This window comes from Cebidichthys violaceus, unplaced genomic scaffold (assembly GCF_023349555.1).
Source record: "Cebidichthys violaceus isolate CVI_PGR_0920_01 unplaced genomic scaffold, fCebVio1.0.p SCAF_38, whole genome shotgun sequence".
Classification (NCBI taxonomy): Eukaryota; Metazoa; Chordata; class Actinopteri; order Perciformes; family Stichaeidae; genus Cebidichthys; species Cebidichthys violaceus.
Genome location: NW_027176572.1, coordinates 1,846,837 through 1,966,680, shown reverse-complemented (window position 1 = coordinate 1,966,680; position 119,844 = coordinate 1,846,837). Strand labels below are relative to the sequence as shown.

Here is a 119,844-nt window from a genome sequence, read left to right as displayed (position 1 = left end):
TCTGAGCATCTAATAAAGACAGTCGGTCGAGTTAGTTTTCAGACACTGAGAGCAAAGTTTCAGTCGGTCAATCTGCACCGTCACCACTAGATGTCACTAAATCACACTGGACCCTTTGAACTGTTGTAAAACAAAGAGAAGTTTACTGCTCTGGAATCATCATGTAAATCAATACCAGCGAGTGGTGCGTTCAGGTGCCACAGAAACCCTTGAAGCTCTGTGTTTGAAGAAGCTGAGCGGTGATCTGGAGCGTGGAGAGGGAAGTGAAGGGGAGACACCGATGACTCACACTTTACTCACTAACCTCTGACACGTTCATATTTTCCTATTGTAACAGCACGCGGCTTTTTTTTGGGCCACAGAAGTTTGTTTTCTTTGTTCTGTTTTCGTTTCTGCCTCAAAGGGAAACTCCTCCCACTGACTCAGAGATGTTCTTCTTCTTTTAGCATTTTGAATTCTCTACATGTTGTGTTTTGAATCCAGCCTTTGTTTAAGACGTGCTTTCAGTTTTTAAACCCTGTTTCATATCTTCTATATTTAAATATATTTATGTTTGATCTGCTCTGTTTGACATGTTGTTGTTTACTCCAATTTCACAATAAAAGCCTCCCAGTGGTTCATGAGTTTATTTACAGGAAGCTGTGTCTGATTTGAATTAAAGAATCTAATAATTATATAACGAATCATTAACTCTCCGGATCCTTTGTTTTCCTGTGAAGACGGTCTAAGATAATAATTAATAATCTGAATTATAAGGTTCTTGTTTTGAGCATTTCATGATTTTCAGGTTCTGTTCAAACCTTTGAGTTGATGTCTTCCTCCCACGCTTAATCATTTAGTAACTTTTAAAAATAGTGTTTTATGAACTTGACAGTCCTTTTTCTTCCAGTGTGGACACACATGTGTTCTTTCCATCACACACACACACACAGTGTTCTGTGGTCGGTGGTCTGCAGACAGAAAGTCTCACTTCCTGCTCAGCGTGGAGTGATGCATTAAACGAGGGGGGGGAGGGGTGATAAGGGGGAGACCGTCATGGCGTCCCATGGGGGGGGCGGGGGAATCCCGTGCAGAGTTTCTGACTGTAAGAACGTTTTCATAAATAGGCCGTGTGTTTCATACCTGGGCCTTCAGTGCTGCCCCACTACAGTCATTATGAGCCACAGCTACAGGTGTAATAATACACGTATTCATATTAATAATACACGTATTCATATTAATAATACACGTATTCATAATAACACTAGTGCGTTTGGAAAATGCAGAAGCTTAGATAGTGTGAATTGTAATGTTTTCGGTGTAACACAGTAACACTACTGCAGATGTACAAACAGAAGCAGTTCATCCTCCTTTCTTTAAGTCAGTCACTCACTAGTCCTCCTTCAGCCATCGAGTGTTAACACAACAAAGCCAGGTAAATAAATACATAATCTACTCCTACTAAAATAAACACGAACAACTTCATAACTTCTTCCATATCGTTTTCCTTAAGTATTGTCGTTTCACAATAGTCACATGCTGGCCCGCTGACCAATCACAGCGCACCTCAAAGCTGACGTACTGTAGGCCAGCTAGAAGACTGTGACAGGTCAGAGAACATGGCAAACATGTCAAACTAAAGATCTGATTGGTTGAACACGATGACAATCAACTATATCGTCCCCATTTACTTTAATCTGCAAAGTCTACCTAGAGACAGAGAGGTGAACTCTGATTGGATCAGAGCTCTACTTAAAACAAGCTGCTGGAAGCAGAGCAACTGAGGAGGACAGGAGCTGTGCAATGAGACAATAAGATCATGGGAAAATAATTATTAAATTATGAAACAGTTATAACTTTGTGATTGTGTTTGAGCCAGCAGAGAAGGACTTGAAGGCCCTGACGGATCACTACTGATACACACATATATACAGTATATATATATATATATATATATATATATATATACTGTATATATATATATATATATATATATATATATATATATATATATATATATATATATATATATATATATATATATATTAATTGTATAATATACAGAGAAGTGTTTAGTTTGACCCGTCAGAGGACCTTTGTCTTAAACATGGTGGTTTCACTTATGTGTCTGATCTCTCTTTGGAGATTATAGACGATGAGCTGAATGATCAGCTGTTCTCTTGACGCTCACCTGTTCCTCAGAGAACACGATGACCTCAGAACACGATGACCTCAGAACACGATGACCTCAGAACACGATGACCTCAGAACACGATGACCTCAGAGAACACAATGACCTCAGAGAACACAATGACCTCAGAGAACACGATGACCTCAGAACACGGTGACCTCAGAGAACACGATGACCTCAGAGAACACGATGACCTCAGAACACGGTGACCTCAGAACACGATGACCTCAGAGAACACGATGACCTCAGAACACAATGACCTCAGAACACGGTGACCTCAGAACACGGTGACCTCAGAACACGGTGACCTCAGAGAACACGGTGACCTCAGAACACGGTGACCTCAGAACACGATGACCTCAGAACACGGTGACCTCAGAACACGGTGACCTCAGAACACAATGACCTCAGAACACGGTGACCTCAGAACACGGTGACCTCAGAACACGATGACCTCAGAACACGGTGACCTCAGAACACGGTGACCTCAGAACACGATGACCTCAGAACACGATGACCTCAGAACACAATGACCTCAGAACACGGTGACCTCAGAACACGGTGACCTCAGAACACAGTGACCTCAGAACACAATGACCTCAGAACACGGTGATCTCAGAACACGATGACCTCAGAACACGGTGACCTCAGAACACAATGACCTCAGAGAACACGATGACCTCAGAGAACACGATGACCTCAGAACACAATGACCTCAGAACACGGTGACCTCAGAACACAATGACCTCAGAACACGATGACCTCAGAACACAATGACCTCAGAACACGGTGACCTCAGAACACAATGACCTCAGAGAACACGATGACCTCAGAGAACACGATGACCTCAGAACACGGTGACCTCAGAACACGATGACCTCAGAGAACACGATGACCTCAGAGAACACAATGACCTCAGAACACAATGACCTCAGAACACGGTGACCTCAGAACACGATGACCTCAGAACACGGTGACCTCAGAGAACACAATGACCTCAGAACACGGTGACCTCAGAACACGATGACCTCAGAACACGGTGACCTCAGAACACGATGACCTCAGAACACGGTGACCTCAGAACACGGTGACCTCAGAACACAATGACCTCAGAACACGGTGACCTCAGAACACGGTGACCTCAGAACACGGTGATCTCAGAACACGATGACCTCAGAACACGGTGACCTCAGAACACAATGACCTCAGAACACAATGACCTCAGAACACAATGACCTCAGAACACAATGACCTCAGAGAACACGATGACCTCAGAGAACACGATGACCTCAGAACACAATGACCTCAGAACACGGTGACCTCAGAACACAATGACCTCAGAACACGATGACCTCAGAACACAATGACCTCAGAACACGGTGACCTCAGAACACAATGACCTCAGAACACAGTGACCTCAGAACACAGTGACCTCAGAACACGGTGACCTCAGAACACGGTGACCTCAGAACACGGTGACCTCAGAACACGATGACCTCAGAACACAATGACCTCAGAACACAATGACCTCAGAACACGGTGATCTCAGAACACAATGACCTCAGAACACAATGACCTCAGAACACGGTGACCTCAGAACACGGTGACCTCAGAACTGCTCGGCCGACACGGACTCAAAGTAAACAAACACTCACGCTGACGTCTGAAGGGCTTTTATTTTGAAAGTGGCTGGAGGTACTTCCTCTCGTGAAAAAATATATAAATATAAACTGTTTAAAAACAATTAAATAAAAGAATGAAAGAACAACAGAGCGCATTGATTTAAACAACCATTATCAGCTACAAATAGAATAAATACGGTTTGATGAATTATGGTCCTTGTAGTTCTATATAAACTCAACTACAGTAAACGTTAAGGTAGAGTCCTCAGCTGCTCCAGTCTGTGTCGGAGCTCCTTCCTCCTCTTCCTCAGCTCCTCCTCCCTCGTCAGCAGCCTCCTCTCGTCCTCTCGGACCTCGTGGACGAACCGCGTCGCCTCCTTCAGGATGGACACTCTGGCGGCTCGGTGGTTGTCGGCGACCGTCGGGACCTGATCCCTGAGAGCGACGAAGCTCCTCTTCAGCCCGTTCCTGCGCTGCCTCTCCAGCACGTTGTGAGTCCGACGCTTGTCCACGCCGGGCTCTCCGCCGGGCCGAGGGTCAGAGCACCGCCGGCCTCCTCCTCCGACGCCGCCGCTCTGCCTCAGCGCCGGGCTGCTGCTCTCCGGCTTTGACCGTTTCCCGGCGGGCTGCTGGGCGGCGTAGTCGTGCTGATGGATGTTGATGTGAGAACGTTTCAGGACCAGTGAGGAGGAGGAGGAGGAGGAGGAGGAGGTCGCTCTGCTGCCGGCATCGGACCGCCGGGACGCCTTCCGCCTGCTCACCGTCACCACGTCAATCTCTTCTTCTTCCTTCTCACCTTCTTCTTCTGGGGAAAATAAACATGGTGGAGTCACTAAAACTGTTATGTATACTTCTACTGCTGCTCTGGCTAATAGTACTATTAGTAGTACTATTAGTACTAGGAGGCATGGAAGAGCTTAAAGATGTTTCAGGTATTTCATGGATCATCATGTACACACTCATGGATTGTAACATATTAAAGACATGCTGTAGATGGTTTCTCCTCCAGGGACACTTTGGGTTGTAATAAACCACGATGATCCTTTTCAAAATAAAAGCCTGCCCCCCCCACCTGATTCACTGCTGCTGAGCGGCGGTGTGTCCAGACACAGTTCTGTCTCCTCCTCCTTCTTCTTCTTCACCGCGGGGACCGGAAGCACCACAGAGGGGTCGATGCAGTCCGTGTGGTGGAGGTCCTGCAGGCACAGGCTCACCTGAGAGCCGCCTGGCTGCTGACCACCCCCAGGTGAGGAGGAGGAGGAGGAGGAGGAGGAGGAGGAGGAGGAGGAGGAGGAGGAGGAGGAGGAGTCCCGACGGGCCCGGAGCGAGGCCAGCCTCTCGGACACCACCTTCTCCAGCTCGGTGGCGGCGGCGAAGCTGCTGCTCCACATGCAGTCCTGGATGACGAAGGACTGGAGGAGGAGGAGGGCCGCGGAGGGGTCGTGGTCCTCCTCCAGGTGTTCGGACGCCTCCTCCAGGTGTGCGCCGTCGGACGGGGAGGGTCTCCGGCTCGGGGACACGGGGGGCGTCGGCAGCAGCTCAAACTTCTTCCACATGTCTTCTCCGGGTCCCGGCAGGTAGAAGTCCTCCACCTCCTCCTCGCCGTCCAGGAAGAAGTACGGCTGCACCGAGTCGTAGTCGTAGTCGTAGCTCCTGCTGGACGCGGTCAACACCGGCGGCATCGCGGCGGCCTGTGAGGAGACACCAGGTCAGGTCTACAAGTTAGACCATCAAAACCTCTAACAGGGGATCAGATACACAACGAGTATAAAGTTCAAATCTCATCTATATTCTGTGAAAGAATAGGAGTAAAGAGAGATCCCTGTATTCATGAATATTACATATAATAACTTTAAATGACTTTAGAAAGAGACGCCAACAGCACTTCACCAGCAACATTTAGCACAAAATAACATCAAAACACAAATGTCACAAAAAACACGTCCAAATATCACAAAAAATACGTCAAAATATCACAAAAAATGACAAAATATCACGAAAATACGTCCAAATATTACAAAAATATACGTCCAAATATCACAAATAATATGTCAAAATATCACAAAAAATACGTCAGAATATTACAAAAAACACGTCCAAATATCACAAAAATATGTCAAAATATTACAAAAGATATGTCCAAATATTATAAAAAATATGTCCAAATATCACGAAAAATATGTCAAAATATTATTAAAAATACGTCCAAATATAATATATTATAATAATATATTATATTACGTGTTGCTGTTCAGTAGATTAACTGACAGCCGCCAGTCTCCCGTTTTCAAAACATGCAACTCTACCGTAATACACTGAAATCACCGTTTAAATCACCAGCTCCGTGTGAAGCACCGGCAGTGTTCCCTGCTGCGTGTCTCCAGGCTGGTTCTCCCGCTAGCTGCTGCTGCTTCACTCACCGTGAAGACTCCAGAGAGCGCGAGGAGGTACAGGTGCTCTGTGTTCTGTGAACCACCGCTGACTGCTCTCGAGACATTTAATACTCCGGCTCGTGCCTTTTTTTTCTTCTCTTTTTTCAACATCCGCACACATGACCATTTTCGCGCCAAATGTGAGCTACGTAATGAACTAAAACGACTCGTGAGCGTGTAAATGACACCGTGAAAAACAATAAAGTACTTGTTCTGTTAGTAAGAGTCGATTTTATGAACATTTTGTGAGTAAAACTAGCAAAGATATGTGTTTAATATGGGAACTGTTTTACTCCGCGGATGTGTAAGTGAAGCGGTGATGTAAGCGGGTGGTTCGGTTCTAACAGTAAATGATGCAGAGGCACGAAGTTCCGGGAACTCTCAGTCAGTGATGAAGTCACGAAAAAAATAATAAAATAAAAAACGTGAAAAACAACATTAATGGAAAAAATGCAATGGAATAAAATAATAAAATAAAATAATAAAAAATGTATAAAAAAGATTAATGGAAAAAATGTGATGGAATCAAATCAAATCAAATAATATAAAATGAAAAAGTAACAAGAAAAGATAAATAAAACAACAAAAATCAATTAAATACATAAAACATTGAAAAATAAAATGACAGAATAAAAACACAAGATTAAAAAAATAAGTAAAAAATCTAAAAATGTAAATAAGAGATATATATTAAAAGAGAAAGTAAAATAAAATAACAATAAAAAAGAAAAGAAAAAATATTAAAGGAAAAAAAATAACAGAAGAAAACCCATTAAGAAATAAAATACTTCATTATAATCAAAACACAATTATGAAGGAAAAGAGACAAACATTATCATCATCCATAATAATGAATCATTTAATGAATCAGTTAAACATATAATCCATTACACCAATGACTTCTTCTGTACCTCTGGTTTGTACTTCATCTATAGTCACTTGTGTTTCTGTTATTGTGTCCACCCCCTGTACACCACAATTATAAAGCCAGTCATTCCATTATACCTGTTCAGTACACTGCATTTTCACTTCACCTGTTCACCTCATTCACTGTATTGAAAATAAATGCAAAAAGCAATAGAATGTAGATTCGTTTGATGCTTTAAAAGCTTTGATTCTCAGCCCTTTAACCTCCTGCTGTCTCCTTCACACTACTGCCCTCTGGTGGCTGCAAAGAGGTCTACAGGTCTTATTCTCCTAGTCTTTAATGTATGATTTCTCTCTAATTCGTTGTTCCTTGTATGCAGTGTTGGAGTCGTTACTCCAGTAAACAGAATTTAAAAATAAACTCAGTTACAAGTAAAAGTCCTGCATTGAAAATATTCCTTTAATCAAAAATAACATAATCAGTCAAATCTGGAACCATCAAATGTTTTTACACGAAAGATTATCATTTTCTGTCAATTGTACTATATATTAATATACTAATAAATTCAGCTGTATTTGTAGAAACTGTTGTTCCTGCTACTGTGTATATTATAATGTAAGTTTACATGAACTATAAATACATATACCTCCACACTGCTCTACATCAGGCACACTGTACTATCGTGTAGTGGTAGAAGCAGCAGTAATAATAGTGGAAGTAATAGAAAAGTTTGGTATTGTATCAGTATTGGTAGTATTAGTGTTGTATGGGAGCAGTAGTAACAGCAACAGTAGTTCTACCAGTAGTAGTAAAAAGCCTTGTGAGTGAATCAGTGTGTTGTTGCAGCCAATAGAGAGCCACACACTACTAACTGTATACAGTATATACTACATTATTAATCATCATAGTACACAGTTTTAGCAGTTAGTATACAAAACAAATCAATAATCAATAGTAGTAGAGTTGTAGTTGTAGGAATAGTAGTATTGGTTGTGGGAGAAGTAGTAGTTATGAAAATAGTAGTTGTTCCAATAGTAGTAGCAGTTAATGTAGTAGTGATAGTAATCGTTATAGTTGTAGTAGTAGTAGTAGTAGTAGTAGTAGTAGTAGTAGTAGTAGTAGTGGAAACAGCAGTAATACTAACTTAAGTGGTAAAGGTCGTAGTAGGAGTCGCACAAGGAGTGGTGACAGCACGAACAAAGGTAGTAACAGTTGTACGAGTAGTAGTACTAGTACTAGTAGTAGTAGTAGTAGTTGTAATAACAGAAGGAGTGGTAACAGTAGTAATACTAACAAAAGTACTAGTTGCAGTAGTAGTAGTATGTAATAGCAGAAAGAGTGGTAACAGCAGGAATACTGACAAAAGTACTAATAGTCGTAGTCGTAGTAGTAGTAGTAGTAGCAGCAGAAGGATGGGTAACAGTAGTAATACTAACAAAAGTAATATCAGTCGTGGTAGTAGTAGTAGTAGTAGTAGTAGTAGTAGTAGTCGTAGTAGTAGTAGTCGTAGAAGTAGTAATAGTAGTAATAGTAGTAGTAGTAATAGTAGCAGAAGGCGTGGTAACAACTGTAATAATAACAAATGTAGACAGTAGTCACAGTAGTAGTCAGAATCAGAATCAGCTTTATTGGTCATGTACGTGTACGCATACAAGGAATTTGACGTACATACACAGAATTTACAAATAAACAGGAAAAAGGTTTAAATATCTAAAAAATAAAAAACAAGGACAACAAAAAACAAAATAAGTAGAACAGATGTATACAGGACACAAATTAAATTAGTCATACTGTGTGTGGACAAGGTTTCAAGTAATCGTGTTAATCACAGCAATATAACAGGGGAGTAATCACAGTTTAGTGGATTTTCCTCACAGCTGTTAAACAGCAGACAGCAGACTGTGTTACAAACTTCACCACCAACCGGAATGTGTTTGAGGTAACGTGAATGTGGTTTTGTATTTCTGCGTCATCGTGACCCAGAATGTTTATCTGCTGTCAGATTAAAATCAAGACAAAGAAACGTTTCTCTAAATCAGTTCAGAGAAAGAGAGAAGTCTGGGAAACAATAATCATTTAGAAAAAGACAATAAAACAAAGATAATAAGAGGAAACCATAAATGAATCTGCTCTGATAACTGACAGTAACATTCATCTTCTCTTTTAACAACAGACATTTGAAAATTCACAAAACAGTGTGTAGGTCTTAGTTTGATGAACCACACAATGAATAAAAAGAAGCTTAAGCTTTAAACTACACTTTTCTATCCTACAGAGACATAAAACTATATGATCCTGCCTTGAATTCATCATTATATGATCTTTAACAGCAGTGTTCAGTGTGAAAGTTCAACTCTACGCTGATGACATCGTTGTGTATGACTGTGTGTGTAAATGAGTGAATGTTAACCAGTAGTGTACATCTGGTGTGATATAGTGTTAGATGACTGACATGAAATACTGATACTAAAGCTAGTACTAATTAACTGAATATGTATCAAATATGAATGCTGCCAGTAAACCTTATTCATACATACAAATCTTTTTTGATGTAAACACAATAACAGGTGTGGAATGTATCGTAGTAATACCAATAATGCATTTGTAATTGGAGTATATTGTAATAGTTCTAGCCTATTATTAGTATTTGTGTTACCGACATTTCACTGCGAGCTGTTACCAACAGCAGTTAAGCTGTTAAATAGTGACCTGATGACAAATTGTTGGAGTAGTATTTGAAGTATTGTAGCAGGAGCAAAAGTATATGTAGTTGTAGTATTTGTCAAGTCAATATAACTATATTTATACTGCACTTTAGAGAAAGTACGATAGAGCCAAACAGGCTTCAAAGACAAAATAAAACACACAAATCCAAACACAGATACCAGATGTACTCCCACAAACACAGAGTCTAAACCAGAGCAGAGACTGATGGACAGAGATCACCAAATAGAAGGAGATGAATAAGAACCGAGAAAGTTCTGTCACAAGACAAAAGTTGTTATCTAGAAAGATGTTTCAGTCTGTGAGTCCATCAGGTTTCTATCAGAGCTGGTAGAAGTAGTGGTACTATTTGTAGTAGTATTGTGTTAGTTACAGTAGAAATAGTAACAGTAGTAACAACAATACCAGCAGTGATACTGATGTACTGCTGTGTGTTTTTTTATCCACTGTGTGTTTGATGACGACCATCATCAGCATCATCTGGATACCCTGCTCTTCCTCTGACTGACCACAGGGTGGCGCTCCTTCTCTGTGATCTTTAATGTCTGCAGCAGCAGAGGCCTTCTCTTGTCTTCTCCATGTCAGTCTCACCATCCGCCTGCCAGCCTCTGTAGTAGGAACACCAGTCTCACTCTGCACCTGCTACCCCTCAGTGGTTTATCTACAAGAGACTCTGATCCTTTCTCAGACAAACAGGCTGCATGTGGACCTATTCAGAACACACTAGTTTAGACATATTTAAACCAAGAGATATAGTTGATGTTGCTGCTATGATAAATCAAACTCCAACAAGACAAATCTCACAAGAGCCTTCCAAATGAAAAATGCCTCTTTAATAATAAGGAGCGTTACAGAGGTTTTACACATGTCCTTCACACAGTTTTTACCTCTAAAACAATAAGTATAAATATTACAACATAAATTCATCTTCATCAGCATGTTCATGACAGCTTCCCTCTCCTGAGCTCCACCTCAGCACAGCTTGTTACTTTTCTCACCACATTTCCTTCTTTAATGGACAAACAGCACTGAAGCAAAGAGACTAAACTCTGGAGCTTCATGAACAAACGCTGTTGGATTGTTCTCTAGGAGCGCTGCTGACATCTAGGACTGAAAACACCAATGAGTCTGTGGTCATGCAACATATCCTCAATCAACAGTTTATATGATATCTTATGTTACAAAGACATGATGGCAGGTCACCAGTGATGGTTTAAAAAACACATAAAATATGAAGAATATGAACTCAATAAATACACTTGCTGAACAGACATCAAAAGACGGAACTCAACACTAAATCTCTTCATTTGGAACATGATTGTTTGTGTGTAGAGACCATGTGTCTGCTGTGAAAGAAGCCCGTTATCAGACAGCAGCCTGATGTTCCTGCAGCAGGGGCTGATGGGAGGAGTGAGGACCTGTCAGAAACCACAGCAGGGGCTGATGGGAGGAGTGAGGACCTGTCAGAAACCACAGCAGGGGCTGATGGGAGGAGTGAGGACCTGTCAGAAACCACAGCAGGGGCTGATGGGAGGAGTGAGGACCTGTCAGAAACCACAGCAGGGGCTGATGGGAGGAGTGAGGACCTGTCAGAAACCACGTGTCCCTCGTCTGATCTCACAGCTCCTCCTTGTTTGTCCTCAGCTGCATCAGAGCTCCACTTCTCCTCAGGTTCACCAGAGGAAACACCGCTGCACACAATGCTTTTCCTCCCAGCTGCTGCTCTGTGCTGTCTGTGTTCAGGTGAGTGTTTCCAGCCAATCAGGAGCCAGCGAGCTCCACCTCTGACCAACACCGTCACGCTCACCTTCATCCACCTGTCTGTTTCTCTGCAGCGCTGGTTTCCATGGCAGCACAGCTGATTCAGGATGATTTAACGTTGACCAGGAGAGTTGGTGGGAAAGTCTCCTTCAGCTGTCGAGGCACTGACCAGTGTGACGGTGGTTATGATTATGTATTCTGGTACCAGAAGAGAGACAACGAAGCATTCACACTGATTCTTGATATTCGTAGGAGTTCTGGTAACATATATAATGGTTACAATCATCCTCAGAAAGATGATTTCTCAGCTGTGAAGAAAAAGAACAGCTTTGAGTTGGAGATCCAGAAGGTTAAACTCACTCATTCAGCCTCCTACTACTGCTCCTGTTATAAGCTCCACAGTGAGAAATGATTCCTGCAGCCTGAACAAAAACCAACAGATGAGCAGATGTCAAACAGCGTTTGTGACAGGAAGAGAGCAGTAAACCACAGCTCAGGTTCATGTTCCTCCTCCATCTCAGCCACAGTCACAAACTCTCTGAACTGAGGGATTTAACATTCATTTCACTTCATATTCATTCATTCATCAGATATTCCTGCAGCTTCTTGTTGTTTCACACAGAGAGGACAAACTAGTGGCTCAGAGACACAAGGATGAAATCATCTAAAGAAATAATCCAAATAAATGAGATAAAAAACATGAATAATTCATTTTTAAAAAGCAGAGAATAATTATAAATATACATTAAAACACATAAACAAGCTTCATCATTTTGATGAAGATTAAAATGCTGCTGAAGGAATAAAGTCCATCCCTCCTCTTAATGCTGATCTGATCTGAATGCAAACACTTCCTGTGTCTCCTTCACAATAAAAGCCTCTCTTACGTCACATGTTGAAACAGATGTCATCAGATCCGTTTCTCTCCAGTAAGTGAAACAACTGAACTCTAGTATTTGTGAGATCTGGTCAGAGTATTAGTATTTCATGAAGGGTTTCTCTGGGAGCAGTGGGACCTTTGGCTCAGTCTCTCCTTCCAACCCAAACGTTGATCCAGATCAAGAGAACTGTTGGCCTCACTTCTATCTACAGTGGATGTTCATGGTCCCCAGAGGATGAGTCCTAATATGTATACCAGCTATAAGAGTCTGTTTAACTGTTAACCAGAGAGATGTCTCATGAACATACAGCATGTGGCTGAATATTGGTATTGAGTAACTGTTGACAGTGTTTGTTCAGTGTGTGTGTGTGTGTGTGTGTGAACAGTAACTCTGGTCTCATGTCGCTCTGATTTAAAGAGTAGAAGAGGATCACAACTCGTTCTACTTGAGATGAAAACAAGACTACAGAGCAACACACACTGGCTCTGTCACCAAGCGTCCTGTCATTGGATGCACAGACGTCATAAATCAAAGGAATGGACGCTTTACAAAGTGACCTGATGATGAAAACGAACCACAGTCAGCAGGATTCATCCTCTGGGGAACAGGAACGTGTGAAGCAAGGATCCACGGAGACGCTCTGCTAGTGAGTCTGAAGAGGAAATACAAGAAGAGACGGTCATGTTAGTATGAAGACATGAGAAACACGTCATGGAGCTGAAATATGAATCTGCTTCATTAAGTGGACTCGTTCACCTCAGCAGGTTTTTGTATCACTCTGGTTCACTGTGGGAGGAGGAGGATATCTCTACTTGATCTTTGGTTCAGGAACTGAACTGTATGTATCAGGTAAGAAAACACATGTATTTCCTTCAGTTGTTGTATTAAACACGTTGAAATGTGTTTCAGTGAGTTCTGCTGCTTCAGGCTTCACATGTTACTGTTTTCATCATGAGGAGAGAAGTCTTGCTGCTTGCAGCTGTTGTTACATGAAACAGGTTCAATCTCACTGAACAACTCAAGATATTCTTTATTTATGCAGATTAAACTGAGTCATGAAGAAAAAGTGTGATATTGAAATGTATTAAAATATACAGTATCTGATCCTCTCGCTTATTAAACACCGTCTCACATCAGAACTTATATTAAAGTAAAATGTAGTCTTATTTAAAGTGTATAACTTTAAATGTGTTTTTAAATACTATAATTAATAAATACTTTTTAAACGGTAGTATCGGCCTCTAGCCTTTTATATTTTAAATGATGGTCCATCTTTCTTTTAGTGGAAGATATATTCATATGAGACGCTTATTATAATCATATCCAATATAATATATAATATAAGTGTATGTTAAATACTATATATCATATTAATTTGTATTATATTATATAATTTTGTTTTACATCTTTTTTATTTCATTTTATGTATTTACCTTTAATGTTGTAGTTTTGTTTGAAATTAAAATTGTTATGAAAAAGAGCAATTAGTAATTAGAGTAAATTATATGAAGGTAAATATAAAGTATGTTTATTGTAATAATGATTGAAATAACGATTGTGTTTCACATAAAGACAAATATTCAGTTCATAACAAAATGTTTGTTAACTTTAAAAAAAGAAACTTTCCTTTTGTGTGAATATGAATCACATTATCATATTATATGAATGTTTCCCTCTGATGATGAATAAGTTTAATCTTGTCTTGATTTAGCAGTTTTTAACACATTTAACATTTCTGATCATATCATTGTAGTCGTGTACAAACGTTAGAATTGAAATGAGAAAATACAACTATTGAAGTATTTATAGGTTAATAATTTATTTTATTTTATATTATATGTACATTTTCCCTCAGGGATCAAAACATCCTTTTATTTTATTTAATAACTAAAGATGTTAATTTTACATATCTGAACATATAAATGTTACAAAAAATGTAAAAAACACTATTGATGTATTTGAGTAGAATATTTAGTTTATTTAGTAAATATATAATCTTATAATCTTATGTTATTGTTATCTTATATATTGTACAAAGAATCCATTAAATGAAGATAAATGCTGTAATTATATGATATTATATTTCATATATGATATGATATGATATGATATTATATAATACAGTGCAGCGCTGTCAGCTGCTGATGACTGTGTGAATGTGTGTCTGTGCTGCTTGTTGCTGCTGTCAAACTTCAGATGAGCAGGTAGTGAAGCCCGTGGTGAGCGTGTATCCAGCAGCATCCAGAGCCCACCTGGAGGGGAGGAGCTCCCTGCTGTGTCTGGCCTCAGCCATGTTTCCTCCTCTGGTCCAGTTCTCCTGGAAAAGACGAAAGGACAACGGTCCTCTGGAGGAGCTGCCCTCTGCTGAGGGAGAGCAGCTGGAGCTCAGAGAGTCCACGCGCACCGCCGCCATCTTGCTGATCCATCAGCAGGAGAGCAGCACTTATAGATACCGCTGCTACGTCCGTCACGAGGGGGGCACAGTGGAGGCCCAACCAGAACCAGGTAATGAAGGCTCAGTGACTGTGTTCAGGGATTCAGCTTCATGTGGAGACGCTGCTGTCAACGAGAGCAGAGGAGCAGAGGACTGATGTCTCTCACTCAACACATGGCACTCCTTTTCTCTTTCAGTGGTTTGTACTCCTCCAGCACCTCCTCCATCATCTCCTCCATCACCTCCTCCATCTCCTCCATCATCTCCTCCATCATGTCCTCCACCATCTCCTCCATCATCTCCTCCATCATGTCCTCCACCATCTCCTCCATCACCTCCTCCATCTTCACCTCCATCATCACCTCCAGCATCTCCATCATCTCCTCCAGCACCACCTCCTCCAGCAGCTTCTGTCCCGTCTCAGTACCAAGTGAAGCTGCTCTGCCTGCTGTACACAGTGCTGATAGTGAAGAGTCTGGTGTACTGCTGTGGACTCTCTCTGCTGATGGTCCTCAGAAACAAGGGACCGTCCACCACCTGAACACATGCTGACTCACTGATTTCTGCCTTTTCTCACCATCAAATCTCATCAATTCTTCTCTGTTATCACTTTGATCAGTATTCACAAATATCTGTTATGATGTGACGGTTATAAAATGTATGTTTTCATGTTTAGATACAATAATCCTAAAGGTATGAATACACACAACACACACACACTTTTACATTTCTGGTTCCATACATTAATTCTGTGTGATGATATTTTGTAGTATTTCCACTTTAAATTGTATAAAATGTCAAATGAATTTGAATCATTAGCCGTCTGGTAAATATTCTATTCTTTAAAGTATATTTCTGTTCTTGTGTTTCTTTTAATACATTTTTCAGAGTGCTGCAGGTTTAGTGTAACATTCTCAATAAAGTGAAAAACCACAGTGTTTGATCAACCTTCTTGTTTCTTTCTTGTTTATTCTTCATAGTAAATAATCAGAAACAGAATCTACTTGATAGTCCGTGTTCGTTGACACCTACAAGTGATCTGATTGTGTTTGTCAGTAGCTTTGAACATATTCTCACACAGCGCCAAGAACAAATGTACAGGAAGAGATGAATACAAGCACACAGCTGAACAAGGACAACGAAGCTAAGCCAAGAGAAGCAAATACATACACACAGCTATTATCTACAAGTCAGTAGGTTTTACTAAACATTATTATAAACAACATAACAAATATTTACATTATATTTTATTAATATATTTATTATATTATAATAATATTTTTGCTGAAAAATTAACATTTCTCTGCTCTTAAAAATAAGCAGTTTATTATATATATATATACATTGACTGTATATGTTTTGAATACATAACACATAGTTGTTTGTTTTTTGTTTTGTATTCACTTTATATAAAATAACTGTGATTTAAATTGACAAATAAAATTGTGTTTTTGCACTTTTTGTCTTGTTTTAAAAATATATTTCATTTTACAAAAACTTTAAATAATATCAATATAAAACAATAGCATAATAATGTACGTGTTGCATCTGCCTCTTCTTTCTACAATTATTTTAATTAATGGTACTAATATACATTTTTATCATTATTAATAATATCATTATTATTGCCACTCAGAAATCCAACAGCTGTATTTAGCCTGCTGCTGTTTTTAAACAGAGCCGTGTTATTAACACTCTGTTAGCATCAATGTGAGCTAATAAAGTACATATGAAGATATGTTCTTTTATTTCAGGATTTGAACTGTTCCTCTCTCAGATTACAAACACAGATCAGAGCTGAGACGGTGAGTACTGAGCGCTGACCTCAAAGTGAAGTTCCTGGAATGGTTCTTTAACCAGAGTGGATGGTTGTAACTGTCACTGTGTTGCTAATGTGAGAAAGGCTGCAGAGCAGAAACCCAAACGGCCCGTCTGCTGCAGGAGAGGAAGTGGTGATTCGCTGTGAACAGTTTGTTTATGACTCCTAATAACCACAGAGAACAGATTCTCATCTGCTGCTGTAAACTCTCATGAACTCCTCTTCCTCTCTGCAGCTCTTCTTCTGGTCTCTTGTTGTCTGGAGGCCTTTGCTCCTCTGAGCCCTCCGCCCAGAGACCAACGATGACGACCCACCTGGAGGTCTCGTCCACGGAGTTCAGCTTCATCAGAGGAGAACTTTACAGTTAACGCTTGGTGTTGATGAGGGCCAACACGTCCTCTGTTGAACTCTCTGGCTGGAAGTTCGAGGTCAGGGAGATAGATCCATGTTGAGGTTCAGCTTCTCAAATGTCTTTTTGATCAACCAGTTGAAGAAGTGAGCGGCTCTGAATCAGGAGCTGTAGTTTGTTTCTGTCAGCGTTTCCTCAACAGAAACAACTGAGACAAGATTAAACAGCAGAGGCTATGCTGTCATCTCAGTATCTTAATATTAATTCATATTATTAATGCATGTTGACAACATGCTCAATATTACTCTGTTGTCGTGTTTGTTACAGTGAGTTCAACCAAACACAGAGAGTGAACTACAAGAAATGAGACTGAATACTGAAATAAACTGCTTCATGTTCTGAAGTGAATAAAGTGAATACTATAGCAACAGCATGCGTTTGTGCTTTTATTTCACTCATTTCATTTCTATATGTTTTATACATGAAAGCATAAATATCTTTTACAGAGAATAAATGCACTCTCTTAAATATTCTGTGAAGTTATTCTGCAGACAAATTTAAAAACATCTCAAGAAAACAGATTTACATTTAGGTGATCATTTCTAAGTATGAATATATTTGCCTTTTCTCTCTAATGAAATCCACATTAATGATGTTCAATGAAATGAATTATCTAATTATCTAGAAATAGACCCAAGTTAAATGTTTTTGCTTTATTTATTAAAACTGGGGATTGAATCAAAGAGAAACACAAATACAAAATGACAAAAATATGATTATTAAAAACAAGAATAAGAAAACAGAACTTTATTCATGAAACAAATTTTATACAAATGTGATTAACAATCAATAACATAGAGATTAAAGCAAAAGACAAAGTATAACATTTGGATATGTATTACAATATTAGGTGTAAAATAAGCAATTTTATAATAAAAATAGTGAAAGTTGCTGAAGGAGATCTTAACCTGTTATTTAATGAGGTAATAAAATATATCTTATTCCTTTGTTCCATAGAGCTCCATTGTTTTCCAAAAATATCAACACTTATTAACCATTAAGGCTTCATTCACAGATATTTGTGTTTACATTGTATTCATGTATTTGTGAATACTGATCAAAGTGATAACAGAGAAGAATTGATGAGATTTCATGGTGAGAAAAGGCAGAAATCAGTCAGTCAGCATGTGTTCAGGTGGTGGACTTCACTAAAGTTTCACTTCCAGCGAGTAAGAAAGTCCCAAAATAACAGGAACAGTGGCTGGAAATAAATGGAAAAGTTGACAAATCCTTAAATATATTAAATAAAAACTGGAAGAAATGAAAGATATTTATATGAGATGTGACACCGACTAAATGAACGCCTGATTAAAATATATTTGTATGAATATTGAAATGTTATTTTTTGAAAACTTCTATTTATTTGCAAAACCTACTGAACTATTTGTGTAGATGTTGTTTATAGCTTTGTGAAAAACACAATAAAAGTTCTCAGTGGTCAAATGTTCCCAGCGGTCACATGTTCCCAGCGGTCATGTGACTTTACCTAAAGAAGAAGAAGCGTCATGATTGACTTTGATTCTTACGCATCAAGGTTGCCAGGAGACAGAGGGAGGACATCTCCAGGTCGATGCTGTCCTGGAGTTCGCGGCCGCTCGTCCTGCCGGACGTGACGACGACGGCGGCGTTCTCGCTCTTCGCGGCGTGCGAACCGGAGGCGGCGGGCGCCTTGTCCTCAGGCGCCCTCAGTATCTCCACCGTGACCCGGTCGCCGTGCTGCAGCGCCGCCGGCTCGTTCTCCTCGCCGTCCTTCGGGGGGGCAGCTCTTTGGGAGGGAAGCCGTGGCGGATGCACTGCTGCGCCGGCGGCACGCCGAACTGGTCGGCGATGCTCCTCTGCAGCTCCGAGAAGGTGGTGTGGACCTGCAGGGTCAGCATGGCCTGCCGGCCGTCGCTGGTGGTCACGCGGATCTTCTTCTCCTTGTTGGACGACGGGGAGGAGGATTTGGTCGGGGTGGCCGGAGTGGAGGAGGAGGAGGAGGTTTCCAGTGAGCCGCCGGCGGAAGACGTCCGGATCTTCTGCTCCTGCTTCAGCTTGTCGGTTAGCCTCTTCTGGGTGACGAAGGCCTGCTCGCTGATGCTCTGATGGATGCTGCGCTCCGCCCGGCTCATCGTCAGCTCCTCCTTGTGGAGCGTCTTGGCTTTCTGACCGGTCAGGATGATCTTCGTTGGTCGGCTGGTTGTCCGGCGGCGGCGTCTCCGCGGCATCGGTGAGCCGCTGGGCGTGAGCCCCGGCGATGGACACCGGGTTGTACTCGTCCGGGTTCTTCTTGGCGGTGTGGTGCAGGATGGTGTTCACCACCTTCTGCACCAGGATCTCGCTGCCAAACTTCCCCGGGAAGTGCTTGGTAACCAGCTTCATGGCCACGTCGTACACGTTGCTGTTCAAAGCCGGCTCGGCCTCGTACTGGAACCAGTACACCGTCTCTCCCACCACCCGCCCCCCCCACTCCAGCGTGATGGGGAAGGCCTCGGGGAGGTTGTCGTACTCCTTCTCCTCCCAGTAATGCTTGAAGCCGCACCCGCACTTCCCGCCCTGGGAGCGGGTGTTGGTTCGGTCCTCGTCCAGGTAGACCACCACGCTGTTGCCGCAGATGTGGCGCACCGACGTGCCTTCACACCAGTTGCAGGTGTTGAGGGAGCTGAGTTTATAATCCGGGGCCAGGACGTCCCTCTGGGGGTTATAGGAGCAGACCACGTTGTTGAGGGGGAAGCTGTAGTTCTTGTCCGGCCGCAGCTGGCCGTGAGTGGACTTGGCCAAGTTGTAGAGCTTCCCGCTGGGAACCAGCCACTCCGGCAGGACGTGGAGCTCGGAAAGGGCGCCGCAGATCAGGCAGCGGTGCAGCCGGTTCTCCGTCACCGACTTTTTCGCCGCCTCGGTCACCTCCTCGGGCTGGATGCCGATGACACCGGTGCGCCTGTAGACGTACTGGTGCACGTCGGCCACCAGCGACGGGTGGATGCTGTGCTTCTCCATGAACACCTCCTCCATGGCGTTGACCAGCCGCATCAGGTACTTGTCCTGCAGGCTGCGGTCGCCGCCGATCACGCAGCTCCCGTCCGGTTCCAGCTTGATGTACTTCCTGATGAGCTCCTGAGGGACCCCCCAGACCTTCGGCAGCAGGCGGGCCGGCAGCTTGGGCAGCACGGTGTTCTTGATCCCCACCAGAGGGATGTAGTGGTTCCTGCCCGAGCTGCTACACGCGATGCAGATGGGCTTGTTGAGCTTCCCGTCTTTCCCCCGGCACTGCTCCTCGGCCACCAGGCCCGGCAGGAAGGTGGCCGAGTAATCCCCAGAGCTCCTCATCCCGCTCAGGGAGTCCAGCAGGATTATGGGTCGGTGGAGGACGTTTGGCTAAACCAAATATGTGGATGTTGCGTAGTCCCAGCGGGACGCCCTCGGGCGGGATGAACAGGGGGTTGCACTCGTTGATGATGTCCTCCCACTTGGCGGCGTCGATAAAATCCTGAAAGAGGGCCTTGTAGCAGTCCAGGTTCTGCTTGAAGTTCTGTTTCAGGTTCTCCCTCAGGGCGTGCCAGAACAGTTCTCTGCCCACCAGCGCTCTGGACATGGCGTGGACCAGACAGTGGCCGTCTCCGTCCACGTGGACCGGGATGAGACATTCCCCGCTGCCGTTGGCCTTCTTCACCTCCTCCAGGGTGTCGTGGAGGTATATGAGGCTGCCCGACCGGTCCTTGCCGTAGCCCATGGTGGAGACGTGGTCCGGCTCGATCAGGAACGCCCGGTCCCCCAGGAGCAAGCAGTCGAACATCTCGCCCTGGTTCATGTCCCTCAGCAGCTTGGCCTTGCCGGTCTGCTTGTCTATGCCGTACCTGGTGAGCACCGGGGACAGCAGCTTGCAGTGGTAGTTGGACAGACCCATCACCTTCACCAGCTCCGTGCCTTTCTTAGGGGCCCCCGTGACGCCCAGCAGGGCGTTTCTGAGCAGGTTGTGGAGCACCACGTCCGGATCGGTCACCTCCTCGACGGTTAACAGGTTCTTCTGCTCGTGCCGCTGGCCGCTGGCCCCCCGATTTGTGGGACTTGTAGTTGTGCCGTGTCGTCGTGTTTTTAATATGTACACACCAGAAGCAGAAGGACAACTTGTTTTGATTTCCTTTGAGTCCGTCTGACGCTAACACGACAGCAGACATGTTTAAGTTCACGTGAAGACATTGTTAAAGGATTCAGAACCGGAAACGTCAACGCTCGATTGACTACATTTACCAGAATGCAACACGCCGCAGCGACGTTTTGTTGTCAACACGGCAGAGTCATGGCGGTTTGTGCGCATTGGACGGGTTGTTTCCAGAAGTATCTTAAATATTTGGGACCTAAAATGTAATAAAAGTATACATGTTTGGGGCTGCGCGTGATTGTACAGTTGTGTGGTGTTGTGTAGTTTGTGTGATTAATATAGAGTGAGTTAATGTTCCTCTCTGGACCCGGAACCTGGAGAGAAAGACACCGTCCACTGACTCCATTCAGACATGTGTCACTTTAGTTCTTCTTCACCGAACAGACACGCGCTGACTCGGTACCGGTGGTGCGATGATACTCATACATGTACTGAAGTATTGTGTTTAAGTACAAATGTGAGGTACTTGTACTTGTCATCCAGCTCCGCTGTTACAAGGACAGATACAGGAGATCACCCTGTCACTGCAATAAGACTACATGAGTAAAGTAATGAAGTATATACCTGTGTGTGTGTGTGTATATATATATATATATATATATATATATATATATATATATATATGTTTATATGTGTATCTGTCTGTCTGTTTGTATATCTGTCTAGATAAATAGTTTGTTTTTCAGATAAATGCTCTAGAAAGATGTTCAGTCTGTGAGTCCATCAGGTTTCTATCAGAGCTGGTAGAAGTAGTGGTACTATTTGTAGTAGTATTGTGTTAGTTGCAGTAGAAATAGTAACAGTAGTAACAACAATACCAGCAGTGATACTTGTGATGTACTGCTGTGTGTGTTTTTATCCTCTGTGTAGCATTTCAAACTTAAAGCTCTTGAAAATCTCAGTCATGAGACAATTTGTCTAATTTCACATTTGATTTTAGAGGAAACGGTAAATAGTTACAAACTAATTTCACTTCAGGTTAATAGCAGACCACCTCAAGGTGACCACAGGGTGGCGCTCCTTCTCTGTGATCTTTAATGTCTGCAGCAAACGGCAGCAGAAATCCACCATGAGATGAAGTTTAGTTTGAAATCTGTCACACAGCCGTGTTGGAAGAGCTCATTCATGGATGTGACAGCTGCTGTCACACAGCTGCACTGTGTGGTCATTCTTCCAACAGATGTTCATGGAGACAGTGATCACTCTGAGGAGCTACTGGTTCCCTAGATTCCAACTGATTGGGAACCAGTTCCCTACAATGTAATACATCAAGATTCACTTTGAGAGACAAATGTCACATGAAAAATGCCTCCTCTGCTGATGGGAGGAGTGAGGACCTGTCAGAAACCACAGCAGGGGCTGATGGGAGGAGTGAGGACCTGTCAGAAACCACAGCAGGGGCTGATGGGAGGAGTGAGGACCTGTCAGAAACCACAGCAGGGGCTGATGGGAGGAGTGAGGACCTGTCAGAAACCACAGCAGGGGCTGATGGGAGGAGTGAGGACCTGTCAGAAACCACAGCAGGGGCTGATGGGAGGAGTGAGGACCTGTCAGAAACCACGTGTCCCTCGTCTGATCTCACAGCTCCTCCTTGTTTGTCCTCAGCTGCATCAGAGCTCCACTTCTCCTCAGGTTCACCAGAGGAAACACCGCTGCACACAATGCTTTTCCTCCCAGCTGCTGCTCTGTGCTGTCTGTGTTCAGGTGAGTGTTTCCAGCCAATCAGGAGCCAGCGAGCTCCACCTCTGACCAACACCGTCACGCTCACCTTCATCCACCTGTCTGTTTCTCTGCAGCGCTGGTTTCCATGGCAGCACAGCTGATTCAGGATGATTTAACGTTGACCAGGAGAGTTGGTGGGAAAGTCTCCTTCAGCTGTCGAGGCACTGACCAGTGTGACGGTGGTTATGTATTCTGGTACCAGAAGAGAGACAACGAAGCATTCACACTGATTCTTGCTATTAGTAAGAGTTCTGGTAACATATATAATGGTTACAATCATCCTCAGAAAGATGATTTCTCAGCTGTGAAGAAAAAGAACAGCTTTGAGTTGGAGATCCAGAAGGTTAAACTCACTCATTCAGCCTCCTACTACTGCTCCTGTTATAAGCTCCACAGCGAGAAATGATTCCTGCAGCCTGAACAAAAACCAACAGATGAGCAGATGTCAAACAGCGTTTGTGACAGGAAGAGAGCAGTAAACCACAGCTCAGGTTCATGTTCCTCCTCCATCTCAGCCACAGTCACAAACTCTCTGAACTGAGGGATTTAACATTCATTTCACTTCATATTCATTCATTCATCAGATATTCCTGCAGCTTCTTGTTGTTTCACACAGAGAGGACAAACTAGTGGCTCAGAGACACAAGGATGAAATCATCTAAAGAAATAATACAAATAAATGAGATAAAAAACATGAATAATTCATTTTTAAAAAGCAGAGAATAATTATAAATATACATTAAAACACATAAACAAACTTCATCATTTTGATGAAGATTAAAATGCTGCTGAAGGAATAAAGTCCATCCCTCCTCTTAATGCTGATCTGATCTGAATGCAAACACTTCCTGTGTCTCCTTCACAATAAAAGCCTCTCTTACGTCACATGTTGAAACAGATGTCATCAGATCCGTTTCTCTCCAGTAAGTGAAACAACTGAACTCTAGTATTTGTGAGATCTGGTCAGAGTATTAGTATTTCATGAAGGGTTTCTCTGGGAGCAGTGGGACCTTTGGCTCAGTCTCTCCTTCCAACCCAAACGTTGATCCAGATCAAGAGAACTGTTGGCCTCACTTCTATCTACAGTGGATGTTCATGGTCCCCAGAGGATGAGTCCTAATATGTATACCAGCTATAAGAGTCTGTTTAACTGTTAACCAGAGAGATGTCTCATGAACATACAGCATGTGGCTGAATATTGGTATTGAGTAACTGTTGACAGTGTTTGTTCAGTGTGTGTGTGAACAGTAACTCTGGTCTCATGTCGCTCTGATTTAAAGAGTAGAAGAGGATCACAACTCGTTCTACTTGAGATGAAAACAAGACTACAGAGCAACACACACTGGCTCTGTCACCAAGCGTCCTGTCATTGGATGCACAGACGTCATAAATCAAAGGAATGGACGCTTTACAAAGTGACCTGATGATGAAAACGAACCACAGTCAGCAGGATTCATCCTCTGGGGAACAGGAACGTGTGAAGCAAGGATCCACGGAGACGCTCTGCTAGTGAGTCTGAAGAGGAAATACAAGAAGAGACGGTCATGTTAGTATGAAGACATGAGAAACACGTCATGGAGCTGAAATATGGGCGACTCTGGGTTAGTGGAGAGCAGGGCCGTCCTTCAATCAGAGGGTAGGCGGTTCGATCCCCGACTCCAGACTCACTAGTTGCATGTTGAAGTGTCCTTGAGCAAGACACTTAACCCTAGAAACTGCTCCTGTAGCTGTGCCTACGGTTTAATAGAAGCTGAATTGTAATTTGCTTCAGATAAAAGTGTCTGTTAAATGACTGTAATGTAATGAAATATGAATCTGCTTCATTAAGTGGACTCGTTCACCTCAGCAGGTTTTTGTATCACTCTGGTTCACTGTGGGAGGAGAAGACTACTACTTGATCTTTGGTTCAGGAACTGAACTGTATGTATCAGGTAAGAAAACACATGTATTTCCTTCAGTTGTTGTATTAAACACGTTGAAATGTGTTTCAGTGAGTTCTGCTGCTTCAGGCTTCACATGTTACTGTTTTCATCATGAGGAGAGAAGTCTTGCTGCTTGCAGCTGTTGTTACATGAAACAGGTTCAATCTCACTGAACAACTCAAGATATTCTTTATTTATGCAGATTAAACTGAGTCATGAAGAAAAGTGTGATATTGAAATGTATTGAAATATACAGTATCTGATCCTCTCACTTATTAAACACCGTCTCACATCAGAACGTATATTAAAGTAAAATGTAGTCTTATTTAAAGTGTATAACTTTAAATATGTTTTTAAATACTATAATTAATAAATACTTTTTAAACAGTAGTATCGGCCTCTAGCCATTTATATTTTAAATGATGGTCCATCTTTCTTTTCGTGGAAGATATATTCAGATTAGACGCTTAACATAATCATTTCCAATATAATATATATTATAAGTGTATGTTAAATATTATATATCATAGCAATTCATGTTATATTATGTCATTTTGTTTTATTTCATTTTATATATTCACCTTTAATGTTTCCAAACATGTTGTAGTTTTGTTTGAAATTAAAATTGTTATGAAAAAAGAGCAATTAGTAATTAGAGTAAATTATATGAAGGTAAATATAAAGTATGTTTATTGTAATAATGATTGAAATAACGATTGTGTTTCACATAAAGACAAATATTCAGTTCATAACAAAATGTTTGTTAACTTTAAAAAAAGAAACTTTCCTTTTGTGTGAATATGAATCACATTATCATATTATATGAATGTTTCCCTCTGATGATGAATAAGTTTAATCTTGTCTTGTTTTAGCAGTTTTTAACACATTTAACATTTCTGATCATATCATTGTAGTCGTGTACAAACGTTAGAATTGTAATGAGAAAATACAACTATTGAAGTATTTATAGGTTTATAATTTGTTTTATTTTATATTATATGTACATTTTCCCTCAGGGATCAAAAAATCCTTTTATTTTATTTAATAACTAAAGATGTCAAATTTTACATATCTGAACATATAAATGTAATTGAAAATTGAAAACTGTAAAAGTTGACATTGTTGTGAAAATGTAAAAAAAACACTATTCATGTATTTGAGTAAAAATATTAGTGGTAACTATGTAATCTTAAAATCTTATATATTATTATCTTATATATTGTATTAAAATCCATTAAATGAAGATACATGTTACATATATCTTATTATATTATATTATATTATATCTTATTTTATGTTATATTATATTGTATTATATTATATTATATCACATTATATTACATTATATTATATAATGTTATATTATGTTATATTATATAATATTATATTGTATTATACTATATTATATCATATTATACTATATTATATTATATTATAAATTATTTTATAATATATTATATTATATCATATTAAACTGTATTATATTATATTATATATTATTTTATATTATATTATATCATATTATTTCATATTATATTATATTATATCATATCATATCATATTATATTATATTATATTACATTACATTACATTATATCATATCATATATGATATGATATGATATGATATTATATTATATAATACAGTGCAGCGCTGTCAGCTGCTGATGACTGTGTGAATGTGTGTCTGTGCTGCTTGTTGCTGCTGTCAAACTTCAGATGAGCAGGTAGTGAAGCCCGTGGTGAGCGTGTATCCAGCAGCATCCAGAGCCCACCTGGAGGGGAAGAGCTCCCTGCTGTGTCTGGCCTCAGCCATGTTTCCTCCTCTGGTCCAGTTCTCCTGGAAAAGACGAAAGGACAACGGTCCTCTGGAGGAGCTGCCCTCTGCTGAGGGAGAGCAGCTGGAGCTCAGAGAGTCCACGCGCACCGCCGCCATCTTGCTGATCCATCAGCAGGAGAGCAGCACTTATAGATACCGCTGCTACGTCCGTCACGAGGGGGGCACAGTGGAGGCCCAACCAGAACCAGGTAATGAAGGCTCAGTGACTGTGTTCAGGGATTCAGCTTCATGTGGAGACGCTGCTGTCAACGAGAGCAGAGGAGCAGAGGACTGATGTCTCTCACTCAACACATGGCACTCCTTTTCTCTTTCAGTGGTTTGTACTCCTCCAGCACCTCCTCCATCATCTCCTCCATCATCTCCAGCACCTCCTCCATCTTCACCTCCATCATCACCTCCAGCATCTCCATCATCTCCTCCAGCACCACCTCCTCCAGCAGCTTCTGTCCCGTCTCAGTACCAAGTGAAGCTGCTCTGCCTGCTGTACACAGTGCTGATAGTGAAGAGTCTGGTGTACTGCTGTGGACTCTCTCTGCTGATGGTCCTCAGAAACAAGGGACCGTCCACCACCTGAACACATGCTGACTCACTGATTTCTGCCTTTTCTCACCATCAAATCTCATCAATTCTTCTCTGTTATCACTTTGATCAGTATTCACAAATATCTGTTATGATGTGACGGTTATAAAATGTATGTTTTCATGTTTAGATACAATAATCCTAAAGGTATGAATACACACAACACACACACACTTTTACATTTCTGGTTCCATACATTAATTCTGTGTGATGATATTTTGTAGTATTTCCACTTTAAATTGTATAAAATGTCAAATGAATTTGAATCATTAGCCGTCTGGTAAATATTCTATTCTTTAAAGTATATTTCTGTTCTTGTGTTTCTTTTAATACATTTTTCAGAGTGCTGCAGGTTTAGTGTAACATTCTCAATAAAGTGAAAAACCACAGTGTTTGATCAACCTTCTTGTTTCTTTCTTGTTTATTCTTCACAGTAAATAATCAGAAACAGAATCTACTTGATAGTCCGTGTTCGTTGACACCTACAAGTGATCTGACTGTGTTTGTCAGTAGCTCTGAACATATTCTCACACAGCGCCAAGAACAAATGTACAGGAAGAGATGAATACAAGCACACAGCTGAACAAGGACAACGAAGCTAAGCCAAGAGAAGCAAATACATACACACAGCTATTATCTACAAGTCAGTAGGTTTTACTAAACATTATTATAAACAACATAACAAATATTTACATTATATTTTATTAATATATTTATTATATTATAATAATATTTTTGCTGAAAAATTAACATTTCTCTGCTCTTAAAAATAAGCAGTTTATTATATATATATATACATTGACTGTATATGTTTTGAATACATAGCACATAGTTGTTTGTTTTTTGTTTTGTATTCACTTTATATAAAATAACTGTGATTTAAATTGACAATTAAAATTGTGTTTTTGCACTTTTTGTCTTGCTTTAAAAATATATTTCATTTTATAAAATGTTTTAATAATATCAATATAAAACAATAGCATAATAATGTACGTGTTGCATCTGCCTCTTCTTTCTACAATTCTTTTAATTAATGGTACAAATATACATTTTTATCATTGTTAATAATATCATTATTATTGCCACTCAGAAATCCAACAGCTGTATTTAGCCTGCTGCTGTTTTTAAACAGAGCCGTGTTATTAACACTCTGTTAGCATCAATGTGAGCTAATAAAGTACATATGAAGATATGTTCTTTTATTTCAGGATTTGAACTGTTCCTCTCTCAGATTACAAACACAGATCAGAGCTGAGACGGTGAGTACTGAGCGCTGACCTCAAAGTGAAGTTCCTGGAATGGTTCTTTAACCAGAGCGGATGGTTGTAACTGTCACTGTGTTGCTAATGTGAGAAAGGCTGCAGAGCAGAAACCCAAACGGCCCGTCTGCTGCAGGAGAGGAAGTGGTGATTCGCTGTGAACAGTTTGTTTATGACTCCTAATAACCACAGAGAACAGATTCTCATCTGCTGCTGTAAACTCTCATGAACTCCTCTTCCTCTCTGCAGCTCTTCTTCTGGTCTCTTGTTGTCTGGAGGCCTTTGCTCCTCTGAGCCCTCCGCCCAGAGACCAACGATGACGACCCACCTGGAGGTCTCGTCTACGGAGTTCAGCTTCATCAGAGGTCCTCTGTTGAACTCTCTGGCTGGAGGTCCGAGGTCAGGGAGATAGATCCATGTTGAGGTTCAGCTTCTCAAATGTCTTTTTGATCAACCAGTTGAAGAAGTGAGCGGCTCTGAATCAGGAGCTGTAGTTTGTTTCTGTCAGCGTTTCCTCAACAGAAACAACTGAGACAAGATTAAACAGCAGAGGCTATGCTGTCATCTCAGTATCTTAATATTAATTCATATTATTAATGCATGTTGACAACATGCTCAATATTACTCTGTTGTCGTGTTTGTTACAGTGAGTTCAACCAAACACAGAGAGTGAACTACAAGAAATGAGACTGAATACTGAAATAAACTGCTTCATGTTCTGAAGTGAATAAAGTGAATACTATAGCAACAGCATGCGTTTGTGCTTTTATTTCACTCATTTCATTTCTATATGTTTTATACATGAAAGCATAAATATCTTTTACAGAGAATAAATGCACTCTCTCAAATATTCTGTGAAGTTATTCTGCAGACAAATTTAAAAACGTCTCAAGAAAACAGTTTTACATTTAGGTGATCATTTCTAGGTATGAATATATTGGCCTCCCTAATGAAATCCACATTAATGATGTTCAATGAAATGAATTATCTAATTATCTAGAAATAGACCCAAGTTAAATGTTTTTGCTTTATTTATTAAAACTGGGGATTGAATCAAAGAGAAACACAAATACAAAATGACAAAAATATGATTATTAAAAACAAGAATAAGAAAACAGAACTTTATTCATGAAACACATTTTATAGAAATGTGATTAACAATCAATAAAATAGAGATTAAAGCAAAAGACAAAGTATAACATTTGGATATGTATTACAATATTAGGTGTAAAATAAGCAATTTTATAATAAAAATAGTGAAAGTTGCTGAAGGAGATCTTAACCTGTTATTTAATGAGGTAATAAAATATATCTTATTCCTTTGTTCCATAGAGCTCCATTGTTTTCCAAAAATATCAACACTTATTGACCATTAAGGCTTCATTCACAGATATTTGTGTTTACATTGTATTCATGTATTTAAGACATCTGTAAATAACTTTATAAAGAGAGATATTTAAAAACTGACCATAAATACGTCATAACAGATATTTGTGAACACTGATCAAAGAAATGAATTCCTGTTTGTTCATGTGTGTAAAGAACAGTGTCATCAGCGTAGAGCTTTACATCCACACTGACACACTTATAAAAGGGGGTCAGCACTGAACCTGGATCAGCCACACCTACTGACTTGTAGATAATAGCTGTGTGTATGTATTTGCTTCTCTTGGCTTAGCTTCGTTGTCCTTGTTCAGCTGTGTGCTTGTATTCATCTCTTCCTGTACATTTGTTCTTGGCGCTGTGTGAGAATATGTTCAGAGCTACTGACAAACACAGTCAGATCACTTGTAGGTGTCAACGAACACGGACTATCAAGTAGATTCTGTTTCTGATTATTTACTGTGAAGAATAAACAAGAAAGAAACAAGAAGGTTGATCAAACACTGTGGTTTTTCACTTTATTGAGAATGTTACACTAAACCTGCAGCACTCTGAAAAATGTATTAAAAGAAACACAAGAACAGAAATATACTTTAAAGAATAGAATATTTACCAGACGGCTAATGATTCAAATTCATTTGACATTTTATACAATTTAAAGTGGAATTACTACAAAATATCATCACACAGAATTAATGTATGGAACCAGAAATGTAAAAGTGTGTGTGTGTTGTGTGTATTCATAGCTTTAGGATTATTGTATCTAAACATGAAAACATACATTTTATAACCGTCACATCATAACAGATATTTGTGAATACTGATCAAAGTGATAACAGAGAAGAATTGATGAGATTTGATGGTGAGAAAAGGCAGAAATCAGTGAGTCAGCATGTGTTCAGGTGGTGGACGGTCCCTTGTTTCTGAGGACCATCAGCAGAGAGAGTCCACAGCAGTACACCAGACTCTTCACTATCAGCACTGTGTACAGCAGGCAGAGCAGCTTCACTTGGTACTGAGACGGGACAGAAGCTGCTGGAGGAGGTGGTGCTGGAGGAGATGATGGAGATGCTGGAGGTGATGATGGAGTAGATGACATAGGAGATGCTGGAGGAGATGATGGAGGAGATGGTGGAGGACATGATGGAGGAGATGGAGGAGGTGATGGAACCACTGAAAGAGAAAAGGAGTGCCATGTGTTGAGTGAGAGACATCAGTCCTCTGCTCCTCTGCTCTCGTTGACAGCAGCGTCTCCACATGAAGCTGAATCCCTGAACACAGTCACTGAGCCTTCATTACCTGGTTCTGGTTGGGCCTCCACTGTGCCCCCCTCGTGACGGACGTAGCAGCGGTATCTATAAGTGCTGCTCTCCTGCTGATGGATCAGCAAGATGGCGGCGGTGCGCGTGGACTCTCTGAGCTCCAGCTGCTCTCCCTCAGCAGAGGGCAGCTCCTCCAGAGGACCGTTGTCCTTTCGTCTTTTCCAGGAGAACTGGACCAGAGGAGGAAACATGGCTGAGGCCAGACACAGCAGGGAGCTCCTCCCCTCCAGGTGGGCTCTGGATGCTGCTGGATACACGCTCACCACGGGCTTCACTACCTGCTCATCTGAAGTTTGACAGCAGCAACAAGCAGCACAGACACACATTCACACAGTCATCAGCAGCTGACAGCGCTGCACTGTATTATATAATATCATATTATATTATATATGATATGATATGATATAATGTAATGTAATATAATATAATATGATATAATATAATATAATATAATATCATATCATATCATATAATATCATATAATATATGATATATGATATGATATTATTTTATATTATGTTATATAATATAATATAATATAACATAATATGATATAATATAATATAATATAATATAATATGATATAATATAATATAAAATAATATATAATATAATATATTATAATATGATATAATATATAATAATATATATAATATAATATAATATAATATAGTATAATACAATATAATATAATATAATATAATATAACATAATATAACATTATATAATATAATATAATGTAATATAATATGATATAATATAATATGATATAATATACTATAATATAATATAATATGATATAATATGATATAATATAATATACTATAATATGATATAATATAACATAATATAACATTATATAATATAATATATTGTAATAATATGTGATATAATATGTTATAATATGATATAATATATTATAATATAATATAATGTAATATAATATAATAAGATATATGTAACATGTATCTTCATTTAATGGACTTTTTAATACAATATATAAGATAGTAATATATAAGATTTTAAGATTACGTAGGTTTTTTTTTACTCAAATACATGAATAGTGTTTTTTTTACATTTTCACAACAATTTCAACTTTTACAATTTTCAATTTTCAATTACATTTATATGTTCAGATATGTAAAATTTGACATCTTTAGTTAATAAATAAAATAAAAGGATTTTTTGATCCCTGAGGGAAAATGTACATATAAAATAAAATAAAATAAATTATAAACCTATAAATACTTTAATAGTTGTATTTTCTCATTACAATTCTAACGTTTGTACACGACTACAATGATATGATCAGAAATGTTAAATGTGTTAAAAACTGCTAAATCAAGACAAGATTAAACTTATTCATCATCAGAGGGAAACATTCATATAATATGATAATGTGATTCATATTCACACAAAAGGAAAGTTTCTTTTTTTAAAGTTAACAAACATTTTGTTAAGAACTGAATATTTGTCTTTACGTGAAATACAATCGTTATTTCAATCATTATTACAATAAATATACTTTATATTTACCTCCATATAATTTACTCTAATTACTAATTGCTCTTTTTCACAACAATTTTAATTTCAAACAAAACTACAACATGTTTGGAAACATTAAAGGTGAATATATAAAATTAAATAAAAAAGATGTAAAACAAAATGACATAATATAATACTAATTAATATGATATATAATATTTAACATACACTTATATTATATATTATATTGGATATGATTATGTTAAGCGTCTAATATGAATACATCTTCCACGAAAAGAAAGATGGACCATCATTTAAAATATAAATGGCTAGAGGCCGATACTACCGTTTAAAAAGTATTTATTAATTATAGTATTTAAAAACATATTTAAAGTTATACACTTTAAATAAGACTACATTTTACTTTAATATACGTTCTGATGTGAGACGGTGTTTAATAAGTGAGAGGATCAGATACTGTATATTTTAATACATTTCAATATCACACTTTTTCTTCATGACTCAGTTTAATCTGCATAAATAAAGAATATCTTGAGTTGTTCAGTGAGATTGAACCTGTTTCATGTAACAACAGCTGCAAGCAGCAAGACTTCTCTCCTCATGATGAAAACAGTAACATGTGAAGCCTGAAGCAGCAGAACTCACTGAAACACATTTCAACGTGTTTAATACAACAACTGAAGGAAATACATGTGTTTTCTTACCTGATACATACAGTTCAGTTCCTGAACCAAAGATCCAGTATCCTCCTCCTCCCACAGTGAACCAGAGTGATACAAAAACCTGCTGAGGTGAACGAGTCCACTTAATGAAGCAGATTCATATTTCAGCTCCATGAGGTGTTTCTCATGTCTTCATATTAACATGACCGTCTCTTCTTGTATTTCCTCTTCAGACTCACTAGCAGAGCGTCTCCGTGGATCCTTGCTTCACACGTTCCTGTTCCCCAGAGGATGAATCCTGCTGACTGTGGTTCGTTTTCATCATCAGGTCACTTTGTAAAGCGTCCATTCCTTTGATTTATGACGTCTGTGCATCCAATGACAGGACGCTTGGTGACAGAGCCAGTGTGTGTTGCTCTGTAGTCTTGTTTTCATCTCAAGTAGAACGAGTTGTGATCCTCTTCTACTCTTTAAATCAGAGCGACATGAGACCAGAGTTACTGTTCACACACACACTGAACAAACACTGTCAACAGTTACTCAATACCAATATTCAGCCACATGCTGTATGTTCATGAGACATCTCTCTGGTTAACAGTTAAACAGACTCTTATAGCTGGTATACATATTAGGACTCATCCTCTGGGGACCATGAACATCCACTGTAGATAGAAGTGAGGCCAACAGTTCTCTTGATCTGGATCAACGTTTGGGTTGGAAGGAGAGACTGAGCCAAAGGTCCCACTGCTCCCAGAGAAACCCTTCATGAAATACTAATACTCTGACCAGATCTCACAAATACTAGAGTTCAGTTGTTTCACTTACTGGAGAGAAACGGATCTGATGACATCTGTTTCAACATGTGACGTAAGAGAGGCTTTTATTGTGAAGGAGACACAGGAAGTGTTTGCATTCAGATCAGATCAGCATTAAGAGGAGGGATGGACTTTATTCCTTCAGCAGCATTTTAATCTTCATCAAAATGATGAAGCTTGTTTATGTGTTTTAATGTATATTTATAATTATTCTCTGCTTTTTAAAAATGAATTATTCATGTTTTTTATCTCATTTATTTGTATTATTTCTTGAGATGATTTCATCCTTGTGTCTCTGAGCCACTAGTTTGTCCTCTCTGTGTGAAACAACAAGAAGCTGCAGGAATATCTGATGAATGAATGAATATGAAGTGAAATGAATGTTAAATCCCTCAGTTCAGAGAGTTTGTGACTGTGGCTGAGATGGAGGAGGAACATGAACCTGAGCTGTGGTTTACTGCTCTCTTCCTGTCACAAACGCTGTTTGACATCTGCTCATCTGTTGGTTTTTGTTCAGGCTGCAGGAATCATTTCTCACTGTGGAGCTTATAACAGGAGCAGTAGTAGGAGGCTGAATGAGTGAGTTTAACCTTCTGGATCTTCAACTCACAGCCGTTCTGATTCTTCACAGCTGAGAAATCATCTTTCTGAGGATGATTGTAACCATTATATATGTTACCAGAACTCTTACTAATAGCAAGAATCAGTGTGAATGCTTCGTTGTCTCTCTTCTGGTACCAGAATACATAACCACCGTCACACTGGTCAGTGCCTCGACAGCTGAAGGAGACTTTCCCACCAACTCTCCTGGTCAACGTTAAATCATCCTGAATCAGCTGTGCTGCCATGGAAACCAGCGCTGCAGAGAAACAGACAGGTGGATGAAGGTGAGCGTGACGGTGTTGGTCAGAGGTGGAGCTCGCTGGCTCCTGATTGGCTGGAAACACTCACCTGAACACAGACAGCACAGAGCAGCAGCTGGGAGGAAAAGCATTGTGTGCAGCGGTGTTTCCTCTGGTGAACCTGAGGAGAAGTGGAGCTCTGATGCAGCTGAGGACAAACAAGGAGGAGCTGTGAGATCAGACGAGGGACACGTGGTTTCTGACAGGTCCTCACTCCTCCCATCAGCCCCTGCTGTGGTTTCTGACAGGTCCTCACTCCTCCCATCAGCCCCTGCTGTGGTTTCTGACAGGTCCTCACTCCTCCCATCAGCAGAGGAGGCATTTTTCATGTGACATTTGTCTCTCAAAGTGAATCTTGATGTATTACGTTGTAGGGAACTGGTTCCCAATCAGTTGAAATCTAGGGAACCAGTAGCTCCTCAGAGTGATCACTGTCTCCATGAACATCTGTTGGAAGAATGACCACACAGTGCAGCTGTGTGACAGCAGCTGTCACATCCATGAATGAGCTCTTCCAACACGGCTGTGTGACAGATTTCAAACTAAACTTCATCTCATGGTGGATTTCTGCTGCCGTTTGCTGCAGACATTAAAGATCACAGAGAAGGAGCGCCACCCTGTGGTCACCTTGAGGTGGTCTGCTATTAACCTGAAGTGAAATTAGTTTGTAACTATTTACCGTTTCCTCTAAAATCAAATGTGAAATTAGACAAATTGTCTCATGACTGAGATTTTGAAGAGCTTTAAGTTTGAAATGCTACACAGTGGATAAAAACACACACAGCAGTACATCACAAGTATCACTGCTGGTATTGTTGTTACTACTGTTACTATTTCTACTGCAACTAACACAATACTACTACAAATAGTACCACTACTTCTACCAGCTCTGATAGAAACCTGATGGACTCACAGACTGAAACATCTTTCTAGATAACAACTTTTGTCTTGTGACAGAACTTTCTCGGTTCTTATTCATCTCCTTCTATTTGGTGATCTCTGTCCATCAGTCTCTGCTCTGGTTTAGACTCTGTGTTTGTGGGAGTACATCTGGTATCTGTGTTTGGATTTGTGTGTTTTATTTTGTCTTTGAAGCCTGTTTGGCTCTATCGTACTTTCTCCAAAGTGCAGTATAAATATAGTTATATTGACTTGACAAATACTACAACTACATATACTGTTGCCCCTGCTACAATACTTCAAATACTACTCCAACAATTTGTCACCAGCTCACTATTTAACAGCTTAACTGCTGTTGGTAACAGTTCACAACCTGCAGTGATAGACTGTGGTTGCTAATATCAGTTATAACAGTTGTATTGAGTGAAATTGGTATTTCTAGTTATTGTTTTTACATTTAAAATGAACATATTCACACATCCAGTCATTTTCAGAGCACATGGCTTCATGGTGAAGATCTTTACTCGTAGAATGAGCTCACACACATTTGTACATTGTCGTTCATCAGTATCAGTGTACAGGAGCAGTTTGGGGTCCAGTGTGTTGTCCAAAGACAAGAGGCAGAGATCTTCTGATTAGAGGACGACCCGCTTTACCTCTGAGCCACGACGCATTGATCAAAAGTCTCTCAACATGTATTTCATGCGTTTATCAAGTATTCAGGTCCTTTACTGCAGTAAAAAGTACTAATACCACACTGTAGGAATACTCTGTTACAGTACATTTTTTAGGGTACTTTTATGTTTTAATATGTTTTGTGTCTCAAAAGTAGACAGACAGACAGTTAGATAGATAGTTAGATACTTCATTACTTTACTCATGTAGTCTTATTGCAGTGACAGGGTGATCTCCTGTATCTGTCCTTGTGACAGCGAAGCTGGATGACAAGTACAAGTACCTCACATTTGTACTTAAACACAATACTTCAGTACATGTATGAGTATCATCGCACCACCGGTACCGAGTCAGCGCGTGTCTGTTCGGTGAAGAAGAACTAAAGTGACACATGTCTGAATGGAGTCAGTGGACGGTGTCTTTCTCTCCAGGTTCCGGGTCCAGAGAGGAACATTAACTCACTCTATATTAATCACACAAACTACACAACACCACACAACTGTACAATCACGCGCAGCCCCAAACATGTATACTTTTATTACATTTTAGGTCCCAAATATTTAAGATACTTCTGGAAACAACCCGTCCAATGCGCACAAACCGCCATGACTCTGCCGTGTTGACAACAAAACGTCGCTGCGGCGTGTTGCATTCTGGTAAATGTAGTCAATCGAACGTTGACGTTTCCGGTTCTGAATCCTTTAACAATGTCTTCACGTGAACTTACACATGTCTGCTGTCGTGTTAGCGTCAGACGGACTCAAATGAAATCAAAACAACTTGTCCTTCTGCTTCTAGTGTGTACATATTAAAACACGACGACACGGCACAACTACAAGTCCCACAAATCGGGGGGCCAGCGGCCAGCGGCACGAGCAGAAGAACCTGTTAACCGTCGATGAGGTGACCGATCCGGACGTGGTGCTCCACAACCTGCTCAGAAACGCCCTGCTGGGCGTCACGGGGGCCCCTAAGAAAGGCACGGAACTGGTGAAGGTGGTGGGTCTGTCCAACTACCACTGCAAGCTGCTCACCAGGTACGGCATGGACAAGCAGACCGGCAAGGCCAAGCTGCTGAGGGACATGAACCAGGGCGAGATGTTCGACTGCTCGCTCCTGGGGGACCGGGCGTTCCTGATCGAGCCGGACTTCGTCTCCACCATGGGCTACGGCAAGGACCGGTCGGGCAGCCTCATATACCTCCACGACACCCTGGAGGAGGTGAAGAAGGCCAACGGCAGCGGGGAATGTCTCATCCCGGTCCACGTGGACGGAGACGGCCACTGTCTGGTCCACGCCGTGTCCAGAGCGCTGGTGGGCAGAGAACTGTTCTGGCACGCCCTGAGGGAGAACCTGAAACAGAACTTCAAGCAGAACCTGGACTGCTACAAGGCCCTCTTTCAGGATTTTATCGCCGCCGCCGAGTGGGAGGACATCATCAACGAGTGCGACCCCCTGTTCATCCCGCCTGAGGGCGTCCCGCTAGGACTACGCAACATCCACATATTTGGTTTAGCCAACGTCCTCCACCGACCCATAATCCTGCTGGACTCCCTGAGCGGGATGAGGAGCTCTGGGGATTACTCGGCCACCTTCCTGCCGGGACTGGTGGCCGAGGAGCAGTGCCGGGGTAAAGACGGGAAGCTCAACAAGCCCATCTGCATCGCGTGGAGCAGCTCGGGCAGGAACCACTACATCCCTCTGGTGGGGATCAAGAACACCGTGCTGCCCAAGCTGCCGGCCCGCCTGCTGCCGAAGGCCTGGGGGGTCCCTCAGGAGCTCATCAGGAAGTACATCAAGCTGGAACCGGACGAGAGCTGCATGATCGGCGGCGACCGCAGCCTGCAGGACAAGTACCTGATGCGGCTGGTCAACGCCATGGAGGAGGTGTTCATGGAAAAGCACAGCATCCACCCGTCGCTGGTGGCCGACGTGCACCAGTACGTCTACAGGCGCACCGGCGTCATCGGCATCCAGCCCGAGGAGGTGACCGAGGCGGCGAAGAAGTCGGTGACGGAGAACCGGCTGCACCGCTGCCTGATCTGCGGCGCCCTCTCCAAGCTCCACGTCCCGCCGGAGTGGCTGGTTCCCGGCGGGAAGCTCTACAACCTGGCCAAGTCCACTCACGGCCAGCTGCGGCCGGACAAGAACTACAGCTTCCCCCTCAACAACGTGGTCTGCTCCTATGACCCCCAGAGGGACGTCCTGGCCCCGGATTATAAACTCAGCTCTCTCAACACCTGCAACTGGTGTCACGGCACGTCGGTGCTCCACATCCGCGGCAACGGGGTGGTGGTCTACCTGGACGGGGACCGAACTAACACCCGCTCCCAGGGCGGGAAGTGCGGGTGCGGCTTCAAGCATTACTGGGAGGAGAAGGAGTACGACAACCTCCCCGAGGCCTTCCCCATCACGCTTGAGTGGGGGGGGCGGGTGGTGAGAGAGACGGTGTACTGGTTCCAGTACGAGGCCGAGCCGGCTTTGAACAGCAACGTGTACGACGTGGCCATGAAGCTGGTTACCAAGCACTTCCCGGGGGAGTTTGGCAGCGAGATCTTGGTGCAGAATGTGGTGAACACCATCCTGCACCACACCGCCAAGAAGAACCCGGACGATTACAACCCGGTGTCCATCGCCGGGGCTCACGCCCAGCGGCTCACCGACCCCGCGGAGACGCCGCCGCCGGACACCCAGCCGCCCACCAAGATCATCCTGACCGGTCAGAAAGCCAAGACGCTCCACAAGGAGGAGCTGACGATGAGCCGGGCAGAGCGCAGCATCCAGCAGAGCATCAGCGAGCAGGCCTTCGTCACCCAGAAGAGGCGGACCGACAAGCTGAAGCAGGAGCAGAAGGGCCGGACGTCTTCCGCCGGCGCCTCACCGGAAACCTCCTCCTCCTCCTCCTCCACTCCGGCCACCCCGACCAAATCCTCCTCCCCGTCGTCCAACAAGGAGAAGAAGATCCGCGTGACCACCAGCGACGGCCGGCAGGCCATGCTGACCCTACAGGTCCACACCACTTTCTCGGAGCTGCACAGGAGTATCGCCGACCAGTTCGGCGTGCCACCGGCGCAGCAGTGCATCCGCCTCGGCTTCCCTCCCAAAGAGCTGCCCTTCCCCAAGGACGGCGTGGAGAACCAGCCGGCGGCGCTGCAGCACGGCGACCGGGTCACGGTGGAGATACTGAGGGCGCCTGAGGACAAGGCGCCCGCCGCCTCCGGTTCGCACGCCGCGAAGAGCGAGAACGCCGCCGTCGTCGTCACGTCCGGCAGGACGAGCGGCCGCGAACTCCAGGACAGCATCGACCTGGAGATGTCCTCCCTCTGTCTCCTGGCAACCTTGATGCGTAAGAATCAAAGTCAATCATGACGCTTCTTCTTCTTTAGGTAAAGTCACATGACCGCTGGGAACATGTGACCGCTGGGAACATTTGACCACTGAGAACTTTTATTGTGTTTTTCACAAAGCTATAAACAACATCTACACAAATAGTTCAGTAGGTTTTGCAAATAAATAGAAGTTTTCAAAAAATAACATTTCAATATTCATACAAATATATTTTAATCAGGCGTTCATTTAGTCGGTGTCACATCTCATATAAATATCTTTCATTTCTTCCAGTTTTTATTTAATATATTTAAGGATTTGTCAACTTTTCCATTTATTTCCAGCCACTGTTCCTGTTATTTTGGGACTTTCTTACTCGCTGGAAGTGAAACTTTAGTGAAGTCCACCACCTGAACACATGCTGACTGACTGATTTCTGCCTTTTCTCACCATGAAATCTCATCAATTCTTCTCTGTTATCACTTTGATCAGTATTCACAAATACATGAATACAATGTAAACACAAATATCTGTGAATGAAGCCTTAATGGTTAATAAGTGTTGATATTTTTGGAAAACAATGGAGCTCTATGGAACAAAGGAATAAGATATATTTTATTACCTCATTAAATAACAGGTTAAGATCTCCTTCAGCAACTTTCACTATTTTTATTATAAAATTGCTTATTTTACACCTAATATTGTAATACATATCCAAATGTTATACTTTGTCTTTTGCTTTAATCTCTATGTTATTGATTGTTAATCACATTTGTATAAAATTTGTTTCATGAATAAAGTTCTGTTTTCTTATTCTTGTTTTTAATAATCATATTTTTGTCATTTTGTATTTGTGTTTCTCTTTGATTCAATCCCCAGTTTTAATAAATAAAGCAAAAACATTTAACTTGGGTCTATTTCTAGATAATTAGATAATTCATTTCATTGAACATCATTAATGTGGATTTCATTAGAGAGAAAAGGCAAATATATTCATACTTAGAAATGATCACCTAAATGTAAATCTGTTTTCTTGAGATGTTTTTAAATTTGTCTGCAGAATAACTTCACAGAATATTTAAGAGAGTGCATTTATTCTCTGTAAAAGATATTTATGCTTTCATGTATAAAACATATAGAAATGAAATGAGTGAAATAAAAGCACAAACGCATGCTGTTGCTATAGTATTCACTTTATTCACTTCAGAACATGAAGCAGTTTATTTCAGTATTCAGTCTCATTTCTTGTAGTTCACTCTCTGTGTTTGGTTGAACTCACTGTAACAAACACGACAACAGAGTAATATTGAGCATGTTGTCAACATGCATTAATAATATGAATTAATATTAAGATACTGAGATGACAGCATAGCCTCTGCTGTTTAATCTTGTCTCAGTTGTTTCTGTTGAGGAAACGCTGACAGAAACAAACTACAGCTCCTGATTCAGAGCCGCTCACTTCTTCAACTGGTTGATCAAAAAGACATTTGAGAAGCTGAACCTCAACATGGATCTATCTCCCTGACCTCGGACCTCCAGCCAGAGAGTTCAACAGAGGACCTCTGATGAAGCTGAACTCCGTGGACGAGACCTCCAGGTGGGTCGTCATCGTTGGTCTCTGGGCGGAGGGCTCAGAGGAGCAAAGGCCTCCAGACAACAAGAGACCAGAAGAAGAGCTGCAGAGAGGAAGAGGAGTTCATGAGAGTTTACAGCAGCAGATGAGAATCTGTTCTCTGTGGTTATTAGGAGTCATAAACAAACTGTTCACAGCGAATCACCACTTCCTCTCCTGCAGCAGACGGGCCGTTTGGGTTTCTGCTCTGCAGCCTTTCTCACATTAGCAACACAGTGACAGTTACAACCATCCACTCTGGTTAAAGAACCATTCCAGGAACTTCACTTTGAGGTCAGCGCTCAGTACTCACCGTCTCAGCTCTGATCTGTGTTTGTAATCTGAGAGAGGAACAGTTCAAATCCTGAAATAAAAGAACATATCTTCATATGTACTTTATTAGCTCACATTGATGCTAACAGAGTGTTAATAACACGGCTCTGTTTAAAAACAGCAGCAGGCTAAATACAGCTGTTGGATTTCTGAGTGGCAATAATAATGATATTATTAATAATGATAAAAATGTATATTAGTACCATTAATTAAAATAATTGTAGAAAGAAGAGGCAGATGCAACACGTACATTATTATGCTATTGTTTTATATTGATATTATTTAAAGTTTTTGTAAAATGAAATATATTTTTAAAACAAGACAAAAAGTGCAAAAACACAATTTTATTTGTCAATTTAAATCACAGTTATTTTATATAAAGTGAATACAAAACAAAAAACAAACAACTATGTGTTATGTATTCAAAACATATACAGTCAATGTATATATATATATAATAAACTGCTTATTTTTAAGAGCAGAGAAATGTTAATTTTTCAGCAAAAATATTATTATAATATAATAAATATATTAATAAAATATAATGTAAATATTTGTTATGTTGTTTATAATAATGTTTAGTAAAACCTACTGACTTGTAGATAATAGCTGTGTGTATGTATTTGCTTCTCTTGGCTTAGCTTCGTTGTCCTTGTTCAGCTGTGTGCTTGTATTCATCTCTTCCTGTACATTTGTTCTTGGCGCTGTGTGAGAATATGTTCAGAGCTACTGACAAACACAGTCAGATCACTTGTAGGTGTCAACGAACACGGACTATCAAGTAGATTCTGTTTCTGATTATTTACTATGAAGAATAAACAAGAAAGAAACAAGAAGGTTGATCAAACACTGTGGTTTTTCACTTTATTGAGAATGTTACACTAAACCTGCAGCACTCTGAAAAATGTATTAAAAGAAACACAAGAACAGAAATATACTTTAAAGAATAGAATATTTACCAGACGGCTAATGATTCAAATTCATTTGACATTTTATACAATTTAAAGTGGAAATACTACAAAATATCATCACACAGAATTAATGTATGGAACCAGAAATGTAAAAGTGTGTGTGTGTTGTGTGTATTCATACCTTTAGGATTATTGTATCTAAACATGAAAACATACATTTTATAACCGTCACATCATAACAGATATTTGTGAATACTGATCAAAGTGATAACAGAGAAGAATTGATGAGATTTGATGGTGAGAAAAGGCAGAAATCAGTGAGTCAGCATGTGTTCAGGTGGTGGACGGTCCCTTGTTTCTGAGGACCATCAGCAGAGAGAGTCCACAGCAGTACACCAGACTCTTCACTATCAGCACTGTGTACAGCAGGCAGAGCAGCTTCACTTGGTACTGAGACGGGACAGAAGCTGCTGGAGGAGGTGGTGCTGGAGGAGATGATGGAGATGCTGGAGGTGATGATGGAGTAGATGACATAGGAGATGCTGGAGGAGATGATGGAGGAGATGGTGGAGGACATGATGGAGGAGATGGAGGAGGTGATGGAACCACTGAAAGAGAAAAGGAGTGCCATGTGTTGAGTGAGAGACATCAGTCCTCTGCTCCTCTGCTCTCGTTGACAGCAGCGTCTCCACATGAAGCTGAATCCCTGAACACAGTCACTGAGCCTTCATTACCTGGTTCTGGTTGGGCCTCCACTGTGCCCCCCTCGTGACGGACGTAGCAGCGGTATCTATAAGTGCTGCTCTCCTGCTGATGGATCAGCAAGATGGCGGCGGTGCGCGTGGACTCTCTGAGCTCCAGCTGCTCTCCCTCAGCAGAGGGCAGCTCCTCCAGAGGACCGTTGTCCTTTCGTCTTTTCCAGGAGAACTGGACCAGAGGAGGAAACATGGCTGAGGCCAGACACAGCAGGGAGCTCCTCCCCTCCAGGTGGGCTCTGGATGCTGCTGGATACACGCTCACCACGGGCTTCACTACCTGCTCATCTGAAGTTTGACAGCAGCAACAAGCAGCACAGACACACATTCACACAGTCATCAGCAGCTGACAGCGCTGCACTGTATTATATAATATAATATCATATCATATCATATGATATCATATAATATCATATCATATCATATAATATAATATCATATAATATAATAAAATATAATATAATATAATATAATATAATATGAAATAATATATAATATAATATAATATAATATGATATGATATAATATGATATAATATACTATAATGTAATATAATATTTTATAATATGATATAATATAATATAATATAAAATAATATATAATATAAAATAATATAGTATAATATGATATAATATAATATAATATATATAATATAATATAATATAACATAATATAACATTATATAATATAATATAATGTAATATAATATGATATAATATGATATAATATGTTATAATATGATAAAATATATTATAATATAATATAATATAATATAATATAATATAATAAGATATATGTAACATGTATCTTCATTTAATGGATTTTTTAATACAATATATAAGATAGTAATATATAAGATTTTAAGATTACGTAGTTTTTTTTTTACTCAAATACATGAATAGTGTTTTTTTTACATTTTCACAACAATTTCAACTTTTACAATTTTCAATTTTCAATTACATTTATATGTTCAGATATGTAAAATTTGACATCTTTAGTTAATAAATAAAATAAAAGGATTTTTTGATCCCTGAGTGAAAATGTATATATAATATAAAATAAAACAAATTATAAACCTATAAATACTTCAATAGTTGTATTTTCTCATTACAATTCTAACGTTTGTACACGACTACAATGATATGATCAGAAATGTTAAATGTGTTAAAAACTGCTAAATCAAGACAAGATTAAACTTATTCATCATCAGAGGGAAACATTCATATAATATGATAATGTGATTCATATTCACACAAAAGGAAAGTTTCTTTTTTTAAAGTTAACAAACATTTTGTTATGAAGTGAATATTTGTCTTTACGTGAAATACAATCGTTATTTCAATCATTATTACAATAAATATACTTTACATTTACCTCCATATAATTTACTCTAATTACTAATTGCTCTTTTTCACAACAATTTTAATTTCAAACAAAACTACAACATGTTTGGAAACATTAAAGGTGAATATATAAAATTAAATAAAAAAGATGTAAAACAAAATGACATAATATAATACTAATTAATATGATATATAATATTTAACATACACTTATATTATATATTATATTGGCAATGATTATGTTAAGCGTCTAATCTGAATATATCTTCCACGAAAAGAAAGATGGACCATCATTTAAAATATAAATGGCTAGAGGCCGATACTACCGTTTAAAAAGTATTTATTAATTATAGTATTTAAAAACACATTTAAAGTTATACACTTTAAATAAGACTACATTTTACTTTAATATACGTTCTGATGTGAGACGGTGTTTAATAAGTGAGAGGATCAGATACTGTATATTTTAATACATTTCAATATCACACTTTTTCTTCATGACTCAGTTTAATCTGCATAAATAAAGAATATCTTGAGTTGTTCAGTGAGATTGAACCTGTTTCATGTAACAACAGCTGCAAGCAGCAAGACTTCTCTCCTCATGATGAAAACAGTAACATGTGAAGCCTGAAGCAGCAGAACTCACTGAAACACATTTCAACGTGTTTAATACAACAACTGAAGGAAATACATGTGTTTTCTTACCTGATACATACAGTTCAGTTCCTGAACCAAAGATCCAGTATCCTCCTCCTCCCACAGTGAACCAGAGTGATACAAAAACCTGCTGAGGTGAACGAGTCCACTTAATGAAGCAGATTCATATTTCAGCTCCATGAGGTGTTTCTCATGTCTTCATATTAACATGACCGTCTCTTCTTGTATTTCCTCTTCAGACTCACTAGCAGAGCGTCTCCGTGGATCCTTGCTTCACACGTTCCTGTTCCCCAGAGGATGAATCCTGCTGACTGTGGTTCGTTTTCATCATCAGGTCACTTTGTAAAGCGTCCATTCCTTTGATTTATGACGTCTGTGCATCCAATGACAGGACGCTTGGTGACAGAGCCAGTGTGTGTTGCTCTGTAGTCTTGTTTTCATCTCAAGTAGAACGAGTTGTGATCCTCTTCTACTCTTTAAATCAGAGCGACATGAGACCAGAGTTACTGTTCACACACACACTGAACAAACACTGTCAACAGTTACTCAATACCAATATTCAGCCACATGCTGTATGTTCATGAGACATCTCTCTGGTTAACAGTTAAACAGACTCTTATAGCTGGTATACATATTAGGACTCATCCTCTGGGGACCATGAACATCCACTGTAGATAGAAGTGAGGCCAACAGTTCTCTTGATCTGGATCAACGTTTGGGTTGGAAGGAGAGACTGAGCCAAAGGTCCCACTGCTCCCAGAGAAACCCTTCATGAAATACTAATACTCTGACCAGATCTCACAAATACTAGAGTTCAGTTGTTTCACTTACTGGAGAGAAACGGATCTGATGACATCTGTTTCAACATGTGACGTAAGAGAGGCTTTTATTGTGAAGGAGACACAGGAAGTGTTTGCATTCAGATCAGATCAGCATTAAGAGGAGGGATGGACTTTATTCCTTCAGCAGCATTTTAATCTTCATCAAAATGATGAAGCTTGTTTATGTGTTTTAATGTATATTTATAATTATTCTCTGCTTTTTAAAAATGAATTATTCATGTTTTTTATCTCATTTATTTGTATTATTTCTTTAGATTGTTTCATCCTTGTGTCTCTGAGCCACTAGTTTGTCCTCTCTGTGTGAAACAACAAGAAGCTGCAGGAATATCTGATGAATGAATGAATATGAAGTGAAATGAATGTTAAATCCCTCAGTTCAGAGAGTTTGTGACTGTGGCTGAGATGGAGGAGGAACATGAACCTGAGCTGTGGTTTACTGCTCTCTTCCTGTCACAAACGCTGTTTGACATCTGCTCATCTGTTGGTTTTTGTTCAGGCTGCAGGAATCATTTCTCACTGTGGAGCTTATAACAGGAGCAGTAGTAGGAGGCTGAATGAGTGAGTTTAACCTTCTGGATCTTCAACTCACAGCCGTTCTGATTATTCACAGCTGAGAAATCATCTTTCTGAGGATGATTGTAACTGTTTTTATCTATGTTACCAGAACTCCTACGAATATCAAGAATCAGTGTGAATGCTTCGTTGTCTCTCTTCTGGTACCAGAATACATAATCATAACCACCGTCACACTGGTCAGTGCCTCGACAGCTGAAGGAGACTTTCCCACCAACTCTCCTGGTCAACGTTAAATCATCCTGAATCAGCTGTGCTGCCATGGAAACCAGCGCTGCAGAGAAACAGACAGGTGGATGAAGGTGAGCGTGACGGTGTTGGTCAGAGGTGGAGCTCGCTGGCTCCTGATTGGCTGGAAACACTCACCTGAACACAGACAGCACAGAGCAGCAGCTGGGAGGAAAAGCATTGTGTGCAGCGGTGTTTCCTCTGGTGAACCTGAGGAGAAGTGGAGCTCTGATGCAGCTGAGGACAAACAAGGAGGAGCTGTGAGATCAGACGAGGGACACGTGGTTTCTGACAGGTCCTCACTCCTCCCATCAGCCCCTGCTGTGGTTTCTGACAGGTCCTCACTCCTCCCATCAGCAGAGAAGGCATTTTTCATGTGACATTTGTCTCTCAAAGTGAATCTTGATGTATTACGTTGTAGGGAACTGGTTCCCAATCAGTTGAAATCTAGGGAACCAGTAGCTCCTCAGAGTGATCACTGTCTCCATGAACATCTGTTGGAAGAATGACCACACAGTGCAGCTGTGTGACAGCAGCTGTCACATCCATGAATGAGCTCTTCCAACACGGCTGTGTGACAGATTTCAAACTAAACTTCATCTCATGGTGGATTTCTGCTGCCGTTTGCTGCAGACATTAAAGATCACAGAGAAGGAGCGCCACCCTGTGGTCACCTTGAGGTGGTCTGCTATTAACCTGAAGTGAAATTAGTTTGTAACTATTTACCGTTTCCTCTAAAATCAAATGTGAAATTAGACAAATTGTCTCATGACTGAGATTTTGAAGAGCTTTAAGTTTGAAATGCTACACAGAGGATAAAAACACACACAGTAGTACATCACAAGTATCACTGCTGGTATTGTTGTTACTACTGTTACTATTTCTACTGCAACTAACACAATACTACTACAAATAGTACCACTACTTCTACCAGCTCTGATAGAAACCTGATGGACTCACAGACTGAAACATCTTTCTAGAACATTTATCTAAAAAACAAACAATTTATCTAGACAGATATACAAACAGACAGACAGATACACATATAAACATATATATATATATATATATATATATATATATATATATATATATATATATATATATACACACACACACACACACAGGTAGATACTTCATTACTTTACTCATGTAGTCTTATTGCAGTGACAGGGTGATCTCCTGTATCTGTCCTTGTGACAGCAGAGCTGGATGAGAAGTACAAGTACCTCACATTTGTACTTAAACACAATACTTCAGTACATGTATGAGTATCATCGCACCACCGGTACCGAGTCAGCGCGTGTCTGTTCGGTGAAGAAGAACTAAAGTGACACATGTCTGAATGGAGTCAGTGGACGGTGTCTTTCTCTCCAGGTTCCGGGTCCAGAGAGGAACATTAACTCACTCTATATTAATCACACAAACTACACAACACCACACAACTGTACAATCACGCGCAGCCCCAAACATGTATACTTTTATTACATTTTAGGTCCCAAATATTTAAGATACTTCTGGAAACAACCCGTCCAATGCGCACAAACCGCCATGACTCTGCCGTGTTGACAACAAAACGTCGCTGCGGCGTGTTGCATTCTGGTAAATGTAGTCAATCGAGCGTTGACGTTTCCGGTTCTGAATCCTTTAACAATGTCTTCACGTGAACTTAAACATGTCTGCTGTCGTGTTAGCGTTAGACGGACTCAAAGGAAATCAAAACAAGTTGTCCTTCTGCTTCTGGTGTGTACATATTAAAAACACGACGACACGGCACAACTACAAGTCCCACAAATCGGGGGGCCAGCGGCCAGCGGCACGAGCAGAAGAACCTGTTAACCGTCGAGGAGGTGACCGATCCGGACGTGGTGCTCCACAACCTGCTCAGAAACGCCCTGCTGGGCGTCACGGGGGCCCCTAAGAAAGGCACGGAGCTGGTGAAGGTGATGGGTCTGTCCAACTACCACTGCAAGCTGCTGTCCCCGGTGCTCACCAGGTACGGCATGGACAAGCAGACCGGCAAGGCCAAGCTGCTGAGGGACATGAACCAGGGCGAGATGTTCGACTGCTCGCTCCTGGGGGACCGGGCGTTCCTGATCGAGCCGGACTTCGTCTCCACCATGGGCTACGGCAAGGACCGGTCGGGCAGCCTCATATACCTCCACGACACCCTGGAGGAGGTGAAGAAGGCCAACGGCAGCGGGGAATGTCTCATCCCGGTCCACGTGGACGGAGACGGCCACTGTCTGGTCCACGCCATGTCCAGAGCGCTGGTGGGCAGAGAACTGTTCTGGCACGCCCTGAGGGAGAACCTGAAACAGAACTTCAAGCAGAACCTGGACTGCTACAAAGCCCTCTTTCAGGATTTTATCGCCGCCGCCGAGTGGGAGGACATCATCAACGAGTGCGACCCCCTGTTCATCCCGCCCGAGGGCGTCCCGCTGGGACTACGCAACATCCACATATTTGGTTTAGCCAACGTCCTCCACCGACCCATAATCCTGCTGGACTCCCTGAGCGGGATGAGGAGCTCTGGGGATTACTCGGCCACCTTCCCGCCGTGCCTGGTGGCCGAGGAGCAGTGCCGGGGGAAAGACGGGAAGCTCAACAAGCCCATCTGCATCGCGTGGAGCAGCTCGGGCAGGAACCACTACATCCCTCTGGTGGGGATCAAGAACACCGTGCTGCCCAAGCTGCCGGCCCGCCTGCTGCCGAAGGCCTGGGGGGTCCCTCAGGAGCTCATCAGGAAGTACATCAAGCTGGAACCGGACGGGAGCTGCGTGATCGGCGGCGACCGCAGCCTGCAGGACAAGTACCTGATGCGGCTGGTCAACGCCATGGAGGAGGTGTTCATGGAGAAGCACAGCATCCACCCGTCGCTGGTGGCCGACGTGCACCAGTACGTCTACAGGCGCACCGGCGTCATCGGCATCCAGCCCGAGGAGGTGACCGAGGCGGCGAAGAAGTCGGTGACGGAGAACCGGCTGCACCGCTGCCTGATCTGCAGCGCCCTCTCCGAGCTCCACGTCCCGCCGGAGTGGCTGGTTCCCGGCGGGAAGCTCTACAACTTGGCCAAGTCCACTCACGGCCGGGATGGACCCGGTGTCCATCGCCGGGGCTCACGCCCAGCGGCTCACCGACGCCGCGGAGCGCCGTCGGACAACCAGCCGCCCACCAAAATCATCCTGACCGGTCAGAAAGCCAAGACGCTCCACAAGGAGGAGCTGACGATGAGCCGGGCGGAGCGCAGCATCCAGCAGAGCATCAGCGAGCAGGCCTTCCTCACCCAGAAGAGGCGGACCGACAAGCTGAAGCAGGAGCAGAAGGGCCGGACGTCTTCCGCCGGCTGCTCACCGGAAACCTCCTCCTCCTCCTCCGCTCCGGCCACCCCGACCAAATCCTCCTCCCCGTCGTCCAACAAGGAGAAGAAGATCCGCGTGACCACCAGCGACGGCCGACAGGCCATGCTGACCCTGCAGGTCCACACCACCTTCTCGGAGCTGCAGAGGAGCATCGCCGACCAGTTCGGCGTGCCGCCGGCGCAGCAGTGCATCCGCCACGGCTTCCCTCCCAAAGAGCTGCCCCCCCGAAGGACGGCGAGGAGAACGAGCCGGCGGCGCTGCAGCACGGCGACCGGGTCACGGTGGAGATACTGAGGGCGCCCGAGGACAAGGCGCCCGCCGCCTCTGGCTCACACGCCGCGAAGAGCGAGGACGCCGCCGCCGTCGTCGTCACGTCCGACAGGACGAGCAGCCGCGAACTCCAGGACAGCATCGACCTGGAGATGTCCTCCCTCTGTCTCCTGGCAACCTTGATGGGTAAGAATCAAACTCGATCATGACGCTTCTTCTTCTTTAGGTAAAGTCACATGACCGCTGAGAACATGTGACCGCTGGGAACATGTGACCACTGAGAACTTTTATTGAGTTTTTCACAAAGCTATAAACAACATCTACACAAATAGTTCAGTAGGTTTTGCAAATAAATAGTAGTTTTCTGAATATAACATTTCAATATTCATAAAAATATATTTTAATCAGGCGTTCATTTAGTCGGTGTCACATCTCATATAAATGTGTTTCATTTCTTCCTGTTTTTATTTAATATATTTAAGGATTTGTCAACTTTTCCATCTATTTCCAGCCACTGTTCCTGTTATTTTGGGACTTTCTTAATCACTGGGAGTGAAACTTTAGTGAAGTCCACCACCTGAACACATGCTGACTCACTGATTTCTGCCGTTTCTCACCATCAAATCTCATCAATTCTTCTCTGTTATCACTTTGATCAGTATTCACAAATATCTGTTATGATGTGACGGTTATAAAATGAATGTTTTCATGTTTAGATACAATAATCCTAAAGGTATGAATACACACAACACACACACTTTTGCATTTCTGGTTCCATACATTAATTCTGTGTGATGATATTTTGTAGTAATTCCACTTTAAATTGTATAAAATTTAAAATGAATTTGAATCATTAGCCGTCTGGTAAATATTCTATTCTTTAAAGTATATTTCTGTTCTTGTGTTTCTTTTAATACATTTTTCAGAGTGCTGCAGGTTTAGTGTAACATTCTCAATAAAGTGAAAAACCACAGTGTTTGATCAACCTTCTTGTTTCTTTCTTGTTTATTCTTCATAGTAAATAATCAGAAACAGAATCTACTTGATAGTCCGTGTTCGTTGACACCTACAAGTGATCTGACTGTGTTTGTCAGTAGCTCTGAACATATTCTCACACAGCGCCAAGAACAAATGTACAGGAAGAGATGAATACAAGCACACAGCTGAACAAGGACAACAAAGCTAAGCCAAGAGAAGCTAAATAAATAAATTTTTTATCTCATTTATTTGTATTATTTCTTTAGATGATTTCATCCTTGTGTCTCTGAGACACTAGTTTGTCCTCTCTGTGTGAAACAACAAGAAGCTGCAGGAATATCTGATGAATGAATGAATATGAAGTGAAATGAATGTTAAATCCCTCAGTTCAGAGAGTTTGTGACTGTGGCTGAGATGGAGGAGGAACATGAACCTGAGCTGTGGTTTACTGCTCTCTTCCTGTCACAAACGCTGTTTGACATCTGCTCATCTGTTGGTTTTTGTTCAGGCTGCAGGAATCATTTCTCACTGTGGAGCTTATAACAGGAGCAGTAGTAGGAGGCTGAATGAGTGAGTTTAACCTTCTGGATCTTCAACTCACAGCCGTTCTGATTCTTCACAGCTGAGAAATCATTTTTCTGAGGATGATTGTAACCATTATATATGTTACCAGAACTCTTACTAATAGCAAGAATCAGTGTGAATGCTTCGTTGTCTCTCTTCTGGTACCAGAATACATAATCATAACCACCGTCACACTGGTCAGTGCCTCGACAGCTGAAGGAGACTTTCCCACCAACTCTCCTGGTCAACGTTAAATCATCCTGAATCAGGTCTGCTGCCATGGAAACCAGCGCTGCAGAGAAACAGACAGGTGGATGAAGGTGAGCGTGACGGTGTTGGTCAGAGGTGGAGCTCGCTGGCTCCTGATTGGCTGGAAACACTCACCTGAACACAGACAGCACAGAGCAGCAGCTGGGAGGAAAAGCATTGTGTGCAGCGGTGTTTCCTCTGGTGAACCTGAGGAGAAGTGGAGCTCTGATGCAGCTGAGGACAAACAAGGAGGAGCTGTGAGATCAGACGAGGGACACGTGGTTTCTGACAGGTCCTCACTCCTCCCATCAGCCCCTGCTGTGGTTTCTGACAGGTCCTCACTCCTCCCATCAGCAGAGGAGGCATTTTTCATGTGACATTTGTCTCTCAAAGTGAATCTTGATGTATTACGTTGTAGGGAACTGGTTCCCAATCAGTTGAAATCTAGGGAACCAGTAGCTCCTCAGAGTGATCACTGTCTCCATGAACATCTGTTGGAAGAATGACCACACAGTGCAGCTGTGTGACAGCAGCTGTCACATCCATGAATGAGCTCTTCCAACACGGCTGTGTGACAGATTTCAAACTAAACTTCATCTCATGGTGGATTTCTGCTGCCGTTTGCTGCAGACATTAAAGATCACAGAGAAGGAGCGCCACCCTGTGGTCACCTTGAGGTGGTCTGCTATTAACCTGAAGTGAAATTAGTTTGTAACTATTTACCGTTTCCTCTAAAATCAAATGTGAAATTAGACAAATTGTCTCATGACTGAGATTTTGAAGAGCTTTAAGTTTGAAATGCTACACAGAGGATAAAAACACACACAGTAGTACATCACAAGTATCACTGCTGGTATTGTTGTTACTACTGTTACTATTTCTACTGCAACTAACACAATACTACTACAAATAGTACCACTACTTCTACCAGCTCTGATAGAAACCTGATGGACTCACAGACTGAAACATCTTTCTAGAACATTTATCTAAAAAACAAACAATTTATCTAGACAGATATACAAACAGACAGACAGATACACATATAAACATATATATATATATATATATATATATATATATATATATATATATATATAAATATATACACACACACACACACACAGGTAGATACTTCATTACTTTACTCATGTAGTCTTATTGCAGTGACAGGGTGATCTCCTGTATCTGTCCTTGTAACAGCGAAGCTGGATGAGAAGTACAAGTACCTCACATTTGTACTTAAACACAATACTTCAGTACATGTATGAGTATCATCGCACCACCGGTACCGAGTCAGCGCGTGTCTGTTCGGTGAAGAAGAACTAAAGTGACACATGTCTGAATGGAGTCAGTGGACGGTGTCTTTCTCTCCAGGTTCCGGGTCCAGAGAGGAACATTAACTCACTCTATATTAATCACACAAACTACACAACACCACACAACTGTACAATCACGCGCAGCCCCAAACATGTATACTTTTATTACATTTTAGGTCCCAAATATTTAAGATACTTCTGGAAACAACCCGTCCAATGCGCACAAACCGCCATGACTCTGCCGTGTTGACAACAAAACGTCGCTGCGGCGTGTTGCATTCTGGTAAATGTAGTCAATCGAGCGTTGACGTTTCCGGTTCTGAATCCTTTAACAATGTCTTCACGTGAACTTACACATGTCTGCTGTCGTGTTAGCGTCAGACGGACTCAAAGGAAATCAAAACAAGTTGTCCTTCTGCTTCTGGTGTGTACATATTAAAAACACGACGACACGGCACAACTACAAGTCCCACAAATCGTGACGTCATGACGTAGTTACGTTTAGCAAACGGCCAGTTGCTAAAGGAGAAAAACAGCCGCTTCCGTGTTGTTTCTTGTGTGTTTTTCCGGTGGATAACTGTCGTTAAGCGTCGCCGGAGGTCGACTGTCATGATTGAGTGAAGCTGACGCTCATGTTCGGCTTCTCTTCTTCTTCTTCTTCCCGCCATGTCGCTGCTGCAGAGCTCCAAGAAGAGAGACAAGCGAGTCTTGTCCGGTACCTGTCCGGACCCGAAATGCCAGGCGAGGCTGTTCTTCCCGGCTCACGGCTCCGTCAGCATCGAGTGCACGGAGTGCGGCCAGCGGCACGAGCAGAAGAACCTGTTAACCGTCGAGGAGGTGACCGATCCGGACGTGGTGCTCCACAACCTGCTCAGAAACGCCCTGCTGGGCGTCACGGGGGCCCCTAAGAAAGGCACGGAGCTGGTGAAGGTGATGGGTCTGTCCAACTACCACTGCAAGCTGCTGTCCCCGGTGCTCACCAGGTACGGCATGGACAAGCAGACCGGCAAGGCCAAGCTGCTGAGGGACATGAACCAGGGCGAGATGTTCGACTGCTCGCTCCTGGGGGACCGGGCGTTCCTGATCGAGCCGGACCACGTCTCCACCATGGGCTACGGCAAGGACCGGTCGGGCAGCCTCATATACCTCCACGACACCCTGGAGGAGGTGAAGAAGGCCAACGGCAGCGGGGAATGTCTCATCCCGGTCCACGTGGACGGAGACGGCCACTGTCTGGTCCACGCCGTGTCCAGAGCGCTGGTGGGCAGAGAACTGTTCTGGCACGCCCTGAGGGAGAACCTGAAACAGAACTTCAAGCAGAACCTGGACTGCTACAAGGCCCTCTTTCAGGATTTTATCGACGCCGCCGAGTGGGAGGACATCATCAACGAGTGCGACCCCCTGTTCATCCCGCCCGAGGGCGTCCCGCTGGGACTACGCAACATCCACATATTTGGTTTAGCCAACGTCCTCCACCGACCCATAATCCTGCTGGACTCCCTGAGCGGGATGAGGAGCTCTGGGGATTACTCGGCCACCTTCCTGCCGGGCCTGGTGGCCGAGGAGCAGTGCCGGGGGAAAGACGGGAAGCTCAACAAGCCCATCTGCATCGCGTGGAGCAGCTCGGGCAGGAACCACTACATCCCTCTGGTGGGGATCAAGAACACCGTGCTGCCCAAGCTGCCGGCCCGCCTGCTGCCGAAGGCCTGGGGGGTCCCTCAGGAGCTCATCAGGAAGTACATCAAGCTGGAACCGGACGGGAGCTGTGTGATCGGCGGCGACCGCAGCCTGCAGGACAAGTACCTGATGCGGCTGGTCAACGCCATGGAGGAGGTGTTCATGGAGAAGCACAGCATCCACCCGTCGCTGGTGGCCGACGTGCACCAGTACGTCTACAGGCGCACCGGCGTCATCGGCATCCAGCCCGAGGAGGTGACCGAGGCGGCGAAGAAGTCGGTGACGGAGAACCGGCTGCACCGCTGCCTGATCTGCGGCGCCCTCTCCGAGCTCCACGTCCCGCCGGAGTGGCTGGTTCCCGGCGGGAAGCTCTACAACTTGGCCAAGTCCACTCACGGCCAGCTGCGGCCGGACAAGAACTACAGCTTCCCCCTCAACAACGTGGTCTGCTCCTATGACCCCCAGAGGGACGTCCTGGCCCCGGATTATAAACTCAGCTCCCTCAACACCTGCAACTGGTGTCACGGCACGTCGGTGCGCCACATCCGCGGCAACGGCGTGGTGGTCTACCTGGACGGGGACCGAACCAACACCCGCTCCCAGGGCGGGAAGTGCGGGTGCGGCTTCAAGCATTACTGGGAGGAGAAGGAGTACGACAACCTCCCCGAGGCCTTCCCCATCACGCTGGAGTGGGGGGGGCGGGTGGTGAGAGAGACGGTGTACTGGTTCCAGTACGAGTCCGAGCCGGCTTTGAACAGCAACGTGTACGACGTGGCCATGAAGCTGGTTACCAAGCACTTCCCGGGGGAGTTTGGCAGCGAGATCCTGGTGCAGAAGGTGGTGAACACCATCCTGCACCACACCGCCAAGAAGAACCCGGACGAGTACAACCCGGTGTCCATCGCCGGGGCTCACGCCCAGCGGCTCACCGACGCCGCGGAGACGCCGCCGCCGGACAACCAGCCGCCCACCAAGATCATCCTGACCGGTCAGAAAGCCAAGACGCTCCACAAGGAGGAGCTGACGATGAGCCGGGCGGAGCGCAGCATCCATCAGAGCATCAGCGAGCAGGCCTTCCTCACCCAGAAGAGGCGGACCGACAAGCTGAAGCAGGAGCAGAAGGGCCGGACGTCTTCCGCCGGCGGCTCACCGGAAACCTCCTCCTCCGCTCCGGCCACCCCGACCAAATCCTCCTCCCCGTCGTCCAACAAGGAGAAGAAGATCCGCGTGACCACCAGCGACGGCCGGCAGGCCATGCTGACCCTGCAGGTCCACACCACCTTCTCGGAGCTGCAGAGGAGCATCGCCGACCAGTTCGGCGTGCCGCCGGCGCAGCAGTGCATCCGCCACGGCTTCCCTCCCAAAGAGCTGCCCCCCCCGAAGGACGGCGAGGAGAACGAGCCGGCGGCGCTGCAGCACGGCGACCGGGTCACGGTGGAGATACTGAGGGCGCCCGAGGACAAGGCGCCCGCCGCCTCCGGCTCGCACGCCGCGAAGAGCGAGGACGCTGTCGTCGTCGTCACGTCCGGCAGGACGAGTGGCCGCGAACTCCAGGACAGCATCGACCTGGAGATGTCCTCCCTCTGTCTCCTGGCAACCTTGATGGGTAAGAATCAAACTCGATCATGACTGTTCTTCTTCTTTCGGTAAAGTCACATGACCGCTGAGAACATGTGACCGCTGGGAACATGTGACCGCTGAGAACTTTTATTGTGTTTTTCACAAAGCTATAAACAACATCTACACAAATAGTTCAGTAGGTTTTGCATATAGAGTAGTTTTCTGAAAATAACATTTCAATATTCATACAAATATATTTTAATAAGGCGTTCATTTAGTCGGTGTCACATCTCATATAAATATGTTTCATTTCTTTCAATTTTTATTTAATATATTTAAGGATTTGTCAACTGTTCATCGATCTCCAGCCACTGTTCCTGTTATTTTGGGACTTTCTTACTCATTGGTAGTGAAACTTTAGTGAAGTTCTCTCGATGCGTCACAGGAGGTCAGAAATATGTTGAACATCAGCATCGGTTCCACCGTTGCTTCATCTTCTATCTACGACTCCACAGAGTGGTCAGCCTCCAGCCTCGTCGTTGTTGAGTTAAAAAGTTCAAATATTACTAAAAATATTCTCACATCTGAAAGATGAACCACCAAACAGGAGCCTGAAGCTGTTGACGGATGAACTCAAAGTGACCTCTGGTTTAATAACGTTGTGATGTCCTCTGTCACTCAGCGGTGCGTTCAGGGTCTCGTTAAATCCGGTTCCTCTCTCTGTGTGTTCCAGGTGAGGACGTCTGGTCGTACGCAAAGAAGCTGCCTCACTTGTTCCAGCAGGGCGGAGTCTTCTACAACATCGTGAAGAAGGACATGGGTACTTATCTAAACCCTCTACCCCCTAACCCTCTAAACCTCTACCCTCTAAACCTCTAAACCTCTAACCCTCTACCCTCTAAACCCTATAAACCCTCTAAACCCTCTACCCTCTAAACCTCTAAACCCTCTAAACTCTTTACCCTCTAAACCTCTAAACCCTATAAACCTCTAAACCCTCTACCCCCTAACCCTCTAAACCCTCTACCCTCTAAACCTCTAAACCCTCTAAACCTCTAAACCCTCTACCCCCTAACCCTCTAAACCCTCTAAACCTCTAAATCCTCTAAACCTCTAAACCCTCTACCCCCTAACCCTCTAAACCCTCTACCCTCTAAACCTCTAAACCCTCTACCCTCTAAACCCTCTAAACCTCTAAACCTTCTACCCCCTAAACCTCTAAACCCTCTACCCTCTAAACCTCTAAACCCTCTAAACCTCTAAACCCTCTACCCTCTAAACCCTCTAAACCCTCTACCCTCTAAACCTCTAAACCCTCTATACCCTCTACCCTCTAAACCTCTAAACCTCTAAACCCTCTACCCTCTAAACCTCTAAACCCTCTACCCTCTAAACCCTCTACCCTCTAAACCCTCTACCCTCTAAACCTCTAAACCCTCTAAACCTCTAAACCCTCTACCCTCTAAACCTCTAAACCCTCAACCCTCTACCCTCTAAACCTCTAAACCCTCTAAACCTCTAAACCCTCTACACCCTCTAAACCCTTTAAAAACTCTAACCCTCTAAACCCTCTACCCTTTAAACTCTCTAAACCCTTTAAACCCTCTACCCTCTAAACCCTCTGAACCTCTACCCTCTAAACCTCTACCCTTTAAACCCTCTACCCTCTAAACCCTTTAAACCCTCTAAACCTCTACCCCACTGTGATGGTTAACATTAAACTTTATTTACACTGTGATGGTTAACATTAAACTTTATTTACACTCTGATGGTTAACATTAAACTTTATTCACACTGTGATGGTTAACATTAAACTTTATTTACACTGTGATGGTTAACATTAAACTTTATTGACACTGTGATGGTTAACGTTAAACTTTATTTACACTGTGATGGTTAACGTTAAACTTTATTTACACTGTGATGGTTAACGTTAAACTTTATTTACACTGTGATGGTTAACGTTAAACGTTATTGTTAAACCTAAAGTCCCTTATTGATCGGTGATCTTTGTTTCAGGCCTGATGGACGGGAAGCACTGCACGCTGCCTCACCTGACGGGGAAAACCTTTGTTTACAACGCAGCGGAGGAGCGTCTGGAGCTCTGCGTGGATGCCGCCGGCCACTTCGCCGTGGGCCCCGACGTGGAGGAGCTGGTGAAGGAGGCGCTGGTGCAGCTGCGCTCCGAGTCGTCCACCAGGGGCAGCAGAGAGGGCAGCCCGTCCCACGGCGCTCTGCGGCTCGGCAGCGGCGGCGTCGTCCGCAAGAAGGAGCATCTCCAGAGCGTCACCGCCTTCCAGGGCAAAGGCCACTCTCTGGGCAGCGCCGGTGGCTCCTCCCCTCCGGAGCACCGGCCTATCACGCGCCAGCACAGCAGCGGCGTGGACCTGAGCGCCAGCGTGTCCCGGGGCCCGCCGGACCTGTCGGACATCCCCGAGGACGCCACCAGGGAGCTGGTCCGCATGGCCCCGGGCTTCGTCACCACGAAGGACGGCCGCGGCCTGGACCCCGGCCTGATGGAGCAGCAGCGGAGGAAGCTGCAGGAGATGGTGTCCTCCATCCAGGCCTCCATGGAGCGCCACCTGAGGGAGCAGCAGAGCAACGCCGCCGCTGCAGGGGGCGGGACTAAGACGGGAGCTGGCCAACCGGCGTCCGCGCCGGACGACGACGACGATGACGAACGTCCGGCCGCGGCCGGCAAACCGGACGGGAAGGCGGAGGAGCTGGAGGAGATGGAGAGTCAGGACGGCGAGCAGAGCAACGCCACCGAACCCATGGATCACTCCTGATCACTCCTGACCCCCCCCCCCGCCCTTAGCCCCGCCCCCCTCGCCCCGCCAGAACGCCTCAGGTCGGATCCTCAAGCTTTTGGTCCTCATCGTGTGTCGTCGTCTTTACTGCATGACTAAAGAGCGAGCCGACCGCCCCCCCTCACCTCTCTGGGACAATGATCCACGAGGTGGTTATACTCCCACAACAACAACAACAACAACAACACACACTCCCTGTGTGTGTGTGTGTGTGTGTGTGTGTGTGTGTGTGTGTGTGTGTGTGTGTGTGTGTGTGTGTGTGTGCTTGAACTCTATACGCACTCTCTGGCACACGCTCTCATCTCAGCTGTCCACACGTGAGACCAAATAATAAAACATGATCGATTGATTCCTGCTTCTGAGAGACATTATTTAGCCTTTTTTTAAAGATCTTCCAGTCGTCGTCGTCCCCCCCTCCCCCCCCCCCCCCCCCCCCCCCAGTTCAACCCTCTTAAATACCCTGAAAGAGGAAACAGTCGCTCAGGGAGTCTCATCTCTGGAGCTAGAAGGATCCTCTCGAGTCTTAACCTGCCACCAGGAGGAGGAGGAGGAGGAGGAGGAGGAGCTAGACTTGACCTGATGTTTGACCTTCAGTCACCACTCAGAGTGGACGTGACTGATGTGAAGCACCTGAATGCAGCCTGCAGGTAAAGAGTCTTTCCGTTTGTGTCCTCTGAATACCCTTCAGTCAGTTGTGGGCGTGTCGGTAACAACACAGACCCCATTAGAAACAGCAGGGAGGAGTTTATGTTTACTAGGTACACACGGCTCCTTTATGACCAAACATCCTCATGGAACGTGTTCAAGATGAAGACCACTGGCCCACATTTCATGATCTGGTTGTTGACGCCTGAAGAAGACGGTATTATTTGTCCTCTCGCTAAACTATAATAAGGGTGGATATTAGAGCTGTGAGCTGTTAGTGAACCTCCTCAGTGTTTACTGGAGGAGCAGACTTCTTCTACAGCTTATTAATTCCATTGAAGACACATTTAATGATTGTCAAGTGCCTGTCAGTGATGTCACAGAGTAAGAACCCTTTCGTTTAAGAAACAACTGAAATAGAATTGAACCGGCTCAACGCTCTTTGGTCACTTCATTTGTTATGTGGAGACAGACGAGAGGTGCTTCACATCTAGAACCAAAAGAAAACACGAGTGAATAAGTCTCCTAATAGAACTCTTTACAGAGAGAACTACAATCTCTCATTTACTCTGCATTTGAAATGATCTCTGACTTTAGTTCACGTCCAGCAGAACCGACACGCTGACCACAAAACAAGCTGCTAGAATCATATCGTCTTCTTCTTCTTCTTCTTCTTCTTCTTCTTCTTCTTCATGTCCGACAAACACGGCTGAGCTGTGAGACACAAACAAGAAGTGAAGACGAGGAACGTGGACGTGTTTAAAAAGACACAAGTTTAAAACAGTATTTGATAGAAGAGCTTCTGTCTCTACATAATAGAATGTTTTATGTTCAATGTCCTCAGAGGACGTACCTTTAATTTCTCTCCTGTGGGAATCAGAGCGACATTAAATCATTAAATCACCGTTTTATTATGAAACAGAGTTCTCATGATCTCAGTTTGGATCAGATCCTGTTGTTGACACTCGATCATGTGAGTAAAACGAGTTTAAAGGAAGTACAATCGACTGACATGTTTTAGTTATTTTATATTCTTTAAAAACTGGTTGTTTTTAGTCCGTGTGGTTCGTGGACGTTCCTTCAGGGTTCCTGATGATTCACGAGGTTTCGTCTCTCATATTTGACAGCAGCGGCATTGAAGCGTCTTTGTCTTCAGTCGTGAACTCGCTGAAGGTTTCGTGTTTTATTCTGGACTAAAAGAAACACGTTGAAACGCGATGAAATGTCCGTCGTCAGTCACAAGGTGACCTGAGGGACGTTTTGTGAGTTCTTTGGAGGCAGAACGTGTTTTGGAACCGGACAACAAAAGATGAGTTTCATCAGATTTATTTAAACCAAACGTTCTGAATATGAAAAACAGTTTCAAACACATTTAAATTAGATGAACCACTTATTCTCCTCCTTGTTGAGGGCTAGCTTTGATTAGCCTAGCTTAGCACAAAGACTAGAAACGAGGGGGAACAACTAGCCTGGCTTGCGTCAAAACAACACGTTGTGGTTTTACAGAGTTTTGTGCCGGACTATAGACGTTATGCTAAGCTAAGCTAATCACAAACCGTCACATGACAACATATTGAGCTGCTCCTTTAAAGTGACTTAAAGTCAGTTTACTCTTTTGTTTTGGAGGGAAACTTATCGTCCGGCCTTCAGATCAGTTTAACACTCAACTCTTACTTTTAAAATAATCTGTTTATTTTCTCTTAAAACTCTAAAGTTCTCTGGTTTTTGGGGCGATGACTTTTGTTTTGGCGTCGAGGTGAACGAACAGGAGACTCTGCACTTTGTTTGAGGGGAGTACGACGTTAGCGTAGCATGCTAACGTTAGCCGGTGGGTCGAGAGGAAGCTGCTGTAACAGACTTGAAGTTTTTTTCTTTGTGACTGCTGTACACTGACATGAATTGTAATCCAGTTGTATAATAGTACATATTGTAGTATATTTGGACCTGTACAGAAACACAGATTGTTCACTTCCTTCACTTCTTTTCTTTCGTTGTGTTTTGTTGCTCTGGTTTGCTAATAAAACATTGATGCTTCACGGCTTCGACGTCGCTGTTTGCATGTGTGATGAATTTTCAACCCCAACAATAAATTCACTTCCTTCACTTGTTTTTGTATTTTTTCTGTTTGTCTGTTTATTCAAAGAAAAGTTTGTACTTCACGTCGGTGTTGTCCATGTTTCTAAAACATGTTTATTTCTACAAGATTCAACCTGCAGAGAAAGATACAAGTTATGTCAAAGTATTGCTGGGCACTGATATTAAATATGAATATCTTATCATTTCATTGTTTTACACATTTCTGACAATTTATCCTCATGTGAGTCACAACAGTGAAACGTGTTTTAAACTACAGCAACCAAACTCAAAGCTCTGCAAGTTTAACTTTTTAATATTGAAATTAGTGAAAGTTAATTTCATTTATTTTTTTGTTTAAAAAGCAATTTAACCAGGAATTGAATATGTTATAATATATTATATAATGACCAAAGATAGGACCACACACTCAAAGGCCTTTAGATTTTATTAATGTAATTTTAATTTATGAAATTTAAATAGTATTTTATTTTACAACAACTTAATATAATAAGAGTATATAAAATAAGAGGAAACATAAACAGTGATTATTATAATATATAAATTAAATAAACATAATTAAGTAAAAATAAATTATGTATGTATTTATATATATGAACTGTGGTGGTATTTTTTATATATACGTAGATAAACAATTAACTAATAAACTAACGTACAATTTTGGATCATAATTAACCATTAATGAGTTTTTAGAATAACTTCTTATGACATCACGATATAGTCTAAACTTCCCTACATATGTTTTTAATATACAGTATACAAAAAATACTCTGATTTGAATAATAATGTGTGTCTGATGAGGTTTCCTCCTCCATCCAAACAGCATTGATTTTAAAGATGTAACAGCTGGACACGTGACGTCACGTGACACCTGGCTCTAAACTAGCTGTGATGTCATAAACTCTGCAGGTAGGTCCAGCTGTTAAAGTGAGATGTTTCAGCTCCATTAGCAGGTATTTTGAGCAGGATAATGGTGACTTGAATATAGCTGTGATACACAGAATACCTGTTCGTAGTTATATGTTGCTGTTGGGTTGAGTGTGTGCTTTGCTCTTGTCTTCCACTGGGGGGCGCTGTAACACTGAGGACGAATCATACAGAAATAATAAGTCGCTCCTGATTCTGAACCATTTAATCACTTCAGGTGTCGGCGGTGAAAGTGATGAGCACTAGGACCCAGAGCAGCTGTCAGAGCCCGTGCAGTAAATATAGCAGCGGTGTGTTGGATCAGGACCAGTTGGGGGGTCACAAGGAGACCTGGAGAGACCGGAGCAACCAGAACCGTCTGCAAGGACAGAACAGGAAACACTTTCCTCTCAAAACAACAACAAGCAACAACAAGCAACAACAAGCCAGGTCCCTGTAAAGAGAGCAGGAGTGAAGATCAGCTGACGGCTGCATGTGAGTCAGTCTGTCCTTGTGTGAGGCGTTCACTGGCTGTAGGTTGTTGTAGCGCTGTGTGTGTTTGGTGGAATCGGAGGATGTTTATCACGTATTAACTGTAGCGGTGTCTGTGTTCTGTACTAGTGTTGCGTTGTTTACGTCTTTCTTAGACTTTTCTTAGTGGTGACCGTGATAAGTGGAGAGCAGGGCCGCCTTTCAATCAGAGGGTCGGTGGTTCGATTCCCAGCTCCTGCTCCGCTAGTCTCATGTCAATGTGTCCTTGAGCAAGACACTTAACCCCTAAATGTCTCCCATAGCTGCGTCTACGGTGTGTAGATAGATACTGAAATGTACTGCTAAATGACTGTAACGTTTACGTCTTTCTTAGTTTACGTATTTGTTCTGAGCCCAGTCCTGATGTCTTCTGGACTAAAACACTGACATGCTTCTCTTTTTGGTGACCAGGTGTCCGTGTTGCATCTTTGCCTGAGTAAGGAAGCCCGCGGGGCTCAGATCTACCGGCGATGCTGCAGCTGTGCCAAGTCACCAGCGCCCTGTTCATCAGCAACGCCCGCTCGGCCTGCAGCGACGAGCTCCTCCAGCAGGAGGCGGTGACGCTCTGCGTCAACGTGTCCAAGCAGCAGCCGTTCTCCGCCGCCGCCGCCGTCGCCAAGCTGCGCGTGCCTGTCTATGACGACCCCGGCGAGGACCTGTACGCCCACTTTGACCGCGTCGCCGACGCCATCCAGAAGGAGGCGAACCGCGGGGGGCGTGGCCTCGTGTACTGCAAGAACGGACGCAGCCGCTCGGCCACCGTGTGCGTCGCCTACCTGATGAAACACCGCGGGATGACGCTGAGCGACGCCCTGCAGGTGGGCGAGGAGACGCCATTTTGACTTCATTGTAATTCATAAATTATAAGAAGACGAAGGCTGAATGTGTGATAATAATTAATTTACAGAACAAGCTTATGGAATAAAAGCCCCGGAAGAGAAAAGATACGATTGATAGATAGATTATAGCAGATGGCACAAGGGTTCTCACTTCCTGTCCAGACAGGAAGTGGAAAGACTAAATTAAAGAACATTATTTTCTGATTAACGGCTGCTGGTTCAATCCGACCCGTAGTTCTATGTTCTGCTTTGTTTCAGCAGCCGAGTCAGAGAAGATGATGACAGTATATATATATATATATATATATGATGATACATACAGTAGTATAAATACACAGACAAGGAGGAACCATCCCTGTGAGGACGTCTCTCTGTTCTCTGAGCTGAGGTCACAAATATCACCAACTGTGGTTTAAACTGCAGCAGAACGCTGAGTGTGCAGAAACTGAAGCTCAGGGTTTCTGTTACCAAGGTGCCCTCGAGCATCGGACAGACGAGCTGCTCACTCTTATCACACCGGAGAGATTTATGTGTATTTTATAAACTGGCTTTCTGGTCTGTTTGACTCTAAATGGAGCATAATGTACTAAATGAACATCATGCTGTATTGAAGAAGACTGTAAACTAGAGATTGAGACCATAAACTCATGTTTACAATGTTTACTGAGGGAATAAATCAAGAGAGAAGTAGAGTCATTTTAGACTAGACTTCTATACAACCAGAGGAGTCGCCCCCTGCTGGACACTAGAGAGAATGCAGCTTTAACACTTGAAGCGTCGGCTTCACTCTTCAGAAAAGGAGATAAATATACATGATGTATTACAGAGTGTAATAACATTCATTAAAGACACTTTTAATAATAATCGTTGGTTATTTTCCTCCAGAAAGTGAAGACGGCTCGTCACGAGATCGACCCGAACCCCGGCTTCCTGTCTCAGCTGCAGAGATACGAGCAGGAGCTGAAGAAGAGACGAGGACGGAGGGACAGACAGACTGAGAGAAAGACAGACTGAGAGACAGACAGACTGAGGGACAGACTGACAGAGAGACAGACTGGTGGACGTCTGTCTGTCTGATCAACCTGAACCCTTCACAATGTCCCGAGAGTCTCGATGTGAAAACATCCAGCAGGTGATCGACTGAATCTAAACTCTGTTTTATGATCGTTAATCATCTCTAATTATTTGTTAATTATTCGTTAATTATCTCTAATTATTTGTAATTATTCGTTAATTATCTCTAATGATCAGTTCTGACTTTTAAGCAAATTTAATTTATGTTTATAGCCCAAAATCACAAAATTGCCTCAGAGGTCTTTAACGGAGAAAAAAACATTTTTAATATTTTAATGTTTTAATGTTTTCATAATTAATTTCACTTCTTTTAAAGACTTCAGAATAAAACATGAAATATTAGATTGTAGAGTTTCAGATTAAATATGGCAAAATAAAAAGAGTAAAGAATAGAGTCTTTAATTTAAGGACTGAAAACACACATTAATAAGACAATCATACACTTCATAATAACCTAAAAGAAAACACGAGAACACGTTCAGACAGTGTGCATAAATACAATATAAGATAAAAACACATATAAAATATTGAATGTTTATTCTACACGTTAGGATCATCAATCATGTCTGAAACAGTTCAACACTTAATACTTAATACATGGACTGAAGATGTATTTACTGTATTCAAATACATATATTTATTTATTAGAAGCAATCTGTTTATCTTTCAACACTAACGAGGAACTAAAAGCTTAAAGTAACTGAAACATTTAAACATGCTTTTATCCACTTTTGTTTCCTTTTTATAGTGACTTTCAAAATAAAGCTCTGATTAAAAACAGATCCGGTCACAGAATGAAACAGTTTTTAGTGGAAGATTATTTCATGTTTAAAGCCTGATGCAGATCTGAGTTGTTGCTGTGAACTCCGGTCCAAACCAGAACCAGAACCAGCAGAACCCTGACCCGTCTGTTCTTTTTTTCAGCACTCTTAAACCTTGAACCATGTTTCTGTGATGGTGCCGTCTGTCATCGTGGTTGCAGTTCCACCTCCGACCTCTAGATGGACACATTTCCATGTAATATAGTAATAATGCGGCATATTAATGTGACCGCCAGCTTTATATTCCATATTACAGATTCATAAATAAACAACATTTAAAGACTGTGAGATTTAAATCAGTTTAACATCATAAACTCTCCTTTACTGCAGTAAAAGTACTAATAACACACTGTGAAAATACTACAAGTACAAGTACAAGTATGTATATATATATGTAGTAAAAGTATTGATTGATCAGTAAAGTGTTTTTGGTGATTTAAAGGTTTAACTATAGTGAAGTGAAACTCTGAAATGCTGTTAAACTAGTTATTTAACCCTATAAATAAAGCTGCTCACTAGGAGTTATTGATATATAATCTTTGTTATTATAGGAGTTATGCTCCGTCACAGCGTCACATTATAGCTTTAAAAAAGAGGTTTTGTTTTGAGTGAGTAACAAACTAAACATGAAGCAGATGACAGTCACCAGAGCTTTACCTCATCTCAGGTTTAACTAAGTCAGAGTTCTCACTGAACCTGCTCTCTGAAACTAGTGACGGGTCAAAGAAAAGCAGACTGTTCCTGCAGCTCTGAGGCTCACAGCTGAGCGTTTATAACACCAGTAATCAAAAGGAATCAGGCATAAAGACGTGACGACAGGCTGTGTTATTGATATGGACTGTTTGTCAGATTGATTAGTCAGCTGTTGTATTGATGCTCTTCTTCAATAACTAACAGATGAAACACTGTTTCAGTCAGACTCCAGAGCTTTCATGACATGTGTTTGATTATTGATCAGTGGATACTGATGAAGAGGTTTAAACTGGGATCAGATCAGATGATGTCCAACCTTCTGGTTCTACTGTGAAGAGCTTTGATAAACTTACCTCCAGCTCGTTCTACGATGCTTTTATTGTGAAACTCTTTGACACTGAAACAGGAAGCTGTTCTTCTTCTTCAGCTGTTGTTCAGAGGATCTTTGTCTCTTTGATCAGAGTCCAGTTACAACATCTACTGATCTAAATACCCTCTGTTAATAAAGACACTTTACATTAAAAACAATATTAATATCTTCATGTTCACCTGAACACACACCTGTCTGTGAGGTCATCAGGTGATTCAGCAACAGCACAAAGTTAAAACACTGTGAACGATGAGTTATTAAGATTTAGTTGTGTGGAACAAATCATATTTATCACTGTGTGTGTGTGTGTGTGTGTGTGTGTGTGTGTGTGTGTGTGTGTGTGTGTGTGTGTGTGTGTGTGTGAATCTCAGGTGTGTCTTCATTTTGTGGTGCTATATTAAAAGCAATAATTAAAACTAGAAACGCGTCAGACCTCAATATATATATATACGTATATCTATACGTATATATATATATATATATATATATATATATATATATATATATATATGTGTGTGTGTATGTATATATATATATATATATATATGTGTATGTGTGTTTAAATGACGAGTTAAACAAAACAGTCAAAGTGTGACGCTGCGTCCCTTTCAGAGTCTGTTAATGTGCTATAAATTAAATAAAGTTGTGTTCCTCACCTGAAGCTCTTCTCGTGTTTTTGCATCGACTTCATTCTTAAACACAAACCTCTTCACGGAGACGATCCACAGAAGGTCAGACGTTGGCGCCGGAGGCTTTAATCTAGAAGAAGAAGCTTCATTTGGTTTTAATTGTTCTGTCTGGAGAGGAAGACAATATAGAATATACATCCAGGAAGACGCCGACTGCAGAAACAGCTGATCAGTCATGTGACTTAACTGTTCGCCTCATCAGAATTTATTCCGTAAAGAAGTTCCCTCTGGATCTTAGTTTGCACCTTTTACATGAACGTTGGTAATTTCAACAGAACTCTATTCTTTTGACGAAGAGAGGAACCATCTCAAGAGAGAACCTTTTTGCGCAAATTAGCAATTTTTATTGAATTCAACCTCCGGTTCTATAAAGTTCTCCTGTTCTTCACGTGTTAAAGCTGCATTCTCTCTAGTGTCCACCAGGGGGCGACTCCTCTGGTTGTATAGAAGGCTAGTCTAAAATGACTCTACTTCTCTCTTGATTTATTCCCTCAGTAATCGAGACGGCCATCTACATTAGTGAGAGGATCGCTTTCGGCCGTCGGGGTTCATCCTCTGGGGAACATTAATCAAATGTCGTCGTTTTTTTAGCCACATCGCCAAGACAGCGAGAGAAGTGAAGACATGTCTTTGTGGTGAAGAAAAGAAAAGCGAAGCGTCTTGAGACAGAATGAGTTTATTTATAAAGTGCGTCACATCGCTGCTCTAACTGAGGCCTTCATGTGTTGTTTTTTTTAACAGACCAGACTGGATCCACGGTTGTGGTTCAGACAATCGGAGGTTCTGGATTGTGTCCTTTGTCCCAGTCCTCGCGCATGTCGTCGATCCACTGGTTGTAGTTGGACACCTTGGTGTAGACGCCCAGCTTGTCCTCCCTGCCGCAGCCCTCGCCCCAGGACACCAGGCCCACTAGGAACCAGGTGTCCCGGTACAAGGTGACCATCGGCCCGCCGCTGTCCCCCTCGCAGGCGTCCATCCTCTGCCCGAGGACCCCGGCGCAGAGGACGTTGTCTGAGATGTTGTTGGACATCTGGCGGGCGCAGACGGCGTGGTCCACCAGCGGCACCTTGATGACGTTGAGCGCCGAGCTGAACGAGCCGTTCTCCAGGTCGTCTTTGCCCCAGCCGGTCACCACGGTGAGGGTGCCGTTCAGGTGGAGAACCCGCTCGGCCATCTCTCGGCCCGGCAGGCAGACGGGGGCCACGTACTTGGAGAAGGGGGCGGGCGTCTGCAGGCGCAGGAGGGCGATGTCGTTGTCCACCGTCTGGCTGTTGTAGCGCGGGTGTTTGATGATCTTCACAACCTTCAGGGTCACCTCGGTGCCCTCGTCTCTGTGGCGCTCGTAGTCACCTGAGGAGACACAAACACGGTGGCTGGTGGTCGAGTGTTGTGAAGCCTGATTCTTGAATATTTATTAAAACTAAAATGTAGAATGTTTGATCGGGGGGGGGGGCGTTGTGTAATTTATGTGCTCCATGTGCAAATTAAACTTCCTTGGTTGAAATTTAATTTTGGATACATAAATAAATAATAAATATATGCATAAATGTATCATGAATTTAGATATAAATGTAGCATGAATGTAGCATGAATTTAGATATGTAGCATGAATTTAGATATATATGTAGCATAAATGTAGCATGAATTTAGATATAAATGTAGCATGAATGTAGCATGAATTTAGATATGTAGCATGAATTTAGATATATATGTAGCATAAATGTAGCATGAATTTAGATATATATGTAGCATAAATGTAGCATGAATTTAGATATGTAGCATGAATGTAGCATGAATTTAGATATGTAGCATGAATTTAGATATGTAGCATGAATGTAGCATGAATGTAGCATAAATGTAGCATGAATTTAGATATGTAGCATGAATGTAGCATGAATGTAGCATAAATGTAGCATGAATTTAGATATGTAGCATGAATGTAGCATGAATGTAGCATGCATTTAGATATGTAGCATGAATGTAGCATAAATGTAGCATGAATTTAGATATGTAGCATGAATGTAGCATGAATGTAGTATAAATGTAGCATAAATTTAGATATGTAGCATGAATGTAGCATGCATTTAGATATGTAGCATGAATGTAGCATGAATGTAGCATGAATTTAGATATAAATGTAGCATGAATGTAGCATGAATGTAGCATAAATGTAGCATGAATTTAGATATGTAGCATGAATGTAGCATAAATGTAGCATGAATTTAGATATGTAGCATGAATGTAGCATGAATGTAGTATAAATGTAGCATGAATTTAGATATGTAGCATGAATGTAGCATGAATGTAGCATGCATTTAGATATGTAGCATGAATGTAGCATGAATTTAGAATAAATGTAGCATGAATTTAGATATAAATGTAGCACGAATGTAGCATGAATGTAGCATGAATGTAGTATGAATGTAGCATGGATTTAGAATAAATGTTGCTGGAGGCCCATTGGCTCCCTTCTGTTTTGTTTTTAAAGTTTGTATGTATTCGCTGCGGTACGTTTGATAAGAGATTCGATGATGACGTCGTGATGTTGCTCACCCAGTCGAACTCTGAATCGGAAGCTGTTGTCTAGGCAGTGAGCGGCGGTCAGGACCCAGTTCTCATCGATCAGGACGCCTCCGCAGTGAAAACTCCCTCTGGCGTTCAGCAGCAGCGCCTGCACACAAACACACTGCTGTAGAACCCGTTTACGTTCAAAGTGAGTCTGAATTCCTGCGTTTCCTCTACAGCGTGATGTATTAATTAGTAAATAAGTACGCGGGCAATCGCTGCTCTGATCCACATGTTGGCTGCTGATTGCTGACAGGTGTTCAATGGAAACGCTACATAACAGGTGTGTTGCAGGTGAGCAACAGAGACAATGCCCTACGAGGACTACACGCAGTGTTGGAAATAAGATATTCAAATTAAATTTCATTATTCTTTTCATTTAATGTGGCCAGTGCATTTATTAAGAATAAAGGTAGAATGAATGTAGAATAATTGTAGTATGAAAAATATACCAATAATGTACCATGAATTTAGTGTAAATGTATCATAAATATAGCATTAATGTAGCATAAATGTGGTATATAGTAGTATAAATGTGGTATAAATGTAGCATTAATGTAGCATAAATGTAGCATTAATGTAGCATAAATGTGGTATATAGTAGTATAATGTGGTATAAATGTAGCATTAATGTAGCATTAATGTAGCATAAATGTAGCATTAATGTAGCATAAATGTGGTATATAGTAGTATAAATGTGGTATAAATGTAGCATTAATGTAGCATAAATGTAGCATGAATGTAGCATAAATGTAGCATAAATGTAGTATAAATGTAGTATAAATGTGGCATGAATGTAGCATTTATGTAGCATAAATGTAGCATAAAGGTGCGTTACCTGCCAGGGACTCTCCCCCTTCTTTCCCACCTGCCCTCCCACCGTCCAGGGCTGCAGGCCTTTCATCGGTTTGCTGTAGGACGTCCTGCTCGTCATCAGCCGACCGCAGAACGACACACCTGCACACGAGTGAAGTGAATCTTTTGCACAAGTGAACTCGTTGACAGAGCGGGATTTGTTCTTCTGGGTGCACAAAGGAAACTCTCTTCCTCACCTTTCGGGTCACATTTCTTGGCGTCGTCGTGCAGTTTGTATCCGCTCACGCAGCTGCAGGTCCTCGTGAGGCCGTCCTCGCTCTCCCAACAGTCGTGGTCGCAACCGCCGTTATCCAGCGAGCAGTTCGTGGCTGTTTGAGCTGAACGACAGACCTCCATTTATACCCTCCATACATCTGACTACATTCTCTTCACTGAGACGATGAACTACATCTCTTTGGCTTCTGGACGGCTGGTCGGACTCGACAAGACATTAAAGATTTTAATCAAATTCATTACATTTTAAAATCAAAACCTTGAACTGATTACATAACCAGCAGATTCATCTTTAATCAAAATAAGCATTAGCTGCAGATCTATTTCTGTATTTATTACTCTATTTTCTTATTTGTATTTATTACAATTTTTTTTGTATTTATTACTTTATTTTTTTGTATTTATTACTTCATTGTATTGTGAAGTTTCAGTTTTTAAGTTGGTAAATCTGCGTAGAAAACACATTTAATGTGAATATGGTATAACAAGTTTGAACTATGATGAGGTTAAGAAATGATGTTTGAATTGTTGAAATATTTTCAATCATTTTTTGTTTTTTTTCATGTGGTTTTTTAACGTTCAAACTGGAACAAAAAAACAGATAAACTTCTCAAAATATTTTTTTTTTGTGGAATACAGTAGAGGCTGTTGTTCTGGTTCTTCTCACTGACAAAGTGTTGAAGTAGCTGTAAGTGTCCCAGAACATTAGCGGGTTGAAGGTGTTACATGAGTGTGTGTTGAAGTGTGGACACGTGATCGTGATCTGAGTGAACATCGATCATCACACTCACGCTGGTCGCAGTATTTGCCCTCGTATCCATGGTTACAGCGGCAGGCGTAGTCTTGGTACTGATCCACACAGGACCCATTAACACACATGTGGGAGTGACATTGGTTCCCATCTGAAACACAAGTCAGGTCCATGTGAATACATTTCCCACAATGCCCTGTTCAAGTCTGCATGAGCCCTGAAGCTCCGCCCCCTCTGCTGCTGCCACCGTTTGCTAATTTATTACCAGTTCATTAACATTGAACGCCGAGTCCAAATTGCACAAAATTCATCAACACCCTTCATGCTATTTGGATCTCAACACCCACCGCGTCTGAAGGAGATCATATGAGCGGTTCTCAAGATATGAAAAGGACACACAGAAGGACGGACAGAAAATCCTTTGCTTTTTATAATTAGATGAGGGACAGGTGGAGCATCAAACCGGTTCAGCGTTTCTCACCTGTGTACACCGTCCAGAACTCCAGCTGTCAACACACAAAACAAAAAGGTCAGTGATGAGACGAGTGAATATGAGTCATCCTCAACATTCGTTAAGGTTTCAGAATGATGAGGACAGATGGAGAACAGAGGCTCTACAGAATGACTTTTCTTCTTGGAAACTATTGAGTTTTCCCCAAATGATGTACAGATTTTTAAGCAGTCTATTATCGAAGAGCATGAACAAATAGCTGCTGTAAAAGGGAAACAATTCTCTGAGAAGACAAAAACACAAAAAACGGTTGAAACATGTAAACAGTAAAACGTCTTACTGTCGCTTCTCTGGTTTGGAAAATCTCTCGGGCTTCTTCAAAGTCACATTTTTCCTCCACGCATTCACGCTCCATCGAGGCCGGTTTCAGCTCCTCCAGGAAGGAGTTGGCCCGACGGGAGCGAAGCAGCATGTGAGCCTTCGGAGGGTCGGAGAACACTGAAGGAACCGAGGGGACACACGAGGAGACGCATCGGATACCCGACCGCCAGTTAATAATATTCATCAGATAAAATAAATGAGCGTTAAAAGGCCAATAACTCATCTTTCTTTGAAATTCTACATTTATTAACTGATTTGTATCTGGTACTTATTCAGTCTCAGTGTAGTCCTGATCCTCTATAGGAACCAGTCTCAGTTTAGTCCTGATCCTCTATCAGACCTATCAGTAAAGAGACCATCAGAGAGAAGATGGTCGTCACCAGTCTCCTGGTTTAGTTTAGTAACTTTTCGAGACCCTCCAGACGTTTCGTGTCTCTTTCAGAGGAAACTCTCAGCTGCTGCTGTTGCTTAAATAAAAACTGCATCTAAACATCTTTACTTTTGAACTAACTCCATCAGAGTGATCCACCCACCTGACAGGCTGAGCACCGCCGGCGACCACAGAGCAACGACGACAAACACCAAGAGGACGAGGCGAGACATGACCTCAAGTCAAACCCTGCAGCCAATGAGAAGAGACGGACACGAAGCCAATCAGCTCATCCCCTCAGTGTTTACATTCACCCTCTCTCTCTCTCTCTGTCTCTCTCTCTCTCTCTCTCTCTCTCTCTCTCTCTCTCTCTCTCTCTCTCTCTCTCTCTCCCTCCTGTGAAATAGTGACACAAACATTAATAATCATAATCCACATAATTTAAAGTGACTCACCAGATTAAAGCAGGTCAAAAAACTGTGGAGACAAAAACAAAGTCTCAACATAACTTCTACAATATTGATCATTTTCAAACACACACAGCCCTGTTTGAACCCTGTGGGACCTTTGAGCCCCTCAGGACCTGAACAAGGGGGAGCCGAGATGACGTCCTCAAAGCCTCAAACCGACGTACAGAAAGAAGGAGTGGGTTTCAGAGAGCGAGGGGCGTCTTCGTGTACTTACGCGTGAAGACTGTGAGCCGAGGACGGAGACGGAGACTTCGCTCTGGTTCTGGTTGTGTTAATGACTGACGGACTGTGTTGACTGAGAGTCCACAGTCTGCAGCTGTCAACACTGTCAACACACACAAACCTCCACCCACTCCCCTCTGCAGCTGATCAGAGAACCTGATTCCCAAAAATGAGTCTACAGAGTTCTTTAAACGTTCCCACACAAGAGTCCATCTGTTCAGCCCACAGTCTGACGGCAGTTTGGTTGAGATTGTACAGCGACACAAATTGTCAATTTTTTACGTGTCCCTCGGAACAACATTACGTTAACAACTAAAGTTAGGTTAAAGCAACAAAACCACTTAGTTAGGTTCAGGAAAAACATCATGGTTATTGTTAGGCAACAAAACCACCAACAGTTAGGTTCAGACAACAATTTGTATGTAAGAAGTGGCCATAGTTGTTGTGACGTCACACATTGCTTTGTAGATGTTTTTGAAGCATCGAGTTCAACATTTTGGCCGTCGCCCTAAATCATCCCCTGCTTTATGGTGTGTTTGACTCTAAATGGAGCATAATGTACTAAATGAACATCATGCTGTATTGAAGAAGACTGTAAACTAGAGATTGAGACCATAAACTCATGTTTACAATGTTTACTGAGGGAATAAATCAAGAGAGAAGTAGAATCATTTTAGACTAGACTTCTATACAACCAGAGGAGTCGCCCCCTGCTGGACACTAGAGAGAATGCAGCTTTAACACGTGAAGAACAGGAGAACTTTATAGAACCGGAGGTTGAATTCAATAAAAGAGTTTGACGGTGTGTGGTTTAAATTAACATGAGGATATTTTTATTTCTGTTAATTCCAGCTTGTTCTCGGTTGCTTTTATTGTGAAACTCTTTGACACTGAAACAGGAAGCTGTTTAAATCTAATCTTCCACTTCTTCTGATTTCTTCTCTTCTTCTTCGGCTGTTGCTCAGAGGATCTTTGTCTCTTTGAACAGTGTTGAGTTAGAACATCTAATCTGTTAGTGAAGACACTTTCTACAAAATAAAAGCATCATCATGTGTCGCAGTGGTCACATGACCCTCTGAAAAGTGACCTCAGGGGACAGAGAGGACAGTCTTTTGTAATTGCTTCAGTCTTCAGCCGACCTCAGGTTGCATTTTATTACACAGTAAAAACCCTTCAGACAGGAAATGCAGGTGGTTGTTTACTGTGAACAGGTACAGGTGTGAAACCCGGGCCGGACCTCAGGGGCGTCGCCCGCTGTGGAAACCAGGACACTCATCAAGGGGAACTATTCATCTCCTTTGTCGTCTCCTTTGTGCTTCAGCCTCGTTCACTCGGCTCCGTTTACCTTTGTGTTCTCTTCTGTTTTGATTTTTCTTTCAGAATAAAAGCTTGTCCCGGGTACATAAAGGAGCCGTCTCTGGTTCCTCGGGCAACTCGGCATTTGGGGGGGGGGGGGGACTAAAAAGTGTTTTTTGGATAAGGGACCAAGGGAGGGAGTGGTCTTCCTTTGTCTTTATGATAAAGTTCCTTTACAATCTGAACAATCTGGAATCAACAGATCAAGAACATTATCTATGAATCTTAAGGTTATATTCTCAATTAGACGTATGAATGATTTAGTTTTTATAACAATGTCACAGAACAGTGAAAAATGTCCATCCAGGTTAAAAAGGTGATGTCTTCAAATTGTTTGTTTAGTCAAAACCCAAAAGATGATTTTTTTATAAATCTGGAACATGAAAGTTTTTGTATTTTTTGCTTGAAAACTGAAACAATCAATCAGCATTTGTGTCAAATCATTTTACAGTCAATCAACTAAACGTTTCCACTCGACTCCACTTCAATTATATGGAAATATTGAGAATTTCAATCCATGTTTAAATTGCAGTTATATGATAAACGTCTCAACCAGTGGACGCTAAAAACAGCAGTTTGTGGTTTTAATGGGCCGCTGCTTCTTGGAACTGTTTCTTGGTAGAAAAGACGTTGTGACTTCCCCTTCAACAGTCGAACCGCTTTGCTTCGTCTTTTTTTAGTTTGCATTTTTTGTTTCTCAGCAGAGGAACTGATCTCATGGGAAGGTATAGAAATAGCGCGTCACTTTTAAGGACATTCTGCGTCTCGTGTCTCCTTATTTTAAGTTTTTCCTGTTTTTCCATTTTCCCCAAAACTACTTGGTTAGCTTCAGGAGAAAAAGGACGTTTGTCACGTTAACAGAGTTACAGTTAAGTCGTCAGCATAAATAAGTCAACAGTTGACTTTTGGGTCTCCTGAGTGAAAGTCACAGGATTCTTTGACCCATCCGTTTAATTATTTACGCCATCAACCATGGAAGATATAACCACTAGTACTTGTTATGTAAGTCCCAGATATCCAGAGAAACTAAATGTTGTCATGTCTGAGTTCATAACATCATCCAGAGCTGTATTCACTGTGTCTAGTAAGCCACACGTCAGCTGTTCACTGCCGCTGTGTGAACCCAAAATAAACAGATTTGTGCTGTGATTTAACTGCAATAAACGGACAAAAAGGGTTCCAGAAAAAACATAATGATGCCGATTTATAAAAAGTCTGAATTCATGTTTTATTAGTTCTGACTTTAAGACAACGAGCAAATAACTTTTAAAATGTTTGATTTCTGAATGGAGTTTGGTTTGATCAGTGCTATGCTAAGCTAACATTGTAGCAGCTCCATCAACACTCAACACAACGTCATCTCAGTGTAAATACGGCAGCGTCGTTATTGTTTGTACCATCTGGATTATACACATGTATACACATAGTTCCTCTGTACTAATATGAGGTATTATAGATTCTGGGTGAACACAATATTAATTTCCTCCATCTTTGATTCAACAACGTCAGTAATAACAGGAGGTGAATCTCAACACTGATTGGCTTTACAGACACAGCGTCTTGCCGATTTCTTGCTCGAGTTGAAACTTCGGCTTTTGTTTCCTCTGGTTCCCGTCCTGGAAGAGACGATGTCCTCCTTTAATCCAGGTTTATGCTTTAATCCAGGTTTAATCCAGGTTCTTCACATTGTTAAAGACTTTAGAGGCTTTCAGGGGGTCTCAAGTGTCAATCAAGGGGTCTCGGACATTAATCTTTGCAGAAAAAGTTACTCCTCATTTTTCATGTGTTTTCATACAAAAAGTCCAACAACACGCGTCCATTTCCACTTGTTACATTCGTACCATCTTTTCCAAATAAACTCAAATAATTTGGTTCAGGAAAAGTTTTGTTACTGAAGAACGGAGTTACAAATACTTCAAAGTTTACAAAGTGTCTCTATTTGATGAGACCCGGCCTGGAAACTGGTTTCTTTGCACAGGATGAACTGGAGGAGCAGCTGATGGAGATTTGAGCTTCTTATCACACATCGACATCAAAAGTGACAAAGAAAAGACAAAAGAAGGGAAGAAAGGAGGAGAAGGGACAGTGAGATGGAGGTAAAGAGAGGATAGAAAGCAGCCACGTAAATACACAAAACCCTCATGTTGGTAATTAGTTTCATTAATATCCCGTATCGTTGTGATCCCAGGAGGTTTTGTTGCTCTGCGGTTGGATTAAATAATAAAAGTAGGCTGCTCATTGTGGAGACCGGGAGCTTTCACAGTGTTGGATTACTGTCATGTTGAGAGGATGAAAAGAAAACATATTCTGCAAACGTACACTGAAGAAAAGTCCTGAATGCTTTCTATTACTTCAACTTGTTTCAATCAGAAATCTGTGAGGTTCAAGTTGTGCAGATGTCACTTGAATAAAGTGGGTTATGTTGTTTATCTGTGTTACACATGTGGATGTAACCCGGCGCAGTATTATTCTGTTTGTAGACATTGATTAATAAGCTTTGTTTATTTATTTGTTGCATCATTCTCTGAAACACCAGAGAATCAAGAAGACGACGAGTGTAACCAACAAAAAGCCACAAACCAACGTCCACAATGACGAGGAGGGGTTTTAATTATCTGTGAACTCATATTTCATAGTCATGAACCTTTATACAAACCAGCATTAAATGTATTATAACCCATAATCACTGCGCTCTGTGCAATATACAGGCTACGTCACTCCTCCTCTGTCCAAATATGGTCACTTCCTGTTCGCTGGTTGCCAAAGAAATGGCAAGACGGTGAAAACTCAAGGCTTCAAAACGTCCACAAACTAATGAGTGATGCCATGACGACTACGTCCACTTTTTATATGAAATCTATGGTTAAAACAAAATATCAACTTAAAAACACACATCAATAAGCCTCACTGTTGTTCCTTCATCATCACCATCACCATCACACACTAGTTTATTCTGACTCAATCCAACATACAAACACTCCAAATGCGGATTCATTCGCTGCTGAAAATAGTCCCCAACAAATGTTCAATTTCCTCCTGTTTGTTTGATGAACAGCTGTTTTAAGAGATCATTGATGAATCTGTTCTGTAAAAATCTTCAGTAGCAAACCAACGGGCTCCTGTGCAGTCGGGTTTATGTTGTATTCTCTCTGATGGATTGATTTCTTTTGACAAGAACTGAATCTCTGCAGGGAAACAACGCTGGATTTAATCTGCAGCATTTACACGAAAAACATTTTTGAATCTGATCTGGTAAAATCCAGCAATGACGTGACAGAATATAACAGAGATTACAGTGTGATGACGAATCAAGGAGAGTTGTGAAAGGAAAGATGAGAGAGAGAGAATCTGAAAGGAGGATGAGAGAACAAGGAGGGTGGAAGATGATGCAGAGATAAACGAAGAGTCTCTTCTTTCTGTTCTGTGATACATATTTTTTTTGCTGTTTCATGGTGAAGGAGGTCAGCAGGCGGAGGGCCCAGTTCTTCTTCTTCAGGACAATAAAGGCGCTCCTCCATCCTCCTCCTCTTCCTCGGTCTTTGTCTGCGTTCCCAGAAGGTGAGACCGAGCCTGAAAGAAGTTTTGTTTCGGGGCGAGGTTTATAAATGGATCAAAGCCTCCTCCATCCCGCTCATCTTCTCACACATCCTTCTCCAGACGATGCTGCGCGACTCGGACGGAGCGGTGAGTCTTTTTATCTCCAAGTCTGGCGGCAGTTCAGGTTGTCTGGGAAATAAACGAGTTTGGTTTTAAAGCCAAAATCCACTCGTTGTTTTGAGCACATTTCTCTAAAGAAATTCAACAAAAAAATATTGTTTGCATAAAGATTTAGAATTCTTCTTTTCCAAATATTTTGTATTTAAACTTAAGGCATAAATATCTAAATATTTCAGTTAATTTTTTTGGTCTTAGTCTTGAGTTTATCTACGACCAGAAGAGGTGACATTTGGTAAATAAATTGATATTTTTAAATATGTATTACATTAATGGAAGATTTAAGTTAAAAAAAGTGCAGCATTCAGAGAAGTTACAGGAAAAGTGTGACGATGAAAGTCGCAGCTGCACATTTTAAAATTCCGAGTGTGTCGTATCACAGCTTTGTTCCATTATTCATTTTACACTTTGACCACATTTACACTGAGTCACTTCATGTGTCTCAGTTATAGCAAAGAGTAAATGCATCGGAAGAGGCGACACATCTTTGGTTAGATTAAGGAACCAGCACTGGATGTTTAGATCGGAGGGGAATCTTTTACATCAAAGTCCCCCCCCGTAAGAGACCTGGTTGGGTCTTCGATGGGAACTCAAGGGGGAGCTTCATGGCCTTGAAGGACTAGACTACTGGATGAGGACTCACACGAGACACGTAGACACAGGCTCAGACGCTTCGAAGACATCCTTGGAAGAATTGGAATCTGATTGCTAGCGGGAGTTAAAAAAAAGGTGTAAATGCAACTGTAAGTTACACCGGAATTAAATAAAACCTGCTCCAGTGATTTCCATGCATACGATCATCCAGAAGGCTGTTGTTTATCTGATCCCTGATCAGTTGAAACCACTAAAGATTCTGTGTCGGTGAGGGAGCAGCGCAAGTGAAAGCTGTGAAGATGAAACAACTTTAGTCTTGATTCGTTTGTCTTCGTTTATGGATGTAGATGTCTTTGTTGTAGCGTTCTTCTTCTTCTTCTTCTTCTTCTTCTTCTTCTTCTTCTTCTTCTTCTTCTGCTTGTGTTTTTGTCAGTTAGGGTCAATCTTAATGCACATAAAGCCCCAAAAACAGAGACAGACTGTAATCAGATTTGTGATTCTGCAGAAAGAAATGTGACTAAATGTAAAAGAAAGAGCGTTAGATCTCATCTGGACTTCATGTGCACATGAGACACTTGTCAGGTGAGGACATTTGACCTGTTTCAGATCCAAATCACTTTGATTTAAAATCATTCTCAGACACAGAGTGTCAGTATTCTGAAATAAACTAATAGATTAGGAGGAAATGACGGACAAACAGAATGAACACTAACATACTGAATGACGTGTAAAGATGCAGATCGTTCCCAGTGTTATGATCTCACCTTCTTGCCCCATCATCCTCCTCTTCCTCCAGATGTTGTTGTCCTGGCTGCTGGGACTCCTCGTCCTCTCCTCCCTCTGCTCAGCCATGTTTGAAACCGCTGAGAGCAGTGGAGATTACCTCAACACCTACAACATGACTAATTCGTCTGAGTCCTCCGAGTCCTCTGACTCGTCTGAGTCGTCTTGGTTGTCTGAGACTCCCATGTCCCACATGGCCCGCATGTCCCCCGTAGAACCGTGGCCACCCAACAACATGACTGATATGACCCGGATGCCCGGAGCCCCCGACTCGCCGTTGTTCCCAATGACTTCCATCTGCGACATGCTGTGGAACGCGCCGGTACCGCCGACCCTCGACCAGATTCCCTTTTTCTGCCTCTGTTCGCACTGTAAGGGCACCGTGGGGCCCAAAGGAGACAGAGGAGACCGGGGCCTTCCAGGTACGTAGACCACTTTGAAACACCTGTTTGGTCCCGAGACCCCTTGTCGTCCAGATATCAGACCTGTTTGGTTGTGATCACTGCCAGGTGTTGAGGTAAAAAGGTATAAAGAGTGCTCTGATGCTGCAAGACATAGATTCATGTGAGCAGAGATTCATTCAGACAGCAACAGATGCTAAGGCCAAAAAAGATGAGCAAAATATCCAGATATATTAAATGCGGAATGGGAAGAAGGTCAAGAGAAAGATGCACCAACCTAAAGACACGAAAGAATCTACTGAGAAATAAGAAAAGAAAGATGCACTTCATGAGTCAGATGTTTCAGCGAAGGTTTGGAAACAAGTTTCTTCAATGTTGTTAATGTTTAATCAAAATTGAATCAGTTCACATGGAGGTTCTACTGAACCACTGGCCTCTGCAGGAAAAGTGAGGACTGAGATATAAATATCAAAAGAGTCAGTGAAGCAAAGCACCAACAGCACAAGGCCTGACTGTAATCTGTGATCAGGTGCACCTGGGAGTCCCGGGAGAAGAGGAATGATGGGGTTCCCTGGTCCTCCAGGATTCACAGGCAGTCAAGGGATGAAGGGTGAGTGACAAGTCAAGAAGTCTCCATCACTTCACTGGTAACTATAAGAGTTGTCAAAGAGGAAAGTCTTAAGCCTTCTCTTAAATGTGGGGAGTGTGTCTGCCCCCCAGACTGAACCTGGAAACTGGTTTCACAACGTATCCTCAATAAAACATGAACTCTGTGTGTCTGAATGAAGGTCACTTTGTGTTAATATTTCTGTCTCTGTCTGTGGTTACAGGTCAGAAGGGAGACTTCGGGGAGAAAGGGAGTCCCGGCGCTGTCGGTCTCACCGGCATGAAGGGCCAGCGGGGCTTCAAAGGTCTGCTTCGATCGGTCTTATATGTAAAGGATCACTCTATGTGAAGGGTTACTAGTGTTACATGAAGAGCACTATCTCATAGACGTCTTGATTTCTCACCGTTTCAAAGGTAAAACTGATTTAACATTGCAATGGTTTAGGTTTGACTGGGTTTAGGCACAAACACGACTGAGGAAGGACGCTAATTCACACCCAGGGCAGGAGGAAGCCCAACAAACAGCGTGTTGATTTGTTGATGTTGATTTTTTTGTGTGGTTATTTTAACCAGCTTCCGCCGGCTTCACAACGGCGAGTATAGACTGAGCTTAACTTTTTGTAGGATATCATCGTATGAAGATACGTTGTGGGCAGAGAGCGTCTTGTTGACCCATCCGTTCATTCAGACCTCCAGCCTCTGCAGAATTTATGGCTCTATGTGTCTATATATCTTATCCTCCTTGGCTACTGACAGACAACAGTCAGGGAGCTTTGTCTGCTGAATATCAGCATATATTGTACATCAAAATGTAATGCAAATATTCTTAATGTGTGTCTCCAGGAGAAAAAGGGGACCAAGGAATGAAAGGCCCACCAGGATCAGAGGGCCCCCAGGGCGAAACTGGTACATGCCCTGCCTCCTGTGAGAGTCTACCAGGTCCCCCTGGGGAACAAGGAGTCCCTGGACCAGCCGGAACCCGGGGTCTTCCTGGGGTCCAAGGACCTATGGGACACAATGGTATTGTGGGGAATAAGGGGGACAAGGGTATGCCCGGTGACTCCGGGATGAACGGCCAGAAGGGTGATCAAGGTGAGCAGGGGTTGTGCGAGTGCACGGATGGGGCAGACGGCGCTGATGGGAAACAGGGAGAACAGGGGGGTAAAGGGGACAAAGGTGACACTGGTGCCCAGGGTGTTCAGGGCCCCATCGGGATAAAAGGTGAAGAGGGCAGTATGGGTCTCATGGGGATGCCTGGGCCCTGCTCCCCGGCCATCCAATCAGCATTCTGTGCATCTCTCAACCAGTCGTTTCCTGCTCCAAACTGGCCCGTTCCTTTCCAACGCATCCACCTCAACATGCAGGGGCACTTCGACACATTCATAAGCATATACACCGCCCCCATCAACGGCACCTACGTCTTCACCTTCAACCTGGCCGTCAGTGGAAAGCCTCTTAAGGTCGGCCTGTTCCTAAACTTCTCCCCAGTAGTCAAATTAACAGAAGTAACCATCCCATCCACCATCAGCCACACCGTCATCCTCCACCTCTCCATGAGAGACAGGGTGTGGCTGCAGGTAAGGGACTCCACCACTAACGGCATGTTCACCGGCGCTGAGAGCAGCAGCACGTTCTCAGGGTATCTGATGTACCCCGACTCCTGCCAAATGCCCCGAAGACGAGAATTTCTTAATAGCGAACCAACATTCACGCCGCATGGCTTCAACTGGGGCAGCCCCACCCCCACCCCCACCACCCATCCACCACAGTAGGCTCCAGTCAGTCGCGATATAGATGGAGCATCCTCACACACCCAATCACAGTGTCTCTATAACTGCAAGTTTTAAAGGAGGGGTATTCACCTTATGCTGCCCCTGCCCATTTCCCCCCTTCTAGTTTGAATGCATTTGTATTTGTTCTTCCGGTTTAGCGCTAGCAGGGCTGTAAGGGGCGACCGTGGCAAACTGGGTTAAGAGGGTCGTCTGGTAACCGCAAGGGCGACGGTTGGATCCTTGGCTGGGATGTGTCCAGTGCCGAAGTGTCGACAGCTCTAATAACGTCGGCTTAAATATCCAAATAGCCAGTATTTTGATAAACTGAGTACACATTGGGAATATAAATGCTCTCTCACTTGTAAAACTAGTGAAATGTAAAAACAGTTATTTTGGCGTTGAAAGGATGATGAAGCTGGTGACGCAAAGCAAAATAATCGTACTTTAATACTAAAATGGAAGTTCAAAATGATCTTCAGGCAAAGAATATAGTCAATTCTGTCCCACAGAACATTTCGGTGGTATTCAATATTGAATAGTCTGGGTCGTTCTGGACGTGGTCTTTGGTAGTTGAGTCTGGTAGGAGGTAAAAGGCTGTTGTTACACTGCAACTTATCAAGTCTGTTGCAAGTCATGCAATTGTTTGAATCCCAATGAATCTGTTGATATGCTGTGACTTCTCCTCTAGCGCCACCATGAGGTTGACTTTTGTAGTTTTGGGTTAAACATCTCAACAACTGTTGGACGGATTGCCATGAATTGTGGTTCCAACATTCATGTTCCCCTGAGGATGAATTGCAACATCTTTGGTCATCCTCTGACTTTTCATTTAGCGTTATCATCAGGTCATCTTTTTAGATTTTTTTTTTTCAGTGTGTGTCCTAATAAAGTCAAACCAGCATGGAAACCAAACAAAGACACAAAATAAAACATATTTAAAGAAATGAAAACAAACAGATTAAGCAGGGAAAAAAAACCTTTTAAATGTGGAGATACATTCACTCTCATGATTGAATACTCACTGAAATATGAAAATGCATGTAGGCTTACAGGCTTACTTGATTGTCACTTACTTTAATAAATGGCTCGACCGCTGAGCAGGTCGTTGACTTTTACAGTTGGCGTAGAGGTTCAGACCTGCTCTAGATGTTTTAAAAACACTTTGCATCCTCAGAGTAAATATATCTTTCAGCTTTCTGCAGCATAGTATTAGAGCCTTTATGATTACAAATGCTGATGCATGAAGTTTGACGCTTTGAGTTATGTGTTAAATTGCAACCAAAGCCGCCGCTTCAAACGCAAGTCCGCCGAAAATTTTGTTTTAGTGATTTTATTTCAGACAAAAGCGACAGAGTCGAGTTTGACAAACTATACAGAAGATTCATAAAACCTGCAGCCTTCTCACTGGACACATGTCCAGTCAACAGTTGTTTCCCGTGTTGATGGAAGGAAGATCAGAAAGTATTCATCCTGAATCGGTGTTGGCTAATAAATCCTTAATTTTGCTCTCGCTAGAAACCGCTTTCCAAGGAAGGAAATACTCAAAAACAGTCTTATTGTTTGGAAAACTTAACAAATGTTGCGGGTCGATCCGTGTTGCCAGATTGTTGTGTTGGTGTGCCGGTAGACAAACATTTGGCGGTTGGGTTTGAAAATCTTGTGGAAGCAATATTACCAACCATAGCTGTCATTTTATGGTTTAAAATGAATGAAACGTCATCGTGTCCACTCACTCTTATTACTGACTGATTTAATTTGAGAAAATATTTGATTGACATGACTTGTATTCCATCAGCGTTGGGATAACGGAGGACCCGATTACCTGGACGTCATCATCATTGACGTTGACAAGAGGATTGGTGTATTTGGTTTGTCTCATTGCACTCTGCAACATTACATCTTTAGTTATTCGATGCAGGTATGAGGCTTATGATGTGTTTTATGTTTTTTTTATGTGTTTCTGGCGCGGTCATGATTTGGGGGTTTTACTGAATTGAAGATGTGATCGGGCTGGAAATTCTTCTTCGGTGCCAGAACACGGCTGACATTCAGCCACCAGTGACGATAGCCAAAACTACGAATAACACTCGTATTTGTAAGACAGTGTGAGATTACAAGTACAAAAACATCCCCTTTAAACCCCTGCAGTTTGATTGTCACAGTGCAGTTTATGTCATCGAGCACTTTGGTTTAAAGAGTCAAGAATCACCAATTTGTTCTCAAATAAATCTGCCAAACAAAAGAGCGCTCGATTTAGCGGCGGAGATCGTAATAGACATTTTGCTTCTCTTGATAGAAGATGTGAATATGTGTGAATCAACGTCGTGAGTAAGAGCAAAATCAGGAAGAGTTTGATGAGACAAAGGTTTGATTAGGATGTTTAAACAGCAGGTGATCAGGTGACGCTGTGAAAGAAAGAAGATGTCATGAACAGGTAGTGGGGCTGGACTGTTCAGAGGATTATGGGGAAAGCAGTGCAAAGTGCAAAATTCTCCATTAAACGTGTTAAAAGGGTCAAATAATTTCCATCTTCATCCAGTTTAAATTCATAAAAGTCTTGTTTGAAGAAAGAAGCTAGCTGTTGGAGTGAGAGCTTTTCACCTGTTTAACTGCTTTCAAGAAAACGTAGATACCAGTGCAGATAGTCTGGGAACGAGTGGAATCATTTCACTTACATCATACGACATATATACACCTTTTATTATTTTTACTTTTATCAATCAAAGAAAACGCCTGGATTTACATGAAAACCAATGATTCATAAAACAATCATAAACATCAAAAAAGAAGCTTCGACACCTCCAGTGTTTTCTGGACACGTGATTGGACGATACAGAGACGATCAGACTTGTGGGCATTACAGGGAAGAAGCATCATCTTCAGTGTTTACAGCGCTCATGTCGTTGTGCGTCACACGCTGTCATTGTGGTTTTTGTCTGAAATTAAAAGACTCTCCTGAGGTTTTTTTTGTCCGATTGTTTCTTCTGCGACTTTAATGTTTTTCATTCTTCATACAATATCAGATCATCTTATTCTCTTCTCCTCTTTTAAAGGTCCCCAAAAAAAACCTTCCTCCATGCCAGTGTTTTGGCTCATTTTGCAAAAAGAGAAAAACAAGTTTAATTAAATCTCAAGTAAAGAAGTTCAAATGAAACACCACAGGATGGTTTACATGTTTTACTTCCTCCCATTCCTTCATCATTTCAAGTGTTAATTGTAAAAAGTTATTTCTTAATCATGTTGTTCGTTCATCTCCATTAAAACACTGTAGTTTATCCCACATACGCCGTCCTGCTGACACAAATACTCTCAAGTATTGATGTGGATTTATTCCGCTGCTGAAAATAGTCCCCAACTAATGCAATATTTCCTTCTGTTTGTTTGACTTTAATGAGCCTTTTTTAAAACAAACTCATGAAACAATGCTGTGGGACCAAACATTGCATATCTGTCTGTGAAATCCATAGCTCTGGATTCCTGATAAATGTCTTTTTATTTTCTAGATCAAGTGCACGTTTCAGAGTGACCTGCACACCTGTGTACTGATCAAGCTGTTTAATCAGCGTGTTGATGTGCAACACCTGTCAGGTGGAGGGTTGATCTCGACTCACTGACACAATTTGAGAGAAATAAACCTTTTGTGTGCGTAGAACAAAAATATACGAAAGTATTTTATTTTATTTGAAGATTTTTGTCTTCAGTAAGAACCGAGGAAGTAAGAAAGTATTTAGAGATAAAGTAAAGAATAATATTGACACCAGACTAGTCTTCTTTAAACTATATCTTTAAAGGGGAGACACAACTTGTAAATAGTTAAAAAAATTTAACTGATATCAGCATGAAAGTTCACCAGTTCATTACTGACATTAAGATAATCATTTTTTAATATAACAAAGTAGGCATTATGTGCACATTTGCACATATTTCCAGAGCAGAAAAGTGAACATTGGATAAATCCAGGTTCAAAATTCTTATTTCATGTTGTTGACATATTAGAGTTAAAGGTTTTTACAGAGAGGATTTTATAATATCTCTTTGTATCACTTCATAAATCAAATAAATCAATGTTTTTATTTCTAAATGTAGTATAAATGAGTGTGTGAGTGGTGTGTGGACAAACCCCTCAGTAGAAAGCTTCAGCACACAGAGAGGAATGAAGGTGTGAAGTTTGGTGGATGTCAGAACTACTGAAGAGGAGATTTCTGTATCAGAGTGTGAGAAAAACTCCATGTATAGAAAAGCTCCTTTAAAGAGACGTTTAGTTAAAGTCCAGACATTTAGAAGAGTCTCCAGGTGAAGAGGGTCACAACATGAACTAGTAGATATCACCATCACACTTCACCACTTCATCACTCACAGCAACACCAGCAGTTATTGTGGTACAAGTTCTCTGAAATGTGATGTTTGAATATGCAAATGAAGCAGTATGTAATAGTAACTTTTGGTAAATTTAGGAGAAATCTACACAAACAAAGTAGTAAAATAAATGTTTTCTTTCCACTCTGAAAGAAGATGTGTTATGGAAGCAAAACATTGCAGGGCATGAAAAATCAATGCATTACACCAAAAAAGAGCAGCTTAGTGCATGAACGAAACAATCTTCTTTTATTGTCACAGAGTTCAAACTGCACAGTCGCACATCACATCGTCTTTTACTGCCAGATAATGTTTAGCTTTTACAGAGTTATAGATGTTGCTACTGTAAATCTGAAGTTCAGTTTTACAGTACGCATCTTTACATTCTGAACTCAGGGAGGATGTGATAATCACTGTCACAAACATCACAAAGACCACTTGTTCTCAGATTGTAGAAAAGGAACAGACGACTAATGTTATTGATACTTCAGATCTAAAAATGCAGTTAAGAGTCACAAATGACCTGCGCTACTGAAAAAGCACAAACAACTGTTTACCAATGACTTTACAAAGATTCATCCGGTATTCTATCTAAGGACCATACCGATGGTTTTACATGTTAGCCAAGAGAAATCATCTTTGAATGCGATTTAACAACAACATTAAATGTTTATTCGCTTCCAGCCTCAATATTACTATTCAGAACATATTCAGACACTGCAGTCTGCCAACAAGTCGACACACATGGACCTTGTATATCAGCCTAGTCGCCAGGAAGTGTTGGTATTGTAAGTATTCTGCAAACCAATGGATACAGTGAATGTTAACGTTTCAGAACCACAAATACATTTAATGCATTTATGTTTCATATCAGTTTCGTGTCCCGCTTGCACACAATGCCACATGGTTAACGTGAAACAATTGTTAAGGTTTATGCAACAAAACAATTTGGTTAAGGTTCAAAAGAAAAGATCATGGTTCATATTAAAATACTAACATAACGTAACAACGTAACAACATCAAGTAAAAACCTAAAGTAACAGTTGTAACATCGTAAGTACCATAAATAACCAACAACCACCCGTAGTGGACTTCCTTATGTAACGAAACAGAGCAAGCATAAAGTCAATGCACTTTTAGTTCACACGGGACACCAACAGTGTCCTGTGTTTCTTCAACCTTCTCGCTTGTTTAACTCATTATTTTACCACGTAACTTTAAAAAATGCTCTGACCCAATGCGAAAACGTTGACATTGAACGTATCCGCGGTTTGCAACATACAAAACATTTTGGGCAGATAATAGCAGGTTCCACTAGCTGCATCCAGACTGAATGGTTGAGTCCCTCCAGCTCTCACTGACCACACTTACTAAAAGTGTAAGAAGATGCTTCCAGCAGACTCTTTTGGAGACGAGATGGTGGACATAGTGGAGCATTTAGCAGCTAAAGAGACAGATACTTCCCTCAGGAGGATGAATCTGCTGGATGTGAGGAAAAGCATCTGATAGCTAAAATGATAGCTTTAACACAAAGATGAGACAATGATATTTGAGGGCTGTCATTTTGTTTTGGAGCCTTTCTGCTTCTACTTTAGGTACTTTCTGAAGTACGCCTAAGTTGTACTAAAACATGCAAAAACACAGGTATGGTCCTTTGAATTAAGTCTCAACTTAACACAAACTCTGAGGCGAGTTCCAGCCATCATCACTCTGGTTGAATCTCTTTCTTTATTTCTCTTTGGGTGCGATGTCGTCACCGCCCGACACGTTTCCATCTTCGTCCTCGTCATCGATCATCCCCTTCAGGTACGAGCGCTTGAACTCCTGGAACTCCATCTCCTCCTCCATCTCACTGCAGATGACAGCAGTGTTAGAGAAGAGCTGCTAGCATTTTACATCATAGCTGAAGACAGACTTCAACTGCAGTGAAACAGACATGAAGCGACCTTCAACCAAGCAGAGACCTTTGACTTCCAACCTCATCTGGATTATTACATATTTTACGGCTCACCACATTAATTTACCATTTGTTTGCAGTATTTGATTAGTTGTTAGCACAGACTGTGTATAAGACGTAGACGTAGTCATCGTGACGTAGATAGACCCGTCTGCCAAACATGATGGCAAACACACCTGTTTTTTTTCTCAGAATCATGTAATCCTGTTCTTTATTGTTAAGTAACATTGGAAATCTTTAAACTGCGAATAGAGAATTGGGAAAACACTTCTGGAAGCAGCAAGTCCTTTGAGTTGAGCGACTTCACATCATTGTCTGTGTTTCTACGACCAGCTTCAACCTTAGCAGAGGTCTGATAAACCAGAACAGTATTTTCCTTTTAACTGTTTGAAATTTCAACGAAACTGACAAAATGTAATAAAGAAAAAAAACGGCACGAAAGTTCCAAAAGCAAAATACAAACATAGGAAGGTTACCACTGCCGATGAAGATACGGGGATGTTAACAGGAGCTAATAGCGTAAAAGACAAAAAGCAAATGAAGTGATAAAGATCCTGAAAACATGATCTTGTCCTAAGGATGCTGGAGGACATTTACACCAAGCATCACGACAAACACATCAATGTCTGTCCTCAGGCACAAAGAGGAGTCAGAATGTCCCGTTCATACATTCATTCATTCATTCATTCATTTCAACTCCGACAGACAGATTCAAAAACATTCAAAGTAATGAATTCCTTTAATCGTTGCTTGGAAAACCATCTTACCTCTCCTTCACTGTTGGCGGCAATAAAGAAAGAAAAGACATCGAACACCAGAAAGTTAAGTTGGTCGACTTCCTTTCATCCGACTATGAAAATCATGTTTAAACACATTTATGTACATATAGCTATTTTAGAGTAAATAATGCTGTTAACAGTAGGATGGTTGGATGGATGGGTGTGTTGTTTCCTTACCTGCATCAGGTTTGGGATGCATCAGTTTGAAGGGAACTTCCAGACCGACCTCACTGCATTACAAACCAAAACAAAGTGTTTCTCACGGCGCCTTTATTAATGAATTAATACACAGTGCATGATGTAACAACTATATTATTTTGTCACTTTCTACTATTCTACTTACTACTATTGATGAAAACAAGTCGACATGAACTCACCTTGATCCCATCATCCTGAGAACACGACGGAGACAAAGATGAAAATTGGAACAGAGAGAATTAAAAATTATGTTGAATGTTTTGATTTTAACAAAACAAACAAAGACAGCAAACATTTGAAAGATGGCAACAGTCAGGAGGCGGTGAGTTCAAACTCAATCCAAAATAATTAAGGTTTACATCCATCAGTTACAGAACAACATGATGATTCATTAGGAGTCTTTGAGTTTCTCTCTCTTTTAGCTCTGTTTTTGGTCTCCACCACCATATCTAGCTAGTCTCTAACTGTGTCTGTGCCTTTTTGCCGTCAAAAAAATAAATAAAAAATGCTTGAATTTATGCTTGAATGAGGTGGAGAAGTTGGTGTATTGATGAAATCAAAATGCAACAAAGTGCAATGGACATAGAGCTAATAGATAAATGATGATGTTCACAAAGAATGAGAAAAAGTGAGATCTGGTGGAGCGATGAGGAGGCTGTAACCTTCCTTTCATTAATACATGAAGCTAACAGAAATGTCATATTTCCATCAGGTTTTCTAATATTAAATGTCTTTTCTGGGAAACACACACACACACACACACACACACACACACACACACACACTTGTGACTGACCCTCCGACGATGAGCTTCACCATGATTCTGTATGAAACCATGATCCCCATAACTTCCTTCAGCACACCGTCTTTGACACTAAAAGTGAAAAACAAACACTTCTGATAAAAGACATAATAATACTCAATAACTGAGCTGTCATGTAGAAGGCTGTTCTCATGCAGCATCTGTACCTAGTCCTCGGAAAATGAATGCACTGTAAATTGTAGATATCCAAAGAAATACATTTACATGTAAGTATGGATCAACAATTTTTTTTATTTCACCCAGGAGACCGCTGTTTGTGCTCCTTGTGAAACGAGAAGTCAGTAGTTTTATTGCTTAAACCTGACCAAGAAGTTCACAATCTATTCCTTAACTTAACTGAGTAGTTTTGATGCTTAAAACTAGCTAGTTTGTTGTCTTACCCTAGCTGAGTAGTTTTGTTTCCCCAAACAAAACTAAGTATAATCTTTTCCTAAACTTGCTTAGGTGTCTTTTTTACGTAAATCTCACTAAGCAATCTTGTTGCCTAAATCTAACTAAAAACTAACAAAGTATTTTACAATCTTGAGTTCTGTTGCTTAAACATAACTAAGTATTTCCTTATCTTTACCTGAACTTACATTACTAGTTTTGTTACCTTATCCTAACTAACTAGTGTTATTGCCCAATTCTAACCAAGTATTTCACTTTATTTTCCTAAATGTAACTAATGCGTTTTGTTGCTTAACCCTAACCAAGTATTTCACAATCATTTCCTTAACTTTACTAAGTAGTGTTGTGGCCTAAACATGACTAAATAGTTTTGTTAGCTAAACTTCACTAAGTAGTGCTGTGGCTAAAACTGAATAGTTTTGTTCCATAAACCTAACTAAGTAGATTTGTTACCTAAACCTAACTAAGTAGTTTTGTTACCTAAACCTGACTAAGTAGTTTTGTTAACTAAACCTAACTAAGTAGTTTTGTTACCTAAACCTAACTAAGTAGATTTGTTACCTAAACCTAACTAAGTAGATGTATTGCCTGTACCTATCTACAGGATCTACGGGATCCACCTAACCTAATGTCTTTTAAAGAGGCTGGATGTGTTGCTCACATGCTCGATGACGCCAGGTTGGTGTCTTCATGCTTCAGCTTGCCGTCCAGAGCGATGCCCCTCCTCTCTCTGTTGTTGGCCAGCAGAGGCAGCAAGGTGTAGACTTTCTGCAGGGTCGCTCCAGGAGACACCGAATCCCTGAGACACAAATGAGCATTAAACTTTAGTAGAAAACACAGAATACAGCAACCAAGAGGCTAACCAACATAAAACAATAATGTATAATGATCTCTCCATGATTTTATTAGAGAGCATCCAAATCTTAAATGTCCTCCAGCTAACTTTGTCTTTTTTCGTCTGAAAAAGCTTTGAGGAATGTTAAAAAATTAGGGAAGCTAAACCAGGAAGTGTAATAAAAACATAATGAGGAGCAATTTTCCTCCACTGTAACATTAAAATTGACGTCATGCATACTCAAAACAAAATTATGAACCAAAGAGACTTCTGTAGTTTTCCTACTAATACAATTATTTTATTGAGACAGAAGAACAAACCTTTAAGATTAATCACATTGTGCTTTGAACATTTTTCAAAAGTCATTATTGTCATCAAATAAAAGTTATAGTGACAGTATTACCTTAAAGTTAAAGTTATATCATGAAAATGAAGTACAGACAAATCAATCAATCAATTAACTGTAAATACAAAGATTATTTTTTCCAACTGCATGTAGAGAAAATATCTCAAGAAAATAAAAATAAAACATTGAGGCAAGCTAAAACCATGTTCATTTAAATGTTAATGTATTTGTTAGGAATTGTCTGTTTATTATCATATTTTTAAGAAAAACTTTGGTTTATTAAAAATATCTGAGAGCTGGGAACAAGGTGACATCACTAAAGAAACTGTGTGAACACAACTACAATAAGTACAGCAGTCAAAGTTGAAGCAGGAAGTCAGTCTGTAAACAATGATGTTAAAAAAGGTTTGGGTCATTTCATCCACAAGAACCATATTTCAAAGAAAGAGTTATTTAAGGATGTTGAAAGTTTAGCTGTTAAAAGGCATCTTCATCTTCATCATCTATATCTGTTGTTCTACAGTCACAGAGACCTTCACTGGTAAAACCTTCACTTCATCATCAGTACTTATGAATGGAAACAGTCTCTCAGTGAAAGTGTGTGTGAAGGTGTGTATGTGTGTGTTGGTTTCAGGATCAGAGAACGACAGCTTTCCTCTGTTCCAGTCCAGATTCACTCTGATCCTCTGGATCTCCTTCTGGACTTTGAGAACAGTGAGTTTATCTGAAGATGGAGAGTCAGCCATGTAATCACCTGACCAGAACAATATTTTCCATAATCCAGACCGTATAACTCTCTTCCTCTGGACAGACTCTTCTAACACACCCAGAGACCAGACTGTACTGTCTCCAACCTGGACGTCCCAGATGTGAGTCCCTGAGTTAAATCCCTCAGAACCCAGAACAGAGCAGTCACCATCAAACCTCTCTGGATTATCAGGAAGCTGCTGTTTGTCTCCTGGTCTCACACTGGTCAGATCTTCAGACAGGATGAGGACTGAATCAGCAGTGTTTGGGTCCAGAACCACAGGAGTGTAGGAGACCATGTCCTTCATCTTGCTCCAGATGTTGAAGGACAGGTTGCCCAGGTGTTTGGCCTGGTCTATCAGAGCTCCTGAGAGCAGCTGTGGATCCTCCAGCAGGGGGTGCTGCTGGACTCTTTCCACTGCAGCTTTGTAGTTGTTCAGGAATGAGACGTTTTCAGCTCTCAGCTCGTCCTCTGTGTCTCTGACTGTGTCTGAAAGAGCTGCTATCTCTCTGCTCAGAGCCTCCATCTTCTCCTTCATCATCTGACTCTTCTGCTCCTCTTCCTCCCTCAGTGCAGCCATCCTGGCCTCCTCTTCCTCCTCTAGAAACTGGTGAAGCTTCTTAAACTGCTCCTGAATCTGCCTCTCTGCGTGTCGGGCCTGGACCTTCATGTGTTCTGCTGTTTGATCAAACTTCTCTTGAACTTCTTTAAAAACCTTTAGCTTCTCCTTTAAGGGCTCCAGAGCTTCCTGAAGGTTCTTCTTGTGTTGTGGAGCAGCTTCATCGATGGGTCTGAATCTGTGGTCGCTGTGTTTCTCTGAATCTCTGCAGACGAGACACACCGGCTGCTGATGGTCCAGACAGAAGAGTTTGAGTTTCTCAGAGTGCAGACTGCAGAGAGTCTCTGAAGCTCTCTGGTCTCTCTGCTGTAAGAAAGTCTCACACAGGTTCTTCAAAGTGAAGTTAGGAGGTATTAAATCCTTTGAATGTCTTCTCTTACAAACTGGACACTCTTGGACTTCCTTCTCCGTCCACCAGTTCTGCAGACAGACTCTACAGAAGTTGTGGCAACATGACAGGATGACGGGATCTTTAAAGACCTCACAGCAGACAGAACAGCAGAGATCTTCCTCTAACATGGAAGCCATTTAGTCCGTGAGTGAAGCTGTGAACTCAGCAGACAAGTATCAGCCAGTTGTTCTTCACTCCTTCGTCTCTTGAGATTCCACTTGTTGAACTTTCTTCTTGTGAGTCTCCAGCAGGTCTAAGCGGCAGTACTCCAGTCTTCCCTCCTGTAGTTCTCCTTTCTCAGTCTGAATTGAAAATTAGTTGTCAAAGTGAATTTGTCATCTGTCTTTTTGTCAGTGCGTCTCTTCTCAGTGAGGCAGAATACTCGTATCAGTTTCCCGGTTCATCTCAGGTTAGTGTGATCTTTATCAGTCCAGAGGTCAGTTTTATTCCGTGTGATGAAGCAATAGAACTTACAGACCACGTGGTCCTTCTTCTGTTAATGTTCACCAAGGTCTAAAAGTCTAGGGAGTGTAATTCCAATGTGTTGCTCTCTGAATACTCTGGGCTAGAAGTAGTTATAAAATCTGATTCTTAGCTGTTTATTTGAGCACTAAAGTCAAAACCCAGGTTCCAGTTATTGCTATCAGTATTGGTCGAGCAGCTTTTGCAGGTTAACAATCATATTAACAAATAATCTCTTATCAAACGATGCAAAAATTCATTATTAGTCAGCATCATACAATAGAGAGTAATTAACAGCTTTTAACTTTGGTCAGATAACGAGTTAGTGACCCTCGTACTCTATCACATTTTTATTACTATATTTTATTTCTCAAAGCTGAAGTCTATCAAAGAAGGTCAACACTCATCAATCATTTTGACTAAAAAAGGCACAAACGTCCATGTTTGAGGTGCATCTTTCTTTCTTCCTTCATATTCAAAACCTGTCTTAATGATTGTGGCTGTTAAAGTTATATTTATATTTCCTTTGCAGTTTGTTTATACAACCAGAAAACTGTCATAGAAATATATAGTTTCCTGATGTGACAGAGCATGAAGTCAGCTTTTCTTTATGTTACAGACAAAAGAACACACTGATTTAGATCTACAGACATGTGATGATGAAACCTCTCTTTGTAATTTAGTAAAATGTAGTTTGTTCTGTGCTTTACCCAGGTTCCTCGATGGCCACAGATTTGACGTAGCTGTCATTGGAGTACAACACCACCGTGGCGACCTGATCCACTGAGGAGGACGAGAAGGAACATGACTTCCATTTACACTTGTTCATGCAACAATAATTTCAAACATTTAGCTTCTCTGGCTTCATGCAACTTAAATACATCTGTGCATGTTTAAAGTAAAGAGCGTCCCTCCTCTAAGAGTGGATATAATATGAGCAGTCATGTTTACCAGAGACGATGACGTTCTTGATGTTTTTGCTGGAGTTGTTTGTGACGCTGACGTGCACTTTGACGGGCTCACCATGGTAGTATGTCTGGAAACAAGATGCAAGGTCAGAGAGCTTAAACAACACATCATCTTTTCATCCTACTGACAATGCATGAGGTTATTTCAAGGTAATTACAAAGTGCTTTACAAATATCTAGTTAACAAGCTGAGATAGAGAAATAACAAAAAACACAGAGTTAAAACAGTGTTTATTAGAGGATATAAAAGGCAACACTTATAGAATAGAAGAATAGATGGGCTTGAATCACAACAACTCTGCCGTATTTGATCAAACTGCTAGGTTTTATTTTGTCCTTTCGGATGGAGGTGAGATGAGTTATATATATGAGGATAATGTGCATCAGCCATGAAGAAGATGCTGCAGCTGGTTTTGAAATAGTATGACTTTCCTGACTGACGGCTGCTGAAAAACTGAAAGACAAACATTCACAACATCATGTTACAGGCTAAAGATAATAATAGAAAAGAAACGCACCTCTTTGTCCAGACTGGCCTTGACATGAAGCGGTTTGTCCGACATGACAAAGTCCCTAGTGGTTTCAACAGATGGTGCCACTCCCTCATTCTCTGGAGCATATTGAACCTTCCTGATCATCAGCTTCACTGAGCTCCTGTTGGACAAAGAAGAGAAAAACTAATTTATAGATTAAAACAAAATTATAAAGTTGACAATAATGTTGAAATATTGAGATTATAACTGAAATGTTGAGAATAAACTCGAGATGAAGTGAATGAAGTTGAAATGCTAAGAATAATGTTGAAAAGTTAAAAAACATGTTGGAAAGTTAGAAATACTGTTAAGAAATTGTGGATAAAGTTGAAATGTTGAGAATAACGTTTATATGTTGAGCATAGCGTTAAAATGTTGCAATATTGTTGAAATAACGTTCAAAATGTTGAAGAGAAAGTTTAAATTTTGAAAATAATGTTGAAATGTTAGAAAAGAGGTTGAAATGTTGATTATGAAGTTAAAACGTTAGAATAATGTTGAAAAGTTGTTAAAGAAGTTCAAATGTTGAGTATTACATTGAAACGTTGAGAACAAAATTTAAATGTTGACAATAATGTTGAAATGTTGAGATTAAAACTGAAATGTAGAGAATAAACTTGAGATGTTGTTAATGAAGTTGAAATGTTGAGCATAACATTTATATATTGACCACAGCGTTAAAATGTTGACAATATTGTTGAAATGTTGGAAATAACGTTCAAAATGTTGAAAAGAAAGTTGAAATTTTGAAAATATTGTTGAAATGGGAGATAAAATGTTTAAATGTTGAATTATGAAGTTAGAATAATGTTGAAAAGTTCAGAAATTTGTTTAAAAAATGTTAAAAAGTTGAAATGTTGAAAAGAACATTAAAATATTCAGCCTTACGTTAAATTGTTGATAATAATGTTGAGAACAAAGATGACATGTTGAGAATAACATTGGAATGTTTACAATAACGTTGAAATGTTGAGAATAAAGTCGAAATGTTGAGAATAAAGTCGAAATGTTGAGAATAAAGTTGAAATGTTGAGAATAAAGTTGAAATGTTAAGAATAATGTTGAAATGTTAAGAATAATGTTGAAATGTTAAGAATAATGTTGAAATGTTAAGAATAAAGTTGAAATGTTAACGATAATGTTGAAATCTTAAGAATAATGTTGAACTGTTAAGAATAATGTTGAAATGTTATGAAGTTTTATTGTTGAATATAAATAAAACTACCAGAATTAGTGCAAACAATGACATTTTGACTTTCTTCTCTGAATTCAAAATGAAAGAATATTTTCCCCTATGTTTGGCCCTTATCCTCTTCCGTAGAGGACAGAGTAGATGAGACTCACCGTTTGCGTATTTTAGCGTCCTGACTCTCAGCGCTGAACGCTTTGATCTCAAACTCCACGGCACATTGCTACAGAAGAAGAGAGAACAGACGTCACCGACCTGTGATGCGTCTACTTCTTCAGTACCATGTTAGATTCCCGGGATCTTACCTTGCCGACATCATGGGGTGATGGCTGAAGAGCCACTGAGCAAGGCAGGTTGTCAGGAAACTGAGAGGACAAGAACACAAAGTCATCAGACTTTACATTGTGCTTTTTGAGCTGATACTGATACAGAGATAAAATCAGTAGTTCATTTCATTTCATTTATTTTGCACAATTCAAACAATAACATTAAAAATAAACAACCATAACAGAGATAAATGATAAAGTGTGTAGTCTGGAGTTGGGACACTCATTTTGTGTCTCTTTGTGGTTGTTTTGCTTGTTTTCATAGTCATTGTGGTATCTTGGTTATTTTTTTATGTCTATTTGTAGTTTTGTGTTTATTTGTGGTCATTTTGTGTCTCTTTGTAGTTGTTTTGTGTTTATTTGTGGTCATTTTGAGTCTCTTCCTGGTCGGTACGTGTCTCTTTTAGAGACATTGTCGGTGAAGGTCAGGATCATTTCCCTGCTGGATGTTTGGTTTCATTAAAGTAACATTTTAAATGCAGGACTATATTCTGAAGTGTTTCACGGTGGTAACAAGTTTCTTCTTCCCGTCAGTGCAGCTGTTATAGAAGCACCCTCGTGCAGCGTGATCTCTCGTCTCACCTCGAAGAAGAACGGGTGGGCGTCGTCTCCCAGCTTGCGCAGCAGTCTGGCCTGCGTCCTGGTGTGGACTCCCTTCTCGCGGTCCTGCAGAGGCGGGTACACCTGGCGGGTGGACAGGTACAGCTCCCTGCGGAAGGCGATTCCCATCACGTCCATGTCGTCTCTGCCGTACCGAAAGGTGCAGGACAGGGTGACGAACACTGGAGGACAGAGGACAGAGGACAGACGATGTCTCTGAGCTGATCACAAGTCTGTCTGTGATTTTTGTTTTGACAACCGCTGTAAATTACATTTGTTTAGGCCACACATACTTTTAACAAAGTAATATACATTAATAGAAGTACACAGCCAATAAAATATTCATCAATAGCTAAATTGTGAAGGTGTCCTCTATGATGAGATGTAACATGGAAACAATCATTTCAAAATAAAGGCAAGTAAAGTGGAGAATACAACATTTTCAAAGATAGATAGATACAAGGGAGATGTTTCTAAAGTGAACAAAACTTAAAAAATATATATTTAGATTCAGTGAGGATCTGAATGAAAATATACAGAAAATATCTGTAATTCTGTCTGCAAGTAAATCATTTGTACCGCCTTAGATCTATCAGGGGAAAATTAAACTTCATATGGAGAGACTGAGACTCAAAACAACACAAGAGGCTTCAGTTGTCTCATGAAATAAATCTTTCTTCATGTATTAGAAGATGTGCAAGGTGAACTTTGAAATCAACGTCCTGTAATAACACACAGTGGTGTGTTCAGGTACTGACCTTTCCTCCCCTGCAGAGCCTCATGATCGATGAGGATGACACCATCTAGTGGTAAAAAAGGTCAAAGAGCTTTTAAATTGACTTCAACAATAAGGGCTGCACAATGATATCATATATTATATATTATGTATAATATGTTCATTTTGTTACTGGTGGATGTTTATTAGTGAGGTAACTCACCCACTGGATCCACAGAGTCGACTCGGTCCACAAAGTCTCTTCTCCCCATGTAGACGCCAACCTTTAAAAGCAGAGTTGATTATTGTTTTACATGTTTTAAAGAAAAGTAAATTTGTTTTTAACGCGGCTGAGACCTGCAGTAGAATCAGCAGCTCTCTCGGGTTTAATCTGCATCTTTTTATTATTTCTCATCAGTCCTCACGACATCAAATCCACATTAATAACATCTCTATTTTAAAACAGACAGTAATTAAAACCTTAAACGTTAAGTTAATTAGATATTCTACCAGGTTTTAGACGGACAGCCAGCTGATGTAATAATTATATGTAAACACAAGATATTCATGTTGCTGTAATCTGAAAAGCTTTAATCAGCGTGTTTCATTTTGTCAGATTGAAAACACAGACGTGTAACAGAACTTAAACCTGAAGACCTTTGTGCGTTAAACGTCTAAGTTCAAACATTTATAGAACAGCAACATGTAACCCGACATGAAGCTGTCGATCGAACTCACGCTGTGACTTTGAGTCGACCTCCTGAGGATCAGCTGATCAGCTTTATGTGATTAAATTCAGTGAAAGATCAACATTTACTGATCCGCTGTGTCCGAGCATGAAACATGTGATGCAGCAGTAAGGTTCCTGTTCCTTTAAAACGCTGCACAAATGAATCTAAAGGCACGTTTATTTCATTTAATTAGTTTATTTCATTTAATTAGTTTATTTCATTTAATTTGTGCAACATTTTATTAAATAAATATATATTTAAATAAACCTGTTTATTGTTACTCGTGGTTGTGGTGTCTTTTGTGTCTCTGCTCTGAGGTCGCCCTGTGTTTCCTGTTTTATTTTGTAGTACTCTCTTTTTGAAACACGTAGAAAACGGTTACAGACACAAACTCAATGCTGCTCGTTCAAATATGAACATCTTTACACACCGGGGAGTTTTTATCATGCGATAAATTCACCCGTCAACATGTCTTTATGGAATTCCCTGCATGTGAAAACCTTCTTGATTCTCATGATTTCAGATGTTTCACTCACCGACTTGTCTTTGCAAATCTTCTTGAAAACGACATTTTTTGGACTCATGTTGGTTCAGAGAGCAGCGAGTCAGCGGAGCCTGAGAGAGAAAGAGACACAAGCTTCTCATGAGCGACTTCATGATTCATATCTCAGATAATAATAGTTCAGAACACGAAGGACTTGAACTAAAACAACTCGTGTTTGACACGATACTCAGAGCCTTCAACCTGGTTTGAGCCCAAGGAAACTGACGATATCATTCTGCATAATGAGTATTTTATTTTTGGTACTTAAGTATATTTAAATTTTTTTACTTAAAGTTACTACAATGAACATTCATTTAGTGTTGACTCTGTCGCCCCCTGTGGACTAAAGCTGTAGTGTCTCTCAGCACCAGAGTCCCTTTAGAAAACCTTTCATTCTACAGCAGCAGGGTCTGACAGTCTGACCCTCTCAGTCCTGGTTCTGGTTCTCCCGTTGCCTCCCTTTCCCTCCAGCGGGTCCAGCAATACTTTCTCTTGTTTCTTTAGATCAACTGAAAACATCTGTCAGTGATGTAATCATCGTCTTCACCGCAGACGGAGGAAGTTGATGGAGCTCATTTCAGATTTACACGACTAAACACAAACCGGAGAGACTCACCTGTAGTTTACTGCAGTGATGAAGATGAGCTGTGATGAAGATGAGCTGTTGGACCAGACGGTCGTCGGTCAGAGAGGCTCTATAAGTAAACACCTGCTGTCCGTCACGGCCGCCCTCTGCCCTCCGTCAGCCAATCAGGTGATCCGGCTGTGAACTCTGACCAACCTCCTCCTCCTCTTCCTCTTCCTCCTCCTCCTCCTCCTCCTCCTCCTCCTCAAACCACAACATCCAGACAGACGGACCGACTTCCTGTGAATGAGCCGACTGAGAGGATTGACGCTGGTTCCCCTTCAGTCAGCACAACCAGTCGGATTAGAGAGAGAACACACACAACTACAATAAATATAATATATGTAAAAACATACAAATATTATGCAAAAATGTGGCACACAGAAAAAGATTAACCCCACAACAAAAAAGGTAAATAGATAATAAATAATAACAATATAAATAGGGATAATAATAATACAAACAATGATAGCAAGAACAATTATTATTATTATAACAATAATACTAATTATGTTAATAATACTATTAACAATACAAATGACAATAATATTATAAATATTGATATCACTAAATAATAACACTAATAATAATAATCAATTACAAATACATATTAATAATAATTATTGTTATGTTAATAATACTAGTAACAATAATAATAAATAATGACTAATACATTTAAAAACAAACGATCAATTTGAAGTGATGTTTTAAAGTTATCTGGTTATTTCTTTCAAACTGGTTACATACTTTTATTTTGTTTGTATCTGTTGGTCAACGTCCTTGTTAGCTCTGTTGTATAAGAAACCTTCTGAGATATGGTTTTATTTGTGTTCTTGTCACATATGAGCTTTTGTAAATGTGGGTTGTCTCACATTATACTAACAATGAAACCACAACGTGGTGTTGACCACCAGGTCTTGTGGTCTAAGGTCCCGTTTGTTGGACTCATGGATATTACAAACTACATCACTCACTCTGTTCTTTAGCTACATTGATGTAGTTAATGTGTGTGTCCACCATTGACAGGATTTTCATCCTGTGACTATTTCACAAACTACCACAGGATGAGCCTCACGTTAGAGGTAGTAACCAATCACAGCACAGGAGGGCGGGACTAAGCGGAACACTCTTTGTCTTTAGTCGGGATGTGAACGGGCAGAAGACACCGAGATGTGTTCAGGCTTCGGTGTGAAGGTTGAGCAGCAGGTTTGATCCAGACTTCAGTTGGTGTGAGGAGGTCTATAGATAGACAGAGAGGTGCAGCTCTAATCCACAGAGTTCTGCCCGTCAGCAGGTAAACAGACAGGTGGATTACCGACCTGCAGCGCATTAATCATCATTATTACACAGGAGATTACTGCACACACACACACACACACACACACACACACACACACACACACACTGTATGTAAACGCGTGTGGAATGAACTTTACTTTAAGCCTCTTTTATTCAGCATTCATGATCATTTATTGAAAACATACTAATATGTAGTTGTAACCAGTTATGAGGACATTTGAAAGTGTTTATTAATGTTTTCTATAAAGACGTTTATTGTTCCTTCATGCTAGAGGCTTAAATTGACCAAAAGTTTCTGTGTTAAACATCAAAAACAAACATTAATTACAATACAAATTGTGAATGACATCATCACGCACTTTACCTTTAAAAAAAACATCCAAAAAAACACCAAAAACCGAATTATTAGGATTCATAAAACCTTTATTCCGATAATAATAAACTCCACACAGAATTACAGAATCACTAACCACCAATTTGTTTGTATTCTCTAGATTTAGATTTTAGATTTCACAAAAAACTCTTTAAAAAAATAAGCAAATATTTCAAAAGGACAGAAAAAACCCTACATGTCCACATTTTAAAGACATTATATTACATGATGTAATGTCCATATCTTATGAAACATCATATTAAATGTCCATATTCTATGAGACATCGGTCAGCAGACATGTTTGTTTTCAGTAATCATCACTTCGTGGGGACTGTCCTCCCATGTGGGGACAAACAGCTGGTCTCCTTATTTTTAGGGTTAAAACTTTGTTATATTAGTTGGCTGGAATCAGGACAACGTCAGGAAAGGAATGTGAGACAGCACAACGTCCTTTAAAGTGTCCACATGTGTGTTCAGACGTAGGCTCTGGCTGAATCTGGATCCGACTTGGCTGTAGCTGTGTAGACCCTCGGGGGCTTGTTTCCATAGAAACCGCTGCAAAACAAGAGGCACGAAGTCAGCTGGAGTCACAGAAATGAACGGAATCCTTTTTTTAATGGCAGAACATTCCAGAAAGTCTTTGGACTTTTGTTTTTCTTTGTATGAAAATGTAATTTATTCAGAAGTTAAAGCTGCAGAGAGGAGGTTTTGTCGCCCCCCTCTGGCTGTGAGAGTAGTGTTTTGCAGTTGGAGTGATGAAATGTGATTAGTATGGCATTAGAACGTTTTTAAAAGACATTTTATTGACAATTACAAGTGACTAATAATTGTTGCTGATTGTTGAATTTTGCGTCATCATTAATCAGCGTAGTTTGTCTTAAATGTGACGGACGTTCATTTAAATGTAGTGTATGTTAAGGGGTCGTGTGTTTGTATCGATGCTTGTCATATATTTTAAATGCAATGGACCTAAAATTATTAATATAATATATGAATGAAAAATTATACAATTATAAAATGATATATATTATATCATGATTTAACTGTAAATTGTAATGTCTTTGTTTGTAATCTGTCTTAGAAATAATTACTGTGCGTGCTGCTCTATATAAAATCGTCTCTCCTGATTGGCTGATGACGGCTTCGTCACATGACCAGAAGTTGTTTCCATTAAAATAATTCAGAGAAAAAGTATTTTCCTCTGAAAACATTTGAGCTTTAAAACCTCCTTCAAATCTGTTCTTTGCTGACCTCCACTGGTCACACCTCTCACCTGGCTGCAGTGATGTACAGGTGTACTCCAGGATGCCGTGACATCACTGGTGGGTGTGGTTACAGGTGAAACTCCTCTGACCACACCCATCAGTGATGCAACAAGAGACCTTACTCACACGTTACCGTTTAGAGAGAGAAGAACTCAGGTGTGTTCGTACCTTTTCTTTCCGTCATTCCTCATTCTCTTACAGGCGGAGCAGAGGAAACCTCCACCCAGTATGGCCAGACAGGCTCCGCCCCATCCCAGGTAGAGACCAGTACTCAGCTCAAACCTGAAGACACACAACACACAAACACACTGTTAACACACAAACACACTGTTAACACACAACACAGAGTGAGACAACACACAAAAACCCTGCAAACACACAACTACAAACACACAACCTGCAAACACACAACCTGCAAACACACAACCGGCAAACACACAACCTGCAAACAAACAACCTGCAAACAAACAACCTCCAAACACACAACCTGCAAACACACAACCTGCAAACACACAACCTGCAAACAAACAACCTGCAAACACACAACTAGAAACATTTCACTCTGTCGGTCTGAACTCTTGATGTGTGTTTTGAGTCGACTCACTTCACTCCACCGAAGAACGGATTGTGGAAGTCCTGCACGACACTGTAGGCGTACCAGGAGACGGCTATCATGCAGCACAGACCTGCAACACACAAACATGAACACACAATAACACCAAACTCCTCTTTGCTCTTTTACCTGGTTCTGGTCATTTTGAAAAAGACAACTCTGTTTGTTAAAATATTCCATTTACTAAAGTATTTAAATTAAACTAAGTGTGAAAGCTGCAGAATAAAGCCTGTGTGCTCTGGACAATATATATATATATATATATATATATATATATATATATATATATGTGTATATATTTATTTAGTTTAGTCCGTGGCGGACTCACCTGCGAGCATGCTCAGGATGCCTCCGCTGACGGCGATCTTAGCCTTCGATTGGTCGGTGGCCGAGCCAATCTTGATGCACTTCAGTCCGAGCAGAGAGACGATCATGGAGCCGAGGCCGAGCAGCAGAGACATGATCATCAGGGCGCGACTCGCCTGGATGTGACCTGCAGAGAGGGAACAGCTCATGAACGAGACGTTTGTGAAGTGATCTCAGCCTGAAGAGTAACAATCTGCAAACATTTACTTTACTTCATTTTTATGGCCAGTATTTATTTATTTTTGTGACACTTTCTTAATCATTTATATTTATACCATTTTTATTCTAATGTAAGGAAACATTTATTAATTATGAGGCCTTTAGGTTCCTTCAGGACGTGTAGAGATCTTGAAGGAACCTAAAGAGTGACGAGTGGAATTAGTTTCAATCAAACATGTGTCTCATGTTTTTGTCCTAACGTGTCTTTTAGAGCAAAACAAAAATCAGAATAAGTTTATATTGAAGAAGAAAGAGAAAAGGAGGAAGTGGAAGTCTCGTTTGTGTGTTTTACACTCGGCTACTGCTGAGTCAATGATTGACTAGATGACCTCTTGTGATCATAGAAACCAGCCACTCCTCTTTACGAGTTTCAAGCTGCTAACAAAGGAGGCAGAAGAGTGAACGATGACTCATACGCTGGAATATAATCACATTTAACTTTTGTGTCTTCTCTTGAGCATTTCATTTTGACTTGAACCCTCACAGATAATAAAACCCTCTCACTCGTCTTTTGTGTGGAGTTCCCAAATGTTTAAAATATAACAAACATTAGCTGAAGTTTAAGGAAATGTGTCTATAATGTTGTACAAAACATCAATATTTGAATTTTATGGGAAAAAAAAACAGTCTTATGTTTAATGAAATAAATAATGTTTAAAATGATGTTAAAATGTGTAAATATAAGGGGAAAATCTTTAATTAATGATTAAAATGAATTATTTTTATTTGTCTTGATATTTCCAGATGTATTTATTATTTTATCTATTTCTCTTTACAGTTCCACAATTTTTATGTACTTAATTATTCTTTCATTTATGTGTCGATATATTTTACTTATTTGTTTCTTTTTATACTATTTTATACTACAGGTTGAATATTTTTAAAGACACTCCTATGACTCCATATTAAAATAATCTTAAAGCCATGTTTACATCTAACCTGAATGATTAAAGATTCAACAGCATGAAGCCAAACTGAAGTGAATACAAGGTGAATATAAAGTGAATACAAGGTGAATATAAAGTGAATACAAGGTGAATATAAAGTGAATACAAGGTGAATATAAAGTGAATACAAAGTGAATATAAAGACGAGTGTTTCCCTCCATTTTACGTTTTTTTACGGACAGTCGAGGCTCAAAATGGCGCCCAAAAGACAAACTTACGACACGTCATGAGGGGAAAAACAATGTGGAGACAAACTAACTTCACTCGTATTTACTATGGAACTAAAAATCAAGTTTTGTAAAAAGTTGTGTTTTCTTTTTAACAAACGGTCTAACTAACCGAACTTCATTCTGTTTCAGGCGCCAAACTTTTGGCCATGAATCCACCGACCTTTGGACGAGTATTTCTGAAGTGCTGCCACATGGCCTGATGGCCCGTTTACTGAACGACGGTCACTTTCAGAAGAATTACAACAAAAAACAAGTTTCATGAGAGTTAAAAGCTCCACTGATCAATAAACAGGTGGAGTTTAGAGTTAATTCATCTTTACTAAACCTGGATTACTGATTTCCTTCAGCAGCTTTATGACGTCATGTGTACGAGGAAGTTGACCTCACTGCGTCTCTTCATCGATTCTTAAAATGTATTTATTTCTTCAAAAAAGGGAAGAAAACCTTCCAAAACTTTTACATCATTTCATCCTTATATCCTGTTTTATTTATTCATCATCATATATATATATATATATATATGTTATATTCTTTGCTTCATTGGACATCTTTCTTAAATGTCTGCTCTTTGTTCTCTAACAGAATACAGGTTTCCTGTAAACATCAGGTTTTCTTTTGTTGATCTCGGAGGGTTCAGGGTTCTCGTCTTACCGGGGAGGGCGAGCATCGACTCAAAGTCTCGACACTCGGCGATGCCGGCGCTGTTCTCGGCGCAGGAGTGCCACAAGTTCTCAAACTGCCTCTGGGAGATGATGACGCTGCCGGACACGGTGGAGAGCTTCCAGTAGTCGTTCGCCAGTGCCGCGCCGGTGATCAGCCAGCTGATGAGGCACATGATGAACCCGGTCGCTTCCACAGCCGTCGACATGGTTGGAGATGCTCGGAGTAAAAAAAAATCCCAAAGGCCTGGTCTCAGAATCAGGTTTAGTCGGAGGCTCTGGTCTCTCTCCTGCAGGTTGTTAATCTGACGTCTGCGGCTCTAACGGGGAGAACTTTACCCTCTACCAGGGGCCATAAACCGCCGGGAGCCGCTCCCTCAAGTTCCCCTACCGCCTCCTGCTCAGTATTGATCATGATGATGATGATGACGATGATGACGATGATGACAGGGACAGTGTTCCACCACACCTCAAACAACCTTGAGAACCAGACTCTGGGACGGGAGTCCTGCTTTGTTTTCTGGACTCAAACTGCAGGAAACACGACAGCCAAGTCACACTAGTGAACTTCAATGTGAGGAAAAGCTCTGGAGGAAACCAGGAGGTCACTAGGTGGTTGCTAAAGACTTCCTGGAGTAGAAGTAAAAACAGGACAGATTGGGCGCTCAAAATGTACTTCCCCACACAACAAAACTGGACTGTCAACTGTGTTTAGAGAGTTTCTTTTTGACGAATCACAAAGACGTTTTCAATCGTAGTCTAGGTGGACGGACGAGGTCCAGGTGGACAGATGGGTCCAACAAACGCAGGACTTTCACCCAGGTGACTGCTGTTAGTGTCAGTGATTTAGGACTTTTAATAACGTCACAAACATACTTCTTTTACAGTTTTACTAAACAGAACCGAGTCCAAACGTTAACATTCATTGACAAAAGGATATATGTAATCATTTCCTAAATTCACAACAGGTTTTTATCAAACAAAAACATTCTGCTGCAGTTCACATTTAAGTTTCCTTACGTTTGCTCTGCAGCTTGAGGAATGAAGCTGTGTTAATGAGGGATGGTCCAGCAGCAATCTAACAGCACCATGAATTATTATTAATGAATCACAATAACAGAAAAAGTAAGGAGGAAGAACCCATTACATTATGGTTCACTTGAGCGGCCTTGGCCTCTAGTAGTAGCTGTTCTAGTTTATCGGATATCAACACAACACATGTAAATGAGGTGAAATAGAAACTGAAATAACCAGCAGCAGTTATTGCTGTGAAACTCATATAAACACTTATTGCAACGTCAGTTTCATCATTTTTTATAAATCTGTTTTTTATTGAAGGGAAGTGAAATCTTTACAGCTTCACTCTTTTCTAACTTCATTCTGCTACAAACTGAAGTTCACCTTCATTCATTTCTCTCTTTAGTATTCACATTAGCTTTAGCATTAGCATTACTCCCTTGTGTCCACACACACACACACACACACACACACAGTCAAACACAACAACTCACCTCATTGAAGTAACAATCAGGTACAGAAGAGAAACAAACATTAAGCCAAAGACACAAACTTGATTGTTTTCCTTTATTCACACAAATAAATAGTAATTATTAATAAACATGAATCCTTGTCTGAGTGATCTTCAATTATATATTCATCCATTTAGCATATTCACATATTTAATTCCAAGAAAAAAGGGTTTACACACACAAACTGCAATGTTTTAGAGATATTGTTTCAAACAAAATGTTTAGTTTTCTCTCCACATTTTGATCCGTCTCTCTGTTGATAATCGTGTCAGAAACGTCTTCCAGTGAACCAGTTCATGAACGCTGGGAGAAGAAGCAGAAGTCCGTCTCCACAGCAGGAAGTAGAAGGACAATAGACATGTTTATGCCCAAATAAGGAGCTCCAGGAGCTGATGACGTCACTTCTTCATCAGTTTGTTGTGTTAAATGTGGACGACAGTATGATGCCGTTATTTAAACCATCATTCACCACGACTTTCTGTTCAATTTGGTGTCAAAGTGCTTTGACGTGAGCGAGCGTATTAAAAGTGTTCTGATGTGGTGAATTTGAATAAATAAACATTGAACTTTGTGTCTGAAACAAAGGAAGAAAGATCAGTTGGCCGGTTGCTTGAGTGTCTTCTGTGTTTTATGGCTTTATGGTTGGTGACAGTTAATGTTTGATCACCATGAGAGTCCAAAGTCGGCCGTCTCTACGGAGAAGCAGGAAAACGCTGCTGTCATCAGACTGAACAGTGTTAAATTAAATATAACACACTGATACACACACATACACACACATACACACTGATACACACTGATACACACTGATACACACTGATACACACACATACACACAGATACACACACATACACACAGATACACACAGATACACACAGATACACACTGATACACACTGATACACACACATACACACAGATACACACACATACACACAGATACACACAGATACACACAGATACACACTGATACACACACATACACACAGATACACACACATACACACAGATACACACTGATACACACACATACACACAGATACACACACATACACACAGATACACACAGATACACACTGATACACACACATACACACTGATACACACTGATACACACAGATACACACACATACACACAGATACACACTGATACACACACATACACACTGATACACACAGATACACACACATACACACAGATACACACACATAAACACTGATACACACTGATACACACAGATACACACTGATACACACACATACACACAGATACACACTGATACACACACATACACACAGATACACACTGATACACACACATACACACTGATACACACTGATACACACAGATACACACTGATACACACACATACACACTGATACAGACTGATAAACACAGATACACACTGATACACACACATACACACTGATACACACACATACACACTGATACACACTGATACACACACATACACACACATACACATTGATACACACAGATACACACACATACACACTGATACACACTGATACACACTGATACACACTGATACACACACATACACACTGATACACACACATACACACTGATACACACTGATACACACAGATACACACTGATACACACAGATACACACACATACACACTGATACACACTGATACACACACATACACATAGATACACACACATACACACTGATACACACACATACACACAGATACACACACATACACACTGATACACACACATACACACAGATACACACAGATACACACTGATACACACAGATACACACACATACACACTGATACACACAGATACACACACATACACACACACACAGATACACACACATACACACAGATACACACACATACACACTGATACACACACATACACACTGATACACACACATACACACTGATACACACACATACACACACATACACACAGATACACACACATACACACAGATACACACACATACACACTGATACACACACATACACACTGATACACACACATACACACAGATACACACACATACACACTGATACACACACATACACACTGATACACACACATACACACAGATACACACTGATACACACACATACACACTGATACACACACATACACACAGATACACACACATACACACAGATACACACTGATACACACACATACACACTGATACACACAGATACACACACATACACACAGATACACACAGATACACACTGATACACACACACATATACACTGATACACACACATACACACAGATACACACTGATACACACACATACAAACTGATACACACACATAGACACAGATACACACACATACACACAGATACACACTGATACACACACATACACACTGATACACACACATACACACTGATACACACAGATACACACACATACACACTGATACACACATATACACACTGATACACACTGATACACACACATACACACTGATACACACACATACACACTGATACACACAGATACACACAGATACACACACATACACACTGATACACACAGATACACACAGATACACACACATACACACAGATACACACAGATACACACTGATACACACTGATACACACTGATACACACACATACACACAGATACACACAGATACACACTGATACACACTGATACACACTGATACACACACATACACACAGATACACACAGATACACACACATACACACTGATACACACACATACACACACACATACACACTGATACACACATATACACACAGATACACACACACATACACACTGATACACACACATACACACAGATACACACAGATACACACTGATACACACTGATACACACACATACACACATACACACTGATACACACACATACACACAGATACACACACATACACACTGATACACACATACACACTGATACACACACATACACACTGATACACACACATACACACTGATACACACTGATACACACACATACACACTGATACACACACATACACACAGATACACACAGATACACACTGATACACACTGATACACACACATACACACACATACACACTGATACACACAGATACACACACATACACACAGATACACACACATACACACAGATACACACACATACACACAGATACACACATACACACACATACACACACATACACACTGATACACACACATACACACACACAGATACACACAGATACACACTGATACACACAGATACACACTGACACACACTGATACACACTGATACACACACATACACACAGATACACACACATACACACAGATACACACACATACACACTGATACACACACATACACACACATACACACTGATACACACACATACACACAGATACACACTGATACACACACATACACACTGATACACACACATACACACTGATACACACACATACACACACATACACACTGATACACACACATACACACAGATACACACAGATACACACTGATACACACTGATACACACACATACACACATACACACTGATACACACACATACACACACATACACACAGATACACACACATACACACTGATACACACACATACACACTGATACACACTGATACACACAGATACACACAGATACACACTGATACACACTGATACACACACATACACACTGATACACACACATACACACAGATACACACTGATACACACACATACACACATACACACTGATACACACAGATACACACACATACACACAGATACACACACATACACACAGATACACACACATACACACAGATACACACACATACACACAGATACACACACATACACACAGATACACACACATACACACACATACACACAGATACACACACATACACACTGATACACACACATACACACTGATACACATACATACACACACATACACACAGATACACACACATACACACACATACACACTGATACACATACATACACACACATACACACAGATACACACACATACACACTGATACACACACATACACACTGATACACACACATACACACAGATACACACACATACACACTGATACACACACATACACACATACACACAGATACACACTGATACACACACATACACACTGATACACACACATACACACAGATACACACACATACACACTGATACACACTGATACACACACATACACACACATACACACAGATACACACTGATACACACACATACACACTGATACACACACATACACACAGATACACACAGATACCCACACATACACACACACATACACACTGATACACACACATACACACAGATACACACACATACACACTGATACACACACATACACACAAATACACACACATACACACTGATACACACACATACACACTGATACACACAGATACACACAGATACACACTGATACACACACATACACACACATACACACACATACACACACATACACACTGATACACACACATACACACTGATACACACAGATACACACACATACACACAGATACACACACATACACACTGATACACACTGATACACACACATACACACAGATACACACAGACACACACTGATACACACACATACACACAGATACACACAGATACACACTGATACACACTGATACACACACATACACACACATACACACTGATACACACAGATACACACACATACACACAGATACACACACATACACACAGATACACACACATACACACAGATACACACATACACACACATACACACACATACACACTGATACACACACATACACACACACAGATACACACAGATACACACTGATACACACAGATACACACTGACACACACTGATACACACTGATACACACACATACACACAGATACACACACATACACACAGATACACACACATACACACTGATACACACACATACACACACATACACACTGATACACACACATACACACAGATACACACTGATACACACTGATACACACACATACACACATACACACTGATACACACACATACACACACATACACACAGATACACACACATACACACTGATACACACACATACACACTGATACACACTGATACACACAGATACACACAGATACACACTGATACACACACATACACACTGATACACACACATACACACAGATACACACAGATACACACTGATACACACACATACACACATACACACTGATACACACAGATACACACACATACACACAGATACACACACATACACACAGATACACACACATACACACAGATACACACACATACACACAGATACACACACATACACACAGATACACACACATACACACACATACACACAGATACACACACATACACACTGATACACACAGATACACACTGATACACACAGATACACACACATACACACAGATACACACATACACACAGATACACACAGATACACACTGATACACACTGATACACACAGATACACACTGATACACACTGATACACACTGATACACACACATACACACAGATACACACAGAAACACACTGATACACACAGATACACACTGACACACACTGATACACACTGATACACACACATACACACAGATACACACACATACACACTGATACACACACATACACACTGATACACACACATACACACACATACACACTGATACACACACATACACACAGATACACACAGATACACACTGATACACACTGATACACACACATACACACATACACACTGATACACACACATACACACACATACACACAGATACACACACATACACACTGATACACACACATACACACTGATACACACTGATACACACAGATACACACAGATACACACTGATACACACTGATACACACACATACACACTGATACACACACATACACACAGATACACACTGATACACACACATACACACATACACACTGATACACACAGATACACACACATACACACAGATACACACACATACACACAGATACACACACATACACACAGATACACACACATACACACAGATACACACACATACACACAGATACACACACATACACACACATACACACAGATACACACACATACACACTGATACACACACATACACACTGATACACATACATACACACACATACACACAGATACACACACATACACACACATACACACTGATACACATACATACACACACATACACACAGATACACACACATACACACTGATACACACACATACACACTGATACACACACATACACACAGATACACACACATACACACTGATACACACACATACACACATACACACAGATACACACTGATACACACACATACACACTGATACACACACATACACACAGATACACACACATACACACTGATACACACTGATACACACACATACACACACATACACACAGATACACACTGATACACACACATACACACTGATACACACACATACACACAGATACACACAGATACCCACACATACACACACACATACACACTGATACACACACATACACACAGATACACACACATACACACTGATACACACACATACACACAAATACACACACATACACACTGATACACACACATACACACTGATACACACAGATACACACACATACACACAGATACACACAGATACACACTGATACACACACATACACACACATACACACACATACACACACATACACACTGATACACACACATACACACTGATACACACAGATACACACACATACACACAGATACACACACATACACACTGATACACACTGATACACACACATACACACAGATACACACAGACACACACTGATACACACACATACACACAGATACACACAGATACACACACATACACACAGATACACACACATACACACTGATACACACACATACACACTGATACACACAGATACACACACATACACACACATACACACTGATACACATACATACACACACATACACACAGATACACACACATACACACTGATACACACACATACACACAGATACACACACATACACACTGATACACACACATACACACATACACACAGATACACACTGATACACACACATACACACTGATACACACACATACACACAGATACACACACATACACACTGATACACACTGATACACACACATACACACACATACACACAGATACACACTGATACACACACATACACACTGATACACACACATACACACAGATACACACAGATACCCACACATACACACACACATACACACTGATACACACACATACACACAGATACACACACATACACACTGATACACACACATACACACAAATACACACACATACACACTGATACACACACATACACACTGATACACACAGATACACACACATACACACAGATACACACAGATACACACTGATACACACAGATACACACTGACACACACTGATACACACTGATACACACACATACACACAGATACACACACATACACACAGATACACACACATACACACTGATACACACACATACACACACATACACACTGATACACACACATACACACAGATACACACTGATACACACTGATACACACACATACACACATACACACTGATACACACACATACACACACATACACACAGATACACACACATACACACTGATACACACACATACACACTGATACACACTGATACACACAGATACACACAGATACACACTGATACACACACATACACACTGATACACACACATACACACAGATACACACAGATACACACTGATACACACACATACACACATACACACTGATACACACAGATACACACACATACACACAGATACACACACATACACACAGATACACACACATACACACACAGATACACACACATACACACAGATACACACACATACACACAGATACACACACATACACACACATACACACAGATACACACACATACACACTGATACACACAGATACACACTGATACACACAGATACACACACATACACACAGATACACACATACACACAGATACACACAGATACACACTGATACACACTGATACACACAGATACACACTGATACACACTGATACACACTGATACACACACATACACACAGATACACACAGAAACACACTGATACACACAGATACACACTGACACACACTGATACACACTGATACACACACATACACACAGATACACACACATACACACTGATACACACACATACACACTGATACACACACATACACACACATACACACTGATACACACACATACACACAGATACACACAGATACACACTGATACACACTGATACACACACATACACACATACACACTGATACACACACATACACACACATACACACAGATACACACACATACACACTGATACACACACATACACACTGATACACACTGATACACACAGATACACACAGATACACACTGATACACACTGATACACACACATACACACTGATACACACACATACACACAGATACACACTGATACACACACATACACACATACACACTGATACACACAGATACACACACATACACACAGATACACACACATACACACAGATACACACACATACACACAGATACACACACATACACACAGATACACACACATACACACACATACACACAGATACACACACATACACACTGATACACACACATACACACTGATACACATACATACACACACATACACACAGATACACACACATACACACACATACACACTGATACACATACATACACACACATACACACAGATACACACACATACACACTGATACACACACATACACACTGATACACACACATACACACAGATACACACACATACACACTGATACACACACATACACACATACACACAGATACACACTGATACACACACATACACACTGATACACACACATACACACAGATACACACACATACACACAGATACACACTGATACACACACATACACACACATACACACAGATACACACTGATACACACACATACACACTGATACACACACATACACACAGATACACACAGATACCCACACATACACACACACATACACACTGATACACACACATACACACAGATACACACACATACACACTGATACACACACATACACACAAATACACACACATACACACTGATACACACACATACACACTGATACACACAGATACACACACATACACACAGATACACACAGATACACACTGATACACACACATACACACACATACACACACATACACACACATACACACTGATACACACACATACACACTGATACACACAGATACACACACATACACACAGATACACACACATACACACTGATACACACTGATACACACACATACACACAGATACACACAGACACACACTGATACACACACATACACACAGATACACACAGATACACACACATACACACAGATACACACACATACACACTGATACACACACATACACACTGATACACACAGATACACACACATACACACACATACACACTGATACACATACATACACACACATACACACAGATACACACACATACACACTGATACACACACATACACACAGATACACACACATACACACTGATACACACACATACACACATACACACAGATACACACTGATACACACACATACACACTGATACACACACATACACACAGATACACACACATACACACTGATACACACTGATACACACACATACACACACATACACACAGATACACACTGATACACACACATAC

General features: G+C 41.3%; 12 protein-coding genes and 3 pseudogenes across 15 annotated transcripts; 7 read left to right on the top strand and 8 right to left on the bottom strand.

The window, feature by feature from the left end:
* Positions 1-3,827: 3,827 nt before the first annotated feature.
* LOC137884388 (transcriptional regulator Myc-2-like) lies at positions 3,828-6,305 on the bottom strand. 4 transcript variants are annotated; one of them, XM_068726177.1, is made up of 4 exons: positions 6,118-6,304; positions 5,101-5,483; positions 4,865-5,064; positions 3,828-4,597 (listed from the first exon to the last, which is right to left on the bottom strand). In XM_068726177.1, the coding sequence occupies exons 2-4, from the start codon at positions 5,472-5,474 to the stop codon at positions 4,044-4,046; spliced, it is 1,128 nt and encodes a 375-aa protein (XP_068582278.1). In that variant the 5' UTR covers positions 5,475-5,483; positions 6,118-6,304; the 3' UTR covers positions 3,828-4,043. The 4 variants fall into 4 exon arrangements, with proteins under 4 accessions (XP_068582278.1, XP_068582277.1, XP_068582275.1 ...); XM_068726176.1 differs by having other exon boundaries at positions 3,828-4,594; positions 4,865-5,483; positions 6,118-6,305; XM_068726174.1 differs by having other exon boundaries at positions 4,865-5,483.
* A 4,891-nt stretch (positions 6,306-11,196) lies between these two features.
* On the top strand, positions 11,197-15,839 carry LOC137884359 (uncharacterized). The gene is made up of 6 exons (XM_068726137.1): positions 11,197-11,362; positions 11,461-11,559; positions 11,652-11,926; positions 13,202-13,307; positions 14,655-14,963; positions 15,090-15,839. Exons 1-6 carry the CDS (start codon positions 11,197-11,199, stop codon positions 15,431-15,433), a joined length of 1,299 nt encoding a protein of 432 aa, XP_068582238.1. The 3' UTR covers positions 15,434-15,839.
* A 2,784-nt stretch (positions 15,840-18,623) lies between these two features.
* Positions 18,624-21,682, bottom strand: LOC137884358 (deubiquitinating protein VCPIP1-like; annotated as a pseudogene).
* Positions 21,683-22,563: 881 nt separating this feature from the next.
* Positions 22,564-27,721, top strand: LOC137884357 (uncharacterized). Its single transcript, XM_068726136.1, has 6 exons — positions 22,564-22,765; positions 22,864-22,962; positions 23,055-23,234; positions 24,804-24,911; positions 26,621-26,929; positions 27,056-27,721. The coding sequence occupies exons 1-6, from the start codon at positions 22,564-22,566 to the stop codon at positions 27,313-27,315; spliced, it is 1,158 nt and encodes a 385-aa protein (XP_068582237.1). The 3' UTR covers positions 27,316-27,721.
* Positions 27,722-30,755: 3,034 nt separating this feature from the next.
* LOC137884356 (immunoglobulin lambda-1 light chain-like) lies at positions 30,756-35,440 on the bottom strand (annotated as a pseudogene).
* A 1,625-nt stretch (positions 35,441-37,065) lies between these two features.
* On the top strand, positions 37,066-40,113 carry LOC137884355 (deubiquitinating protein VCPIP1-like). Its single transcript, XM_068726135.1, has 2 exons — positions 37,066-37,086; positions 37,543-40,113. Exons 1-2 carry the CDS (start codon positions 37,066-37,068, stop codon positions 40,111-40,113), a joined length of 2,592 nt encoding a protein of 863 aa, XP_068582236.1.
* Positions 40,114-42,854: 2,741 nt separating this feature from the next.
* LOC137884353 (immunoglobulin lambda-1 light chain-like) lies at positions 42,855-47,694 on the bottom strand. Its single transcript, XM_068726131.1, has 6 exons — positions 47,661-47,694; positions 47,464-47,562; positions 47,186-47,371; positions 45,731-45,835; positions 43,662-43,970; positions 42,855-43,535 (listed from the first exon to the last, which is right to left on the bottom strand). The coding sequence occupies exons 1-6, from the start codon at positions 47,692-47,694 to the stop codon at positions 43,261-43,263; spliced, it is 1,008 nt and encodes a 335-aa protein (XP_068582232.1). The 3' UTR covers positions 42,855-43,260.
* Positions 47,695-49,000: 1,306 nt separating this feature from the next.
* LOC137884351 (deubiquitinating protein VCPIP1 pseudogene) lies at positions 49,001-51,166 on the top strand (annotated as a pseudogene).
* A 3,343-nt stretch (positions 51,167-54,509) lies between these two features.
* Positions 54,510-62,859, top strand: LOC137884383 (deubiquitinating protein VCPIP1-like). The gene is made up of 3 exons (XM_068726168.1): positions 54,510-57,347; positions 58,035-58,121; positions 59,321-62,859. The coding sequence occupies exons 1-3, from the start codon at positions 54,731-54,733 to the stop codon at positions 60,088-60,090; spliced, it is 3,474 nt and encodes a 1,157-aa protein (XP_068582269.1). The 5' UTR covers positions 54,510-54,730; the 3' UTR covers positions 60,091-62,859.
* Positions 62,860-64,111: 1,252 nt separating this feature from the next.
* dusp28 (dual specificity phosphatase 28) lies at positions 64,112-67,445 on the top strand. The gene is made up of 4 exons (XM_068726183.1): positions 64,112-64,251; positions 64,699-65,105; positions 66,012-66,258; positions 67,125-67,445. Exons 2-3 carry the CDS (start codon positions 64,758-64,760, stop codon positions 66,138-66,140), a joined length of 477 nt encoding a protein of 158 aa, XP_068582284.1. The 5' UTR covers positions 64,112-64,251; positions 64,699-64,757; the 3' UTR covers positions 66,141-66,258; positions 67,125-67,445.
* Positions 67,446-69,433: 1,988 nt separating this feature from the next.
* Positions 69,434-75,149, bottom strand: proca (protein C (inactivator of coagulation factors Va and VIIIa), a). The gene is made up of 10 exons (XM_068726171.1): positions 75,065-75,149; positions 74,836-74,857; positions 74,544-74,629; positions 73,970-74,127; positions 73,660-73,684; positions 73,219-73,329; positions 72,391-72,531; positions 72,177-72,295; positions 71,327-71,444; positions 69,434-70,123 (listed from the first exon to the last, which is right to left on the bottom strand). Exons 3-10 carry the CDS (start codon positions 74,611-74,613, stop codon positions 69,540-69,542), a joined length of 1,326 nt encoding a protein of 441 aa, XP_068582272.1. The 5' UTR covers positions 74,614-74,629; positions 74,836-74,857; positions 75,065-75,149; the 3' UTR covers positions 69,434-69,539.
* Positions 75,150-81,469: 6,320 nt separating this feature from the next.
* On the top strand, positions 81,470-84,298 carry LOC137884350 (inner ear-specific collagen-like). The gene is made up of 4 exons (XM_068726130.1): positions 81,470-81,941; positions 82,450-82,530; positions 82,751-82,831; positions 83,370-84,298. The coding sequence occupies exons 1-4, from the start codon at positions 81,470-81,472 to the stop codon at positions 84,296-84,298; spliced, it is 1,563 nt and encodes a 520-aa protein (XP_068582231.1).
* Positions 84,299-88,880: 4,582 nt separating this feature from the next.
* saga (S-antigen; retina and pineal gland (arrestin) a) lies at positions 88,881-101,848 on the bottom strand. Its single transcript, XM_068726178.1, has 15 exons — positions 101,801-101,848; positions 100,757-100,817; positions 100,577-100,621; positions 99,801-100,000; positions 99,198-99,257; positions 99,048-99,115; positions 97,689-97,824; positions 97,154-97,238; positions 96,913-96,985; positions 93,463-93,600; positions 92,385-92,462; positions 91,768-91,782; positions 91,568-91,620; positions 91,379-91,388; positions 88,881-90,506 (listed from the first exon to the last, which is right to left on the bottom strand). Exons 1-15 carry the CDS (start codon positions 101,846-101,848, stop codon positions 90,383-90,385), a joined length of 1,194 nt encoding a protein of 397 aa, XP_068582279.1. The 3' UTR covers positions 88,881-90,382.
* Positions 93,912-96,131, bottom strand: LOC137884385 (nuclear factor 7, brain-like). Its single transcript, XM_068726169.1, has one exon. The coding sequence runs from the start codon at positions 95,875-95,877 to the stop codon at positions 94,486-94,488; it is 1,392 nt and encodes a 463-aa protein (XP_068582270.1). The 5' UTR covers positions 95,878-96,131; the 3' UTR covers positions 93,912-94,485.
* Positions 101,849-103,864: 2,016 nt separating the features above from the next.
* On the bottom strand, positions 103,865-108,720 carry cldn15la (claudin 15-like a). The gene is made up of 5 exons (XM_068726241.1): positions 108,397-108,720; positions 106,312-106,476; positions 105,975-106,056; positions 105,539-105,652; positions 103,865-104,660 (listed from the first exon to the last, which is right to left on the bottom strand). Exons 1-5 carry the CDS (start codon positions 108,611-108,613, stop codon positions 104,579-104,581), a joined length of 660 nt encoding a protein of 219 aa, XP_068582342.1. The 5' UTR covers positions 108,614-108,720; the 3' UTR covers positions 103,865-104,578.
* Positions 108,721-119,844: the final 11,124 nt, after the last annotated feature.

Coding starts and splice junctions, on each gene's coding strand:
- dusp28 (XM_068726183.1), top strand. CDS start 64,758: ATGCTGCAGCTGTGCCAAGTCACCAGCGCCCTGTTCATCAGCAACGCC. Junction 65,106..66,011: donor CGCTGAGCGACGCCCTGCAG/GTGGGCGAGGAG, acceptor ATTTTCCTCCAG/AAAGTGAAGACGGCTCGTCA.
- LOC137884383 (XM_068726168.1), top strand. CDS start 54,731: ATGTCGCTGCTGCAGAGCTCCAAGAAGAGAGACAAGCGAGTCTTGTCC. Junction 57,348..58,034: donor TCTCCTGGCAACCTTGATGG/GTAAGAATCAAA, acceptor TGTGTGTTCCAG/GTGAGGACGTCTGGTCGTAC. Junction 58,122..59,320: donor CATCGTGAAGAAGGACATGG/GTACTTATCTAA, acceptor TCTTTGTTTCAG/GCCTGATGGACGGGAAGCAC.
- LOC137884385 (XM_068726169.1), bottom strand. CDS start 95,877: ATGGCTTCCATGTTAGAGGAAGATCTCTGCTGTTCTGTCTGCTGTGAG.
- LOC137884350 (XM_068726130.1), top strand. CDS start 81,470: ATGCAGATCGTTCCCAGTGTTATGATCTCACCTTCTTGCCCCATCATC. Junction 81,942..82,449: donor AGGAGACCGGGGCCTTCCAG/GTACGTAGACCA, acceptor ATCTGTGATCAG/GTGCACCTGGGAGTCCCGGG. Junction 82,832..83,369: donor GGGCCAGCGGGGCTTCAAAG/GTCTGCTTCGAT, acceptor GTGTGTCTCCAG/GAGAAAAAGGGGACCAAGGA.
- saga (XM_068726178.1), bottom strand. CDS start 101,848: ATGAGTCCAAAAAATGTCGTTTTCAAGAAGATTTGCAAAGACAAGTCG. Junction 99,258..99,800: donor CCCACCCGTTCTTCTTCGAG/GTGAGACGAGAG, acceptor TTGTCCTCTCAG/TTTCCTGACAACCTGCCTTG. Junction 93,601..96,912: donor GTGGCCATCGAGGAACCTGG/GTAAAGCACAGA, acceptor TTTGTGTCTCAG/GGATTCGGTGTCTCCTGGAG.
- proca (XM_068726171.1), bottom strand. CDS start 74,613: ATGTCTCGCCTCGTCCTCTTGGTGTTTGTCGTCGTTGCTCTGTGGTCG. Junction 73,685..73,969: donor TCCAAACCAGAGAAGCGACA/GTAAGACGTTTT, acceptor GTGTGTTGACAG/CTGGAGTTCTGGACGGTGTA. Junction 73,330..73,659: donor GTTCTGGACGGTGTACACAG/GTGAGAAACGCT, acceptor CTTGTGTTTCAG/ATGGGAACCAATGTCACTCC.
- LOC137884388 (XM_068726174.1), bottom strand. CDS start 5,474: ATGCCGCCGGTGTTGACCGCGTCCAGCAGGAGCTACGACTACGACTAC. Junction 4,598..4,864: donor GCTCAGCAGCAGTGAATCAG/GTGGGGGGGGCA, acceptor TATTTTCCCCAG/AAGAAGAAGGTGAGAAGGAA.
- LOC137884357 (XM_068726136.1), top strand. CDS start 22,564: ATGCCTCCTCTGCTGATGGGAGGAGTGAGGACCTGTCAGAAACCACAG. Junction 22,963..23,054: donor TCTGTGCTGTCTGTGTTCAG/GTGAGTGTTTCC, acceptor GTTTCTCTGCAG/CGCTGGTTTCCATGGCAGCA. Junction 23,235..24,803: donor TGCTATTAGTAAGAGTTCTG/GTAACATATATA, acceptor GAATCTGCTTCA/TTAAGTGGACTCGTTCACCT.
- LOC137884359 (XM_068726137.1), top strand. CDS start 11,197: ATGTTCCTGCAGCAGGGGCTGATGGGAGGAGTGAGGACCTGTCAGAAA. Junction 11,560..11,651: donor TCTGTGCTGTCTGTGTTCAG/GTGAGTGTTTCC, acceptor GTTTCTCTGCAG/CGCTGGTTTCCATGGCAGCA. Junction 11,927..13,201: donor TTGAGTTGGAGATCCAGAAG/GTTAAACTCACT, acceptor TGCTTCATTAAG/TGGACTCGTTCACCTCAGCA.
- cldn15la (XM_068726241.1), bottom strand. CDS start 108,613: ATGTCGACGGCTGTGGAAGCGACCGGGTTCATCATGTGCCTCATCAGC. Junction 106,057..106,311: donor CATCCTGAGCATGCTCGCAG/GTGAGTCCGCCA, acceptor TGTGTGTTGCAG/GTCTGTGCTGCATGATAGCC. Junction 105,653..105,974: donor CCGTTCTTCGGTGGAGTGAA/GTGAGTCGACTC, acceptor GTGTGTCTTCAG/GTTTGAGCTGAGTACTGGTC.
- LOC137884355 (XM_068726135.1), top strand. CDS start 37,066: ATGAGTATCATCGCACCACCG. Junction 37,087..37,542: donor TGAGTATCATCGCACCACCG/GTACCGAGTCAG, acceptor TTCTGCTTCTAG/TGTGTACATATTAAAACACG.
- LOC137884353 (XM_068726131.1), bottom strand. CDS start 47,694: ATGCCTTCTCTGCTGATGGGAGGAGTGAGGACCT. Junction 45,836..47,185: donor TGATATTCGTAGGAGTTCTG/GTAACATAGATA, acceptor GAATCTGCTTCA/TTAAGTGGACTCGTTCACCT. Junction 43,536..43,661: donor GGAGGCCCAACCAGAACCAG/GTAATGAAGGCT, acceptor TTTCTCTTTCAG/TGGTTCCATCACCTCCTCCA.